Source organism: Chionomys nivalis, chromosome X (assembly GCF_950005125.1).
Source record: "Chionomys nivalis chromosome X, mChiNiv1.1, whole genome shotgun sequence".
NCBI classification, from domain to species: domain Eukaryota; kingdom Metazoa; phylum Chordata; class Mammalia; order Rodentia; family Cricetidae; genus Chionomys; species Chionomys nivalis.
This window is the reverse complement of record NC_080112.1, coordinates 128555760-128670069: the sequence shown is the minus strand read 5'-3', so window position 1 is coordinate 128670069 and position 114310 is coordinate 128555760. Positions and strand designations below refer to the sequence as shown.

Genomic DNA, 114310 nt, shown 5'->3' with positions numbered 1-114310 from the left:
GACCGGCAGAGGTTCCAGGTTTCTACCTATTCCCTTTGATGTCCCTGATCAATGCCTGGACGGATAGAGGTCCTGGCTCAGGCCTACTCCCTCTGAGGACCCAGACTCAAGTCTGGCCTTGCCAAGATCTCTGGTTCCTGCCTATTCCCTTGGAGGTCCCAGGTTCACTAATGCCCAGACTGGCAGAGGTCCTGGCTCAGGCCTAGTTCCTGGGAGGTCCTATACTCATGCTCAGGCCCACCAGGGTCCTGGTTTAAGTCTACTCCCTTGAAGGTCCCAGATTCACGTTCGGACCCCCAGAAGTCTCTGGCTCTGGCTTGTAACTTTGCTATCTTAAGCCAGCTTCAGGGCAGTCCTTCTTTATTCTAGGCCACATCCTCACCACCACACTATCCATCTCCCATGTTGTAAGTTGTTAAGGCTAGAATTTTCTGAAGCCTCATTATGTTGAGAACATAATTCCAAAATGCTTGTAAACAGCCACTCCAAATCTAAGCTCTCATCTTCCACTGGAAAAGGAAATCTTATTTATAAATTTGTAAAAAACAAACCTGCCAGGTTCTGAACAATGCCAAAGTCCATGATAACATGCCATTTCATGATCAGATAGAATATAGCGGCATCTACACAGCACAGGGTATTTTGGATGGAGAGAGAACACAACTTTTTTGGCATTTGTGATCATGGTCTGTCTGAACTGAAGAGAAAGGTGGTTGAATACAGTTTTATGTTGGCACTTTTTATTTGTTCTTTTTGTTTGTTTGTTTTGTTTTTTGAGACAGGGTTTCTCTTTGAAACAGCCTTGGCTGTCCTGGAACTTGCTCTGTAGATCAGAGCTGGCCTCAAACTCACAGAGATCCCCCTACCTCTGCCTCCCCACTTCTGGGATTAAAGGTGTGCACCACCAGGCTAGTTTTATTTGTATTTTCTAAACAGGATCTCATTTGTAGCCCAGGCTGGTTTCAAATGTGCTATGTAGCTAAGGATGACCTTGAACTTCTTTCTTCCTCTCTCTCTCTCTCTCTCTCTCTCTCTCTCTCTCTCTCTCTCTCTCTCTCTCTCTGTACTTTTGGAGCCTATGCTGGAATTAGCTCTTGTAGACCAGTCTGGCCTTGAACTCACTGAGGTCTGCCAGCCTCTGCCTCCCTAGTGCTGGGAATAAAGGTGTGCACCACCAATCACCTGGCGACCTTGAATTTCTGATCTTTCTGCCTCTTCTCCTATCCTGGGATTACAAGTGTGCTGATTTTATCCACTGCTGAAGATTGAATTTAGGACTTTATGCATGCTAAGTAGAACTCTAGCAGTTGAGCCACATCCCAGCCTCTGCCAGCAATTTAGATATTATACAGTCTAAGCATGAGAGAGCCTCAGATTTGTCAAAGGACTTAATCCCACGTGAAACCTTTATACTGGGGCTCGGGAGTGGCGGTGCACTTGTTCAGAAGAAGCAAGGCCCTAGGTTCAATCCCTAGAATGGAAAGAAGCAATTAAATAACACTCCACTACCTAATACCAACAAATTGAAAGAAATTTATGAACGCTCAATAAAAGCCAGTTTTTAAAACAGAAATGTATCTTGCTACTCACTATCTTTGCTTCTATTCTGTCTTGGGGCAGAATTAATAGTGTCAGGCTGAAAGCATTTATATGCAATGATGCTAAGTAGTCATTATTCAATTCAGCCTGTAAATTTCCCCCAGACTCTTTAAGTGTTCTAAAATGCAAGATCATTTATTTAAAAAAAAGCCTGTGAAGCATAGTAACAAATTATAACATGATAACATGTTCGCTAGTGTTCCGGAAATTGTAAATGCCTTCACTTCATTTTGAAGAAATTAAATCACCTAAGTACTGTTTTAAAGTCCAACTGGCACAGACTTTAAATAGCAGGCCTGAGTTCTAGGAAGGTCTGTTCATCTTCCCTCAGAGAAAGCGAGCCCTCTCCCAGGAGCGCAAGCCTTGTTTTCAGTGTCCTGGAGTGGTAAGGAGCCAGTGTTCCTCTAGCTGTCATATTCATCGGCTAGATTCCAGAGAGTGATGAGTGGTGGGGAATATTAGTCTCAGGTGTGTGACTTTTGTTTCCGCTGCATTTGTCTAACTCTGTGAAGCTGTGTTACCCTGCCTGTCTACAACACCTGGTGGACCTAATAAACAGCTGAACGGCCACTAGCAAGGCAGGAGCAAGGATAGGTGGGACTGGCAGAGAGTAAGTACAAATAGAAGAACTGAGAACGAGGAGAACAAGGAGCAAGAGAACGAGAGGAGGCCTCCAGGGTCCAGCCACCCAGCCAGCCACTGAGTAAGAAGGAAAGTAAGATATACAGAAGTTAGAAAGATAAAAGCCCATAATTTAGGATTAAGAAAAGCTGGCAAGAAACAAGCCAAACTAAGGCCGGGCAATCATAACTAAGAATACGCCTCCATGTGTGATTTATTTGGGAACTGAGTGGTGGACGCCTCAAAAAAACCCAAAAGAGTTAAAACTTGGACTGCATATGAGTCTAATGGTAGGTGGCTAATCTGTATGAGTGTTTAGTGCTCTTTGCACAAAAGCATTGTACTGTGGTGTTTTTTTTTTTTTTGCCTGTACTGTCTTTTCAGGGATATATGTACAGTGAACAGCTTCGGAGAATATACACAGTGTCTTCCTGGAAGACAGATTTAGCGCTCTTTCTCTCTCTTCACTCCTCTTTTGAACAAGGTCTCATGTAGCCCAGGTTAGCATCAAACATACTGTATAGCCAAGGATGACCTTAAACTTCTGATCTGCTGGGATTACAGGCAGGCAACACCACTCCCAATTTATGAGGTACAGAGGATTGGACCCAGGATTTGGGGCATGCCGAGGCAAGCATTCCAGCAAGCCGCCTAAGCCCGTTTTAAGCAGTTTTTATGAATACAAAGTATCTCAACAGAGATAAGAGCCAAAATTATGTTTTCCAGAATCACACACATAAGTAAACATAGAATCATGAACATATCCTTTTATCTTCCTATGATGTAAGGTGATTAACTGGTTATGATTATAAAAAATTAAATATGCAAGTTTGACTATAAAAGAGCAGAATGAGCCATTTAGCCAAAAAAAACTGTTTAATGTCATTGTTTCCAAGAAGCACCTTAAAAGTTAAACAAACATTTAAAAAATGATTTACTTTATTATTTTATGTGTATGGGCCAAAGTGTACCCATGTGTACTACACAAATGTAGGTTTTCATGGAGGTCAGAAGAGGGCACTGGATCTTCTGGAACTGGAGTTGCAGATGGTTGTGAGCTGCCGTTTGGGTGCTGGGAATTGAGCCTGGATCCTCTGCCAGAAAAGCCTGTGTTCTTAACCACTAGGTCATCTCTCCAGCCTCCACAACTAACCATTTATCTGTACTATTTTTTCCTGTTGCTGTTATTCTAGAAATGTAATTTAGAAGAGTCCATAAGCTCACATAGGAAAAGCAGATTTACTAGGTAGGGGGAGATGAGCCGGCATTTCCACATTTTATGACATACCGTGGAGAATTCAGAAACACAGGAGAAGGCACAGTGGTTCGACATAGAAAACAAGTCTTAGTACATTTGAGACAAGAAAGAAATCTTATGATATTTCTGTTGGAACATTACACATTTTCAGCTTATATTTATAAGTGGAAGAGTCCTATGATATGATACAAGAAGAACCCCCAGAAAAAATGGCATAAAAAGCCACATATAGAGAGGTTATAAAGAAGGGCAGTGGCATTTAGCCCTCGACAGATAAAAAATCATCTGGACACAAGCCTGCCACCAGTAAGACGCCATCCACTGCAATTTCTCCAGTCTTGCCTTTGCCACGTTCTGCTTCAAAAATGACCTAGTAATATAGAGAGAATAGAAGGTTACTTCAAAACAATGATGTCATCGGACTATTGAACAGCTGTTAGCACAGACTAAATTTGTGTCTACTGTATAGAAATTGCCTTTCATATTGACTGCATAGCAATATCTTGGCTATATAAGCAATATGTTTCCCACATGTCAACTCACAGTGAGGGTTCTGTTTAGAGAAGACAAGGGTCACAGCTAACTCTGGAGGATTTCTCAAAGTCCTGTTTCTGGCAGTGGTGTCACCTGCCTTTAATTCCAGCCCTCAGAAGCAGGAGGATCTCTGTGAGTTTGAAGACCGCCTAATCTACACGGTGAGTTCCAGGACAGCCAGGGTTATTACACAGAGCAACCCTGTCTTGAAAAAAATAAAAAGTACTGCTCTGTAATTCGGAGCAGGAAACTTTTGGAATTTACATTTAAGGAAAAAAATCTTTGTTTACTTTTAAGTGTCTGTGTGTGTGCGTGCCTGCCTGTATATGCACACACACGTGAGAATAGCTGTTCATCACGCAGTCAAGGATGACCTTGAACTACCACTCCTCCCGAGTCCACCTCTGAGTACTAGAATTGCTGGCATGCCCCACCAGGCCTGGTTTATGCAGTGCAGGGGACTAAACACAGGGTTTTGTGCATGCTAGGCACTCATTCTACCAACTGAGCTACACCCCAGCCCCTCTCTGTTCTTCTCTTGTGTGATTTTTGACTTTTCTCTCTCAAGAACCAGCTCTTGCCAAGGCCCTCCAAACTCAGTAACCTCTTGATCATTTTATCCTATTTGTTCTTTATCAAGTTCATGAACCAACTTCCTCTTTGAGCAGTTGCCTTTTCCTTTATTAAGCCTACTTCACAGTAAAAGATTAACTCAGCAGGTCTGAGTTACCCAAAACCTGATCATTTGAAAGACAGTTTTGTCCTTGACTGCTTACTGAGAGTCAGCTTCTAAGCACTTGAAACTGCTTGGTTAAAAGTATTTTTGTTTACCTGTAACCTTTAGCCAAGCCAGACGGTTTATGCTCAGAATGTGATTTATGATGGGGGCCTTGGCTTATATGATATCAGTGTAGTCTGGAAATGCTGAAGAGTGAATAGCTAAGGTCAGACATGCCAGCAATCCTGCGGGCAGACTGATCCACATTAGCAACATTGAGAGCTTGGAGAGCTAGCTCAGTGATAAAGTGCTCGCCTTGAAAGCATATGGCCTGAGTTCAGTCCCCAGAACTCATTTGAAAAAGCCCTGTGTAGTGATGTGCACTTGTAATTCCAGTGTTGACAAAACAGACAGGTCAATCCCCCAGGCTTGCTGGTCAGCTACTTTGTCAGATTTGGCAAGTTCAAGGCCTGTCTAAAAGAAACGAGGTGTACAGGGCCCAAGGAACAATACCTGAGTTGGCTGTTATATGGCTTTCACATTAACATACAGACATGTACACACACACACACACACACACCTACACCATTGGATGCCAAGGCCTGGGTGAGCTTCCCTGTTGTGCAGTACTTTGTGAGTTTTGTCATTTGTCATATGTGGATGTTGGGAGAATTAAGATCTACTCAGGGGTCTACTGGGCAAAGAAAACTACAAGCTTCTGCCTGGTCCTTCCTGACCCCTGTGCTTACATCCCATTTACTTCTTGCTGACTTTAATGTATATAAACCACAACTAAGTTTGTAACAGCCTTTATCAGTTCTATTAGACCTCCTAAAAGATCATCCCCCCCAAGAGTGGGAATTCCCCAACAGCCACCCCTTCAGTTCAGTTAAAATAACCTTAAAATAATCATATTCTGGCTGCCATTTATTGAGCTAAGTTCCATAGAATGAACGAGAGACCCTTTTCTTGCTTGCTTATTTGTTTTTAACTTATCCAAGCATGCATAGCCTGGTTGGCATGGAACTTAGACAGGCCAGACACACCAATAGGTCATTTGGGAAGAACTGGACAAGTACCCTCATTAGTCAGGCCTATCTTGGTACTCCTGAGACCTATCGACACCAGCAAATACTTTGTTGAATCACTGAAAAAGGGAAGAAAACGGAACTATGGGATTCCTTCTCCACTTACACTTTTGGTAGTAGTATCAATTCCTTGGTACAACTGGATTTTCCCTGTCTTCCATCTCTCGTCCTCATTTTTTGTCTCTTCCCATGCCAGGGCATTGTTGCTATTTTTCACGAACACTCGAAGTTTTCCTACTTTGTCTCCAGCCAGCCGGTAATCAAAGAGCAAGCAGAAGTTGCTTTGGGGTGTCAAGTTGGGGAGGAGAAGTTTCAGTCGGCCAATATCCTTCTTGTGCCCCGCCAGTGCCGGGACGGCCATATAGTAACCAATAGCTTTAAGAGAGCAAAAGACCGTGAGAAGGGGTCTAACTCTATAACATAAGCAAACCAGAAAAATGAACAACAGTCTCCCATAGGACATGCTGAAGTCCTTTCCATTCGAATCGAACAGTCATGCAAAAGTGAGTCCTATGGACTGGAGAGTTGAAATCTTTTCCTATACAGAGAAGAGTGCTAAGGGTCAGAAAGCTGAGGAATTTTCCACATTCACAAGCAAATAAGAATATAATAGAATGGTCACTTAGCCCCTGAAGGTAATTTGCAGCTAATGAGTTCCAGAACATTTCCACTTTGAGTATTTGAATCTCAGAATGCATTTTCCACGGAATCGAGGATAGGTAGGAATTAGTGACTTGTGTTGTTACTGATACAAAGCACTCTAATAAAAGCAACTTAAGGAAGGATTTATTTTGGCTCACAGTTCAAGGATATGGCCCACGGGGGTGGAGGAGGTCATGGCAGCAGGAGTTTAAGGCAGCCAGTCACATTGCAACCACCGTCAGGAAGTAGAGAATGATGAACACTCCCGGTCAGCTCGCATTCTCATTTTTATCCAGTCCTGAATCCCAGCCCAGGGAATGGTGCTGCCTCCATTCTAAGTGGATTTTTCCATCTCAGTTTAAAGCTAGATAATCCCACATACACATTCCAGAGGCTAATCTATTCTAGATAATCTTTCATAGGTATGTTTGTCTCTTAGGTGATGTTAGATCCTGTCAAGCTGACAATTTTAACCATCACAGGTATGATGGCCAGCTACTTAGGCGGATCCAGAGAGAAATGTCTCATAAAAATATACTTGATCTATATTGTCCTAATGGCTTCTTGAGGCTCAACCACCATGTAGTAGCATGTCATTCTTGAGTTCTGATGTAGGATGACAGGATTATATTTTCTTCTATGTTTGCGGGACTTCTAAGTACCTTGTAACCTGGGGAAGTGGACTTTCTGTCTATCTCTATTCTTTTCATTGTGACTGGTGAATTTAAGCAACTCTCTAAGAATTATTATTTTATCCATATGGGTGTTTTGTCTGCATCTTTATTTGTACATGTACGTGCCTGATGACCTAAGGAGCGAGGAGAGGACATTGAATTACATGGAACTGGAGTTACAGATGGTTGTGAACTGCCATGAGGTTGCTGGGAATTGAACCCAGGTCCTCTGGAAGAACACCATTGCTCTTAATCCCTGAGCCATTTCCCCAGACTCAGCTAAAATAACTCTTATACAGCATGGTCTGAAGAAATAATTCAAAAAAGAATTCCCAAAGTTGTTGGGAGGAAGACACTGGAAATGGTGTGTAGTATTCTGGTATAACTTCTGGAGATGCTTGCAGGACCCTGGCTGATGCTACCTTAGTCTTCACTGGATCTAGACACTGGTGGGTCCTCTTCCCTAGCAAAAGCATAGTTCTGCTAGGTGGGCAAGATGACCCTTGATAACAACTATTTGGAAAAGGAGAATGCTGACATACTTAAAATATTTCTGGCCATATACGAAATCTTTTCTGTAAATCTTCCATCTACCTAAGTGGCCAGACTTGCATTCTCCTGTCTCTCTGTCTCTGTTTAAATTATTTAAAGTGTAACCTGAGGCTGGGACCTGAAAGAGACTAAGGATGACAGCATATGTGGAATGGTAGCCTAAGTTGCACATAAATTAGCAAACTATGCTATCCAAGGCCAGCTTCTCTTTGGGAATTAGCCAGAGCCAGACATGTGCTAAGAGTCTTATTCTTTATTAATCTGCGGGTGTGAGCAGTGATTTCTCACTGAGATGGTATATTATTTCTACAACAGCTGCACCAGAGTCTGTAACCATTGTAACCCTGATGGCTAATATTGATTGTCAGTCCAACAGGCTCTGGAGTCACCTAGGAGACAAGCCTCTGGGCACATCTGTGAGAGATTGTCTAGAGTAGATTAGCCTCTGGAATGTCTACGTGGGATTATCTAAATTTAAATTGAGGTGAGAAAATCCACTCAGAATGACGGCAGCACCATTCCCTGGGCTGGAGTCCAGGACTGGATAAAAAGAAGAAAGTGAAGCCAATCTGAGCATTCATCAAGTTAAACTCCAGGATGCCCAGTGGAGTTTAAATTTCAAGTAAACAGTATGTTTAAGACCTGCTAAGAAGTCTATGTCAAATGAAGGCATCCTGTACTTTATCCAGTCACTCTATCAGCTATACTCTTGCTTCTGTGACCTCTTCAATTCCAGCTAAAGGCTTGCCTTCCAGCTTTCATCCTTCCTCGAAGCCCTCCAATACTATCAGCTCATTCCATTTTTTTTTCTCATCTACATTTATCTCTATAGGGGAAGACAAGACCGTCTTGAGAACTGGTGGACATGTTGGAAGAGAGAAGGTGTGATGTGAGTGCCTCAGATGCTGAGAAGCTGGGGGGTCATTTGCAGATTGGGTGTTTGCAAATAGAAGACTTCTCACTGATGAGAATTCAACGCAAGGCAATGCTGACTAGGTGAGCTGTCAGTCTGGGACTCCCATGCGCTATAGCTCTGGCGGCACCAATGTCTACATTCACATGATGGTAGAAAGGAGGAACTCATGTTAGTTATCAAGACAGTTTCTCCAAAGATGTATTATCTCTTCTTTAAGTTGTCCACTGCCTTGATTCTTTAGTGGCTGGCCCACCAGAACAACTGCTGTGTGGGATATATTCCTTCTACCCCAATTACAGGTTCTAACAGGAATTCTTGGTACAGGATAGCAAAGCTTTCTGGCTGCAGGTATGGGCTTGCAATGAAATATCTTCAGAAGGAATTTGTCCTAAGAAAGGATCTTTTAACCCAAGGCTGAGCCTGTACATCCCCAAAGAAATACAATTATATTGGCGAGGAACGGAACTCGGAGCTGTTTAACAGTTGTGGCAGTTATATGGCCAGCTTTCAGGAGAGCAGGATTCCATATGTGTTCCACATTGTGTCTGCAAGTCAAATACGTCATCCAAGGGGAAGCCAGGGCCTGTCAATAGGTCTGAAGCAGACACTACAAAACACAGGAAGTTCATGGCTCAGTGCTAGTGGTGAGAACAATCCAAGGCCAGGTGGTCACAAAGAATTCCTTAGGCAACCCAAAGGGAAGCTGAGTCTTGGAGTTTAGGTTATTAACTTGACACTCATCGTGGTTTTGATCCTTTGAGAGGTGACTCTACTATAGCTCCAGTGTAGACAGAGGTCCCATTACCTTTAAAGATTTGCTTCCTATCAAAACACAACATAAAAACTACAGAGGACTGTGGCTGGTTAACTGGGGGAAAAGGGAGATCTCAGAGACACCCCCACCTTCCTCTCTTTCCCATCTCCCTCTCCCTCTCTTAGAAGAGGGTAAATATAAAGGAGGGATGCTGGGACACATTTCCTGGGTCATAAGATGGGGTGAAGAGGAAATAGATGCTATACCAGTTACTCATTCATCAGAGGCCACCTCAGAAGGTCAAAGGTTCCCAAAGATGGCAAACAACCATGATCTCAGCAGTGACAGGAATAACCCTACAGTAGCAACAGCCTTCTCTCTACCTCTCCTAGAACATGTAGCAGGCAAATTTAAATACCGTTGTCTCGGCCAGCAGGATTCCAGTCAAAATCATCTTCTCGATCCTGTTTCCAATCACAGACCCCATGATCAAAGCTGCAGTCAACTGAGATGTTTAAGTCTGCTAAAAAAAATAACAAAAGTATATTCAGAACCATTAAGATCATCACAAAAGTAGCTAATTTGGAGCTCTGGAATGTCTGGGATGTCATGGGTTTAGCTGCACAGAATATAGATCGTGGCAATTGACATGCTTGTAGGGGTAGTTTAAACCAGATGCACCATCTTTAGACTTTTACATTTTATGAGTATGAGGGTTTTATCTGCATGTACATCTGTGCACATCGAACATGCCTGGTGCCCATAGAGGTAAGAAGAGGACATTATATGGTTACTTATATGTATATTATGTTACAGATGGTTGTGAGCCAGCATGTGTGAAGGAATAGAAGCTGGACCCTCTATAAGAGCAGCAAGTGCACTTAACCAACTGAACCACTTCTCCAGATCCCCTATTTTGAGTTACATCTGTATAGCCATTCTCAACAAATTCTGTTGTAATCTCAGAAAATAAAACAAAAGGAACCAAAAAGATGGCTCCATGGTTAAGAGCCCAATGGCTCTCATTAGTGAAGCAAAACAAGGAATATAACTGGTTGTTCATAAAATTCAGGCCAGAGTCAAAGCGCAGAAAACAAGTGTCTATGGAGCGCTCAGCCATAAAGCATCGAACTCACAACCCTTTCTACAAGGCTCAGGTATTTTGTAACAGTGAGGGCAAACTGGCCAATACACACATCAAACCAGCATTTCCCTTGACCTACATCAGCTCAGCACCAGATAGTTATGAATAGCCCCTGTGTCCTTAAGGCAGTGACTCTCAACCTTCCTAGTGCTGCGACCCCTAATACAGTTCCTCAAGTTGTGATGACCCCCCCAACCATAAAATTATTTTCATTGCTACTTCATAAGTATAATTTTGGTATGAATTGCAATGTAAATATCTGTTTTCTGATAGTTTTAGGTGATCCCTGTGAAAGGGTCATTTGACTCCCTAAAAGGGTTGTGACCCACAGGTTGAGAACCACTGCCCTAAGGTCTCTGAAATTATTCAAATGATCCAAACTTAAATGGTCCCCCTTGCCCTCCCTGTTGACTTTCCTTTTACATAACCCTTATGAACCTTGGTTGAGTTTTCCACTAGCTCCTGCTCTTGCTCAATGTGTCCCCCTTCTCTTGTGAGTGTACGTAATAAACCGTTGTCTCAATGGCATAGGCCTCATGTTGCCACTCGGTCACCTCCATTAATTAAAATCTAACGGGCATTTCATGATTCCAACATTCCTGTTAGAAATTTATCAGGGACATATTGCATCAAATAGGCTGACCTACTGGCAGTTTCTAAATTGTATTTTTTTTGTTGTTTGCTGTGACGGCAGAATGACTGTGTAGTGCAGACATAACAAAGGAATATGAGCGGAGTCAGCTAGTGCTAGGTACTGGTTTTGAACTTTTATGTAAAGCACAGGTCTGCAAGCCAGCACTTTAGCCTACTGTCTTCTTGTTCCTTTACTCTATAAGGACAAAGGAAGCTATGCGCTCCAGAGACCATATGCCTTACAAAACCTCACGTATTTGCTCTCTGGCCCTTACCACAGAAGAGTGTGCTGACTCACAATGTAAGATAACCAGGACAGAGCACTGTGAAAGAGGGCAAAGACCAAGATGTTTCCGATTTAAAGCTAAGGCAGCCCCCTCTCTCTCCGCGTAGCCCTGACTGGCTGAAACTCACTACATAGAGCATAATGGTTTCCCACTATGTAAGCCCACTTGTCGCTGCCTCCAGAATGCTGGCATTAAAGGTGTGGATGTTCATGTTAGACCAACTGGTATTAAAACTTTTTAAATTACATTTTAACTATACATGCGGAGGTCAGAGGACAGTCTGTGGAAGTCAGCTCTGTTCTTGCCCCGTATGGGTCCTAGGGATCAAAATCAGGTCGTCAGGTTTGGTGGCAGATGCTTTGACCTTCTGAGCCATCTTGATGGCCCATAAGTTTTGCTTTTTCTTGACTCATCGCAATTTGCCCTTTTCCCCCCACAAAGCCATGTCATCTAATTTGATTATTGAAAATATCTGTCATTGGACCCTCAATAAATCTAAAACTCCTAAGTGGCTTATCCAGGCTCCACAGACACTGAATGCTGGAACTGAGCCTGAACCTAGATCAGGCTGAGATCCATGACTGTCCATTTTGCATTAGACAGGTTTGGCTTTGGGATGGGGTAGCATTGATGGGGGATAGGATAGCCTATCAGAGGCAGCATGATGGGGATCTTAATGGGAAAGGGGCTCTCGTTTAGAACCTGGAGAGGAGCTCCATTAAGAGAGATGGCCTAGCCAGGGTAGTGGTGGCACATATCCCAGCACTCAGGAGGCAGAGGGTGGCTGGATCTCAGTGAGTTTCAAGTCAACCGGGTCTGTAGAGTGAGTCCAAGGACAACCAGGACTACACAGACAAACTTGTCTCGAAAAACAAGAACAAACAAGCCAAAAACCAAAAGGACAAGAAAAAGGGAGGCACCCTAAAGTATAAGAGACACAGCAGCCATGGCAGCATGTGGGTGGGATGTCCAGAGGAGCAGAAGCCTTTAGATAAGCCCCCTTGGGTGCCTGGTAGTGGTGGCAGTGGTGGCATACCTTTGTAATCCCAGAACTTGGGAGAGGCAGATCTCTGTGAGTTCAAGGCCAGCCTGCACTGCAAAACGAGTTCCCAGACAGCCAGAGCTACACAGAGAAATCATATCTCTGAAAAATGAGAGGGGAAGGGAGAGGGAGAGAGACACTCTGGAGAAAGGGGCTAGTTTGGCTTTTATGTTTTTCTTAACTGATAGGAAGTTTCACACCATGAAGTCTAATTCAGCATGGCCTATGTGATAAAGAACATGGAAGAGTTAGGTCCTGGGTAAGACTGTACCCACATGCTGTTAGGCCACAACACAGCATGGCATCATAACTCTGACCCAGAGGGAGAGCTGCAGGGATATATGCCTGTGAGATCTGGCCTCTTACAGTGCCTGAGCGGCATCTTAATGTGATCAGCTTCTTAAAGAGGCAGACCCATGATCTAGCTCTAACAAATAGAGTAGGAACTAGTTGGGAAGAGGAATAGAATCAGTGAGGCAATAGGGATGAAAATGATTAAAATACTTTATAAGCATGTATAAAATGTCCTAATGAAACTCATTATGTATAATTAACATATGATAATAAAAACCTTTAAAAATGACCTACTATTTAAACACCTGTGGTTAGGGGTAAAGGGATTTCCTCCTGGCCTGCTATAACCATCTTTTATCATGGAGGAAAGGATGCTGAACTAACCTACAGAGTACTTGGTCCTATAGTCATGACAACAAAATAAACAGAACAATACAGTGATGAGTAGGTTTATAGCAGGAGTAATAGAGTCATTAACAGTCCCTAATAGTGGGAGAGGGTCACTGAACTCTCACCTAGGATTCCAACCACCTACTTCCTCTTGCCCCCCTCCCTTCAGCTGCACATAGTCTTGGGAGACACTAGAACAGATAGGACCTGAAAAAAGGCACGACTCCATGATGCAGCTTTAGTGACGTCATCATCACCTTTGCTGAAATGGGACCCTTCAGTGATACACTATTTCTCATTCACTCATACTTCTTTGAAGTAAGCCTCATAAGCTCGTTGTTTCACCAACTTAGATGGGTGGGAAGGTTGCTTTGGTCTGTTATTAGTGCCACCTCTAGAGAGAATGAATATTTGTTTACTCATGTCTCTCCAGGGAGAGTAACACACACTGGTTCTGCGCCCCGCGGTGTAGCGAGTTTTCTCTTGGTTGCTTATGACTGAAGCAGTAATTTTGGGAAATGAAAGATGATGCAGGAGTGAGCACGGACTCTCTAGCTGCTTTGCTCTCTCTCCCAGGGGCTAAGAAAGTATGCTGTGCTGTGTTCTTGAAGCCCCTGCTCCTCGTAAGGTAAGTTTAGAGAGCTATCTAGTGCCTGTCTCCAGGCTGGCGTGTAGGCCAGCCTCAGCTATATCACGCAGGGTGAAGCCGGACTCCCCAGCTCCCAAACCTCTAAGAGTCGGAAATCCCCTTTGTTCTCCAGCTTTAAGGGAAGGCTCTTTCTTCCTTCAGGGTCCCTGAAGCCATGATGCTATTCTCTCCTGAGTTGAAAGGTCTCTCTCACTTCATGGCTGCATCTAAGAAAGGTCTTCCTGAAGGGTGAGCTCATGTCAGCTCCTTTCCCTGAGTCTGCTACTGTTTTAAATTATAGAATACTTAGAAAGAAGCATTAGTTACTGTGAACAAAAGTTCCGGAAAGGAGCCAAACCAAAGGCTACTTCAGTGACTGCAGATGTGGATTCAAATTTACGTTTGCACTATTTTTAGCCCCTTTAATAGGCATTCATTGCCAGCCTCCATGTCTGACCTGACATCCTTGTGACTATCAGGTGAGTCCTTCTGAGATGTATTAACTTAGCAGACTCCCAGATTCTGTCAACCCCAAAGCTAAAATGTTATCAGAGAGAGTCTGGGGCCTATAACAGAGGTTCCCCCACTTGGCCGGAACCTGTCGACCTGGTGTTCTCATCATTCCATCTGAAAAATGATTTGTGACCTTTTTTGTTGTCTACCGTAGACGTCTAGGAAGCTGTTGCTACACTGAAACACTTGAAATCTCTGTTCCTAGGCCAGGGTAACTTATCATTTATTCTCTTTGAGAGGAGAGCTGTGGCTTTTTTTTTCTTATTTTTTTTTAAATCATTACCTTTGTGTTCCAGTTTGGAATTTAGTTCTTTTCTTTGGACGTAGACCAGATCCAAATCCTCTGCTTCATTTACCTTAGCTGATAAAGAACCTTGATTAGTTAAGAAATAACCCAAACCCCCACATGCACCAAAGAATGAACTTCGAGTCGGAACCTAGAAGGTTTTGTCATGGAGTCTGATGGCAAAAACGTGTTAGATCTCCTCCTCCCTACCATGTCTCACCCAGTTTCCTCCCCTGGAAGAGTGTTTTCTAGAAGTTCCCTCGAGAGAGTGCAACATTCACACTCCAGACTCACCCTTTCTCACCAGGTTTTGGAAACCCATTTTCTTGAAATTTTCCTTAGTAAGGGGGATTGTGCGACTGGTCTACTGTTTCTGACCTAGATGAGCCCGTGTCTACCTAGTCCTTGATTAATTCCACCTGGTTTTTTTGCATGTGCTCACCAGTCACACAGCCACGAATACAAGATAGAACGGAGTACCCAGAAAGTAGGAAATGGGGTCTCAGTGGGGGGATTCGGGGTTAACACACAAACTGTCTTGGAGGAGCTGAGACCTATGGTGGGTTCTGTACAGCAACCTTTGCAGCAAGGACATAGCAAACAGGTGTATCAGCTACCCGTTTCATGTAGAAAAACCAAGATCTGTGTTGTAGTGTTTTGCTGCTTCTGTAATCTTTGTATTTTGGCTTAAAATTCCTTTTGACACAAAGTCTCATTATGTAGCCTTTGCTGGCCTGGAACTGGCTATGCATACCAGCGTAGCCTTAAATGCAGAGAGATATGCCTACCTCTGCCTCCTACATGCTGGGACCAAAGGTGTACATCAGTAGGCCTGGCTATTTTGGCTTTTAAAATCATAAACGTACAGCTGTGATAGTCTCTTTTCATACAGTGAGCCTTTGAAAAGTGCCTTCAATAAATAAAAAAAGTGAGGTGAGAGGGACTCACAAGGCCTCACCACTTCCTGAGGGTCTATTGGCAGTTAACAGTCACTGGGAGAGGGGAGAGGGAGAGACATTTTCTCCAGTGGCTTCACCACTGGTTAGTAAGTTGCTCCTATAACAATCCCTTCATCTTCCCTCTGGTAACTGTTGATGTTCCCCCATAGAAGGAGAAGGTGGGGGTTGGTCATTGGACCCTCACCTGAGTTTCCAGCTGCTCCTTCCTACACCTCCCTAGCATTTGTATATAATTTTGCCCTAACTGCATGTCTTGATAGAGTATACAGGTTGCAGATGGATAATTGATGGAGTACTCCATCTATGCGCAATGGGGCAGTTGTCATCATGTGGAGATAAGACTGAATGGTGGTGTGGCTGCTCTGGGGTCACTCACTCCTGTAAGCAGCCCATCGCTCATGCTTAGTAAGTAAGCTGCTTACTTAACAGACTCATTGGTTACCCAGGATAGACTATAGTCCAATCATCGTTTGTGCTATTGTTCGTATCTTATAAGGAGGGGTTGTTTATATCTCCCCTGAGAAGAAACTCAGATGCATAACAGGTTACAAAAAAAGATATGAGAATAAGAAGGAGACTAGTTGGGAAGAGGTAGGGGATCAGGAGGAGTAAAAATGGGACAAGAGAGCATAATATGATAATTTATGTAAGCTCAGAAAATCCTTTTTTTTGAGACAAGGGTTTTTTTGTTTTTGTTTTTTTTTCATTAATTAATTTATTTAATTATTAAAGATTTCTGCCTCTTCCCCGCCACCACCTCCCAATCCCCCCCCCTCCCCCAATCAAGTCTTCCTTCCTCCTCAGCCCAAAGAGCAAGCAGGTTTCTCTGCCCTGTGGGAGGTCCAAGGACCAACCACCTCCATCCAGGTCTATTAAGGTGAGCATCCAAACTACCTGGGCTCCCACAAAGCCATTACGTGCAATAGGATCAAGAACCCATTGCCATTGTTCTTCAGTTCTGTTTTTGTTTTTGTTTTTGTTTTTTTTTTAATAGCCCTGGCTGTCCTGGAACTCACTCTGTAGACCAGGGTGTCCTCAAACTCACAGAGATCTGCCTCTTCACCACCATGGGCATCTTAAAAACTTTTCAGATGTTGGGTATGGTGGCATACATCTTTAATCCTAGTACTGGGAAACAGAGGCAGGCAGATATCTGAGTGCAAGGCCAGCCTAGTCTACAAAGTGAATTTCAGGCCAGCCAAGACTACATAGAGAGATCCTGTCTCAAAGGAAAAATAAAACCTTTTTAAAAAGAAGTAAAAAGGGAGTGTTTGGGAGATCTGGTGATGAAGGTCTCTGATTTGGCGGGTATACTACATGAAAAGTCTGGTGGCCATACAGCTATGCTTTCTGGGTGTTGCCAGGGAGGGGCTGTGCTAGACCGGAAGCACCCAGTAAGGGAATAGGACAGGCCTTACCCTCCTGTTTTTCAGAACAGTAGCTCCTGTTTAACACCCATGGAAAAATTCTCTAGATCTTACCTAGGCCCTTGTTTCTGAGCACTTGAGGGCCAAAATCTTCTCCTTTTTCTAGTTTAAAAACATTTAATCACATGTTCTTCTTCATATGCTGATCCGAACCCCTAATGTATATATGTCTATATGTGTATATATGTATATAAATATGTATATATGTCAACAGATGTAAGTATGGGTATAGTATAGGATTTAGAAATAAGACCAAGAAAGGGTAATATTAGGTGAAGAGAAGGACAGAATACAGGCGAAAGGACAAGTGATGAGAAAGGACAGAATACAGATGAAATGACACATGAGTCATGAAAGAGAGGATATAAAGCTATTTTGTCCAAGTTTTAACTCTGTTATGTTTTTTCTTTTTTTGTGGCGGCTACGTGCATAAAGATGTAATTGGTAGTGAAACCCCAAGTGATATGCCACAGCTTCAGAATGGCCATGATAAGTGTATAGAGTTTGAATGGCCTCCTCAAAATTGCTGTGTGATGTTTTTATTTGTGATGTAATAAAATGATTGTATTAAGCATTTTTTTTTTTTTATAAAAAGCTTGGATGTTTCAGACTCGGTATACCGAAAGGAAGCTAAACCATCTTTCTTAAGGCAGGGATTGTTTACTCTTGTTTGTTGATTTGTCATGAGGAATTATGTTTGTTTTTGTAGAATGCAAGAATAACAAAAGCAATACTTACAAAACACATCTCCTCGAAGGCTTCGCTCCTCTTCTACCTCGTTCTTTAGGACTTCGTCTCTTTTCTCTTCCTCAAGTCCCTGTCTCTTTTTCTCTTCCTTCCTTTTTTGTTCTCCATCAGAATTCCCTCCTCTGGAAATGCTCTCTTCAGAGCTGAAAGGCAAGTTAACCTTAGGGGTGCGTGTAGTGGTGGGTCTTGGGGTGACATTTTTAAGCTTCACCTTTTTCTTCATATTGTGCTTGTGAGCCAGTAACTTCTTGATTCGATCTTTGATGGTCCCAGGTCCTCTGAGGATTTCCTTCACAGAATTTTCCGGAATAACTAAACCAAAAAGTAAGACAGGAGACTAGGCATTTGATTGAGCTCATGCTTGAACAATCAACCATTTCAGAAGTGTCAAAGTGCTTCCAGCCCCAAATAAGACCTCTATAGCACCCTGTCCAAGTCTCAGGGGACATCACGGAAGAGGGGATAGATGCCATGAAACACTGTCCTCCGGATATGACATGGCTATTGCACTTACAAACTCACAGTAGCTGTGGTAACCTGCACAAGATGGAGCCTATCAATATTCCATTACAGATGGAGGAGGGCCTTATGAGGCCCCATCTTCTCTGAAGAGGTGTTGGCAGTTGAACAGCTAGAAGTTATTGGTTATTGGCGGAGTGTGTGTCATTTCCTTCAATGGTGTAGATATTGGTAAACTGCCCATGCTTCAGTAACTACCTCCATCCCATGCTCACGCAAGCACCTCTAATTAGTTAAACTCAGTCGGCCACCCCCCTTCCCCTAAGAAAAAACAAAGCAACGCCAACAACAGACTGAAACTAGGAGGGAGACTTCAGATAAAGGGGTTCAGCAGGAATGGGATGAGAGGCTATTGGGGGGCAGGGTCAAAAAATGACCAAAATCTACTAGATACATATATGAAGTTGCCAAAGAATAAAGAAAATAAATTCAAAAATTATCAGGCTTGATAGTCATCGTTGCCGGGCCACTTCTAGCTGTACTTCCTGTGTCCCTGGCAACATACCAACTTCGCAAGTGAAAAGCGCTGATAGACAAAAGAAGGGGTTAAGTGTCAGAATTGCCTGTCTTTAAAATTTGGCTACATAATGGGGTCTGACCGGTTCTGGGTGGAGTCTTTCTAAATCTCCAGAAAGATTCCAAGATTCTTACCCACCAGGAGGCTTTCTGATAAAGAACAAAGATACATTCTTGTCCCTTCTCTTAAGAGACTTCAAAAGGGGCCTTCTGGTCAGCTGGAGAGGAAAACACCCCTCGGAAAGACACTCTAGGCCAGAGGTTGTTGTTTTTTTTATAGCTTTGGCTGTCCTGGAACTAGCTCTGAAGGTCTGATTGGCCTTGACTCACAGGGATCCCTCTGCCTCTGTCTCTGTCCAAGGATTAAAGGCATACGCCACCACTGCCCAGCAAATAATGGGTTTTCATTATGGCATTTTCACTCTGTCCTAGAGACTTTTTATTTTTTTTAAAAAAAAGCACACACTGGAGAGATGGCTCAGCCACTAAAGGCTAGGCTCACAACCAAAAAGCACATAATTTACTTTAACATGTTGGCCAACCCAATTGGTCCTTTAGTACATTGTCTACTCTGACCCTGTGAAAGCGTTTTCTTCCTCGACTGCCCTTTTGGCCATTGCCCATTCTTAGCCCTGATGGTGCCTCATGTTATTCTGAGCTAAACCCCAGCTGTCTTCTACACTACACTGTGTGTCTTACCTGAATACATTCAGGGTTGATGATAAAGACCAGGGAGCCAAGAGAAAGTCCAGAGCTAGACTTTGGTAATGGGGAAATACTAGCTAGTATAAAAGAACTCAGAGGCAGAAAGGGGCTGCTTAGGTGGATACTGTAGTTTTGTAGATGGGTGAATTAGTGACTTGCCCATGGGCACTTGGTTAGCTAGCAGCAGAGTGAGGACTTGAGAGCAAAGCACAAGAATACCTTCTATTTTCTACCACATCCATGATGGGCTTATTTCTATGTTAAGGCTAACAGTTCTTTTTCTCTAGACTGTCTCACATTCCTTGAGATCTGTGATTCAAGGATACATGTATGTCCCTGTTCTACGAAGAAATCAAACTGATGTTAAAAATAAGTGATTAGTGTTTTTAGAAAATTTCATTTTTAAAATATCTCTTTGTGTGTGTGTGATGGGCGTGTGTGTGTGTGGGTATGTGTGTTCACATGTATGAATGTGGGCATAAGCATGCCATGATGTGTGTGGAGGTTATAGTAGAACATCAGGTGCCTTTCGTCTCCTTCCACCTGGTTTGAGACACGGTCTCTTGTTGTTTGCCACTGTCTATGTCAGGCTAGCTGGCCTGAGACTTTCTGGTAAGTGTCCTGTTCTCAGTTTCCTAGCTTACCATAGTACAGATATGTGCCTACTATTTCTAACTTTAATGAGAGTTCTGGGGATCTGAACTCAGGTCCTCAGGCTTGTATGCCAAGCATTTTACCCACTGACTTGTCTTTTCAGCTCATGAATGATTAAAGAAACATATTAGGGCCAGCAAGGTGGCTCCGTGGGTAAAAGCTCTTGCCTCACAAGCTTGGCAAGCCGACTTTAATCCCCAGGCCCCACACAAATGCAAATGAAGGGCACTGCTGCCACAAGATTGTTCTCTGACTGCCACACTTGAATCAGGGCATGTTCACCCTGTGCCCCATTTCAGGTGCATGCAAACAATAAACAAAAATTTAAAACTTAAAAGTACTAATCTTTAAACCAGGTCTGGGAATGTAGCTCACTCGCGAGCATACTTGCTTAGCATGTATAAAGTCTTGGCTTTGCTCCCCAGCACTGAATGAACTGGGTGTGTTGGCAGATGTCTGTAATCCAAGCAGGAGGTTCAGAAGTTCAGTATGGTCCCCAGCTACACAAGAGGTTTATGGCCGACTGGGAATAAGAGAGAGTCTGTTCCAAAGATACAAACTGAAACAAACAAAAACACTCAAAGATACCATGAAAAATAATCAAACATATTTTTGAGTATCATATTCTGTGCTTATGGTTAGCACTATATGTGGACATTTGTTTATATTGTAACTATTATTTCATTTAGTATTAAACAATATTAAGGGATAAATGCTGCTATACCTATTTTTGCACATATGGAAACTGAGCCATTGGCAGTCAAATACTTGTTCTCAGTCTACAGGTATGAAGTCAAGGCGCTAGGAGTCAACCTAAAGTAATCTTATTCCGAAAGCTGTGCACATGGATGCTAAAAAATAGAAGTTTGTTTGATACAAGAAATGTTTGTGTTGATTTATAATTTTAATGCACTTGACTACAATACAGAAAACAGGGGCTGCAAACAACGCCATACAATTGTGCCCCCTCATTAAGCTCTCTCTCCTCTCCTCTCCTCTCCTCTCCTCTCCTCTCCTCTCCTCTCCTCTCCTCTCCTCTCCTCTCCTCTCCTCTCCTCTCCTCTCCTCTCCTCTCCTCTCCCCTCTCCTCCCCTCCCCTCTCCTCTCCTCTTCTCTCCTCTCCTCTCCTCTTCTCTCCCTCCCTCTCCTTCCCTCCTGCTCCCTCTCCCTCTTTCAGATAGGACCTCATATAGTCCAGGGTGGTTTCAAACCCACCATGTAGCCAAGGATAACTCGACCTTTTAATTATGCTTCTATTTCCCCAGTGTTGGGATCACAGGCGTGTGCTACTACACCCAGTTTATGGAGTACTGGGGATGGGACTCAGAGCCTTAGGCATGCTAGGCAAGCACTCTACCCCAACTGAGCTACATCCATGGCCCCTCTAGGCAGTTATTTCTAATTCTTCAATTCTTAGCCATGGAAGTTAGGAGATCGTCATGTAGAGGTAAATTGCCCTTTTAAAGAAACACGTATTTTCTTGGGGCTCCTATTTTCCTGCATGGCACTTTTGCAATTATCTTTATGCAATTTCACAGTAGAACATCTGGCCCTCAACAGGGGGTTGAGATGACACTAATAACAATACTAACCACAGCAAACTTTACTGAGCATCTATTATGTGGCCAGCCTGATGAAGCTTTCTCCATACGTCACCTCATTTCAACCCTAAGACAAGCTTCTCAGAAATGTATTAGTCTTAGTTTGAACTACCTTCGGCACATTCCCAAAGAAGGATTTGGGTATAGGTGGTTTATCTGGGATTCCAGAAGGCACAGTAGGAGAAGGAGGACAGTGAGTCAAAGAAGGTGAGAGGAGACACAAGATGGTGTCACAACGGGCAGGTCATCACTGTGGGCAATGAACTCAGTCTGGCTAGGGAAATCTGGGAGCCTGTGCAGCATCACTGCTCAGGATTGCCTCACACTATGAAGGGGGGAAGGGATGGGCATTTCCTTAAAGACTTCAAGCCCTCCACTGCCTGAGGGGGGTTCCCGGAGACATTGATTTCCCATCTCTAGCTGCACCTGCAAGGCTGGGCAGCTTTGTAGACAATAACCTAAGGCTTCAGGGCATGGAGAGTCTGGTGCTCTGTGTCTAGAATCTAGGAATATGCATGGCGTGCTCTATTTTGCCTTCTCGAGTTGAAGAACTCCTAGGTACTGTGAACTGGCCCATTACAGGCACCCACCACAAGAGCTATCATGAGCTCTATTTGGGGTTCAATTCTTTTTTTTCCCCATGAGTATGTGCATGAGGTGTCTGTGAATGTGTGTATGTATGTCTTATGCATGTTGGGTACCCATGGAGGCTAGAGATCAATATCAGGTGTTCGATTGCTGTCCATCTTATATATTGAGGGCTAGTCTCTCAGCTGAACCTAGAGCTCGCTAATTCAGCTTGTATGGTTAGCCAGTTTGCTCTGGGGATGTTCTGTCTCCACTTCCCAAGCACTGGGATCAGAGGCAGACTGCCATGTCGTCCCAATATTATCATGGATGTTGGGGATGTGCATACAGGTCGTTATGATTGAGTGGAAAGTACTTGACCCACTAAGTCATTTCCATACCAGCCTGGAGTCTAATACCTTCTTCCGGGACACAAGGGCCTGGGTATCTCAGATGCCCTCTGGACACAAATCCATGCCTATGCCATTACTACTCTGTGAGATTCCCTGCTCCACTGTCTAGTCAGCTTTATGAGAGACTATAATTTCCACCCATTGGTCCCTGTCTTCTGTAGAGGGGCCACTTTTGGTTTCACGTTTCTTAAAAAATTTCCAGGCACAATTTATGCTTCTCATCATTATTTTTCTTCAAAATAAATGCTGCCCAGTTCTTTTGGCAGTTCTCCATGAAATCTGATATCTAAACCCAGCCACAGCCCAGTTGGATACCATGAACCTTTTATATGTGTGCTGTTGAATATCTTTCATGGCACATAGTGTGTAGTCTTGCACAATCTAGAAGATACTCTAGGTGTCATTGGCAGTCTTGGCTGGGTGGGGCCGCAGGGTGTGAGGCAGGCCAGCATATGATTTACAGATATACTTATGAGACTTATATTAAAGAGCTCAGGAGATACTAGAGACAGGGCATAAAAATGTCTATTGCAGTTGTGGCAACATATGCCTATAATCCCAGGACTCAGGAAGCCGAGGCAGGATGGTAGTCAGTACAAGGCTAGGCTGGACTACATACTGAGTATCAGGCAGCCCAAACTACATTACAAGACCTTATTTCAAAACAAATAAGCAAAAAAGTAAACAAACAAACAAACAAACAAGGCCAGTGAGGTGGCTCAGCTCTTTAGAGACTCTTGATGCACAATCCTGGGTTGATCTCCACCGTCCACAAAAAGGTGGTTGGAGAGAACTGAGTCCCGAAAGTTTCCCCTGACCTCCACATGCATGCTGTGGTATGCATGCTCCCACAAACACCCTGCATGCGCGCGCGTGTGCGCGCATGCGCGCACACAAACACACACACACACAAAAGTAATAATAAAATCAAAACCAGGGGCTGGAGAGATGGCTCAGTGGTTAAGAGCATTGCCTGCTCTTCCAAAGGTCCTGAGTTCAATTCCCAGCAACCACATGGTGGCTCACAACCATCTGTAATGAAGTCTGGTGCCCTCTTCTGGCCTGCAGACATACACACAGACAGAATATTGTATACATAATAAATAAATATTTAAAAAAAAATCAAAACCAATCAAACAAACAAAAACACAACAAAACAAAGCAAAACAAAAACAAGTCTAGTTACAAGACTAGCCACAGTTACAAGAAGGATAAATCTAGTAGTTGCTGGTATTATTATTATTATTATTATTATTATTATTATTACTAATTATTTTATAATTATTACAGCTATTCTTCTTGATCTCATGCAGCCCAGGTCAAACTCACTATGCAGCCAAGGATGACCTTGAAGTCTTTATCCTCCTGCCCCCACCTCTTAAGTGTTGGGAGTACAGGCATGAGTCATGCTGACTGGTTGGCTTTAAACACTGTAGGACTCTATTTACCAGAGGATGGCATGCACTGTGAGCGTAGATAGCTTGTCCTTGCCGGTATTCCCTGGGATTCCTAGTGTTCATTGCCACCATCACCAACCACCACCATTACTACCGCTAACATCATCATCATCATCATCATCATCATCATCATCATCATCATCATCATTTTGGCCCTTGAAGTCTGCCACTTCCAAGTTGAAGTGGTAAGAGGTTAGTATCTAATTGCCTGTGCCTCTTTCCAGGGTGCAAAATATCCTAAGGGCTTGAGTTAATACTCAAGTACCATAAGATGGTGGAGTCTCAGTTGGCGTGGGTCCCCACCGCAAGTAAGAAATCTTCTGAAGCATCTGTTTATACAAAGTACTCATGGGAAATCGCTTTTCCTGTTATTCCAGGTTAACAGCTGTGACATTTTCTAGTTGGACATCTGACTTATACATTTATAGTTTAAACTCACTATCATTAAAGAGTTCATTGGTTGTTCTACACACACACACACACACACACACACACACACACACAGAACATAGGCTTTAGGATGACAAGAAGAAAGGATGTCTACCACATCCTAGTTTGTCTCTTTTGCTTTTCTGAAAAAAATCCTGACGAAAGTATGTTGTGACCAGAAAAGTAAGATGTATTGCCTTTGTGTGTGTGTGTGTGTGTGTGTGTGTGTGTGTGTGTGTTTTCCTCCTAGGATTTATTTGTTTTTGCGACAGGGTCTCCTGTGTCTCAGTCTGGGCTCAAAATCATTATGTATTAGAGGATGACCTTGAATGTTTGAGCATCCTGCCTCCACCTCTTGCAAGTGCTGGGATTACCGTGCCTTGTTTATTCAGTCCTGGGAGCAAGGCTTTGTACTGGTTAGGTACTCTATGAACTGACCTACATCCCAGCCCTGGATCTTTCAGTTCTGTGTCTATAACTTTTGTGAGTCCCAGGAATACAGCCCAACTAGGAAAAGACGCAAGGGTGATTGACACACACAGAGGGTCGGGATCTGTAAAGAATGCTTTTGGGGGGGGGCAGATAGGATAGCGCCATGACCAAATGCCACTTACCAGAGCACTGAAGTCCATTGCCCCTATATCCCTGCTTGCATTTGCACTTGAAGGATCCTGGGGTATTGAGACAATTGGCATGGAGGCTGCACACGTGGGTATTCAGAGCACACTCATTTATATCTGAAAAGGGGAACATTCCAGTGAACAACTTTATGATAAAAGGGCTTGCTGAAAGAGTAGCCTTTTCACTTTAGCAACTTCGAGACCAACCACTCAACACCTCAGCAAACTAAGTGCGACCTGAGAGTGGAGAGGTGTTCAAAACCAGAGGCCCTTTGGCCCAGAGCCCTGGCTTTGCCTGGCGCCTGTCTGGTATGTAGGAAAGGTGCATGCAACTCACCTCCCCCGAGCAACTTCACGGCCTGCTTATTATTAATGCTATTGAAATCTGCTAACATGTTTGGAGTTTCTCCTTAACATCTTCATCTATGTAATCTGGAACTGAATAACACTATTGGGAAACGAATGCTAGATTTTGGATGGGTTTGCTTTTCATCCTTGTAATCGGAAAACTAAGTAATGATATCAGAAAATGAATTCTAATTTTGGATGGCCTTTAAATGCCTCACAAACAAAAAAGACAGGATCAGCCAGGAACCTCTGACATCATCTGAATTCACGGGCATGGGCATTTTGTTTAGAAGCTGCAAGGGGAAAGGGTCAGGCTGGTTTGAGCTTGCCTGTTGGGTTCAGAGGTGGAAAATTGGCCAGATTCCACCCAGGTGGGAACTGCAAGTGCTCTACTCTGCACCCCATGTCCTGCCTATGCTTTTGTAGATGTAAGCATACAAAGCAGTGTATTATTTTGAACTCAGTCATAAAAGGAGCGCTGATGCTCGTCTTAAGCACTTGTAGCACATCCGAGATTTGCTTCCTTGTGCAGCTATGTGGAGTCCCAACTTGTTGTGTGGGGAAAGTCCTTGCAGTGTCAGGGAACTGGGGAATACTGCACCACTGTCATTGGATTGCACGACTGGCTGGGCCAACAGGAGAGGGTGAAGAAAATTTGAAGGAATAACCACCGAGGCCTCCCCAAATGCTTCAAAAACCAGCAATGGGGTGTTGCCCCACCATGAAGGTACAAGACGTGTCCCAAGAAGCCCTAAACACAGGATTTAAATAATCACATTTTCTCCACTGGTTAGCTTTCCATGTCATGTGGAAACCTTTGTCACCCATGTTATGTGAATAGAGAGCTAGATGTAATCCACATTTCTCTTCACTGTAGGACAATATATTAAGGGCAATTGCCGTGGGATATTTGTACATTGTGTGAAGATGCATTGCTGGGATTGGCGTAATAAAAAGCTGAACAGCCAACACTAGGCAGGAAGTATAGGTGGGACTTCCAGCCAGAGAAAGCTCTGGGAAGAAGAAAGGTGGAGTCACCAGCCAGACACAGAGAGGAAACAGGAAGTACAAGATTGAAGGGAGGTAATGCTATGTGGCAGAATATAGATGGAGACAAATGGGTTGATTTAAGTTATAAGAGCTAGCTGAGACAAGCCTAAGCTAAGGGCCAAGTTTTCATAATTAATAAGTTTCCATGTTGTTATTTGGGAGCTGGTGGTCAACAAAAAAGCTCTACAGGCAATGGGTATGCAAGACCCCACAAGCTCTTGAGGCTTGGGATCCCTTCCCTAAGAGATAAAAATGTTTGACTTCATACAGATGAGAATAATAGTTGACTAAGAACAGTGTTAGCAGAGACTGAGTTTGACACTTGAGCTATGGAGAGGCCAAAAGAAGAGGAAAGAACACGTGCCTTTTCATAGAATTTTCCTTTTAAAAAATGGATGTGTGTGTGTGTGTGTGTGTGTGTGTGTGCAGATGTGTGTGTGCCTGATGAGGGCATTGAGTGTCCTCCTCTATAATTATCCACTTTTCTTTTTGAGGCAGAGTCTCTCCCTAAGGCTCCTGTTTTTTCTTAGATAGTCCAGAGCCAGCAGACCCCAGTGATCCTCTTGTCCCTGTTCCCTAGTACTGTGGTTCAGGTGTTTTCTGGGAGAGTTGGCTTATTATGTGGTTGCTGGGACCCAAACTCAGGTCCTTGTGTTTGTAGACCAAATACTTGTAACTACGGACCAAACTCTCCAGGCACCTTCATACATTTGTCTAAAGCCAATGGAAAACATGAGGAACAAACTCCCCAGCTCTTCTTAATCTTACAGCAAATATAAATATTTATTGCTCCCATTCTTGGATGTGTAATTGGAAACAGAAGCAAATATAAACTAATTGAAAACTTACAAAATTATAAAAAAAGATCTCACAGGTAACATCTCAAGATATTTGCCTCCATAATAATTATATTCATTTGTTTAAGTCACTACGGACATAGCTTCATAATTAATTTTACTGGGGTTACCTAAATGCTGCAAACTTAATATCAAGGTTTTCTGTGTTGTCTACCTGGCCAGTATAGTAGATTGAACGGACATAAAAAAATAGCTGTAGAGAAAGCTTATGGGGCTCGGAGGCAAGGGAAAAAAAGTCACTATCTTACCTACGCAATCATACCGGCGACTGACATATTTCAATTCAAAACCAATGTGACATTTGCAGTAGTAGCTCCCAAATGTGTTCACACATCTTCGATTGGAAGGGCAGATGGCTTTCCTGGAAGCGCATTCATCGATATCTAAAGTATAGGAGCAGAAGCTGTCAGTGATTGCAGGAAGAGTACTCCAACACATGCGCAGGTACTCACCTTAACCCCCAGCATGCAGTGCTCAAGCACATGCAACCTCCTGGCCTAGAAAACTGATTATCTGGTGCCTATATCACTTGTTCAGGAAGTATTCTAGGTTTTTACCAGGCACACGTACAGCTCTTTAGTTCACAGGTTCGCATCACTGTGCCTGTCTTTCATTGGAGGTGTTTCCTGGCTATAACGTCATTATCTATATCCCCCCCCCCCCCGCCCGCCACACACGTGTATCCTAGGTTGGTCTTAGACTGGCTATGTAGCCAAGAATGACCTTTAACTCCTCATCCTTCTGCCTTCACCTTACTAGTTCTGGGATCACAACTGTGTGTGCCACCATGCCTTGTGCATTGCCGGGGATGGAACACAGAGCTTTATGCAAGCTATGCCTTAAAATGGCATCCAATCAATTAAGGAGGTAGGCAAAAAAATTGAATTAAGTTTGATCGAGACTTAGACATATCAGGTAAATCTTATACTGAAGGCTACAAAGCTCTGAATTACTGAATCACACTCCCGACTTTTGATCTCTGCTCATTTGTTAGACCCCAGCTCTTCTAGGGCTGAGTGTGTGTCTGGCATGTGGTACCTATGCTTTAACATGTGTTCCAAGTGAATATTTTTCTTCCGTTACTAATTATATTGTATAGCATACAATGTTTGAAAGTGAAGTCAGTCACAATTTGAGCAAACCAAAATGCACAAACATTTTAAGATGTGCATTTTGCCAACGCATTAGATAGCTTGTTCTAAGCTCTGTAAGATTGACTCAAATCACAAAAATGTAGTTGTGTAGGAATTCACTGTTGTCTAAAGTTGTGTGTTGAGTATAACTGTTTAACAATGTACTTTTAACCAACTGTAGCTATGTTTCTTTTCTCCCACGTGAATGATATCACATGGTCCGACAGCTATGCTGAGCAATCTACTAAGACTCAGGCATTACTCTAATTTCCAGATATCAAGTAGGTTAGATCTTCGTTTAAGTGTGAAAGTTGATGCTGGCTTATTGTTTCCATTGCACAGCTGCCCCTACCCCATGAGTGTATTTTGGGGATCAACTTGGGGACACATGCACGCAAGGCAAGTACTTAATCAACTGAGCTATTCTGCATTTAATAAGTACTGAGTTGAGCAAAGTTATTATTCAGTGATCATTTTCCTGAGCATCAGCTCTTCCTTTCAATTAAAATAGCATCCAATCAATTAAGGAGGTAGGCAAAAAAATTGAATTTAGTTTGATCAAGACTTAGTCATATCATATCCACTAAAGGATCCTAAGCTCTGTGACCCTAATTAAGTCTTTGATCACTCTCAAAAGGAAGCCAGAAACCAGAGGTGAGCAGTGGAGGGGGGGTGCACACCTTTAACTCCAGCACTTGGGAGGCAGAGGCAGGCAGATCTCTGTGAGTTCAAGGCCAGCCTTGTCTACATAGTGAGTTCCAGAACAGCCAGGGCAACACAGAGAAACCCTGTCTTGAAAAACAAACAAAAACAAACAAATAGAAACAAAACAAATAGTTTAATATACATGCATGTTTTTAAAAAAAGTGCTTCCCTGGCCTGTATGACTGAACTACTTTATACACAAAATCCATCAAATTATATACATTTGAATAAATAAACATGCAGCATCCTCACTGAAAAATATTTCTATTACATTGAATCATATTTATATTTGCTTATTTAAATCAAAGACGATGAACCTTTTTCAAAATTCTGGTCTCATTTCCTCTCTTTTATTGAGACAGTGTGTTCACCCAACCAAAATGTTACGTGTATTTGGTGCAATATGATTGTTAGGAATATATACAATTAGTATGCATGCATGCTTCTACCTCTGTATAAAACATTTTTTTATAGCCGGGCGGTGGTGGCACACGCCTTTAATCCAAGCACTTTGGGAGGCAGAGGCAGGCAGATCTCTGTGAGTTCGAGGCCAGCTTGGTCTACAAGAGCTAGTTCCAGGACAGGAACCAAAAAAAAGGTACGGAGAAACCCTGTCTCGAAAAAAAAAAAAAAAAGCAACAACAACAACAACAAAAAACATTTTTTATATATTGATACATATTAACAATATTACATTGTACATTTCTACCTCTGATCAAGATACTTACACATTGTTTACATTTGGAGGTCATTGTCCTCATTTATTGCACAGTTGTTTATTATCTTAGTCTTTAAGTTATATAGGTATTAAGAATTGTAGATTAATAGTCATCTATGTTTGTCATACTTATAGTTAGACTAATCAGGTTCTTTAGATACATAGAGATTATATTTTGCATAGATAGATAATCTTCAGCCACCTCAAACAGTTGTAGAAAATGGCATTTAAATAACTTAGAGCACCCATCTATTCCCGAGGGAATGTTGAGCACTGAAGACACTCCACCTGGAGCTTGTTTTCTTTTTGGCAAAATTGGTCTTTGGACAAAGAAATGCCCATGCCTCAACTACTGACAAGATACATAGTATCCGGAAATGGATAAGCAGGACTGTCAAATCATGCCAAGAAAGGAGTAAGACAGTTTTGAAAAGTTTCTTGCCTTTGAAAATAGTCTGTCAGTTATTTTAGGCCTTAGCCAAAGTTGGTTGCTTTAAGGTTGCAAATGAGACTTTGGGTGATTGTCCAGGTAGCCAGTTGTCTCTGTCATTTGTTGCACATTTTGGAAGTTGCTTGATTGCACTTCCTGCTTACTCAAGTAATATTGTTTCCCTGGTCAGATCTTCGATGGGGTTGAAGATTAGATAGTCATAGTTACCTTCCTCACGATTTAGCCAAGCTTAATTCTGATGCAAGATTTAGACTCCTTGAAATAGAATGTTTAGTAAAACTTTTGTTATGTGTTCCTTGCTTAATATTGCTTATTTTGTTTATAATTTTATACTTGGTATCTGTTCCTATTGTATATAGTTGTATTGGGTTTGGATCGATCTTGTTTAGACAAAAGGGGGAGGTAATGGGGGAAGCTTTGTTAACCAATCATCTTTAAGAAGTGGAACCTAGTTAAGGCGTGGCTACCTGGAGCCAGTAAGAAATACCGGGAAGAACCAGGTGCTCTCTCTCTCTCTCTCTCTCTGTCTTGCGGGACACAGTGGAACTCGGACTTCCCATTCTTGTGGTGTGAGTTTCCCCTTATAATAAGTAAAAATATAATTGTTTATCTTTAAGCTGGCCTGGTTATTTCCTGAATCGAGTTACCTTATACAGTATCTGTTGAGCACAAGCCTTGTAATGAATGAAAATGGAGTTCAGTGGAGGGAGAATGGAGGGGAATGAAGAGGAAATGGGAGAGGAAGGAGAGGAATGGAGGCTATGCCTTCTGTTTTACCGAGGCACACTCTTCCATTTGGGCCCAGGCGGAGGCCAGATGATGGACACACACATCGTGGCCCTTCCTCTGTTTCTTCGCAGCTGTACTGGCAGTTTGTCCTGGCACACGTCCTAGAGTCTGCAAAAGTAGACAGAGATTAACGAAGGAAGTCTCTCCAAATTCTGTGATGTAAATTGTAATATGTCTTAGGACAGGATTCATTGTCTGAGTCCCATAAGGAAACCCACAAGGAATCCAGGCAAACGTGTTCTGGTGGCCCCTGGGATGAATCTCACTTGTGGCTTGTTTCATGGAGGAATACATTGCACTTGACCATCTCTAGACAAAACCTATAGCTCTGAGTGCACCCCTATTTCTTAAATTGCAACATCATCTTATATTTCTCAGACTGGCCTTGAACTCACTTCAGCTTTAAAACTTTTTTTAAAAAATAATATTTCATCAATTATTTGGGAATTTCACATCATGGACTCTGATCACACTTACTTCACAGTCCTCCCAGGTCCACCCCCACATCCTTGTAACCTCCCTCCTCAAGAAAAAAGAAGATAAACAAACCAAACCAAAAGAAACCAAGACTCCAATGAAGTTGATTGAGGTAGAGTCTCTGTTGCTTTTCTACTATGTACTCCAGGCTAGCTGGCCTGGAAACCTCCAGGGATCCTTCTGTCTCTGCCTCACACCTTCCTGAAGGGTTGCTGGAATTATAGACCCTTGTGCTTTGTGTTTTGTTTTTTACTAGGGTTCTAGGGATTTGAACTCGGGTCCTCATGCTGGCAGGTCAAATGCTTTTACCTCCTGAGCCATCTCCCAGCTCCCTTTTACCTCCTGAGCCATCTCCCAGCTCCCTCAAAATTTCTTATATTCTCTGACCATTGACCACAACCATGATTTTGGTAAATATACTCCATCCACCCAGCTCCAGAAAACGCTAGTCATCCAGAGGGATCAAAGACGGTGAAATGGGCCAGGAAGAATAAAACCAGCACCCAGGAAAGAGGCCAAGGACATGGTTTAAGCTCTAAATGGAGAAGCAAAGATAATCCTTAGAGGGATGGAGACTGAAGTTGGGAAGCAAACACCTACTCATGGTTATAGTACTCATTTATTTTCCTCTCTTTATAGTTATCTTCTTTGAAATGTAATCAGCAAAATTAACATTACACTCTTTCCATTTGGGGAAAGATATCTCTTTTGGCATTGCCTGAGTTCTCCTGGAAGGTTTCAGATCCATTAGCATCGATCTTTTTAAAACAAGTTCAAAGCGATGGCTGTAAAAGCCTAGATAATGGGTCTTCTTTGGGGAGGCATAAGAGAAAAGTTCTGGCCAAGTTCTAGTTGGTGGTAGTCCCAAAGGTGCTGTACAAGAATTCATTAAGCTATCAGACTGTTTTGTGTGGGTGTCTGTTTATGAGAATAAGGATATTTGAAAAAGACACTGTGAATGTTTGTGTTATCTCTTAGGCTTGTTTACTACGGGAGGATCTGAGTAAATGGTGAGAAGGGGACAGGACAGAGAGGAGCCAGGGGCACTAGGCAAGACTAGATGAGATGACCTTGGCAAGCCTGGGGTGGACTGGAAGCCTACTTGACTGCAACCCTAGGAAGCTGACTGAAGGCAGCAGGTTTATGTTTGCTGGGGGTCACAGGGCAGAAGAAAAGGAGAGGGCAAGAGGGGAGGGAAGGCAGGCAGGGAAGGTGGGTTTGCTTTTCAGCTGCAATGTGAAACTTAAAAAGCCTCTTCTCTCAAGAAATGAATGGATGGAGACTCCCACCCTCCCACAGAACCCGGGTCTCTATCATAGAAAAGCTTTTCTTCTCAGGAATGTGGGTCAGAATGCATTTCCAACGAGACACTCTAATCTCAGGGAGTAGGGGTGTGAGAAAGGTAGCTGGTGGGAAGGATTGATGGCCTGGGATGATGCGGACATTTATCACCTCCCTTTGCTCGCTACACCTAGTTTCATGGTAAAATCAAACTCGTCTCCACACACACAGAGCTATGTAATTGATTCCCCCCACCCCTGTGAGTCTTTATTTTTCATTTATAAAATGAGTATCTAGAAGAAACAAGTCCACAGAGACAGAGGCAGATTTGTAGCTGTAAGGGCAATGGGGGTGGCTGCTAATGGTTAGGGCTTTTTCCCCTTTAGTGTACTCTAAATTTCATCTGTTAATGTAGTGTGTATGTGTGTGTGTGTATGTGTGTGTGTGTATGTGTGTGCACACACACGTGGGCTTACTAGCTTGTGAGTGTATGGTTATATGAGTGCTACAGCACACACATGGAGGTCAGACAGAGGACAAGTTTCAGAAGTCTATTCTTGCCTCCCTCCTTGTTGAGCCCTGGTCTCTCTTGTTACTTCTGCTGTTATATCGCGCATGGCACGAACGTCCTGCCAGTTCTTCTGTTCCCACCTCCCATCTTGAAGTAAGAGTGCTGGGGATTACATAGGGAGTCAGGCTTTTGGTGGATCCCAGGCCTCAAGCTCAGGGGTCATTGGCTTGCATGGCAAGTGCTCTTACCCACTGAGCCACCTTACCCGCTCAATGGTTTGGCTTTCTTTTGGGGTGATAAACTTGTTCCGGGACTGACTGACTTGTGGTTATGGTGGTTGGCAAACATTGTGTAGGTACAGGCCCCTGATTTGTCCACTTTTGAATGGTTAAAATGGTAAATTTTATGCTGTGTACATTTTACCATATTTTTAAAAAGTAAGTACTCAAAGATGTTTTAGCTTACGGTGATGTTTAAGACCATTTTTTTTTTTTGAGGCAGAATCTCATGTATGCCCACGTTGACTTCAAACTTGACTTCTAACTCAGTTTGACTTTGAACTAATTTCTTATTCTCCCGCCTCCACCTGAATGTTGTGATCACAGGCATGCACTAACATGCCCTGTTTGTATGGGGCTCGGGATCAAACCCAAGGATTTTTACATGCCAGGCAGGCCTCTACCAACTGCACCATATCCTCAACCTTAGACATATTGTTTTGAGAAGTGTTTCAATATGGAGTCCTGTCTGGCCTGGAACTCACTGGGTAGATGAGACTGGCCTCAAAGTCACAGAGATCTGCTTGTCCCTCCCTCACAGATGCTGGGATTAAAAGTGTGCACCACTACACCAGGATAACCCTAGATATGTTTTTTAAAGGTGCCCAAGTAAGTCCTTTCCCACACACCGACTACCAAAAGACAAGCTTGTCGCGTTGAGTGGCTGCTGAACTTACGTGCACATGTGGCGTCGGGTAGAAGCATGTGGCCACTGAGGCAAAAGCATTTGTAGCTGCCATGCGTGTTCACGCACCTGTGCTGGCATGGCCGGGGTTTGGCTCCACACTCATTCACATCTGCAGGACCAGTCAGAAAAGGGAGGAAAGTTAACAAGAGTCAGAAAACATCCATGTGTGAGAGACTGGATGCCAATTTTCAGAAGGACACAGGCTCCCTGCTTCTGTCCTTTCAAACTGTCAAATGTCTTTCCACTTGGAAAGATTGGTGGGGATGTGGAGCAAATAGGGCAATCATTCACCATTGGAGGGAATGGAAAGTATTACAGGTACTTTGGAAAACTTCAAGTTAGAAAGAGACCTACCTATGAGCTAGCAGTTGCAGTCCTAGGCATGTTCCTAATAGAAATGCCTGCTGTCCTTTCACACCAAGAAAACACACTAGCATATGTATAGTTCATACTAGTGTATGTATAGTTGGAGTGATTCAAATACACCTCAACAGGATAGATATATGATGAGTATGTCGTACAGCAGTTAAATAGAAGAAAGTACAACTATAGGCAACAAAAGATTTTCACAAGCAGAAATTGAGTAGAATAAGCTGAGTATCACCATTCTACTGTGATAGAGGAAGTAAAGCCAAGATATGCTTTTCTCTATCTATCTATCTATCTATCTATCTATCTATCTATCTATCCATCCATCTATGCATCATCCATCTATCCTACCTGTCTCTGTCTGTCTGTCTGTCTGTCTATCTATCTATCTATCTATCTATCTATCTATCTATCTATCTATCTATCTGTCATCACATGATAGCCCAGGCTGGCCTTGAACTTGAGGCAGCCTTCATGCTTCATCCCCTCCAGTGCTAAGGATCACAGGCACAAGCCACCCACCACCATCCACGGCTATGCTTTTCTTGTTGATGGAAGAAATACTTAGATGTGTCAGAGGCAGGAACTGTTGAGTTTCTGTTTTTTTTTTTTTTTTTTTTTTTTTTAAATCTGGGTTTCAACTAGAAAGGTATTGTGGCAATTTATCACATATATTTTTTATTAAAACATTTTATTTAGTGTGTGTGTGTGTGTGTATGTGATATGTATGTGAGAGTGTGGGCACATGGTTGCCATGGAGGTCAGAGGAAAACTATCAAGTGTCAGTGTTCTCCTTCTGATGTAGGTCCCAGGAATCAAACTCAGGTTATCAGGCTTGTACAGCAAGTGCCTTTTACCCGCTGAACCATCTCACTGGCCCAAGTTATACATTTCTAATACATGTACACTTCTATATGATGCTACTTAAAGAGTTAGAAACATCAAATTTGAATATTTCTGTTTGTACGACTTCCTAAACAGCTCATGACAGGGAGCATTGCTGTGATTTTGGTTGACTCCAGACTTATACCCAGTGTCGTAGCTCATATCATTCTAGAGAAACCCTGACAAGCAGTTGATAGTGAGGTTGCAGCATATTTAATTGCATGTGAAGTTGCACACGGGGTGATTACAGAGCTACATGTACATGATCTCAATTGTAAATGAATAAACAACCAAACAGAAATGTGTAGGGAGCAAAAGCCTGGGGTGAACGCTCTCAATGCTAACCATGGTTGTGGTTAATCAGTTTGTTCAAAGATGTCTTTTTCCTGTGCTTCTTAGTATATTTTGTTAAAAAAATTAAAGACTAACAATAAATGTTAACATTTTTAAAAAAGAATAAATAACATTTCTTTTAAAATAAGAACATGATAAAGGAGGTGGGCTGGGGGTGTAGCTCAGTTAGGAGCGTGCTCACCTAGCATCTACAAAACCCTGAGTTCAATACCTATTGCCACAGAATCCAGGCACGGTGGTGCCTGTAATCTCAGCACTCAGGAGGTGGATATGGGGGTGGGGTGGTGGGGGAAGATCAGGAGTTCAAGGTCATCCTGGGATACTTGAGACCCTGTCTCAAAGAGGAAAAAAAAAGGTACAGGAGAAAAAACTGTTAGAAGACATTGTGATAAAAGGATCTATTTTGTCTTTGGCAATCTGATTGTGGAGGAGGACTCATAGCATAACTCCCCTAAGGAAGAGACAGGAGAACAGCAGCAAATTCCACAGAAGGGAAGACAATTCTGAAAGGCAGCAAGCAGAATGCGCTCTTGAAAAGTGAATCAAAGGCTCTTCCTGCCTTTGGAAAGTTCTGTGGATGCAGGTTTTCTTTTTCTTTTCTGTTTTTAAAACAATCTTTTAAAATTTTACATACCAATTCCAGTTCCCTCTTCTTCCCCTCCTCTCGCTCCCCCACCTTCTCCTCACCTCCCCCCCACCCCTGCCCCATGGATGCAGGTTTTCTATCACCTGAAGAAGCTTCCTTCTCTATTGCTTGTCCCCTCGACCCTACCACCTCCCTTACACACTCCAACCACCGTATTGTTTTTTTTTAAAAAAAACTTTTGTTTATTTTATTTTGCAAAAATGTGTGCATGCAGGTGTGTGTGTGTGCATGTGCCTATATCATCTCACTGGCCCCCAACTCCACCCTCTTTTAATAGGGGAATTGAAATACGTTGACTGGACATGATGGAAAACCCAGTGTATCCCATCATTTGGCTTCAAGCCCTCAGTGACTCACTCATGTCCTAGAAAGAGAATTTTTGGGAAACACATTAGTTGAGGCCTAAGGCCCGTTGCCATGAGTGGTTTTTGATCACACTGCCATGGGGCAGGGGGACTGTCGGGGGAAGAGAGAAAACCCTAAAACTTGAGCCAACTGGACCACTCTCTCAATGTTGATATTTTACTGGAACTTGAGAACTAATATGACAAATAGGTCTTCTAGTGCAAAGGGTTCCAGAAGCGATCTATGGAAACAAAAAAACAAGCACCTGGTAAGAGAGATCTAATATGTCTAATATGAGATTTCACCGATGAACCTGTGATTCTCAGTGTTGCTGTGTGTGCGGCTTTGGGTTCATGAGTATGAATCAGGAGGCCAGCTGCCATCCCCAGGCTTTGAAGACAGGAAGAGAGAGTTCAGCTATTAGGCTAGATTGGCCAGCCAGCTAGCCCCAGATTACAGTTCTTTCTCACCACGCCCAGCTCTTTTTGTATGTGGCATTTGGATCTGAACTCTTAACTGCTGAGCCTTCTCTCTGGCCCTCTGGAAGTTTCTCACGAGAGCAGTTAAATGTGATTTGCTGGGTTGTGCTTGACCTTATCTCAGGGCTTTCTTTCTGTAAGGGTGGCAGAACCTCTCTTGACATCTGAGTCCAAACATTTATTGCCATTTGGACCAAGCTATTTTTGTTGGTACAGGGCATTTCTGGGCACTGTAGAGTGCTGTGGTGGTTTGAATAGGAATGCCCCTCCACCCCATAGGCTCATATATGTGACTGCTTGGCCGTTAGGAAGTGGCACTATTAGGAGGTGTGTCCTTGTTGGAGGAAGTGTGTCACTGGGATTGGGCTTTGGGGTTTCAAATGCTCAAGTCATGCCCAGTGAAACTCTCTCCTCCTGCTGCCTGCAGATGTACATGTAGGACTCTCAGCTACCTCTCCAGCACCGTGCCTGCTTGCATGCTACCATGCTTCCCACCGTGATGATAATGGACTAAACCTCTGAAACAGTAAGCTAGCCCTAATGAAATGTTTTCCTTTATAAGACTGTGTGGTCTTGGTGTTTCTTCATAGCAATAGAAACCTTAACTAAGACAGATGTGTAGCCAGTAGATGCCAGCCAACAGAACCTCTTCTAAATGGCTTTCAACAATGCTGTCCCTTGGGTATGGTTCCTGAGTTTGGCAACTAAAAATATAGGACTATCAGTTAAGTTTGAATTTTAGGTAAGTAACGAGTATGCCTTAGCATGCATACATCCCATACAATTTTACTGCATAAACATACTATACAGTTATTGCTTATGTGAAGGGTAAATGAGAGTGGACCTTATACATTATCTAAAAGCTCTCTCTAGAAGACAGAACTTTTGTTCTAGACTTTTCTTGTTTGTTTGAGACAGGGTCTCAGATAGCCCAGTCTGTTCTTGAGCACATAACGGAGACTGGCCTCAAACTCCTGAGCTTCCTGCCTCTACCTCCCACATGCTGGGATTGTCGTCAGGTGCCCATACCTGGCCAATGTTCTAGATAGTAAATAAATCCTTAATTAGCATCAGATAAATAGATTAAGACAAATATCATAAATTAACTTTTGAAATATATCTGTTGCTGGGCTGTAGGTGTAGCTTTGTTGGTAAAGTGCTTGCCTAGTGTGTACAAAATCTTGAATTCCATCGCCAGCATCGTATACAATGGGCATGGTAGCCCATATATATACTCTAAACACCTGGGAGGCAGTAGCAGTACAATCATGAGTTCAAGGTCCATCTTGGGCTATATAGCAAGCAAATCTGTTTCAAAGCAAAACAGATCAATGTGGTGTCACACATCTTTAATCCCAGCACCCAGGAGGCAGAAGCAGGCAGATCTCTGTGAGTTCAAGGTCATCCTGCTTTACAAAGTGACATTTAGGACGGCTAGAGGTACATAGTAAGACACTTTCTCAAAAACAAAATCAAACCCTCTCAGAAATGTATATGCTGGGATAAAAATATGCACACAATTCCCCAGTTCCATTTTTAGATCCGTATCTCACAAAAGCAATCACTCCAGACTGAATGGCCGCAAGTGGATAGGAGTGAAACGTTTGATGCATTGTTTGGAGACAATGTAAATGGTGATGGTAAGAAAGCATTTGCTTCCTAAATGCCAAATATCTTCACCCTAAGAAATGGGATAATGACGTTAAGAAGTTTGACCACTGTGCATACTGGCAGGTAAGGATGCCCAGGAGAAATACTGATGCATGGAGGGTCCTGGAAAAAGCCTCTGAAGATGGAGAGCAAACTGTTAACTTTGGTTCTAATAAGGGTTTGGGGTAGAGCCTCTCTCTGCCCCACCCCCCTCAAATGGGTCTCATAGATGCCAGTCTAGTCTAGAAATTGATGTGTAGCTGAAGATGACCTTGAACTTTTCTGAGCATCCTGACTCCACCTCTCAAGTGCTAGGGTTACAGATGTGCATCACCATGCCTGGTTTTTATGCAGTCCTGGGGATTAAAGCCAGGTCCTTGTACATGCTGGGCAGATACTCTACCAACTAAGTTACATCACTGGCCCATCCTTTTTTATTTTGATAGTTTTATGCATTGTTTTTAATAAAGAATGTATATTACTTAGATAATCTTAAAAATAATAATTTTAAACAAGGCCCTTTGATGTAGGATCTCGTCTTTTATTACCATTGATTAATAAAGAAGCTGCTTTGGCCAGTGGTTTAGCAAAGTAAAGCCAGACAGGAAATCCAAACAGAGATATATAGAGAGAGTAGGCAGAGTCAGACTGCCGAAGTAGAGGAGAAAGACACCAGCCAACCACCGAGGAAACAAGACATGGAGAAAATGAGGTATACCACAGCCCCATGGTGATATACAGATTAATTATAAATGGGTTAATTTAAGACATAAGAGTGAGCTAGGGCCGGGCGGTGGTGGCGCACGCCTTTAATCCCAGCACTTGGGAGGCAGAGGCAGGCGGATCTCTTTGAGTTCGAGACCAGCCTGGTCTACAAGAGCTAGTTCCAGGACAGGCTCCAAAACCACAAAGAAACCCTGTCTCGAAAAACCAAAAAAAAAAAAAAAAAAAAGAGTGAGCTAGGAATACTTGAGCCATTGGCCAAGCAATGTTGTAATTAATATAGTTTTTGTGTGATTAATTGGGTATAGGTGACTGGGAAATGAAAGGGCAGACTCTGATTATAGCCTTTTATTGCATATTTTGGAAAAAAATCGTAAGTTTCACACTTAATTAAGGAGAGATTATCTGAAAACTCTCATCCTTAAACCATGTTATGTTCAAGATTTGACTACCACCCTGTAAAAAATTCTATGCCATCTTTCCTCCCTGAACCCATTGTAATGGAATTTGTCCCAGGATCCTGGTGTCATACTGACCTTGACTGCAGGTCTTCCCGGTGTACCCTGGAAAGCATCTACATTTATTCAGTCCCACACACTCACCGAATTTGCATCTGGGCTCACACACAGCTGTAAAAGGAAAAGAGATCCTGAAAATAGTTGACGCAGTGATAATGTGCACAGGCAGGTTGCCTCCTACATGGTAGAGAACTCTTTGGGAATGGACTGAGAACCTGTCTCCTCTCTACTCTGCTTTGACCTTTCTGACACTGGGCAGGGATTTCGTTTTGAACAAAACAAGCCCTCACACTCACTATGCATCATATGTAAAGATATTGTACTCATTTACTTAGTATGGCCATGTCTCCAGTGCTATAAAGCCCCTACCCCCAGACCACACAGCCAACCATTTCTGAATGTCAACCCAAAATAATAATAAAGAAAGAAGAGTATTTGAGAGAAAGACACATCAGAGTAACATGGGCAAGTTCCAAGGTCCCTCCATTTCTTGTCATTGTCTCTTCCCATTTCTTAAGTCTTTCTCTATTTTTCTTTCTTTGTGTGTGTATGTGTCTATGTTCACATATGTGTGGATGTGAGTATACATATATGTACTCTAATGTGAAAGCTAGATGACAACCTTTTGTGTCTTCAGTTGGCATCTACTTGTTTCAAAAAATATGTATTTAGAGCCGGGCGGTGGTGGCCGCACGCCTTTAATCCCAGCACTCGGGAGGCAGAGGCAGGCGGATCTCTGTGAGTTCGAGGCCAGCCTGGTCTACAAGAGCTAGTTCCAGGACAGGCACCAAAAAGCTACGGAGAAACCCTGTCTCGAAAAAATCCAAAAAAAAAAAAAATGTATTTATTTGTATTTGGGTGCCAAGGAATGCATGTGCCATGATGTACGCAGGGGAGCGGTCAGAGAACAACTTGCAGAAGTTGGTACTTTTCTTCTACTATGTGGGTCCTGGGGACCAGACTCAGTTTTCAGACCTTGTGGCAAGCACCTTTACCCATTGAGTCATCTTGCTGCCACCCAAAACTTGTTTTTTGAAACTGAGCCTCTCAATGGCCTTCAGGACCACATACTAAGTTAGATTGGCTGTCCAGGGAGTCTCAGGGATCCAGCTGAGTCTGCCTCTACAGTGTCAGGATTGCAAACATGCACAACCACACCTGGATTTATTTATTTATTTATTTATTTATTTATTTATTTATTTATTTATTAACATGGGCTCTGCGGATTGAACTTAGCTGCTCATGTCTTTGTGACAAGCACTTTACTGTCTGAGCTACAGGCCCCAGCACTGCTTAGTTTTCTTTGGGATGATCAAGATAGTTTTAGAGAGTCGGGCGATGGTGGCACATGCCAGGACAGGCTCCAAAGCCACAGAGAAACCCTGTCTCGAAAAACCAAAAAAAAAAAAAAAAAGATAGTTTTAGTGTCGTTTGTTATCATTAAATCTGAATAGCTCACTCTGCTGGGCACTCAGAGCATAGTGAGGATGGCAGTTATAGAAGCCTAACCCAGGCAGGATTTGTTTTCCTGTTGTGAACTTTTGCATTCCGATACACGGCATAAAGCAGGCATTCGGTAAGTCTTTCTTCAGTGAACAAAATGGTAGGCTAAAACGAGAGAGCCAGAATGTTGTAGCTGAGTTGGGGGTAAGGAAAAAAATGATCAAAGATGATGGCAAGTTTGAATCAGGCTCATGGGAAGGAGATGAGCAGAATGAGCGTGAGAACTCCTGTCTATTGCTGTGTTCTCAGTGTCTTTGGGTAATCACTTAAAATTCATTTTTCTCCTGAAGCATTTTATATCATTTGTGACTCTGCTACATATGGGAAAATAGATGCGTCACATGCAAATATATGCCCCCACAAATGTATCCTATATATAAAAATATGCAACTATACTGCAGTCCTAGGGGTCGAACCTGGAATCTTGTGGATGTTAGTTAAATGCTCTACCACTGAGCTACAGTCCTAGCCCTTGTTTTGTTTTTGTTTTGAGACAGGTCCCCCTTTGTAGCCTTGAACTCACGATCCTTCTCCTTCTCCTTCTTTAGTCCTGGGATTAGAGATGTGTGCCCAGAAGACATGTATTTTTTTCAATAGTGAATAAAGCAATAGACATAGAAATTATAGCAGGGAAACATTTTGGTCTTGAACAAGTCATAACTAAGAAGGTAAGGAGAGGAAAAAAGCTCTCCCAGCAAAAGTTTTCCACTTCTAGAGACTAAGGAGATGGAATTTAATTTTCAGTGTCTCCTTTGTTATAAACATGGATTTGGCGATGCAGCTTTAGGTTCAGGTGTTAGAAAAAATAAATCTTCAATTGTTTTTTAAGGTCCAAAGACATGTGATTGCTCCCTGGAAGCTCATTTCCAATGTGATCCAGACAGGAAAGCCCAGAATGAATGCCAGATAGCACACAGGAGAAATGGTGAGCAATAGCTTTAAGGTCGGAGCTTCAGAAAGATGTTTTCAATTTACAGTCGCTTTGGATCTGTGACCAGAACAGCCAGTCCACCAAAGGGAAATGCAGTTTGTGTCTAAACAGCCAGAGGCTGAGGCACACTTTGCACAAAGTCAAACTGTCCTACTCAGTTCTCCTTCCCCCACTCCTCCATCTGCAGTTTTTCATCTGGAATTTGTCCTTGGCCAGCACTTCATTCCAGGTCACTAGAGTGACATATATTTTCAGGTTCATGATGCAGACTTGATCAGACTCCACCTCTGACAGAAGATTTAGACAGGGGCAGAGGCCAAAGGCTGGGGGTGTGTGGGCTCCAGTGTGCATGGGTGCAGGTAATTGAGAGAAACAAAGAGTCAACAGTAAATGGAAGAGAAGGTGTGTGTGGACTGGGAACTCCCAGCCAGGGTCTAGTAGTGCTTGTTGGGGCAGGTTGTTGTTATTGTTGTGTGTGTGTTGCTGCATAGGCTGAAGTCTGACTTAGGGATAAGGAACCTAGGAAGAAGGGAATAACTATCCTTGTTATTTCATGCTTCTAGGAACATATGACCTTACCAACAAGAAGGGAAATGCTGGGGTGGGGATGGAGCTCTGTTAGTAGAGCGCTTGCCTAGAACACAGAAAACCATGAATTTGATCCCTTGCACTCCACAAACTGAGTATGGTGGTGTGTGGCTGTAATCCTAGCACTCAAGCAGAAGGATCAGGAGTTCAAGATCATCTTCAACTATGGAAAGAGTTTGAGGCCAGCCTGGGTTACAGGAAACTCTGGAAACCATCTTCAGCTTGCAACATCTGCATACTGAACATTTTTCTTCAGCTCTCCCACCGGGTCTTAGCCTTTTGCTTCACATTCCTCCATGCTTGTGATATATAAAATTGTGATTGGCTGGGTATACTGTGGCCAGACTACTCTGATCCAATTGAAGAACATCCCTTGCACAAAGCCAGGTTTCACTCTCCTTTACTCACCAGGTGTATGCTGGGTTTGACCGAGTTTTATGGCAGTAAGTGTTGAGGTTCGTGAGAGTGTAAAGAATTACAAGTCACATGTCTCAGGTGACTTTTACCTCTTTCCACATGACTGCCCTCAAAGAAGAATGTTTTATGCCGTTTCTGGGTAAAGAACAAATCTATGTTTAATACTTCTATCACCTGGTGCTTTGAAGGACAGAAGTGTGACACAAACTATTGCATTTTTTTTTCTGTGTGACAAGCAGTAAGTACATGCTTTAGTGCCTCGACTTTGCACCTTCTGGGGGATATTACCCTCTCCACATTCCAGGGGAGGAACCAGAGCCTTAATTAACTTCACTACCTTCTCCAAGTTCACCCACATCAGTCTAGTGTATATCTTTGATCATAACACATTAAATCAGGGTGAGGACTGAAGCGTGCTAAGCAAGCATTCTAGCAGCTGAGCTACATCTGTCTGCCCTTTTAATTGACACAGGGCCCAATGCTTTAACTTCCTCTAACTGGATGGACAATGATGGTTTTCATTCTTCCCTTAGCATCTCAGCACTCTGGCCATTCCATTATGAGGAAGCCCTGATGGCTGAAAGTTTTGAATAACAGGGAATGTGTGGAAACAGTACCCATGTCTTCTGTTGTTTCATAGATTTCAGATATTATCAAGTTCTGTCCTCCTCTAAAGTCAATCTATATATTTCAAAATCTTGAAATTTTTTAAACATGTATTTAAATATTTTAAACATGTATACAATGTATTTTGATCATAGCAAGCTTCCATTACACCTCCTCTTGTCTTCTTCCCACTGAACCCCCTCCCCAAGAGGTCTTCCTTCTACTTCCATGTCTTTTGCCTTTTTAGATCCTGTGGTGATTTGAACAAGGGTGGCCCCCACAGGTTCACATATTTGAATGTTTGCTCCTTAGGGAGTGGCACTACTCGAGAAGGACTAGGAGGTGTGGCCTTGCTGGGGTAGGTATGGCCTTGTGGGAGCAGGTGTGTCACTAGGGGTGAACTGTGAGGTTTCAAAAGTCCAAGCCTGGCCCAGTGTCTCTCTTCTTGCTGCTTTTGGATCCAGATGTAGAACTCTTAGCTCCTTCAACACCATGACTGCTTGCATGCCCTCATGTTCCACCATGATAAGGAACTAAACCTCTGAAACTGTAAGCCATCCCCAGTTCAATGCTTTCTTTTATAAGCATTGTCTTGGCCATGGTGTCATTTGCAGAAATAGAACAGTGATTAAGACTGACCTACTGAGTTAATAAGGGTGTTTTCATAGACATGGGTAGTTATGGGAATATTAACTGGGGCACCGGAAGCTTACCAGTGCTCACTCTACTGAAAAATAATGACTTCTACCACCCCAGCAGCCATTAATCTAGCTATTTGGGACCAGTTAGAATGAAGGGGATTGGATCAGAGACAGGCCTATGAGGTGATAATGTGATTACTTCTAAAATAGCTAGCATTTTAATGCACTTATGGAACATTCAGACAAGTTATTACCCCATTTAACAGACAATAAACTCATGATCAGGCATTTGAGATCAGAATTCTACCCTAAGGTAATGAAGTCTATCCCAGATAATGTAACCAACTGCCTTGGAGAAATGCAGGTTTGATGGTTCTCTATCACAAATATGGGTCACTATGGAAGTTCACATAAAAATCAACACAAGGCAGAAATCTGTGTTCATCTCAGCTCTCAGAAATCCTCTGGAAATTATCATAGGTCTCTCACATAAGCTTCTAACAGAATCTGAGAAATCATGCCTTAGTCTGTAATCTGCACAAAATAATACAAAAAAACCCCACATTTGCAACCATGCCTGTGCCTGCATTTCTTGCCTTTAGAAACTGCACTTAAGGAATTTAAAAATGGGAGTGGCATATCTATAAGGTATAAAGGTTTTACATTGTAGCCAGAGACTACTTGGCTATTAGACTAAGACTAATAATTAAAATGTGTATTTCACAAGAATTCAATTGGAAAAACTGTAATTTGAAGGAGTTAATTGGTCTGTTATTGACCATCTCAGTTTCTACAGATTAAATCAAACCAAAGCCAAACCAAACCCCAGTTATACTTACTCAGAGAGTAGCAGAAATAATGATGGACAGGAGTCTCCTAAAATAACTCCCATCTAGCATGATAATGTCAACCATTCTAGATGGGACCTTGATAATCCTTTGGTATTTGTGTCACAGATTGAAAACTGACCCAATCACAGGGTGGTCTGAATTTTCACAAAAATTACCTTCACATACTCCCTTGCTGTTTCTTTTCCAGCCATAGCAGCAGGCCATCTTAGTTCCATAGCGACAGACCCCAGGCTGGCGTGCCAGTGCTGGCAACCCATAATCCCTTGGACTGTGGATAAAGAACCACATGTTAGTATCGATAGAACAGAGATAGCCACAGAGACTCTTCCTTGCAGCAGGAGCAGCAGGAAAGATGTTAATTATCTTTGTGATTTCCATAGACCTGAGGGAAGTGCTAGATTCTGCAGGGGACAAAGAATCTGTGTTTGGGAGTTGGCAGCCTGTCTTCCATCCCTTGCCAACTTCTCTCTAGTTTTTGGCCATTTCCTTTTGGCCTAGGGTTAAAGAAATTGGTTACAGAATCTATAAAGGTAGAGTGCATGAAAGTGACCAAAAATGGACATTTTTGAAACTGGTAGAATGCCACTTCTCCAATCTGCTTTGACTAGGCACAGTGGCTTCGCAGTTCTGATTTGTGTCAGTGACTCATTGGCTAAGTGGCTTTGGCTCAGACAACAGCTCTGCACTTTTACTTCATGGGCCACCTGGGAGTCATTGAACGGTCTGGAATCGTCATACACTACGGACTGTGGGAGACCATTCTGCTAAGTCATCTCAGGTTACAGGGGAGGTAACTCCAACAGCATACAGTGGAGGCATGTCCTAAGCAGAGCTAGGTGCTGCAGATTTAAACTTACTGTGCTTCATAACGGCCTCTTGGAAGCACAGTTTGCTAAACTCTTAACTATTGAGCAAGAACCAGCAAATATTTTCTCAAAGGGACTCAAGGAAAATATTTCAGGCTTTGCAGGCTGTAGGTTTCTGTCTATGTCCAAAAGCAGCCATAGGCAATAGCAAACAGATGGGTGTGATTGTTCCAACATTATTTCTGGGTTTAGGAAGCTGGCTAAGTCAGCCAAGTGTCTCCTGTAGTCAAGACTGGCCTTGAACTTGCTGCACTGGCCTTGAACAAGGTAACCAATGTTGACCTTGAACTTCTGACCTTCCTGCTTCCTCCTTCCTACTACTGAGGTTACCTGTGTGCAACACCATTTCTGGTTTTGGTTTCTGTGTTGCTGAGGATTAAACTCTGGGCTTCCTGAGGGTCGAGGGAATTATATCCACATCCCTAAACATAGTATCCTTCTATCCCATCATCAGGCATTTGGAAATGTTAAAGCTGGTTTTAGCTCATATGTTGTACAAAAACGGGGTCACCTTGGTTTGTGGGTTGTAGCTTGCTGACCCCTGATCTGAAAAGTGAGTTCCTGCCTCCCAGGAAGAGCCCTATGTGACACTCCCAGGTAAGAAGTTCCTTGCCTGTTTACCTGCTTGATGTCTTGGGCTTGGGCAGGACCAATACCAGGCTAGAAGAAAAGTCATACAATTTATGGAGGGCTACATTTGCTATCCCTCATGCATATAAAATACAAGTGTCAAGTCATTTCTTGAGCTCTTTAACAGAGAAGCAATGCACAAACCAGGTACAGGATTAAATACATGCTAGTTTGGAGTATCTTAGTCCAAGCCAGGCAGTTAAACGAGCTTGCCCGTTTCTCTCATGATCTGCTTTTCCTACAATCTTTCTTTATCAGAGATAAAAAGGTAGAGTTTGGGACATCTCATTTGCCAAGAGCACAAAATGCGAGAGAAAATAAAGTTTTGCAAGACAACTTTTCTTCCATTTAAAAAGTTTTTCTTTTATGTGCTTTGGTGTTTTGCCTGCATGTATTTTTGTGTGAGGGAGCTGACTGTCCTGGAACTGGAGTTGTAGACAGTTGTGAGCTTCCGTGCGGGTGCTGGGAATTGAACCTAGGTCCTCTGGAAGAGCAGCCAATGCTCTTCAATGCAGAATCATCTTTCCAGCTCCCCACCTTTTTATTTTTAATAGGAACTCATAATTCAGCTACTTAGAGCAAGGTTTCTCTGCACCTCTATAAGACTGATACTGTAGGCTGGATGATTTTGTGTGTGTGTGTGTGTGTGTGTGTGTGTGAGGTGGCTATTTTGGGCATTCTAAGATATTTAGTAGCATCCACAGTTGTTGTCTATAGTTGTCAATAAAACATATCCCCAAAGTTGTGACAATCAAAAAAAAGAAAAACATCTCCAGTTTAAATGAGTGTGGTGGTGTACACCTTAATACTAGCAATACTTTAACACCCATAATAGTCTGTAATGAGAGACAGGAGAATAAGAGACCAGAAAGAGATACACAGCAAGTTCCAAACTGTCTAGAGTCATAGAGCAAGATGCTGTCTTAAAAACAAACGTGACTTTTGCAAAAAAAAAAAACCAAAAAATCCCCATAAGGCAAAAGTGTCTTCTATTAAGTACCATTACTTTAAAGTGAAGCATTTGTTGAGCTTTTTCTGTGCTTCAAGCTCTTACTTGGCCACATGGATGGAGCAGAGGACAAGAAAGAGCCAGCCTTTCATTTTTAGTTCACAATCTATGGCAAACAGATGCACTAGAGTATAGACCAGCCTGGTAGCTACCATGCAAATGCTTTGAGAAAGGGCTGTTGCCAGTGCTCAGTACTGCACACATGTCTAGTTAAGTGGAGTGAACACTAGGCTAGTGCTCCATTGCTGCATCCCCAGACCTGAGAAAGAGCTTTGACTGAGAAGTATTGCAACTATGTGTCATAACCAAGTCCATATCTTCTTAAAGATTCTATGAGGGGTAGGTACCTTGCTCTTGACCCACAACTTAACTAACAATGGTCAAGGAAGACACTGTAGAACACTGAACACAAACAGTTACTGAACATAAAAAGCTGTTACTCCATACATGACGTTATGAAAAAGTTTTGATTTTAGCATTTAAAAAATTGAGATATGACTCATAAAAACAAAATTGACATGTTAATGTACATGTTTCTAGTCAGTGAGTTTTGGTATTCTCATTATATTGTGCACATACTAACTGGTAACTAATTCCAAGACATTTTCCTCACCCCAAAAGGAACAGTTATTTTTTTTTCCTTTTTAAATTGATTTTATTGAGCTATATATTTTACTCCGCTTCCCTCTTCCTCCCCTTCCCCTTCTGCCCTCTCCTATGATCCCCATACTCCCAATTTACTCAGGAGATCTTGTCTTTTCCTACTTCCCATGTATATTAGATCTATGTGTGCCTCTCTTAGGGTCCACACTGTTGTCTAGGTTCTCTGGGATTGTGATTTGTAGGCTGGTTTATCTTTGTTTTATGTATAAAAGCCACTTATGAGTGAGTACATATGATGTTTGTCTTTCTGGGTCTTGGTTACCTCACTCAATATGCTGTTTTCTAGATCCATCCATTTGCCCACAAATTTCAAGATGTCATTATTTTTTTCACTATGTAGTACTCCATTGCGTAAATGGACCACATTTTCTTTATCCATTCTTCAGGTGAGGGAAATTTAGGTTGTTTCCAGGTTCTGGCTATGACAAATAATGCTGCTATGAACATAGTTGAGCACATGCCCTTGTGGTATGATTAAGCATCCTTTTGATATATACTCAAAAGTGGTGTTGCTGGATCTTGAGGAAGGTTGTTTACTAATTTTCTGAGAAATGGCCATACTGACATCCAAAGGGGTTGCACCAGCTTGAACTCCCAATTGTAATTCTGATAGGTCTACCTTTATATGTTACTTGGCCTTTTTCCTTTGCAGCTCTTAATATTCTTTCTTTATTCTGTATATTTAGTGTTTTGATTATTATGTGGCGAGAGGACTTTTTTTTTTTATTTTTTGGTTTTTCGAGACAGGGTTTCTCTGTGGTTTTGGAGCCTGTCCTGGAACTAGCTATTGTAGACCAGGCTGGTCTCGAACTCACAGAGATCCACCTGCCTCTGCCTCCCAAGTGCTGGGATTAAAGGCGTGCGCCACCACCGCCCGGCGAGAGGCCAAGTAACATATAAAGGTAGTCTATTGGGTGTTCTGTAAGCTTCTTGTATCTTCACAGGCATATCTTTCTTTAGGTAGGGAAAGTTTTCTTCTATGATTTTGTTAAATAAATTTTTTGTGCCTTTGAGTTGAACTTCTTCTCCTTCTTCTATACCTATTATTCTAAGATTTGACCTTTTCATGGTGTCCCATATTTCCTGGATATTTCGGGTTAAGCTTTTGTTAGATTTAATGTTTTCTTTAACTGATGAGTCTATTTCCTCTATTGTATCTTCAGCACTTGAGATTCTTTCTTCCATCTCTTGTATTCTGCTGTTCATGCTTGTGTCTGTGGTTCCTTATGATTTTTTCATGATTGCTGTTTCATTAATTCCTTCGGCTTGTGGGTTTTTTTTTATTGTTTATATTTCAGTTTTCAAGTTCTGAATAGTTTCTTGTTTTTGTTTGATTTCTTTTTCTTGGTTTTCTTTAAGTCGATTTCTGATATCTTTCAATTTTCTGTTTGTCTTTTCCTCAATTTTTAAAGGGAATTTCTCATTTCATCTTTAAGAATTTCAAACATTCTTTTGAAGTTATTTTTTAGATCATTTTCTTCTGATTCATCCATATTTGGTTGTTCAGATCTTGATGTTGTAGGGTTTTTAGGTTTTACTGGTGTTGTGTTGGTCTTTGTGGTGCAGCATGTGATCTTACCTTTTCTACTCATCTTTTCCTCTAATAGGTGTGGTTGTGGCTGTCTGAGAATCTGTTGAATAATCTTTTTTTAAAAATATTTATTTATTATAAATACAATATTCTGTCTGCATGTATGCCATGTATACCTGAAAGCCAGAAGAGGGCACCAGACCTCATTACAGATGGTTGTGAGCCACCATGTGGTTGCTGGGAATTGAACTCAGGACCTTTGGAAGAGCAGGCAATGCTCTTAACCTTTGAGCCATCTCTCCAGCCCTGTTGAATAATCTTCTAGGTGCCAGTGAATCCAAAGCTCAGATGGTTGTTCCTCATGGTACAGTCAGTGTCACAGTTCTAGTTAAAGTTGGTTACTAGGTGTTCCTGGAGATAGCTCTGCGCTCCTGTGCTTTGGTCTGCTCCCTTGGAGTTTGCTGTCTCAGGCCTACTTTGGCCTTGGTTGCCAGCTTTGCCTTGTTCTGTAAATCTTGGTCTGGATCCCCTCCTTGAGAAGTCCCTGGCTTGTAGTTGGACCTGTTCTGGTGGAGATCGCTGACTCTGGATCTGGTCGTTGGCTCAATCCTGATACGCCAGTGTCCCTGGACTGGGTTGGCTCCTGGCTTCTGCTCCAAGTGGAGCTCGTTTGCTCTCTGTCCTAGGTAGCTGGTTCTGTCCCATTCTGGTTCTGGTGGAGATTGCTGACTCTGAGTCAGGTCGCTGGCTCCTTACTGATCTGCCAGTGTCCCGCTTCCTGACCGGATTTGCTCCTGGCCTCTGCCTCTGGTGGGGTTTATTTCCTCAGGCCCTTTCTGCCCTAGGTAGCTCCTTCAGAGCCACTCCTGTGGAATTTGTTCCCCAAGGTGGAGTTCCTTGCCTCAGGGCAAATGTGGCTTAGGTTACTGGCTTTGACGCATATTTGTAAATCCCGGTCTGGATTCCCTCCTGAGGAAGTCCCTGGGTTGGAGTTGGACTTGGAAAGGCTCCAGTTTACTGCCTTGGAGATCCCAGGCTCGGGTGTTCCCAGACCCGCAGAGGACCTGCTCATTCCCTCAGAGGTCCCAGAGTCAAGCTTGGGCCCACAGAGGTTCCAAGTTCCTGCCTATTCCCTTTGATGTCCCAGACCAATGCCTGGACCCACAGATGTCCTGGCTCAGGCCTATTTCCTCTGAGGACCCAGAGTCATGCCTGTCCTACTAGCTCTTATAACTTTATTTAACTTGTTTCTTTTCATCTGTGTTCTACCCTAGGGCTTTTTACCTTTCTTTCATCCTGTATGTCTTATTTTCTTGCTTCTTCCATGTTTGCCTTGCTGGTGACTGACTGACTCGGTCCAGGTGTCTCCCTTTTGCTCCTTCATTCTCTCTTCTCTCCCCGCTCATCACCTAAATTCTTCCTCCTACTTACTCTGCCTGCCCATCAGCTCCATCTATCCCTCTGCTGCCTAATTGTTGGCCATTCAGCTTTTTCTTTTTCTTTTTTTTAGTTTTTCGAGACAGGGTTTCTCTGTGGTTTTGGAGCCTGTCCTGGAACTAGCTCTTGTAGACCAGGCTGGTCTCGAACTCACAGAGATCCGCCTGCCTCTGCCTCCCAAGTGCTGGGATTAAAGGCGTGCGCCACCTCCGCCCGGCTCATATTATCATTTTGATGATTAAGTGCCACTCAAAGAATGCTCCAAAGTGCTAATGCTAACACTGGGGCCATCAAAATCTTGTGAAAAAAATCAGGAAGATATATCTTCCATCACAAGTGCAGCTTTGTAGGAAGATCAGAACCTTAGACCCAGGCACAGTGACCCAGGGCTGGAATCTCTGGAAGCCTAAGCAGGACAAGCATGAGTTTGAAATGAACCTGGGCTATATAGTGAGTTCCAGAATAGCCTTGACTAGGCAGCGAGACATTGTCTCAAAACCAGAAAGAAAAAAAAAAAAAACAAAAAAACAATAGAGCTTGAGAGATGGCTCAGTGTTTAAGAGCACTTGCTGCTCTTGCTGAGGACCCAGATTCAGTTCCCAGCATCCACATGGTGGATCATACTAACTCTAATTCCAGCCCCAGATGATCTGATGCCCTCTTCTGACCACTGGAGGGACCAGGTACTTAGGTGCCATACATATATACATTAGACATAAGATTCATACAAAAAAAATAAAAATAAAATCTTTTAAAAAGTCCAGTCTTACTTTCACTTATTTAAAAATGCAGATGAGGGACTGGGGACACGGCTCAGTAGATAAAATGTTTGAGGTTCAGAGATTTGGATCCCGAGAGCTTAAGAAGAAAGACAGGCAGGTATGATGGCTGCTTGGAATCCTAGCACTTAAGATCGAGAGAGGGCATTCCCAGGGCAAGCTTGCTAGCCAGATTATCCAAACTTGGCAAGTCCTGGATTCATCAAGAAATCCTGCCTCAATAATTGCACCCACACTCATGCCCAGCCATGTGCCCCCACACATGCTACCATGCATACACACACACCACATACATACAAATGCAAAATGCAAATGACAGTTTCTTAAGGATTAACTCGTGATTGAGAATTGCATAATAGATCCTGATACTCAAACAGTAACACAAATCAAAGCATAATAATTTGGCCAGTGGTTGTTCCATGAGTAATAGCAATATGTCCTCTGCACATGTCCTGATACCCTGAACGGGAAAAACCACCTGAGGACATAAAATATACCAGAGGAAAATGAGCCAATAAACTAGCAACATGCCTTGTAATTAGGGTGAGCTCTGTGCATTCACCAAGTTTGGAGAATACACTTCAAAGGGCCAGCCACAACTGACATTTTACTGGTTTAATCATCAGATTCTACATCTGGCATGAAAATGGGAAAAAAATCACTTAAAGAGTGAAAAGTGTTCATAGGTAGAATTGCTAATAATTAACTTGCTGATTTATAGATTGTCATAGGAAATTGATTTATTGCACCAAGAATCCAGTTCTGTGTTTTGTGTTGCAAGTTTTGAAAATGTACATGTGCATCTATTTAAAATTACAGAAAGAAAGAAAATTGTTCAACTATTTATATTTAAGTGGAAACAATATGGTTTGGGGGAAGGATGGAATCCAGGACAAGCAGGCATGACATGCATGATGATAGCGCAGTATATGGCTTGGAAACATGAAATTCAGAGTGCTCAGAAAAACAGCTTGATTTACTTCTCCCTTGTGTCGAATGGCATTTCAAGGTAATATTAGCAAATAACCTGAATTATTTTCCCAGCATCCTCTCCTCCTTGCTCACTCTAACTTATCCATCACTAATTCAATAATTCTCCTACTTGAATACTGAATACCTAGTGTATTGCAGGTAATGAAATCACCCCCCCACACACATGTGTGTGCTTATCTGTGCAGGTACCTGTTGAAGTCAGAGTTTGGCATTGAGATGTCTTCCTCACTTGCTCTTCTTCCTTATTTTTTTGAGAGTGGGTCTCTCACTGAACCTAGTCTTCCCCTTTTTGGCTAAGCTGCCTAGCTAGTGAGTCTCAGGGATCTATCTGTCTTCCCTACCCTGCACTGGAGTTATAGGTGTGCGCCATTCTGCTCGACTTTTTGTATGTGGTTGTCAGGAATCTGAACTCAGGCCAACATGGGATCTGAGCTCAGGCCCTCATGCTTGTACAGGAAGCATTTTACCCAGCCTGGACGGGCATGCCACTTCCCTCATCCTCTGTCCCTTCATCCCTCTCCTTTTCTCTCTCTTTACCTTTCTATTTCTCTCTCTTCCTAAACAATGTTTATCAGATATAAGACCCAGAGGACCCAGAGAATCCAGCCTTGAGGCAGGGGAACGTCAACATTGGTGATCAAGTCTTAGTGGAGAGCAGGCTCGAAGCACAGAGAGTTTGAGCTAGATGCTGACTTTCCCAGAATTCCTTTAATGCATTATACACATTGCTGTCTACATTGATCACATTAATCAGAACATCACTGTCTCCGCAGCTGGAGTCAATTTAGAAACGTTCCAAGGATTGTGTAAGTAGTGTAGTATTTCTGCACAGGATTCCTTATTTTCTGCAAAAATAGAAGGTGCCAGGATCTTTAGTATGCTTGCTGCTAATCAGTTTCCAGAAAACATCACAAAACTCTCCAAGTCAAATTGAGAAGTTACATTTCTTTTGCTGTTGTCTACATATATTTCAATGTTGTTCTATAAATCAAAGTTTTTCTAAATACAGATAACTAGGGCAAACAATGGGGTGTTTATTTTTTAAGATTTATTTTATTTTTAATGATGTATATGTGTGTGTGTCTGTGTGTATATGTACTTGTGAATACAATACCTGCAGAGGCTGGAAGAGGGTGTTGGATCCCCTGCAGCTGGAGTTACAGACCGTTTTGTAATGTGGTGTTAGGATCCAAACTGGGGTCCTCTTTAAGAGTAGTACATGTTCTTAACTGCTGGGCCATCTCTTCAACCCATGAGAGTATTTTTTGTTACTGATTTAAAAAAAAACAAAAACAACTTTCACCTAGTATGACAAGGTCATTCACTGTATATAATTGGTTAAATTAACTTTTGAGTTGTCATCCATCTCTGTGTTTGAATTCACATGTGACACATGTGTGCACAAGTCTCTGTGTGTGCATGTGGTGGCTAGAGGACAATCTTAGGTGTCATTCTTAAGGAGCTGTCTACCTTATTTGTTTGAGACAGGGCACCCCACTGGCATGTAGTTTTCCAGTTACTAGCTGGCTGGCTGGTGAGGTCTAGGAGACCACATGCCTCTGCCTTCCCTGCACTGGGATTACTAGCATGTACCAGTAAACCCAGCTTTTAAACTGTGGGTTCTGGAGATGAAGCACAGGTCTTCATGCCTTCAGCAAGGCAAGTATTCTAACCACTCAGTCCTCTCCCTAGCCCTGAGTTCTCACCCATCCTTAAGAGACAGTAAAAGTTCAGGTTCCCCCACACCATACCACTCTCTAGATACATACAGGCTTAAGATCAAGAGCTCACCAAGCTGGTCCTGGGGATCAAACTCAGGTTGTCAGGCTTGGCACCAAGTACCCTTACCCACTGAGCCATCTCATTGGCCCTGACGTCACACTTTGACGTCAAGTACACAAAGTTGGGATCAAAAGCACTAGGAATAGAACAGTCACCTAGGGAGAGTTTAGATCAGGAAATCCAGAACTTTGCATCTCACCGAATGGAGCCTGGTAAAGAAGGCAGAAGAGGAAACAGCATAGGGGAAAACAAATCAGAATGTGTGGGGAGGGAGTTATCAATTGTATCCGCGGAGTCTTTGATATTCCTTCTTGCAAAAGGTGAGGCTTGCTCACCATGCTGTGATGGCTGGGTTCTAATGAACAATGAACTGTGGGAGTGATGGAGGGTAACTTCCCTGATGAGGACACCAAAGGCACTGTGACTTCTACCTTGTTTCTTTGCTTGCATCAGAAACTTCAGGATGGGGGTGGGGCAGGTCAGCTTACGCACTAAGGACAGTCATGCCACTACTGGAGGAGTGCCCACATGGAAAGGATATGAGGCTTCCAGTCAACCACCATGAAAGTGTGCCATCTTGGAAGCAGATCCTCTAGACAATGTCAAGCTTGCAGATGACAGCAGCGTTGGCCAAAGCTTGACTCCAAACTTGTGACAAGCTTGCCTTTCCGCTGTGAACCTAAAATTGCTCTCAATAAAAATAAAGGCCGTAAAATACAGCCCCAATCCCCAGGGCAGCTAAGCTGCTTGGATTTCTCCATCTACAAAAACTGTCTGAGACAAAAATATTATTTTAGTAAGCTTTGAAGCACTCTGTAGTCCAGTAACAGAGAGCAAGGAGATATGGTCAGCCACCAAGTAAGAGAAATACTGAAGAGCGAGCTGATGATGTTTGCAAAGGTGTTCATTGCTTTTGGTATATTCGCATTCTAATCATGCACTCATCAAATCTGAGATGCCAAGGACTATGAGTACATGGCTGGTGTACCCATTAGGAAAGGGAAAAGATGCTTCAGATTAAAATATGGCTCATCATCATAATGACAATCCTGAGCAGTTTTGTCATGATTTGGGGCATGGAAGTCATGACTGGGTTCTACTGAAAAATGGCAGAGCCTGCAATGGCCTGCTTTACTCTCTATTACTCTTGGCATGAAGTCCAAGCTCATTAGCTTGACATCCTAGCTTTCTTGAAGCCTGGCTCCAGCCTCCCTTCTTTGGTTCTTGGCAGATACTGTGGGTTCATGATGACCAGTCTACCCTTTGTACCTGGTATGTGTCTTTCTTCCACATTCTTCTTTTATAGGCACATATCCATCCATTTATTACCTTATTCCTATGCAAAATGACCATCGATTAAACTCTGACTGACTTGCTTTCTCCTACATTTTAAAGCTGATAGATGCACATTCATCGGTAAGGATAGTTCAGAAGCCATGTTCTTTCTTTCCTTCCTTCCTTCCTTCCTTCCTTCCTTCCTTCCTTCCTTCCTTCCTTCCTTCCTTCCTTCCTTCCTTCCTTCTTTCTTTCTTTCTTTCTTTCTTTCTTTCTTTCTTTCTTTCTTTCTTTCTTTCTTTCTTTCTGTCTCACAGGATCTCAGGTATCCCAGGCTGGCCTTGAACTTGTTATGCAGTTGAGGATGAGCTTGAACTGCCTTCACCTCCTGAGTGCTAGGATTCCAGGTTTTCAATACCACACCCAGTTCATGTGATGCTGAGGCTCCAACCCAGGATTTTGGGTACGCTAGGCAAGCACTCACTGAGCTATATCCCCAAACCCTAAAAAAAAAAAATTCCAGACAGAGCTTCTCTGTGAAACAATCCTTGCTTTCTTTAGCCTATAATTTGTGATCCCAGAGAAGCTAAATAAGAAGGTGAACCCAAAGAAAAACATATAGTCATCCGCCTAGATATGAACCTTCATCTGGCGATGGATGGAGATAGAGACAGAGACCCACATTGGAGCACCGGACTGAGTTCCCAAGGTCCAAATGAGGAGCAGAAGGAGGGAGAACATGAGCAAGGAAGTCAGGACCGCGAGGGGTGCACCCACCCACTGAGACAGTGGAGCTGATCTATTGGGAGCTCACCAAGGCCAGCTGGACTGGGACTGAATAAGCATGGGATAAAACTGGACTCTCTGAACATGGCGGACAATGAGGGCTGATGAGAAACCAAGGACAGTGGCACTAGGTTTCGATCCTACTGCATGAACTGGCTTTGTGGGAGCCTAGCCTGTTTGGATGCTCACCTTCCAGGACCTGGATGGAAGGGGGAGGACCTTGAACTTCCCACAGGGCAGGGAATCTAGACTGCTCTTCAGACTCAAGAGGGAGGGGGAATGGAGTGGGGGGAGGGAGAGAGAAGTGGGGAGAGGGGGAGGGAAATGGGAGGCATGGAGGAGACGGAAATCTTTTCAACAAAAACATAAATAAAAAAACAAACCAATCCTTGCTTTCCTGGAACTCATTCTGTAGGCCAGGCTGGCCTTGAACTCACAGAGATCCACCTGCCTCTGCCTTGTGAGTGCTGGGTAAAGGCATGAGCTACTACTGCCTGAATGAAACTTATTTATTTATTTATTTATTTATTTTGGTTTTTCGAGACAGGGTTTCTCTGTGGTTTTGGAGCCTATTCTGGAACTAGCTCTTGTAGACCAGGCTGGTCTCGAACTCACAGAGATCCGCCTGCCTCTGCCTCCCAAGTGCTGGGATTAAAGGCGTGCGCCACCACCACCCGGCTTGAAATTTATTTTTTAATTACATCTTTTATTTTGGGGATGGATTAGAATATAATTATATCATTTCTCATTTCCCTTTCCTTGCTCTCAGTCCCATATACCACTACTTGCTCTCTTTAAAGTTCATGGCCTCTTATTTCATTAATTGTTGTTACATGTATATAAATATATTCCTAAGTATAATTTTGTATTTTCTGTATACACAGTATAAGTAAGTGGTATAATATATACATATCTGTTCCTCTGAAACTGTTCACTTATTGTTTATGCACAAGTAACATTATTTGCCTTTTTCATCCCCTTTCCTTGTTTTTTTTTTTTATTTAAAGATTTCTTTGGTCTCTTCAGCTGACAAAGAAACAAAGAAAGACATTTTTTTCTGGCCCTACGAAGTGCTCCAGTGGGGGCGGTAGATAGATATGTATCTCTGGCATTCGGGAGAATGTTTGAGCATGCCAGTGTTCCGTTAATGTTGTTGAACTGGACCAAATTAATTTTAACTCCTTCTGGAATTTGTCTTCATCATTACAATCTGGAGATTTGAAACAGTTGTTCTCTGTGTGTGGTATATATGGGTACACACGTATATGTGTGTGTACACTTGTGTGGCTAGCTTCTTCAGTCACTATGTAAATTAGGATGCTTTTTAAAAGACAGAGTCTCTCACTAAACCTGGAAGTCACCGATTCTGCTAGGCTGGCTGACCAGCAAGTCACTTCAGCTTCTCCAGTGTGGGGACTGCAAACATGCAGCCCTGTACCCCAGCTTTTATGAGGATGCTGGGCAGGGAACTCAGGTCCCCATGTTTGCGCAACAAGCACCTCACTGTACTGCCCATCCCCCAGTCAAGTCCCCAGCCCTAAAACATTTTAGGTTGTTGAAACCAATACACTTGAACCTCTCTGGGAAATCATCTAACTGAACTAATCAGTACTATTGATCCCTTTGGACAAACTCCTGTAACAGGGTAGAAAGGAAGATTGAGCTATTTGTGAGAGACACCAGGAACTTGAAACCTGATACTTCTTTACTGTGACATTCTGAGTAATTCAATCACAGACCCTTTCATAATTCGGTTTCCTGTAAAACCCATACCACCTTAGGGCACCTGTCTGCTTTGCTTCCGCTGTCTCCCTGAGGGTTTGCGTTCTAGAAGTTAACAGGAGAAGACCATCCTAAGGGGTCTCCTGACTCATCAGCCCAGTGACAAACAGGTACATCACAGTAGACAGAGAGCTTCATGTACTCTTTCTCCCCCCCCACCCCCCGAATTTAAAATTCATTATGATTGCAGGTTTGTCTGTATGTGGATAATGTGGGGGGGGGGCTCCTGTACCACGGTGTGGATGGAGTGGGGGGGTCACAGGTTAACTCTGTGGAGTTGTTTCTTCCCTTCCACATTTATGTGGGCTCCGGGATTGAACTCAGGCCCATAGACTTGCAAGCGCTTTTTACCTACTGATCCATCTCGCTAGTCCCCTGCTTCATTTCTTGACGTTCAAGAACCTTTGCTGTTGGCAGGCGTCAGTTTTTCATATGGACATAAAAGGCAGAAAGCACAAGAACCTTCCACCCCAAATCCCTTATTCACGTCACCGGAGCCTAACCTTTGCTCATTTGCCTTTGGACACACAGGTCTGATGTTCACGTCCAACTGACCCTGCACAGGATTAAGTCTTAATGGTCACTTGCTTTTGTCACTGTCCCTTCCCCTCCTGCTGTATCCTTTCCTGTTCTGTTGTCCTTTCCCTCCCTCTTCCCTACCAGAGCACCCCAGGGGTCCAGCCATGTCTGTCTGTACCGAGATTGCCCCCGAGAGAAGATGATAGGAATATTGGGAGGATGGAAAATGTCCCTGGATCATGATGAAGGAGACTTTACAAGTGTGGACAAAGTGTTTTGAGATTTTCTTGGATGATCCACACACGGGCTTTCTATAATCACAGAGTGATTTCATAATGGGGAGGAAGACAAGGAAGAAAGAAGGCAAGGTGATAAAGGAAGGAGAGATGGCAATTATTTCCACAAGCTAAAATGCTCAAAGAACAAGGGCAGATTCTCCTTTGGAGCTTCCAGAAAGGACTAACATTAGCAACACCCCAACTTTAGTCCCACAAGACACATTTTAGTCTTCTGACTTCCAGAACTGTAAAGCAATGCATCTGGCTTTTTTTTTGAAACAATGAAGTTTGTGGGTTAGTAGTATTGGAGACCTTTCCCTACTAGGGTTTCGAAAAGTAACCACAGGAGATGTAGCCTGTGGTTAGCAAGAAGCAGTTCCCCTTGGCACGAACCCCGACGTCCCTTCCTCTCTTACACATTACTTTTACTTGAGTTAAATAGGGGAATGTTGTGTAGCAGATATATATTCCAAGTAGAAATTTGCTTCAAATTTATGTCCAAGAGCAGCACTGTTAATAATATATTTATCCTATGTGCCCAAAGGAGTGGAGTGTTGGAACTAGAGTTCTAAGCAAATCTTTCTGACCAGCATGCCTACTGGAAATACAATAACCACATGTGGCCTGTCTGATTTTCTGGTAGCTTTTAAAATGAGAAATAAATAGTAAAATTAATTTCATTAGCCTACTTTATCCAGTGCGCTTTATCTACAATATTACCATCTCAACATGTAACCAATAAAAAAAAAAGATCAGTGAGCTAGTTTCTATTCTTTTTCCCTCTATACTAAATCCTGAGATCCTGAAGAATATTTTTCATTTACAGCACTTCTTACCTTGTACTGGCTACATTCCTGGCACACGGTCACCATCATGTTTGCTGTTGCATACACAGTAGGTTCAGGGCATCTTAAACAGTCCTGATACCCAAAGGGCATAAAAAAGTGCAAGCCAAGCCAAATTCTGATGCATATAAGAAGGTTAATATATAACTAATGAATTATTCATTAGCTCAGTGGTCACTGTTACCTCTACACTAAGCATCACTTAAAGAGGCATATAGTTTTCCAGGCCATACAAGTGTTTCAGTGAAAAAGAATCTGTACTTTCTTATCTCATTGCTTTTTAAGACAGGTTCTCAAAGGCTTTATGTAGCTGAGAATGATCAAGATGGCTTGATTATCCTGCTGCATCTATCCCCTCTCCCACTCCCAGGGCTGGGATTACAGTCACGCACCGCCACACCTGGTTTATTCCATGCTCAACCTCGAACCCAAGACTTCATGCATGCTAAGCAGACACTCTACCAAGTGGCCTACCTACATCCTCAGCTCCCTTTTTTTGTGTGTGTTTTTAATTAGAAATCTGTATGTGCCAGCTATAGGTTTTGCTTTTCCTGTAAATTTCAATGAAGCATTAGGGAACAACTAGCATGTAGGGACACCTTTTTATCCCCCAATGTGTGCCTTGCCTTCTCTGTAAATGCCCCCCCCCAAGATGGAGTCTGGAGCTAATTAAAGCTGGCCCTGGGGCAGCTCCCAAAGTGCCTACCACTTGACATTTCCGAGCATGTGGAGCAGATCAGCAGCACAGGGGGCAGCGAACCTGACACTGTGAAACAAGCCCACTTCACGTCTTGAAAAGCACTGCACGGCAGACTCTTCACACAGATTCTTCAGGCTAATATCCATACATATTTTTTGGTTTCTGGAGGGGGGATCCTTTCAGCTTTTAATTTAATTTGGAGGCACATTGAAAGCGGACCTTCTAGAGAGGCTTTGCCTGCTGCTAAAGAACTGTTAATCTCATCTCCACGAAGCACTTGGTCTTGCTTGAGCAGGCTCTCTAACAAAACATAACCCTTCAGCCTTCAAGGGACCTGTGATTGGGTATATTGCATCTGCTTGCATTTTTATCACGGGAAGGAAATTGAAACTTGCAACCATACAGTATAAGAACCTGGTTTGAGGGTTGTTCTGTTTGAACTTCAAAATCCCCTGATACCGTGGCAGACCCTGATGAAAGACTTTTCCCTGTAACTTAAACAAAGTCAGGCTCACCTTTAAGGAGCTGAAGCCAAACCAAGGTCCGCCCCCTTCCTCCTCTTCTTAGAATCAGCACTGAAAAACCTTACACAGCTGGGAAGGAGCTTGCTTCCCAGGGGACTTTGGGAAATACCTGGAATTTTTTTTTTTCCAGAAGTTGTCCCAAGTTGGCTGCGGGTAGGTGGTGGTGGTATCCATGTTGTTTCTGGCATCTTATAGGGGCCAATATATTTCACAGAGATGCTGCGAAACCTCCCACAGAACACAGGCGAACCTGCCGCTCCAATAAATGATTATCTTAACTCGTTAAATCTGCCGCAAAGAAGCCCTGTGTGGACATGCAAGGAAGAAGCAAGGCACGGGCGGGGGCGGGTTTCCAGGGAGTCTCCCTGAAAAGGCTGCCCCACTGCACTTTAGAGGATGATGGGCCACATTGACTGGAATTGTTCCTGCTCTGTCACTCCCTGGCTTTGTCTATCTGGGCGAGTTATTCGACCTCATTTCACCTCTTTAAGACAGCGATGGTAATGATAATAGCTCGAATGCACAGGGGCTAGGGCTTCTGGTGGGTTAAAGAGCTGAAAGTGCTTGGTCTGTAAGACACACTATGCCTGTGGATGTTTACTATGTGGCTCTGTAGCTTTGTCAGGGAAATGTTTCAGGGCTCGGAAAAGCTTCCGAATAGAAGGAAGTGGCAAAACCAAAGAGTGGGTTCAGCTGTCATTTTACCAACGCGAACTTTCCAGTTCATCACCCCGAATCCAAAGGCAGCTAGAACCGGAGCCCAGAAACGAGCTGCTTTAGTGCTCAACAGTAAATGTGTAAGTGCGCGTTCTGCATCCTCTTTTTTTTTTTTTTTTTTTAGAAATTTCTTCCCTAGCGATACTAGCGATTGGCAATTAGTGAGCATCCTTCAGGGACGGTGGAAAACGCTAAATTCGCACCGGCGCTAAGTACTCATGCATCTGCACAGCACGGAGGTGGCTGCACAGCAGCAAAGCTCGAGAACAACCACGGTCCAGTCGCCCAGCTTCCCTCCCTCTGTATCTGCCGGGCAAACTCAGCCAGGTGGGTGCGGGATCCATAGACCACCCGAGGCGAAGCCCCGCCCAAGGGGCGCAGGGAAGAAAGTCAGTGGGCACTCGGGTCTGGCATCCTGGTGAAATCCATCCCAATCAGGCACCTCAACCTCAGCACCTGGGTGCCCCTTATATTTGTGGGTCACTGAGAGAGGGCTCCAAAGGGAGCATTCAAGCCAAGGGAAACGTGGTCAATGCAGACACTCACCTGGTCCCTACTCCACCTGCCACCCAGGGGAGCAGCAGCAGGAGCGCCAGACCCCAGGGCGGCTGCATATTGTCGGGGAGATCTTGTTCCTTGTCTGTGCCCCTCAGGACCTGGGACACACAGAGGCCACAGCCTCTTCTCTGCTCTGCTGATCAGGACCTCGGTTTTGCACACAGCTGGCAGGCTCCGTGGCAGCGGGCGCGAGGAGACAGCTGGACGGGAGAGCTGGGAAACGTTTGGAGCTGCGAATGGCTGGGGGCGCCCTGGCGAGAAGCTCCGTTGGGTGAAGCGCCCCGGTGCACCAGCGAGGGCGGGGCGGGGCGGCCAGCACATCTGGCTGGGACCCGCCTCCAGGACGACCCGTGAGGCCTCTACACTCTACTCTCATCCTTAACTGCCCCCACCCTCCAGCTTTAGTTCACTGCTACTGCTCAGGGGCACCTCTGATTGTCCTGTGTTTCAGGCTTGGGACAGTATGCACTGCTTAGCTCCAGGGATTGAGATTTGAGAAGTCAAAGCAGGACCACAATACAAGTTCATAAGCACACTGCAATCTCATTTCAGTGGAGGTTTTATGGTTGGCTAGGTTTTTTTCTACACAAGGCAAATCATAGGGTGTTAGAGGTCAAAGATCACCAAGTCTTGTTCAAACTTCATTATTTAACCAGTGTCTTCTTATCATTCACAAATGTGACTCCAAATGATGTAATAACCAGTGGTAACTTGACACAAACTTGTTGTCTGGGAAGAATGACCCTTAAATGGGAAAATGCCTCCACCAAATAAACAAAGCTTTAGGGATATTTTCTTGATTAATGGGGTGGTGTGGGAAGGTCCAGCTCACTGTGGGCAGTGCCACCCCTACATAGGTGGTCTTGGAAGGTATGAGAAAAAGTCCTGAATGGCATTCAACAGTGTATCTGAATCACCTCTAATCCCAGGCTTCTGACTTTGAGTTCTTGCCTTGCTTTTCCTTCATGATGGTTCAGAATGAGGAAGCGAACAAACCCTGTTTCCTCCCTAAGTTGCTTTTGGTCATGGTGTTTAATTACAATAGAAAGCAAGCTAAGCAGAAAGGCACAAACTTTGTGAGTTCAGAGAATGCTTTCAGGTACTGATGAGTTATTTATTTTGACTCATAGCAGAAGGAATATTGGTTTCTTCTTGTCCCCACATTCACACCCTTTGACATGTATGCACAGCTCATGACCCCACGCCTTGACACTGGACTTGCTTTGGTGACTTGCTTTGGCTGATGATGTTTGGGCAGAAGCACAGTGTAGCAATACTAACCCCATGCCTAAAGACCCCAGTGCCTCTGTTTGGGATATGAGAAGACATGCCAGTTAGCTTGACGGCCTAAACCGGATGAGGAACAGGTCGAACACAGCTACCTACCTGGCCCATTAGCAGACCTCCAGCTCAAGGAGGAGAAGCTGATGGAGCCATGAAGCCTCTGACCCAAGGTCAGCAGCACAGACAAGTTACAAAGACTTGTTGGAATGGAGTCTCTTCTTGTTTTTAAAACAATTTTTTTGATGGGACTGGAGAGATTGCTCAGTGGCTAAGTACAGTTGCTGCTCTTCCAGAGAACGAGCAGAGACCAAAGAAAGAATTCCACCTTCCACCTAAGTCTAACTGAGTAAACCTTTGTGTTTGTTGAGTTTACTTAGGGAAACATGGGGGAGACTCAAAGCCATCACAGAAACAAAGCCTGGATCCCCGAAGCTCTCTGTTCAACCTGCAGGAGGCTCCCCTGAAGAAAGCCTCCTCTTCCCACAATTGTTTGCCAGTTTTCTTGTATTTGGAGACAGACTCTCACTATGCAATCCTGGCTGACCTTCCTGACCAGGCTGGCCCCGAACTCACAGAGATATTACCTGCCTCTGTTTAAGTGCTAAAATTCAAGGTGAGCACCACCACAGCAGGCTTTGTGTACTGGTTTTTAATAGCCTTGGGGAGACTTATCAATCTTATAACATTCAAAGCTTCCAAAGCCTGTGAATTTGGTTTGACCAGCCTTCTTCTGTGCATGGGCAAATGGTTCAACTGAGAGATAATAGCTACATGTCAGATTCAGAACTCTATACCTAAAATATTTTAAAGGAAATGGGACATGTATTTGATCTTGGTGTGGGTTTTCCCACAGGCAGACACTGGGACAAGGATTTAAATGGAAATAGTTTGTTCTGGTGGCACTCAATAAAACAATAAATATGTAGGGTTATTTTGTTCGTTTGTTTTTGCTCTTGGGGGGCCAACACCACCCAGCTCCCAAATAAATACATGGAGACTTATTCTTACTTCTGAATGCCCAGCCTTAGCTTGGCTTGTTTCTAGACAGCTTGTCTTTAATTATTCCATCTACCCTTTGCTTCTGAACTTTTATCTTTCTCTATTTCTGTATACCTTTCTTTACTTCTTACTCCATGGCTTACTGTGTAACTGGGTGGAAGGCCCTCAGCATCCCCCTCTCCTCCTTTTCCCGTTCCCTCTTCTCTTTTTTTCTATTCATTCTCTCTGCCTGCCAGCTTCACCCGTCCTTTCCCCTGCTTTGCCATTGGCCATTCAGCTCTTTATTAGACGGATCAGGTGTTTTAGGCAGCATAACATAGTTTTACAGAGTTAAACATTGCAACATAAAAGAATACAACACATCTTTGCATCATTAAACAAATATCCCGCAGCACAAATGAATGTGGTACATCTTAAATTAGTATTCCACCACTACAATACAAGGTGTGTATCATGTCACTGAACCTTCATGCTCCTGGAATCCTCGGAGAACACTAGCCTCCAAGGATCTTACCCTAATGTGAGGAGACTGGAGTAGTTAGACTCCATCCCTATTCAGCCATGGCCTGCCAGTATCTATCAAGTGGCTATCTTAGACATTCCGTTTTCTGTGCAGAGAGCAGAGTGGCAGGGAGTGACTCAGTCAAAGGACTCTAGATACTGGCTATTGGGTGTCTGACTGGAAAGCAGGGGCTAAGGGGGACATGAGCAAGATGCCATGTTACCTGTTACCTAGCCTGGAAATTCAGTTGAACTGAAAATTATGAGTATTCCTGCCACTTTCCCCTAAAGGCTCAGATACTAATTCTTCATCCAACTACCCATTCCTGCAGAGAAACAACTCTTCCAAAACTCCAAACTAGTCACCTCGTATAAGGGGCTCATCCTTTATTCTTAGACTTTCCATTATAAAGCTCAAAGGAACATCTTGCATTGATATTTATCTGTCAATTTCTAGTTTCTGGCAATTCAGTTTTCTTTGTCCCTTCATGCCTTCCATCCTTGTTCCTTTCATTAGTTTTCAGAGCAAAGCTGCCGTCCATAAACTTAAGTGTGGTGTACATTTGAGCAGGTAGCTTCCGGCGAAGTCAAACACTTCTAGTCAATCCATCTTAAATCCTGGGGAAGCTTGGACAAAGGAACTATTGGCCATATGAGGAACAGGGAAGGGACTTGGAAATGAGGTCATGGCAGGTGAGATGTCAGATACAAATTGCCACCTGGAGGCAAGCATTTTGAATAACCGCGCTGGCACTACTGACTTTGAAGAGAAAGTTGGCAGCTGATCTTTAGGAGGCTGTACTCCATTCTACAAAGGGAAAATGATCTTTGATCAGAATACCATAAAATCACCTGTGCCTTGTATAGGAATTTATCTTTTAACTAGTTCTCATTTAGCTCTCTGTGAGGAACAAGTTTGATGGAATATTTTTCCTGAACACACACACATGGGGGGGGGAGAAGAAGGAGGGAGGGAGAGAGACATATATATATATATATATATATATATATATATATATATATATATATATATATAGAGAGAGAGAGAGAGAGAGAGAGAGAGACAGAAACAGAAACACTAGGCCAATGTTTTCAACTTCAATGTCAGTTCCATTGATCTGGGGATCTCCCTGAAAGACAGAAGTAGTAGCATTTCATTTGTATTTTAATAATTAAAGCTTGCCTGAAGATCAAAAAAGTAAAACAGCCACACTGGCCAGCCTTACAGACCAGGCCGCAATGACACACACCTTTAATCCCAGTAGCCACACTAGCTTGCCATGGAAACCAGGTGGTAGTGGTGCACGCCTTAGTCCCAGAACTAGAGAGGATTATAAAACAGGAGGAGGCAGCTCTCAGTCTCAGTCTCATTCTGAGATTCCTGGAGGCAGGATCACAATTGTTGGACTGAAGTCAAGGTAAGAGCCAGTGTCTGGCTGCTTTGCTTTTCTGGTCTTCAGGTTGAACCCCAATATTGGTCACTGAGTTTTTATTAATCATGCTTCATCAGATACTGTTGTTAGGTGGGGCTAAGGTCCAAAAGCCTTTATAAAAAGCTTCTAAAAGACACTCATGTTGTTTGCTGGAGGGTCCCATTTAGGGTAGTGGCAGTCTACAGATCATCTAGATTGGTAGAAAGTTCAGCTGTATAATAGCATTGCATGGAAAGCTTTGCCACCACAGATGTCTGGGCCACACCTCCAGAGATTCGAAAGCCTGGACTATGGCTTGGGTAGAAACACGCAGAAAATACCTAGGTGATTCTCATGAACAGCCAATGTTGAGTGCCATTAGTATGAACAGCACCAACTTTTTTATTGCCGAAATAAAATTAATGCTTTTGTGTTTCCAGCACACAGTCTTTCCCCTCATAATCCATGATGCTTTCTTTCTTTTAACCCCCTCATGTGTGTGTGTGTGTGTGTACATTTGTGTGTGTGTGTAGGCATGTGTGTGCTATAGCATGAATGTAGAACTTAGAGAACAATCTGGAGTGTCTTTCTTGTTTACTACTCTGTATTCCATGCTAGCTGGCTCAGGAGTATGCAGAGGGCCTCTTGTCTCCACCACTCACCTTACTATAGGAGCTCAGATTATACATGTGCATTACTATACCTAGATTTATGTGAATTCTGGGGACTTGGACCCAGGTCACTTGTGCAGCAAGTGCTTTACTCACAGAGCCATCTTACCAGCCCTGGCACAGGTGTGTGGTTCCCTAGAACTTGCTTATGTAGACCAGGCTGGCCTTGAACTTGCAGAGATCTCTTACCTCTCTCTGTTGTAGTGATGAGGCGAGCAAGCCTGCTTTTGGTCCTGCCTGGCTCCTGCACGGCTAGCTTTACACACAAAATAGCAACACACAAATTGTATTCATTTAAACACTGCCTGGCCCATTATCTCCCGTCCCTTATTGGCTAACTATCACATGTTGATTAACCCATTTCTATTAATGTGTATAGCACCACAAGGTGGTGGTTTGCCGGGAAGATTCTAACCTGCATCCATCTCGGAGAGGAGAGCTATGGCGTCTGCCTCACTTCCTTCTTCCCCCTAGCATTCTGTTCTGTCTTCCCGCCTACCTATATTCTGACCTATCAGGCCAAGCAGTTTTCTTTATTAATTAACCAATGAAAGTAACAGATAGATAGAAGACCCACCTACATCACTCTGCCTTTCAAGTATTGGAATCACAGAAATATTCCACCATACCTGGATTATTAATGATGTTTTCTTGATCACCCTTCACATTGAAGACACCTTCTAATCCTTAATCTTCCATGTTCATTGAAGCCCACCAATATGTTTGCCAAATTTGCCATGTTTTCTGAGTTAGTTTCTTGTAACCTCTTCTTATTGGGTGAGTGGAGTCAATGAAGAAGAGTAGGACAATGGGAGTCTGCTGCCCTCTCTGTCTTGCAGCATATATTGAATTAGTTTCCTTCATCCTGTGTCTTCGGCAGAAAACAGCTACCAGTCACTTCATATTTCTTCCCTTTCTTTCTTCTCCCTTTCTTTCACCTCTCTCTGATCTTTCCTACTTTGCTTACTCAAGTGTCTTTTTGGATTCCTATTAAGTGCTAGATTGTGGGCTAGTTAGTCAGAACCATGTAGTGGAAAAGTCCATTGGATACTTCCTGCTTCTCCATTTCCCAGGTGAAGTGAGCTGAACCAGTTGGCCTGTGGTTTATAGAATGTTTGGTCTTCTTTGATAATGATTATTACCTCTCCTAGAAGAACAAAATATAAATCAAGACTGAAAACGAAAAGGAAATGACACTTGAATCAATTCTTCCTATCAAATTTTGATAGCTCTTAGAACGTTCTACTTGGTATATGAAGAAGAGGTGGCTGATAATTGTGCAGTGAGAGATAGTTTATAGAGAGCAGTGATTTAATGTTGACAACACATACACAAGGCAGATGATATCACTCAATTTTACAGATGAGAAATGTGAATTTTATGTCATCTCAATATCTTACTTAAGATGACCTAGCAATGTAATGGTGGTGTGGGAAGTCCTTCTGTCTATGTGTTGCTTTTATTGGTTAATAAATAAAGAAACTGCTTTAAGCCTATAGCAGAGCAGGGCAGAACAGAACTAGGTGGGGAAAACTAAACTGAATACTGGGAAAAAGAAGGCAGAGTCAGAGAGAAGCCATGAAGCTCCTCCAATGACAGACAAGCCGGAAACCTTGTCGGTAAACCACAGCCACATGGTGATACACAGATTAATGGAGATGGGTTAAATTAATATGTAAGAGTTAGCCAATAAGAGGCTAGCACTAATGGGCCAAGCAGTGATTTAATTAATACAGTTTCTGTGTGGTTATTTTTGGAGTCTGGGCAGCCAGGAAATGAGCAAGCAGCCTCCTACAACAATGTAACATTATAAAGATGTGAGTTTTGGAACTCAGCTGTTAAGAGTTTTGGAATTCAGCTCTTCAGAGTGCCTGAGTTTGGGTTCAAGCACCCATATGATAGCTTGCAACTATCAGTAACTCCAATTCCAGGGTATACAGTGCCCTCTTGTGGCATTTGTGGGCACCAGGCATTTATGTGGTGCATATATGTACATGCTGACAAAATACTCATACACATCAAATGCATCTAAAATACAGAGAAAGGTTTGAGCTTTGAACTCAGACCTCACTGGAGATTAATTTTGAAACCTAATTTCATTCTTTTGGGAGACAAAGTCTCAATGTGTCGTGGTCAAGTCCTACCTTGAATTCCTTTTGAAGCCCATGCTGACCTCAAACTCACAGCAATTCTCCTGCCTCAGTAGTGTTAGAGACATGTGCCACCATATCTGGCTTCTATCTTTAAATCGGGAGTGTGTAATCTGGTAATGCTGGAGTCATGTCAATTCCCTGTCAGAAACATATTTGATCCCATGTGCTGGAAACAAAAGAAAATAGTGAGATAATATTTTATGTGCAGGGAAGTATGTTTTAGTGAGAGACATGACAGTTTTCAGGGGCCCATGAATTTTTCAGCTTATCCAACTCATGGTCCTTAGGCTACAAGCAGATGATGATAACTAGGAATGGAGCCCAACACAAAGTTGTATAGTTACTAAAAACATTATGAAAATTATTTTGCAGTTTTGTGTGCATGTGCCTATGATGCATGCGCATGTACACATTTGTGTGTTTGTGTATGCACGCACATGCTAGATTTCAACACTGGGCGTCTTTCTCATATACTCTCCATTTTACTTAATTATTTACATAGATATTTTTGATAAAACTTCTCCTCACTGAATCTAGAGCTTACAGACTCAGCTTGACTAGCTGTTTAGCAAGTCCCAGGGATCCCCCTGCCTCTACCTCTCCGGTGCTGGGATTTTTGTATGCTACTGTGCATAGCTTTCTATGTGAGTGTGGGGAATTTGCTCTTATGCTTGCATGAAAAGCACTTCACTGACTGAGCCATATTCCCAGCCCTGCATTTTTTTTTAAGTTCTGTAACTCAATTACCTGGTTCTTGAGTGTGAACTTCATAGCATTGAAATATCAACCTTTTCTTTTGTCACTAATAAATAGAAAAATTTTCTTGTTCGTGAATGAAATCTTACTGCCTGGCTGTTAGCTCTCTTGGTTTTGGATATGTAGCTGTCCAACTGAAAACCCTCCACAAGCAATGGCTTGGCTTTTGTCTTGGATGAAGTAGGGTGGTGGATTATAGGCCTAGTCCATTCTGTGTACTTCATGCCTCACTGTGCATAAATACCCCTTGCTGCTTTCCTGCCCACAGTCGAATGTTGGAACTTGACCTTCTGTTGCAAGGCTTGTCTGTCTGCATTTTCCTGTGGAAATCCTCTATGATGGTTTGTGACAGCCGGAGCCAGGCAACCTAGTTCTGACAAGTCACTCCAACTTGATTTGGAAAGATTTGCTTGAGAAATGTTCTGTATATTCTGCAGACTGTGAATACATTTGTGACCCTTTAGAATCACTTGCAATATCAAAATTTACCCAAATGAAATACTTTTAAAAAGTGCATTCCTATTTTCAAAGACTTCTCATACATAACATATAGGCACACTCTTTCCTTTAGTCCACATTAATTGTCCCCTCACTAATCCTGTGCTGGACACTGTTTGGGTGGGATCGAAAGATGAATAACATATAATCCTTTGCCCTGGGTGGCAGAAATGCAAACACATTATTAGAATTCATGGCACAAGTGTTAACAGAAGTACTTCAGGGTGCCTTGGAAACGAGGAAGGAAGAGGCTCAATCCTTTGTGTTTCATACATTTAAGTGTTTGCCCCTGTTTTATCCTTTACTTTCATAAACTATTGTCTAGCATGACTTCATTTAGAAAGGAGGAAAATAGGAAATCCTGAAAATTGCCTTCACTCAAGTGACTTGTTGCAAGCATGTCCTGACACAGCACTTGTGCTGCTTGACTACACCAGACATTCAGGGGAACCGGGATTTAGTTGAGGCTTCTGCCAACTTCCTTAATTTGGACAAACCAGTTCACTTCTTTCAGCCTCCCCCGGCACCTCTCTACCCTCTCTACCTCTCTCTCTTCTTTTCTTCTTCTTCTTCTTCTTCTTCTTCTTCTTCTTCTTCTTCTTCTTCTTCTTCTTCTTCTTCTTCTTCTTCTTCTTCTTCTTCTTCTTCTTCTTCTTCTTCTCCTTCTCCTCCTCCTCCTCCTCCTCCTCCTCCTCCTCCTCCTCCTCCTCCTCCTCTCTCTCTCTCTCTCTCTCTCTTTCTCCCCCTCTTTCCCCCTCCCTCTTTCCCTCCCTCAGTGTGTGTATATATGATATACATATCTGCTAAGGATTCTGGGCCAATAAATAGCTCCTTCCAATGTTCTTTGACTTTTTGGTCTAAAAAGTGGGGAAAAACTATTATGATCCCCCCAACTGTATTTGCAATTACAAAATCAGGTTAGTTTCAGCAAAGAAGGGATGTTTGTTTATTCAATGAATGAATGAATGAGTGAACCTCCATGTTAATTAGCTCCTTTAATTCCACTGAAGTAGTGTCTTCGATAGTGTGTTGTAGGCAGGCATAGTGGAACATACTTGGAACCCCAGCACTCAGGAGACAGAGGTGAGATGATTGCCACAAGTTTGAAGCCAGCCTGGTCTACACAGCAAGTTCCAATCAGCCAGAGTTACACAGTGAGACCTTCTACTCCCCGAACCCTGCCTCAGCAAAAGAAATAGTGGTTGGTAGGTGCACACTTCTGACTGCACTGTAGTGATGAGGCCAAAGTGGATACACTGGCCGTATTGTTCATCTCTAGGGATGTGGAATTGATGCACTTAAGAACTATGGTCATTCAGGTGCGGTACAGAGTTGTGATGGGAGAAGTCCAAGGCACATTTAACCTCAAGTCATGACAGGGAACTGGTAAGGAATCATCAAGAGCAAGGCCAATGTGTTAGGAAGAAGGAAATACTTGGAGACTGGGTGACTACAAATATATACATCTATAGCTACACATCCACATGTCTATGGATGAATCTAGCTGTTGATGCATCTATATATACAGAGAGATGGGTATCTGTGACTATAGATCTAGCCATATAACTATCCTATCTTTTTATATCAATGCCAGTATTTCTATACTATTATATCTATACATGTGCAACCATATCTTCACATCACTTCTTTATCTCTGCCACAAGATCCATAGTTACCTATAGGTCTAAAACTCTACCTCTCTCAATGTATCTACAGCACTATATACTATATATTATATGCTATATGTGTAATGACCTGCAGCCCTGCAATTATAACATCACCACTCCATCTACACTTTTATGTGCATATTGCTATGGCTGTCATAACACCATCTATGCCTCAACATACAAGTTTATGTTAATCAGCAAAGCAAAAAGTGCTGTAGTTTTGAAAGGCTGAGTTTCACACTAGGGACTATGAAGCCTCTTATAGTAAACAACATTATTGCCTTACAATGCCTCTCTAGCATTTCCCCGTGATGATCCAAGAGCTTACCTTGGACACTTGAAACTGTGTCCAGGGGATATCTATTTAGTCTCTGAAGGCAGCCCTAACCCTATGATGAACAGAGGTTTGGTGATCAAACATCCCAGCAATGTTCCTTCCTGTGGGGAAACCTCAGAAGCATATTCAGCCCTGGTTGCCTGACTTCCTCAGTGGGACTGATTTCCAGGCTCCACCTGAAAGAATGTGAGAGCTCGCCTAGCCTTCCTCTTGTTCCTCTATTTCCTGAGATCACCTTCCAGAGACTGCCTTGTCTCTGGGGGACCACTTCCCCAACAAGACACTTATGTATACTAGGAAAGTCATTTCCATCCAAACACTGAGTTGCATCTTGTAGGAGAATCTGGAAAGAGAATCCCTCTTTAAATCCATTTAACATAAATCTTACTGTTTGGGTGAGCTCTGAAGTTTCTCATAGTCAAGTTGAACACAATAGGGTACTTGCTCTTTTTCAGATGTTTCATTAGCTATTTCATAGAGACATGTTCATTTATCTATCATACACTGAGTACCAAGGGAATGGAATCCATGCCTGTCCCCCTCATTGCCCGGGTATACTTTTTATTTTACTAAACTTGTAGACATGGTGTGTTGGTTGTATGGTGTCAGAATGGAAAAAAATAACTATGTCTTTTACATTCTGTTCTTACTTCAGCAAAGTGTATCATAAATTCACCACATGATAGATTTATGATGTATGTAAATTCCAATATTTCCTTCCTTCATCAAATGTGTTCGATAAGAATTAATGTAACAGAACTTCTGTTAGAAACACAATGTGATAATAATTATGCCCCTTTTTTCAAACAGGAAAAGAATATTTAATAGCGTTTTGCTCATGTTGAAGTCTTTGGCTTATGCAAATTAAATATCCTGCATGTATAGTTAGGTTCTGTTAATATCATGAAGACAATTTAGATGGCTACTTAAGCTTGGAGATCCATATGACACCATAGATCTGGGCTTCATGGTGCATGCCTAGCCATTCAGGAGTCAAAGGCAAGAGATTTGAAAAAGTTCAAGTCATGTCTGGGCTACAGAGTGAGTTCAATGAGGCCAGTCTGAACAACATAATTTCATTTTATCAAAATGAAAAAGCAAAAAGAGGTCTTTATGTAGCTTGGTGGTAGAGAACTTACCAGCTTCAGTACTGTAACTAACAGCAACACAGGCCTAATGGGAATATATGACTTTGTTTAAAATTTAAAGTTTTATTTTGTTTGCTCTTTGATTTAATATATTTTTAATTGATGTCATTCTTTTTTTGTTTCTTTTTTGTTTGTTTGTTTCTCTGTGTAACAGCTTTGACTGTCATGGAACTAGCTCTTGTAGACCAAGCTGGCCTCAAACTCATAGAGATCCATCTGCCTCTGCCTCCTGAGTGCTGAGATTAAAGGCCTGAGCCACCACCGCCTGGCACTTATTGTCATTCTTATGGTGGCCACTTGATGAAACAAGGGACAACAGAAAGCAGACATTAAACAAGTAAGCTAATATGTATTTAATATAGCTTTCATACAGTTAAAGCTTTATTATTATTATTATTATTATTATTATTATTATTATTTTAACTGTGTGTATGTGTACATTTGATTATCTTTGTGTATCTGTGTGCGGGAATGTGTAGGTGCCCAGAGAAGCCATAGGTGTCAGATACTCCTCTTGCAGCTGGAGTTACAGGCACTTGTGAACTACCTGATAGGGGTACTAAGAATCAAACTCAGGTCCTCAGGAAGAGTATTACATGCTCTTAATCACTTAGCCATCTCTCTGACCACCCATAGTTCTTATATTTAGATATAAACCATTAGACACCCCTGGTATTTTATATATATATATATATATATATATATATATATATATATATATATATGTATATATATGTATGTATGTATTTTTTTTAAAAAAATCAACTAGATAAAAGTCTTCACTGTACAATAAAAAAAAGAAAGTAAGTCAGAGATAGTGTTATAGTTTAACTTTACCTTTACAAAAGCAGTATGGAGATTTTAGTGAAGTTGCTGTTCCATGTCTGACTTTATAAATCATTTATTTAAACCACATCTGTTTTCTAAAACATCCTTAAAAGAAAAATTTTACAAAGTATTTTTCAATAACCAAGTATTCATCTGGTCTCTTTTGACTACATAGGGAGAGATATTAATTACCACATGTGTGTCTTGCAAATGTGACTTGGGAGCTCATGCAAAATGGCTGTCCAAAGTCTAATGTTACCAACTCTGGGATAAGGAGGGATCTTTAAACATTAGGAAACAAGGGAAAACAACGCAAGTGTGAACCCTCAGCATGAGATATCTTATTCCTGCAGGGAGGAAAAATATTTCTTCTTTTGAGTCAGGGTCTCATTATATAGCCCCAGCTGGTGTGGAACTTGATACACAAACCAGGATGGCTTATGGCTCCCAGAAATTCACCTGCCTCTGCCTCTGGGATTAAAGGTGTGGGTCACCACATCTGGAAGGAAAGATGTTTTTATAACAGTGGTGGTGAGTCATTGAGTGTTATTTCTAGTGAAACTAAGGAGCTAAGAAGAGTCTCCTATTCCCCATTCATTATTCTTCTTGACTTGAATCAGACACATGACCCCAACCTGCTAGGGAGGGGCAAGAAGATTTAAGCAACACAATCGAGGTGAAGTCCAGATAATCACCCTAAATTTCCCACAATCTATTTTTCTTGGATGAGGATCTTGGGCACACATTTATAAGAACAAGTAGGGGTGACCTTCTAATATTTGGAAGTCAAATGATTTATCTAAAATTGCTCTGAATTCATGGTAAAGGTGAACCATTTATTGGTACCTTTCTGCACGAGTCTACGAAGGTCAATGAAAATATTTTTAGTGTATAAAATATCCAGAAAGATTTTATTCAAACTTGAGTGTAAGCAGAGATCAATTCTCAATACCACCTTTAAAGGAGGCGAGTCAAATTCTGCCATTCATGATATTAGAAAATGATTCCCTTTTTATCCAACTCAAAGCCAGTCAAGGTCAAGTGACACCTGTGTTCCGTTCTTAATCACAGAGGTTCCAGAGTTGAGAAATGATGCATTACAAGCTTTGGAAAACAAGACATAGAGGAAGTAGATACCACTTTATCTGGTGTTTTTTTTTTTTTTTTTTTTTATCTCTGATTTGACTTTGTTTTTGACGAAGAACTTTCCTAGCTAGACGAGACCCTGTGAATACGAGATAAGGTAGGTAAGGAGTCAGACAGGAGGGAACCAAGGAAAACTTCAGCTATAAACTGCTAGCCGTGTTTTCCTGGTTAAGCAAGAATTTAGGCCTTAGGTAACCATGGAAACTGCAGCTGTTATCTATGGCTTAGTCTCCTATGAGTCAGGATACTCTTTGCAAACATCCTTGACGCTTCAGTTAGTTAGGTTCTTTCCACTATGCCAGAAAAGCAGGTTCCTGGGCACTTTCCCAACTGCCACAGGGGCAACCAACAAAGGGTCTGCATCCTCTAAAGACCCTGACTTTACTACAGTATCATTTGTATTGTGACTTGGATCGTGGGAAGAAGCACCCTGAAAGAGAGATCTGGTCCATTGTAATTAAGAAGGGGAAAAAGGTCATTTTACCCCCATGAATATGCAATCAAGCTCATAAATATGCATTAAAACTTCCTAAAAATACACAATACAGAACTAAATTTTCTGCTCCTCCCATTTGAGGACAGCCCACTCCATTCTTTCTTTGAAGTGTATGCATGTTTCCTGCTTCAACTGTCTCTCAGCTCAATCCTTTCTTATGGGAAGAGGAGAACTGAGAGCCATCTGCTTCCTATAGCAGATAACAGCTTGGGATTCACTAAAGGTGTAGCTGAGATTAAAGCCTGGCCTTTTATCAGTTGTATGGTGAGTTAAGTTTCTGTTTCGCACATTCTTCAACCAGGACATGGGAAAATCCTAGGGTCATTTGCAACTCTCTGACAAGCCCTTAATTTGGCACCTGGTACAAGGTAAGGCCCTGCCATGTCAGATATCAGCGGGGATGGAACCTATTTTTATGTGAGTGGGAGAATCAAAATGGTAAGCAGAACTTTGGAACCCCCCAGTCCAGTGCTCTTTCTACAAGACTATACTATGGCTCCCCACCAAAGCTAATATTGGTTTTAGGATGAGAGGTGGTCTTAAGTAGAAGTTAATCCCTCAGGTAACTGTTGCTTATAATAAAAATATGCAGTTTGAAGAGCCTAATATTCTGCATAGTAGCACATATAAAACCAGTGTTTATTGAAAGAATTCTATTAATACTTTCTTACATAAAAACGCTTATGAAAGTGGCATGTTTTGTTTAGCCTCCTGTTTTCCATAATTCCTCTGAGATTTCATTCCACAGCTATGTAAGATCTGAAACATAGCAATGCCAGTGAGAAAAGTCAGTCCAACAAATGTTGAACAGCATGGGTTTGCATAGGGAAAGATTCATACTTTAATAAAAAGCAAAACATTGTTTAAATCCTACCCATCTTGATTTTTCTTTTGCTCCTAGCCTTTGACTATCTTTAATGACTTCATGACTTTGCAAGTTATAGTTGACCAGTAGCAATGAACATCCTGTTCTGTGGACATTCAAATGGCCTCTGTCTCCCGAGGCCAGTTAGAGTTCCAACTAGCACATTCATTTTGGTGTTCGTCGTCAACATATGTGTCTGTTCAGTTTCTCCTCTGAGCTTGCTGAAACATCTCCAGTTCATAGTGATCTTCCCTCCTTTGTCTCCTGGAGCCTGGGATTACAGCCAGGCCACTCTCACCACCACAATTTAGTGCCACCTATTTCTGGAAGAGTTTTAAAATTTAACCAAAAGCAAACATATCTCCTTCACCTATTTTCATTCAGATAGAAATAATGGATTCTTGCATTCAAATGAAAACAATAGGGCCACCCATGTTGACAGGGGAAGGCTATTCATAAAATGGAAATGACAGGGTAGGTTGATTTTTCATCAAAGAAGCTGGATAGGACTAGAATGATCTGGTCAGAAATTGTCCTGACTGCCCTTTGATGTCCATGTGACCCAAATCAAGATGACTCTGTAGGTAATTGAGACCCAAGTTATTTCTCTTTGGAGGTGGGTGGGGAAGGCTAGGGTTTCATTATATGAAATGAAAATCTCGAGGTTTGAGTCTATATGATGAAAATTTCCTCCAAGTTTACCTATGGCTTGGGGTTTAGTCCCCAAATCCCCTCTTCTTTTTTTCCCCCCTCAGTCTGAGGCAAACTGGAATGGTTGGTTGCTCCAGGTTTGAGTTACCAAAAAAGCTAATGACATTGAATATAATCATTCTAAGACCATATGATAAATGTTTTTCTGGGTCTGGGTTACCTCGCTCAATATGATGTTTTCTAGCTCTATCCATTTGCCTGCAATTTTCAGGATGTCATTATTCTTTTCTGCTGTGTAGTAAGTACTCCATTGTATAAATGTACCACATTTTCCTTATCTATTCTTTGGTCAAGGGACATTTAGGTTGTTTCTAGGTTCTAGCTATGACAAACAACGTTGCTGTGAACATAGTTGAGCACATGTCCTTGTGGTATAATTGAGCATCCTTTGGGTATATACCCAAAAAGTGCTGGGTCTTGAAGAAGGTTGTTTCCTAATTTTCTGAGAAATTGCCATACTGACATCCAAAGGGGCTGTACCAGCTTGCATTCCCACTAGCAATTCAGAAGTGTTCCCTTTACCCCAATCCTCTCCAGCATAAGTTGTCATCAGTGTTTTTGATCTTGGCCTTTCTTACAGGTGTAAGAGGGAATCTCAGAGTTGTTTTGCATTTCTCTGATGGCTAAGGATGTTGAGCATTTTCTTAAGTGTCTTTTAGATTCCTCTGTTGAGAGTTCTCTGTTTAGGTCTGTACAACATTTTCTGAAATTGGATTATTTGTTCTTTTGATGAGCAATTTCTTGAGTTCCTTGTATAATTTGGAGATCAGACCTCTGTCTGATGTGGGTTTGGTAAAGATCTTTTCCCATTTTATAGGCTGTTGTTTTGTCTTGTTGGCCATGTCCTTTGCTTTACAGAAGCTTTTCGATTTCAGGAAATCCCATTTATTAATTGTTTATCTCACTGTCTTTGCTACAGGGGCTATATTTAGGAAGTGGTCTCCTGTGTCAATGTGTTCATGCACACTTCCCACTTTCTCTTCTATGAGGTTCAGTGTGGCTGGCTTTATGTTGAGGTCTTTGATCCATTTGAACTTGAGTTTTATGTATGGTGATAGATATAGGTCTATTTTCATTCTTCTACATGTTAGTTATGCCAGTACCATTTGTTAAATATGCTTTCTTTTTTCTATTTTATATTTTTTGCTTCTTTGTCAAGAAGGTTTGTAGGTGTGTGGACTAAATTCCGCGTCTTCTATTCAGTTCCATTGGTCCTCCTGTCTGTTTTTATGCCAATATCAGGCTGTTTTCAGTACTGTAGCTCTGTAATAGAGTTTGAAGTCAGGGATTGTGATGCCTCCAGAAGTTCTTTTATTGTACTGGATTGTTTTGGCTATCCTGAGTTTTTTACTTTTCCATATGAAGTTGAGTACCGTCCTTTCCAGGTCTGTGAAGAGTTTTGCTGGGATTTTGATGGACATTGCATTGAATCTGTAGATTGCTTAGGTGGTTTTTAAACATAAAGCAAAGAAAACCAGTCTAAAATTCACAATCCCAGAGAACCTAGACAACAATGAGGACCCTAAGAGAGACATACATGGATCTAACCTACATGGGAAGTAGTAAAAGACAAGTTCTCCTGAGTAAATTGGAGCATGGGGACCATGGGAGAGGTTTGAAGGGGAGGGGAGAGAAAGAGAGGGGAGCAGAGAAAAATGTTTGCTCAATAAAATCAATCAATAAAAAAACTCTAAAAAAACCCAATCATTCTAAGTCTTCAAGGATATTTATATAATTTGTAAAAAGGGCACAGGCTTCAGAATTTGACTTGGAGTCCAATTCTTACATGCTACGATAATCCAGGTGGTTATGAAAATTGCTGCATGGGCTCCAGATATGTTCCTATCTTATACAATGGTTCAGAGTTGGGTGGGTAGCTCTCCCTTCTGAAGACCTTGCAGTAGCTGTCTGAAACTAGTTATCTGATTTTTTTTTTTTTTTGCATTTGGGCTATGGCACAGCAAATAGAATACGCGATATTAGGAACATTTAACTGGGGTGCTTTGAAAGAAGACTGCCATGTTCCTGAAAATTCAGTAGTATGCAAAGTAGGAGCAGTAGTATACATTTAATTGATATTTTTGAAAATTTAAAACATTTGCAAAGGTACTGAAGCTTCAGGAGCCTGTTACCCAGCTCAACTATTACAGTCATTCTATTGTTAGTCTCTGGATTATCATTGTTAGTAAATGCTGCAGAGTTTTAAAGCAAATCTAAAACTCATACTTTTATCACTAAATACTCCAGTGTATATCTTCTAGTAGATAAAACCTTTTAAAGTAGTAAATTCAAGTATTAGAGCCAACAGAATTAATAAGCATTCTTAATATCAGCTACCAAACTGTATTTAATCCTGCCCAGTTGTCTCAAAAAATTTTTTGTGGTTGGCTCTCAACAAGATCCACATATTTCTTTTGGTTGCTGTGTGTCTTGGGTTTCTTTTAATCTACACAAGCATTTCCTGTACACACTGTGTTTCAGCACTGCCGAATGCTGGCTGTGGGCATGCTCACAGTCAGGCAGCTGCTAAGAAGTGCAAGATTTATACATGCAATTACACAGTTGTGTTTTGATGCCTCCTAGAGACAGAAGGCATCTAGACAGTGGCATCCGTAGAAGCTGAGACTACTGCAGAGCCATTCCTGGGGATTTTATAGTGGAAGAGAAAGACTGATAACAGTGGAGCCTGCATCTCAATCTGGGTATTACTGAATGTGGAACAAGTAGAATCACATGTTCCCTGTTAGGAGGCAGTAGGACATAGAGTAGTCCCTTGACATCTACATAGAATTGGTTCTAAGATCCCCCATGAATACCAAAATCTTCAGATGCTCAAGTTTCTTATCTAAAATGGTATTTATTAGTATTAAACCTATATACTGCCTCTTTAAGCTATCTCTACCTTATGTGTAATACCAAATATAGTGTAATTGCTATATAAATAAGTATTATTTTAGGGAACAGTATTAATAACAGGAATAAGAAATTCAGGATATACACATCTTTTTGAGTATTTTTCACCCACACTTCATTAAATTAATGGATGGAAACTGTGGTGACTTGAATAAGAATGACCACCATAGGCTGATATGTTTGAATGTTTAGTCATCACAGAGTGGCACTACTTGAGAAGGATTGGGAGATGTGAACGTATTGGAGGAAGTGTGTCACTAGGAGTGGGTTTTGAAGTTTCAAAGCCCAAGCCAGGCCCAGTGTCACTCTCTTTTCATGCTGCAGATCCAAATGTAGAACTGTCAGCTATTTCTCCAGTACCATGTCTGCCTACATGCCACCATGCTCCCTGCCAAGATGATAATGGACTAAGCCTCTGAACTGTAAGTCGGTCCCAATTAAGTGATTTCTTTTATAAGAACTGCCATGGTCATAGTGTCTTCTTTACAGCAATAGAAAACTAAGATAGGAACCTTACAGGTATATGAAGGGTTAATTTTATATTGCAGCACTTATGAAGTTTTCTTGCTTCCACTGAAAGGGGTTAAACACATGTGGCTAGGAAGATGGCCTACAGAGAGTGTTTGTCGTGCAAGCATGAGGACTTGAATTTGATTCCCTAGAAGCTACATAAAAATCCTGGCCTTGGATGAACACATACGCACGACTGCAGTGCTGGGGGGGGGGTTGGGTGGTGGAAACAGAGACAGGAGGATTGCTGGTGCTTGTTGGCTATTGGGTTAGCTCCAGAGTCAGTAAGAGACTGAACAGGACACTCGACTACCTCCTCTGATCTACATTCACGTACACAGATGTATGGATTACCATACTCGTATATACAGCACACACACTCTCTCATACACATAAATACACAACAAAATAGTAGGACATAAAAGAAAAATCTATGGTGGTGTTGCATGTGTTCCACCCAGTTGACAGTTAAGATTAATCATAGAGCTATAGAGATAGCTCAGCAGTTAAGAACACTGGCTGCTGTTCCAGAAGTCCCCAGTTCAATTCCCAGGACCTATGTGGTGGCTCACCACCACCCATAGCTTATTTCCAGAGGATCCTGTACCAGGCATACACACAGTTCATATACATACATGCAGACAAACTTTGTATTAATCAGGTTTCTGTAGAGGAACAGTTTATAGAACAGAGGTTCTCAACCTGTGGGTTGTAACCTGTTTGGGAGTCGAATGACCCTTTTACAGGGGTCACCTAAGACCACCAGAAAACACAGTTCTGAAGTAGCAATGAGTGTAATTTTATGGTTAGGGGTCACCATAACATGAGGCGCTGTATTAAAGGGTTACAAAATTAGGAAGGTTAAGAATCACTGTTATAGAATGTGTGTGTGTGTGTGTGTGTGTATGATTTATTAGAATGGTTTACAGGCTGTGGCCCAGCTGGTTCAACAATGGCTGTCTACCCACAGAATGTCCAAAAATCCAATAGTTGTTCAGTCCATGAGGCTGGATGTCTTAGTTGTTCTTCAGTCTATGCTGCAATCCTGAAGAAGTAGGTTCTAATGCCAGTGAAGGAATGGATTTGCCTTTTGAGAGTGAGGGCAAATAGGCAGAGGGCAAGCTTCCTTCTCCCATGTTCTTTATATAGGCTGCCAGAAGAACGCATGTCCCAGACTAAAGGTAGACCTTCCCCCCCGAAAGATCTGGATGAAAAGTGGCTCTTCCCACTTCAAATGATTTAATTAAGAAAAAAAAATCCCCCCCAAAAAAGAAAAAAAAATCCCTTACATGTATGGATTTTTTTAGTTAGTTCCAGACTTCGTCAAGTTGACTAACAAGAATAGCCATCATAGGCCGGGCGGTGGTGGCGCACGCCTTTAATCCCAGCACTTGGGAGGCAGAGGCAGGCGGATCTCTGTGAGTTCGAGACCAGCCTGGTCTACAGAGCTAGTTCCAGGACAGGCTCCAAAACCACAGAGAAACCCTGTCTCGAAAAACCAAAAAAAAAAAAAAAAAAAAAAAAAAAAAGAATAGCCATCATAAATACATAATGTTCATATATGTACTTTTTAAATCGTAAAAAAGTTATTCTTAACTTCCAGATGGAACAAACGTAGAATCCACATAGGAGTTGTTCAAAGGACCACATTTTGGTGATCCCTGCTCCAGAGAAGAGCAGTCTCCCCACCCAGTTAGGAAATTCCTTCACTGTGTAGGACACAGGGCAGGCCCTGGTGCCTAACCTAAGAGTTATGTTCATCCTCAATCATGATGCTTTGTCCCTTTCTTAGAGGAAAAATTGCTACAGATAGACTCGCCCCTTGAAGCTTAGATTGAAAGACTAAACTGGCTGAGGGTTGGAAGAATTTTAAATCAAAATAGTTAAATTGAAAACTTAAGGAAGATAGTTCTAAAAATAAGTAATGAAGCTATCCCAATTGTCCATGTTTTCTTTGAACCTAACTGGAAATAAAAATTACACTAGAAATTGAACCTTAATTGAATGGCCAGAGTATTTCTGGAAAGATGATTTGGGGAATATTAAAAACCATTTAATATTTATCTGTGGAAAGTTCTAGAAGACAGGTGAAATGAAAATTTAATTTATGTATTTTTTTTACTTGAATATTAAACATTCTGGGTGCTAGAACTCGAGGATCATATGTAATGCTATGTTGTAACACTGAGTCATTTTAATATTTGTTTTCTTTTTCTTATGTAGCAAAGAGCGAATTCTTTAAAAATTCTAGCCATGAATTTTACATATAGAGCAGGGAAGTTATTTTTACTAGAAATAAAATGCCAAAATGCAGCTGCAGGTTTTAAAATATCAATTTGCTTTCCTTGGTTCTTATTTTTCCTCTTCCTCCCCCTTTCCTTCTCTTTCCTCTTCACAGAATTTTGCTACATAGCTTGATCTCAATGTAGCCTATGTTGGCCTTGAACTCCTGATCATCCTGCCTTAACCTCTGGCGTGCTGGGAAGTACAGGCAAGTACAAACACAGCCCGACAGCCTCCACTATTACAAATGCTGATGTTCAAAATCAATTGTTTAAGTAGCTGGAAGGAGTTCACTGGAGCCACTGGGATTTAGGTTTCCTGAAAGACTATATGCCTACAATGAAATATAGTGGCAAGGTTGTATTTTTAGACTTCAGGGAGTTTAAGAGGTCTTTTAGGGAGTTTGGCATAGCTGAGACGGGGTTGCTGTTTTAAATAAAGCATTGCCTTTGATAGCAGCCTATACTTCATATGCTGTAAAGGTATTATTTTGAGTTTAGTCCTGTGAAGTTAAGGAATGGAGTCCAAAAGAAAACAAGGGTCCTGGGAAGACCTCAGGGGCTTGCTCTGCTTTCCTGGAACTGGGGATCATCACCCTGTGTGTGCCTGGAGGCATGGGACTGGATTTTGGAGCAGGAAACAGGACAGACACATATGGGGCTCAGAAGGAGCTTCTTGCATGCACAAGGTACCAGGTTCAACAGCAACAAGAAAGCAAACAAACTACAGAAGTTTCTAACACAGACGCTTATGTGACAAGACTCCCGGCTATAATTTAAAAGTAGAATGTTTAAGGCTTACTGCTTTGGCCAAACATATTGTCTGGAATTGCCATAATACTGCTGAAAATATGCAGCACAATGATAACCTTTGGCAGTTTGTGACCTAATTGTAAATCTCTTTGAAGAAACAGCCTTTGCTTCAAAGAGGAAGAAGCCCCTCTGGCTCCTGATACAACACAAAGGCCCCTGGCAGATGCGGCAGGCTGGCAGATCTTGTGGCTCAGCTAGCTTTTAAGGGGTTTCCAGGCTATGTCTTAGGAATGTGCCTCCACTCCTCCATCCAGGCCTTTAGCAAATCCTGAGGAACAGGGGCAGTACTGGCCAGGAGCCAAGCGGTCTCCAGCCTTAACTGGAGAGTGGGTGAAAATGAAGTTGGGAAAAGAGATTCCGTGCAAATCTGCCTAAAGTTTCATATTTCATTGAGGAAGAAAATGTAAACTCCTTGCCATGATCTCTAGGGTGATCCCATCCTGATGTCACTTCCTGCCACCTGCCCTCCCCTGCTGTGATCCACACACTCTATTCCCCCTTTTTGTTCTGCAATCAGAATGCTTTCTGAGTCTCTCTCTCTCTCTCTGTGTATGTATGTGTGCACACATGCCCTGTGTCTGCAAGCACAAGTGCCTGGCTGCATGTGCCCATGTGCGTTCACAGGTCAGAGGTGTCCTGATCTAGTTTTTTTTTTTTTTTCGAGACAGGGTTTTAGTGTGTAGTCCTGGCTCTCCTGGAACTCAATCTGTAGGTCAGACTGACCTCGAACTTTTCTTTGGAGCCAGAAATGAGGTCTACCTTAGTCATGAGACACTCAAATTCGTGCCATTTTTGCTCGTTAATACATAAGGAAAAAAAACATATGTTTTATTGAGTGACATTTTCCCTCTTTCATGCTTTATTTTACATGGAGTGCCAGGAAGTCTTCTCCTTCATCAGGAAATAGACCATCTATCATTTTCTGGACTAAGTGTGATGGGAATGCTAGCTTCATCTTGGAAGTATTATAAGTATAAATCACTGGCTTTAGAATGATGTGGGGGAACTGCATGCCTCTGGCCTAGAGCCGAAGGCTTCATATTGCTGCATTTATACATTAGTAATTTAGTTCTTCATTTCGTAAGTGTTCATAATTATAACCAGGGTGAGCTCCTGGATGCAATTCAGTGCTATTTTACCTCGTCGTTTCTAATACTTTCCATCTGTTACCCTAGAAATATTCTACATCTCTCTTTCTGTCCTTAAAAACTCATCAGTTCTGAAAGGCATTTGAGAGTATTTGACTTTTTGAATGGAAAAACATTATAGTATTACAGATCGTTATTTTTCTCCTCTGAGGTATTTCGTTGCCTAACATACATGTGGCCTCTTTAAACAGACCATCTTTAACTGAGATCTGTCAATCATTGGCGATAAAAGCTTTTCATTTAAAAAATTTTCCTAGGACCTAAGTGGAGGCAGAAAGTATGAACTAGATTTTATTAGAGTTTACATTACTGGAAAAAAGAAAGGCACTGGAAAGAAAGGGTGGATAGTGGGTCAAGGCGATGGTGGAGAGGATCAAGACTTTTACTGTACAGATATTTTTGTCAGTACTGGGCCTCATGCACACCAGGCAAGCGTGTTTCATGTTTGCAATCGCAGTGCTGGAGAAGTGGAGACAGGAGCAGTTCTGGGGCTTGCTGGCCGGTCAGTCTAGCCTAATTTGTGAGTTCCAGGACAATAAAAGACTCTGTTTCAAAGGAAACAGAAAACATTCTGAAGATGACATCTAAGACCGTTCTATGACCTTCACGTGGACATGCACACATAGGCATGCAAACCTGCACACAGAGGAACATACACACACAGATGCACATATACACATAAAATAAATAAACAAACCATTAGAAGAAGGTCAGTGGTGAGACAGACAGTAGATATGCTTCCATGGGAGACATATGGCTAATCAGTGAGTCAGGGACTCCTGGGCCAAGGGGAAGCCTTTTAGGAATCCTTTCCAATGTGCCTGTTGCTATAATTCCCCTAAATCCTGCAAATACACCTCTCTCTGACAACTCCAGTCCATTTCAGAAAGACAAGTTCCATATTGCTCCCTAGTTACGTAGTTGTAAGGGAGTCAAAAGACACGCTTAAGCTCACAGGGACTGGACAGCCATCAGCATTTCCCAGACTGTACCAAAGAGTGAAAGATGGAATTTTCTGGAATTTCTTAAACCTGATATAATAATTAGGGAGTTTGCAACCTAAGTCCTTAAGAAATATTTGTATTAGTTCTTTGAGCATTTGCTACAGTGTACTTTTGATCATATTCACCCTTTCCCCCCATCTTCTCAGTATGCAGCCTTGACTGAATGGTCCTTGCTGTATAGCTCAGAGTAGCCTCAAATTCACAGTAATCCTGCCTTAGCCTCTGGAATTTTAGAATTACATGTAGGCGGAGCCTGCTCGTTTGTTCCCAGCCTGCATGCCAGTACAGGTAAGCCACAAACGTTGTGGTAAAATATAAAATAATGGAAATGGGAAAATTTAAGATATAAGAGCTAGCTAATAATATGCTTATGCTTCAGCTAATGGACGAACAGTATTACAATTAGTAAAGTTTTTGTGTGATTATTTTGGGTTTGGGTAGCCAGGAAACACACAAGCAGCTTCTGCCTACAGATATGTGCAGAATCTAATTCATGAAAATACAATTGTCCTACTTAGGGTTACTATTGCTGTGTTGAAACACCATGGCCCAAAAAGCAAGTTGGAGAGGAAAGAAAGGGTTTATTCAGCTTACACTTTCACATCACTGTTTATCATCAAAGGATGTTAGGACAGAAACCCAAACAGAGCAGGAACCTGGAGGTAGGAGCTCTTGCAGAGACCATGGAGGGGTGCTGCTTACTGGCTTGCTCCTCGTAGCTTGCTCAGCCTGCTTTCTTACAGTACCCAGCTGGTAGCTTCTCCCACAATGGGTTGGGCACTCCCATATCAATCACTAATTAAGAAAACTCCCTACAGGTTTGCCTACAGCCCAATATTATGGTAGCATATATATATATGAAAAATGAAGTTCCCTCCTCTCTAATGACTCTAGCTTGTGTCAAGTTGACATAAGACTAGCCAGCATAACAATCATCACAGGCCAGGTGTTCCATAAACAGACATAACTAGGGGGAAAAGACTAAGATTTGTTCATAAACAGGACAGTCAGAACATCTGGATGAAAGAAATTTACTGTCCCCATAAGGCTGGCATGAGATATAAAACAACATGGGACAAAACTCACACCCAGGCCAACAAACAGAAGCAAGATCTAAAGAGGGCTGGGGTTTAGGCTTGTTCTGCCCCATGGCACAAAAGTTGCAAGAATTGTATTAAGGGGAATGCCTGTGAGAGAAAATACAGACAGAGCTAGTCAAGGCTGGAGCCATCAGACCTCAGTGGACGTGTGGCCTGTGTGAAGGAGAGAAGGGAGAAACGTTGCTTGAAGCATCCCAGAAAGCTGTGCAAACCAAGAAGGGGTGGCAGAATGGCACGGGTATCTTGGTGTTCAGGCCATCATTAGAAGAAAGTATTTTTCTTAGCAATGGTTCTCTTAAATCACCCACCAGAATCAGTCAGCGGACATGGGACTTGGGTGTATACGCTCTTGTTGGGACCATTTGGAGTCTTGGCCTCTAGCTGCTCTTCCCTGCTAGAGATCTTTACTTTCCTTCTGATTTGTGTTCCTGAAAGCGGTGTCAAAGTTGTTTACCAGCTCTATTTCACGAGCACGTGTTGCCTTGAGGATCACCTGACTTTTGGGTATATAAGCCTCCGTGGTGCTGTTCAATAAAGGGCTTCTTACCAGTGACTAGAGGTCCGTGTGTCCGTGTGTCTTTGTGTGTCCGTGTGTCTTTGTGTGTTTCAACCTCCAGCCCCTTGCCCAAAGCTCATGAACTGTATGGTAGTGCACAGAGTGCAGACAGGCATTGTGCGCTGCACGCTCTGATGGATTCCAGAGATAGCTCCTGGGACCCTGGGTTAGATTTTCTGCAGCTAGAGGTCTGTAAGGTACATCCAGGTGATGGACATAGGCCAGGACAGATATTTCTCTTACGTCTTTCTGTTTAGGAAATACCCATTTATTTGAGGAGAAATTCAAAATTGATGTAAAAATCAGTCCGTCTCAAGTCTGGGGAGATGACTTAGTTGGTCAAACTGTTGCTGCTCAAGTGTAAGGACTGGATTTAGGATCCCAAGCACCTACGTGAAAAGAGGTGCATGCCTGTAACCCCAGCACTGGGGAGCTGGAAAGAGGATGGGTCTCAGAGCCTGCTGCCAGTCAGTTTCTGGCGGCATTGGTGAACTTCGGGTTCAGTGAGAGGACCTGTCTCAAAAAAAAAAAAAGTTTTGTGTTGTTCAGAAAATGATCTAGGATAGCTGAAGCCTTGGTGGGGAGAAAGATGGGGGGAGGGAAGGAGAAAGACAGAGAGACAGAGAGACTGAGACAGAGGTAGAGAGGGAGGAAAACTCCATCAAATTAGATATTCACAATATCCAGCAGAAAGCAACCAAAGGGGCAGCTGGAATTCCCAGCTGAAAGAGTCCGGGCAACAGAGATAATACCATCAGATGGGGCACTCACCACAACAGAGATAACACCATCAGATGGGGCACTCACCACAGCTAGCAGAGTCAGCTGGAGAATTTGAAGCAGTCTTCTGAAGTTCCTGATTGAGCTTTTTGCTCCATAGCTGAACTTCAAGCTTTTATTCCCCGCTGCAGGCACTTTTATACTAGGGGATAAACACTAGGAACACCTGTTGGACACAGTTCGCCTTTCGGCTGTTCTCAAGGACACAATGTTTTACTCTGGGGCTGTTCTGCTCTCTTCCTGAGGCCATCAAGAGGTTCAGAACAGGTTCATTTTCTCCACTGATTAAGAAAAGAAGAAGCAGGAAAAGTTTGAAAGTTATGCAAAACCGAGGTTTGCTCCAAGGGGACAGTTTTATTAGATTTGAAAAGAAAACCCCAGGGCAGGCAAGCTGGGAATCATAGCAGCTGCTTAGAGGAGGAAAACAGAGAGGGAAGAGCAAAAGCTACGCTGTTTGTTTTAGGCTTACAGGGAGATTAGTCAGAGTGGAGAGGCAGCTAGCTACTCGGCTTTACAGAGAGTGAGAAAGCCGAGCATATCAGAAAAAAAAGCAGACTTATGCTTTGGCCAGCACTGGCAAAAAAAAAAAAAGATAAGAAGAATAAAGAAATAGTTGCAGATTCAACAGAACGTGATGGATCATAGGGACTGTGATAGGGGCTGGGAATTCTGCGAGGAAAGGTTCCTTATCTCATTATAGCGGTAATTATTCCACCTATCTCTTCATCATGGCTTAAGATGAGCCTTCATTGGAGAGCACTTCCTTAGCCAGGTATTTTAGTGGACTCACTCTGTTAGCTTGTTTACAGTTGGGTAGCTCGGGATGCTAGATTCCACCCAGGACAGAGATTTCATCGTCTCAACCAAAAGGAACTAGTTTTCCCTTAATGGCTCTTCACTGTTTCTGTATCATTCTCTCCCGATATCACAGAATTAGGGGGCCCAGCCAGCCCTAGACCTTAAATAGCACTCTGAGGCAAATATGTTTGTGTCTGAAAGGGGAGGAGAGTTGCTCTCTCACTTCTTGAGCAAACTTCTTTGAGCTCAAACAAGCCTCATGCTTGTACCACCATTTTACCCACTGAGCCATCTCCCCCAGGTTCCATAACTCCCCCTCCTCTGTGTGTGTGTTTCTTTTAATTTTCTGAAGATAGGGCTTCTCTGTGTAACAGTTCTCACTATCCTGGAATTCTCTTTGTAGACCAAACTGGCCTCGAACTCAGAGATCCACCTGTCTCTGCCTCCCGAATGCTGGGGTTAAGATTGTGGCCCACCACTGCCCGGCTAGTCCTCTTTTTCTTAATAAACTGTCTCTGGTTCTACCACTGCATACGTCCCTGATCCAATTTCTTGTTCTGAGATACAACAACCTAGCACCCTCTTTCATCTTCACCTATGAAGATGTGTAAACATGTGTAAATATGGCTCAAATATGGCAAAAGACTAGGTCACAAACACAAAAACAAAACCCAAACAACAACAACAACCAACCAAAACAAACAGGGATGCCGTGGCAAGCTCATTATGGGGTGGTGAGGGTGGTTTCCTGGCCAAGACTGAGAGTATGCATGAGCAAAAGAGCAGACCCAGTGACGAGTGAACCCCCCCCCCAACTCAGCTCAGTCTCTCAGGAGCCTATTCAAGGCCTGAGAACTGGGGCAGACCTGCCCTGCTCCCACAAAATCCGGCCTAGTTCTTCTGAATGGGACTGTTGTATTTGCAAACGTTTGGCCTGGAGTCTGTCTACTATTTCACGGTTTGTTCTCCTTTGTATGAGAAGTGGAGATTAGGAAACCCAAGTGTAGTCAGGAGAATGGACGGCGGTATCCACCTGTGATGTGAAATGAGCCCCTGGGGTGAGATGGAAATGTTTCTTGCATGTGCACTGTCACGCTTGTCCCTACACAGCTCTCCTGCTGTCTGTAACAGGGACGCTCAGAAGCCACTTCTCAACCATCGCCAGCATCTTACTGTCTCTCAGCAGTTCCACTGAAGTCTCAACAGGCATAGTTTTTCCGCACCCAGAGCTGTGGTAGAAGAATTTAGAATTGCAACCAGAGATAAGAGTCAGGAATTTGTGGCTCTCTGCTTTGTCATTTCAAATAGATTCAGGGCTGTTCAGTACTGAATCCCTTTGTGTGTAGATAGAGAAAACACAAGAAGTACAAACAGATATGCAGTAGAAAGTCCCCTTCCTTCCTTCCTTCCTTCCTTCCTTCCTTCCTTCCTTCCTTCCTTCCTTCCTTCCTTCCTTCCTCCCTCCCTCCCTCCCTCCCTCCCTCCTTCCCTCCCTCCCTCCCTTCCTTCGAGCACCAGTATGGACCCTCTACTCCAGCTTGTGACAGAACCGGCTCTATACAAAAAGCCCCCCATCTTTCCTCATGACTTTGACAAGACTAAGAAAGCACCAAACATACTCCTTAAATCTTCATTGCTTGCCTCAAAACAGAACGGTCAACTTTTTTGTACCTATTGTTCAAATCAGGCCCAAATACTTTCTCCTCTTAGGCCCTGATATAAGTTGTAGAACTGAGCTTGACCCAGCTGAAATGACCCGGTCTTGTGTCTCCAAACAATGAGATACAGAGACAAGTGGATCCTAACAGGAAAAGAGACCATGTATTGAAGGATTGAGCTTGGAAATAAATAAGCCTGAACTGTAGCCAGGTTCAGGCTCTGAAAGAGGTTGAGCCAGGGGCTCTGAGACCTTTTCTGAGTCATTTATGTGCTATGCGTTCTTTTTGTGATGCTTTGTTTTGATGAAGGTAGCTTACAGTGGGTAGGGTTTCCAGGGTTCTGTGGGTTTCTTTCATATGTTAATCTTGATGTCCCCCTCTCTCTGCCCTACCCTCCTACCACAAGCAGACCCTCAACCACTGAGACCTGCTAACAGGCTTTGCCAGCAGATGACTCAGTGAACATCCCTGGTTGGTCAGTCTCTTTATCTGCAACATCGGACAAGAGTTCTATTCATATCATTACTAATATCATATTATTGTTACATATGAATTTTGTTCAAACCAGTTCAGTAAGCGCCAAGACTATATGGCAGAATTTCTAGGTGTCAGATCTACAACAACAATGTATCAGATGTCTACCAAGGCATTTTGAGTGGAGCTTAGATGTATAGACACACAGCCTCCATCCACAGGGTTTCTCAGCTGGGTAGGGCTTAAGGAACCAGATGGGATCTGGATTCTTACCAAGTCCATATTTTAGCTGTGTCCCAAGACACATGGGGCGGTAGAGGAGGGAGGCTGCACATTATGAATGTCCTTTTCTTTGTTGCCCCGACTTTGATCAGCAGCCATATCTGTCATGTTGAAGTGAACTGTCATAGCACGAGGCTGTCTAGCTGGAAATACAGAGTGGCGCGCCAGCTGTGCTCACTGGGGAGTAGAATTGGAATTCATTCTTTCTGAAAAACTCTTTTGAGGGGAATGTTTAGGGAAGCTTGCCCAAACAGTACACGGACGATCCGGTGCTCTGGGGCTACAGCCTCTGCTTCAGAATCTAGTGAGCGAGTTAAGAATAGGTTAGACAAGGCCCTAGGCAAGACATTGCAGATTTAGTCCACAGTGATATCAAGGTGACCTTGGAGAAAGTTGCCCACGTGGTTTTCGTGCCTGCATCTTACTACAATCTCACCAAAGTATCCATTCTTCCTGAGGTTCCCACCCCACTGGTGTTGCGGGTCCACTACAAGCTTGCTGTTAAGATTTATTTTTATTGATGTGTTTGTGTGAGTGTACATGGGTACCTGAAGAGACCGAAAGAGGGCATTGGTCCTCTGGAGTTGGAGTAAAAGGAGATTATGAACCACCTAATATGCAACATGCTGGAAACTGAATTTGGTTCTTCTGGACGAGCAACAAGTGCTCGTACTGTTGAGCCATCCAGTCTTTTATTTATTTATTTTATTTATTTTCTTTTTTTAAAATTTATTTATTTATTTATTTATTAAAGATTTCTGCCTACTCCTTGCCACCGCCTACCATTTCCCTCCCCCTCCTCCAATCAAGTCCCCCTCCCTCATCAGCCCTAAGAGCAATCAGGGTTCCCTGCCCTGTGGGAAGTCCAAGGACCACCCACCTCCATCCAGGTCTAGTAAGGTGAACATCCAAACTGCCTAGGCTCCCACAAAGCCAGTACGTGCAGTAGGATCAAAACCCAGTGCCATTGTTCTTGAGTTCTCAGTAGTCCTCATTGTCCACTATGTTCAGCGAGTCCGGTTTTATCCCATGCTTTTTTTAGACCCAGTCCAGCTGGCTTTGGTGAGTTCCCGATAGAATATCCCCATTGTCTCAGTGTGTGGGTGCACCCCTCGCGGTCCTGAGTTCCTTGCTCGTGCTCTCTCTCCTTCTGCTCCTGATTTGGACCTTGGGATTTCAGTCTGTTGCTCCAATGTGGGTCTCTGTCTGTGTCTCCTTTCATTGCCTGATGAAGGTTAATATCCAGGAGGATAACTATATGATTTTCTTTGGGTTCACCTTCTTATTTAGCTTCTCTAGGATCACGAATTATAGGCTCAATGTCCTTTATTTATGGCTAGAAACCCATTATGAGTGAGTACATCCCATGTTCCTCTTTTTGGGTCTGGCTTACCTCACTCAGGGTAGTGTTTTCTATTTCCGTCCATTTGCATGCAAAATTCAAGAAGTCATTGTTTTTTACCACTGAGTAATACTCTAAAATGTATATATTCCACACTTTCTTCATCCATTCCTCCATTGAAGGGCATCTAGGTTGTTTCCAGGTTCTGGCTATTACAAACAATGCTGCTATGAACATAGTTGAGCATATGCTTTTGTTGTATGATAGGGCATCTCTTGGGTATATTCCCAAGAGTGGTATTGCTGGGTCCTGGGATCTGAAATTTCCTGAGAAACCGCCACACTGCTTTCCATAGTGGTTGCGCAAGTTTGCATTCCCACCAGCAATGGATGAGTGTGCCCCTTACTCCACAACCTCTCCAGCAAAGGCTATCATTGGTGTTTTTGATTTTAGCCATTGTTTTTTTTTTTTTTTTTGGTTTTTCGAGACAGGGTTTCTCTGTGGTTTTGGAGCCTGTCCTGGAACTAGTTCTTGTAGACCAGGCTGGTCTCGAACTCACAGAGATTCTCCTGCCTCTGCCTCCCAAGTGCTGGGATTAAAGGCGTGCGCCACCACCGACGGCATGATTTTAGCCATTCTAAGAGGTGTAAGATGGTATCTTAAAGTTGTCTTGATTTGCATTTCCCCGATCGCTAAGGAAGTTGAGCATGACCTGAAGTGTCTTTTGACCATTTGAACTTCTTCTGTTGAGAATTCTCTGTTCAGTTCAGTGCCCCATTTTTTAATTGGGTCAATTAGCATTTTCACGTCTAGTTTCTTGAGTTCTTTATATATTTTGAAGATCAGACCTTTGTCTGTTTTGGGGTTGGTGAAGATCTTCTCCCAGTCAGTGGGTTGCCTTTTTGTCTTAGTGACAGTGTCCTTTGCTTTACAGAAGCTTCTCAGTCTCAGGAAGTCCCATTTATTCAATGATGCCCTTAATGTCTGTGCTGCTAGGGTTGTACGTAGGAAGTGATCTCCTGTGCCCATGTGTTGTAGAGTACTTCCCACTTTCTCTTCTATCAGGTTCAGTGTGTTCGGACTGATATTGAGGTCTTTAATTCATTTGGACTTGAGTTTTGTGCATGGTGATAGATATGGATCTATTTTCATTCTTCTACAGATTGACATCCAGTTATGCCAGCACCATTTGTTGAAGATGTTCTCTTTTTACCATTGTATACTTTTAGCTCCTTTATCGAGAATCAGGTGTTCATAGGTTTGTGGGCTAAAGTCCGGGTCTTCTATTCAATTCCATTGGTCGACTTCTCTGTTATTATGCCAATACCAAGCTGTTTTCAATACTGTAGCTCTGTCATTTTCTTCATATTTTATTATTTAGTTCTCTCCCCAACCCTGTGTGTGTGTGCCTTTGTCTCTGTGTGTGTGTGTGCCTTTGTCTCTGTGTGTGTGTCTGTCTGGGTGGGTATGCACACGTGACTTCTGTTGTCTGTTAAGAGCAGAGGCACTAGCCTCTAGAGCTGGAGTCGCAGCCAGTTGTAAACTGCCTGATGTAGGTGTTGGAAACCAAACTCAGGCCATCTGCAAAAGCAGTGAGTACTCTCAACTGCTAAGCTAACTTTTCAACTTCAGGTTTCTGTTAATATCTTGGGGGACGATAGTCCAATCTTGGGGGGATAGGCGGCAGTAGAGAAGTTGCGTGCTTCTTTCATTCGAAACATCTCTCCAGTTGGTTGACAAAGGATCCCACATATCCCTTCCTCCATCAAGAACCACACCACTGCAATTTACACTCAGATTAAACAATCCGTCAAAAAATCTGTTTAACTGCACAAAGCAAATCTATTTTCAAGCCAATTGTGTCTTGAAAGTCTCAGAACTGCTCATCTCCATTGGTCTCACTAGAAGGCCAAACAGTAAACTCCTCTGTTATTCCAGTCGTCAGTGAGACCCTTGTTGGCCACTTTTGCACTGTCCTCTTTGCTAGGATAGGGAGAGGACAGGACTTCTTAAAAACTGCCATTTCTCATGGACACTGACTTGTCTAGGTACCCAAGTTTCTCTCTTTGGGTTGGCTGCTTGAAAGTCTAATCAAATTTGTGGCCAGAGCACGTATCCTGAGCAGTCCACTTGTGGTTGCTTCTAGTTTTCTTTGCCCAGTTTTGTCCCTTATTCTATTTTTCTTTCTTTTTGAGAAAGAAAGGCTTTGTTTTGGCTCACAGTTTGAAGAGGTATGGTCTACTATGGCAGAGAAGGCTCTAGCTGTGGCAGCAGGAGCGTGAGGGGCTGGTCACACTCTATCCACAGTCAGGATGGAGAGAGGGGGGTCGTGGAGGGGGGGACTTATGATTAATGTAATCTTCTATGTGGAAATATTCTTTCAACCAATATATTTTTAAAAAAATCCTTTGAGCCAGGTGGTGGTGGCACATACCTTTAATCCCAGCACTTGGGAGGCACTGTGAGTTTGAGGCCAGCCTAGTCTACAGAGTGAGTTTCAGAACAGCCAGGACTGTTACACAGGGAAACCATGTCTTGAAAAAAACAGAACAGAACAAAACAAAATAAAGCAAAGGACCTTTGCAATGATTGATCCATTTTCATATACTATATAACAAAGTAATTGATAGCTTTATTTGTAATGACTGTATTTATACAAACTGATGTTTAAAAATATAAATTTTATTTGTCTTAAATTAATTAGTAAAAGATAGTCTGCTATAAACAAACAAAATGACAGATATTGTTTGTGGAAGTACTGATGAAATATTGGTGATTTTAAAAGAATATAGGGGTTTGAGAGATGGCTCAGAGGTTAAGACCTGGTTTTGATTCCCAGCACCCACATGATGTCTCACAGTTGTTTGTAACTGCAGTCTAAGAGGATCCACTGCCTTCTTCTAGCCTCCATGGGCGTCAGGACCACGTGTGGTGCACAGACATACATGCAGAGAAAATACCAACAACACACATTAGATACATAAACTGATTAAATTAAAAAAATAATATGACTGATAGTTGGTAAGTTCTATCATGTGTTTACTTGAGTCAATGGCATTAATTCATAGTTTGTATTTAGGGTCTTTGAATGAGGATTACTGGGGAAACGGAAGCGTATTTTAAAAAATTATATAATAGTCCATAGACCCCAATTTGTACTGTGTATGGACTTCTGGGTATGGGGCTATCCACTGGTGCTTCTTAAATTTAAAATGACTCAAGTTTGTCCATTCAGCTGTATCCAAACTGATGACCTCTTTTGAGATTTGGAGCCTTTGAGGATGGACTTACCTTCATTTCTGCCATCCTCTTGATATTAATGGGGATCCTGTAAACAAACAAAGACATTCAGTTTTGCATACACATGCCTGGACACACACACACACACACACTCTCTCTCTCTCTCTCTCTCTCTCTCTCTCTCTCTCTCACACACACACACACACACACACACACACACAGAAACTGTATTTTAAGAAATGTTCTTCTATGTTCCTACTTTATCCTGACTGTACCATGACTATGGTGAGGGTGCTGTATGTATTTTATTTGAAAAGTTTTATATTAAAATCTCAAAAATAAAAGAAAAAACAGAGAAGAGCCATTCTAGGAATATCTATCTGCCTTTAATTTGGCCTTAATAATAATTTTTTTCGGCAGTGTGGTGAGATCCTTTATGGCATGCTATAAAATGAGGCCCCAATTTCTTCAGCCCATAAAATATCTAGAAGTATTCAAAGCTGCTTTCAAAATGTCAAAAACCGCAGCATCTGAGGCCCAGAGGAGAGCCCTGAGTCTCCCATATGGGAATGTTGTTAAAAATCCATGTCAGAAGTGCATGCTTTTCCTTAACTCTAGAAATCCTGCTTTCATTTGTGTGAAATGTGTCCTGGTGGCGACAGGCCATGTGAAGCTGGTTAGGGGCTGCGAGCCCCGGGGAACTGGAGGCTAAGGCAGAAAAGGCATTCTGCTGGAAAAAATAGAATTTAAACATGGTGAATTCGAAAAGCTTAGTTAGTGAGAGACCCTTTCCATTCTATGCACAGCCCAGACCCTCCTAGAGGTGTCTGGGAAGAAAACAACGAGAAAGAAGCCTCCACGGGTGTATTGAGTAAAGAAGAACGAACACAGAATGTCACTTGCTCTCAGACCAGTGGTGTCCAGAAGAATTTTCTGCAAGGATGGATATGTTCTCTCTCTGTGCTGTCCAGTATGGGAGCCACTAGCCACATGTAACTATGGAACACTTGATATGAGGCTATTGTTATGAAGAATTGAATATGCCATTTTATTTCGTTGCTATGTGAGTGTAGTGGTTGCTGCCTTGAGCTTTCATGAGGTTTGTTTCAAAAAAAGTAGGCCTTTTGGGGGTGTATTCCTAGATATTTCCCACATGGCTAAGGCTATGGTCCCTGGGGATTTGTAAACTGAGTGTGCCCATGCTCTGTCTGTCTATCTCGCCACTCTTGCTGTCTGTCTTTCCTCAGCAGGGCAGTGTGCTTTTTCCCTCCCACTCTCCTTGCAAAAGAGAAGCAGTCAATCAGGCTGGGCTGCCTGCCAGAGCTCCCCCTATCTTCTCCTCTCCGCTTGGAGAAGAGAACTCATCCTCAGGAGGGGATTGTTGAACCTGAGCTCACCAGCTGCAGTGGTGATGTTGGTGGTATAGGGGAGATGGCAAGCAGGCTGTATTAACAAGGCTGAATTAGGTTCTCCTAACCACCGGGTGAGTGACAGCTGAAGCATCTCAGTCAGCAGCAAGCCAAGGTCCAGGCTAGGATGTGAGCTTGATGGCAGCTCTTCTTCATTTAGATACGGCCAGGGATGCCAGACTGTTGAAGATCAAGTACAGGAACAGGAAGAACTTCAGCTTGCGTTTGCTCAGTAATTCATTGTGGCACCTAGCAAGTGGCTTCTTGGGTGCTCTTGAGCTCAGTTAGGAACTTGGCCCAGAGTACAAGCTGTGGGAAACCACTGTGGCCACATTGTGCAGCCCGGTTTGGGTCCCCTTGTGGGCTGCACACCACAGAATCAGATGTTAGCAGCTGAAATTTCAACCTAACATGTTTGGAAAAGTGCATGTTTATTATCTATGTAGTAAAACAAATTCATAAAAGGCTGGGGATGTAGCTCGGTGTTTGGAAAAATCCAAAACAAATGAATATTATTCTCAATGCATAATACCTGTGAAAGTTAAATCAAGACCAGGTAAACAATTTAAACAGACCTACAAGACCTACTGAAATAGAATCAGTCATTAAAATTCTCCGACCCTCCCCTCAAAATAGCCTAGGGTCACATGGTTTTAGCTCAGAAGTCTACCAGACCTGCAAAGAAAAGTTGATTCCAATATTCTTCAAGTCATTTCACAAAAGAGAAACAGAAGAAACATTCCCAATTCATTTTATGAGGCCACAGTTATCCTGACACCCAAACCACATAAAGACTCAAAGAATTACAGACCAATTTCTTTTATGAACATAAGAAGAAAAATACTCAATAAAATACTTGCAAACAGAATCCCCAAACACATCCAAAAGAGCATCCACCATGGTCAAGTAGGCTTTATCCCAGAGATGCAGGAATGGTTCAACATATAAAAATCAGTAAATGTAATCCACCATATAAACAAACTGAAAAAACCCCACATGATCATCTCATTAGATGCTGAAAAAGCATTAGATAAATCCAACACCCCTTCATGATAAAAGTCCTGGAGAGATTATGGATACAAAGCACATATCTAAACTAATTAGCAAGCCTATAGTCAACATCAAATTAAATGGAGAGAAACTCAAAGCAATTCCACTAAAATTAGGAACAAGAGAAGGTTGTCCACTCTCTCCATAGCTATTCAGTATAGTTATTGAAGTTCTAGCTAGAGCAATAAGGCAACTAAAGGAGACCAAGGGTACATAAATTCAAAAGGAAGAAGTCAAACAAAGTACTGTTATTTGCAGATGACATGATAGTATACATAAGTGACCCTAAACATTCCACCAGAGAACTCCTACAGCTGATAAACACTTTCAGCAAGATGGCTAGATTAACTCAGAAAAATCAGTAGCGCTTCTTATATATAGATGACATATGTATTGAGAAAAAAAATCAGGGAAACAACACGCTTCACAATAGCCTTAAATACTATAAAATATCTTGGGGATAATTCTAACCAAGCAAGTGAAAGACCTGTATGACAAGAACTTTAAGTCTTTGAAGAAAGAAACTGTAAAAGATACCAAAAGATGGAAAGATCTCCCATGCTCATGGGGACTAACAGTAAAAATGGCCTACCAAAAGCAATCTGCAGATTCACTGTAATTCCTATCAAAATTCCAACACAACTCTTTACAGACCTTGAAAGGCCAATTCTCAACGTCATATGGAAAAACAAATGAAAAACCCAGGAGAGACAAATCACCACAAAACAGCCAAAGCACTGCTGGATATTTTACCATTCCCGATTCCAAACTGTCCTACAGAGCCATTCGTATAAAAACTGCATGGTGTCAGCATGAAACAGACATGTTGATCAATGGAATCAAACTGAAGATCCAGACATAAATCCATACACATATGGACATCTTATTTTTGAAAAAGAAGCTAGAAAGAGACACTGGAAAAAGACAGTGTCTTCTACAAATGGTGCTGGTCAAACTGTGGCTTCGTGTAGAAGAATGCCAAAAGATCCATACTTATCGCCCTGCGCAAAACTCAACTACAAGAGGATCAAAGACCTCAACATAAAACCAGACACACTGAACCTGATAGATGAGAAAGTGGGGAATATCCTTGGACACATTGTCACAGGAAATGACTTCCTGAGCAGAATATGGAAAGCAAGGCACGTAGACCAACAATGGGACCTCATGAAATTGAAAGGTTTCTATAAGGCAAAGGACATGTCAACCAGACAAAGTGGCAGCTACAGACTAGGGAATTTTTTTTTTTACTAACTCCACGTCCTATAGAGGACTAATAGCCAAAAATATATGAGGAACGCTAGAAAATAGATATCAAAAAATCAAATAATTTAATTTCAAAATGGTGTGTAGTTCTAAGCAGAGAATTCTCAACAGAAGAAACTCAAATGGTTAAGAAACACTTAGAGAAATGTCCAACATTCTTAGCCATCAGGGAATTTCAAATCAAAACTCTCTGAGATGGCCATGTTGCACCTGTCAGAATGGCTAAAATCAGTAACACAAGTGTCAGCTCATGCTGGTGAGGATGTGGAATAAGGGTTAACACTCTTCCGCTGCTGTTGGAGTGCAAATTTGTACAGTCACTAAAGAAATCAGTATGGTGGTTGCTCAGAATATTGGGATCGATCTACTTCAAAATCCAGCTATACCACTCTTGGGTATATATCCAAAGGACACTCCATCTTACCACAAGGACACTTGCTCAGTCATGTTTAGTGTGCCTTTTCCATTTTAGCTACAAACTGAGAACACCCTAGCTGTTTCTCAGCTGAAGAATGGATAAAGAAAATGTGATACATTTATATAATGGAGTAAGACCCAGATGTTAAAAAATGGCATCATTTGAAGGTGGGGAAAATGACATCAAGAAATTTGCAGGCAAATGGATGTAACTAGAAAATGTCATTGCCAATGTGGCAACCCAGATCCAGAAAGATAAATATGGTATATATTCACTATTAAGTGAATATTAGTAATTAAGTAAATGATAACCAAGTTACAATCCATAGAACCAGAGAGGTTAGGTAAAGAGAAGAGGTTTAGGGGGGAAGTATGGATTTTCTTGTGGGGGGGCGAAAAGAGATTATATGGGCAGACTGGGGGCAGGTTGGTATAGGAGCTAGAGGATCAAGATGGGGGAGGTGGGATGGAAAGAGAGAGTATAGGGAGAGACAGCTGGAATTGGTTGGCAGTGGAGGGGTAGTGTGAAAACCTAGTGCAGTGGAAACTTCCTGGAATCTCTGAAGGTGATCCTTAAAAGGACTAGTAATGGAGGTTATGGAATCTCAACTGGCGATCTTTTGTCGCCAGGCGAGCCTTCCAGAGGTGGAACTGGGTTACATTCAATTGAGTTATTGGCCAATGGGGTCTCATGGAAATTCCCAAATAACCCAGGCTACTGCTAAGACAAAGGGTTGCTCTCCATCACCTGACAGTGGGGCACCGTTGTCAAGGACCACACCCCCATAACTCATTCAACATGGAGAAATTGAGCTGGTACCTCCATTGAGTCTAACCCCTAAGTTTTAGTCTGTTTGGTGCAGGAAGGTACTCCGCAGATTACCGAAATAGAAACATGGACACCAACCCAGTCACTGAAACTTTGACCTATAATCTGTCATGCCCAAAAATATACTAGGGCAACGATGGCACAGAACTTGTATAAGTAGCCAGCGTATGTCTGATTTGACTTAAGGCCCACTCCATGAGAAAAAAACCTATACCCAACACTGTTTGGGTAAACAAGAACCAGAGACTAGGTAGCCTGGAGATCTAGAGTAAAACCAAGCACTACTGACCTTGAAACCTGGGTGTGGCCTTAACCTAGTTCAGTTGAGGGATTGTACAAAGAAAGGAAAAATTAGGAGGGAGTGGAAAGGGAAAGGAGGCCTGTGAAGAGACACCATGACCATGGCAACTCTTATAAAGGATTTTATAACTCTTATAAAATATTTAATTGGGATGACTCACTTACAGCTACCAAGGTTCAAGTCCATTGTCATCGTGACAGGGAGCATGGTGCCATGTGGGTAGATGTCAAGCTGGAGCTGGCAGTCCTTACATCTTGACTCAGAGACAACAGCAAGTCAACTGACAGACACACTGAGGGAAGGCTGGGCAAAAGAAACCTCAGACTCCACCCTCACAGTGATGTACTTCCTCCAACAAAGCTCGCCACACCTCCTGATAGTGTTACTTCTTATGGGAGCCATTTTCTTTCAAACCACCACAAACCCCTCAATCTGAAGTCTGGGTGAAATCTATTGCATGTGGGAATCAGGAATTCCAGCAGTTACCATCTGCTGAGAAGATTGCCTACATGGTGAACATATTCCTTTTATATAGTAATCTTTCAAATAAGAATGGCAAAGAAAGAAGCAATGAACCTGCTTAAAGTAGAAGCACATATGACCTTTGAGTGTGTCCTTACCCCTTTCCAAGCTATAAACCTGCAGTTTTCTTGGAATTTCATAAACAAGACCATACATTTTATTTATAATAAAAGCATCTTAACTTACCCTAACTTTACCTTAAGTTCCCATGCATTCCTTGTGACCAAGGGTTTGAATTTCTCAGGTATAATTCTATCCAATACACATCAGGAACTACCTAATCATTTCATTGATCCTTTAATGTTCCTTAGCAAGTGTGTGTATACACACACACACAGAGGGGGTGAGGGAGGGAGGGAGGGAAGGAGAGAGAGAGAGAGAGAGAGAGAGAGAGAGAGAGAGAGAGAGAGAATATATTTGTAGACAGGAGTCAGTCTCAGATATATTTTCTCAGGTGCCATCCCTTTTCTTTTGGGAGAAAGAGTCTCTCACTGATCTGAGTCTTGTGGATTAGGCTGGACTTGCTGGCCAGCGAGGTTGGAGAAAGCATCTGCTTCTTTACCACTCTCCAGTACTGAGATTATGAACATGATCCTTGTCAATGAGATAACTGTCCACCCTCTCCATGAGGATGGATCATGAGTTAAACCCTGTTGAAGATAAAATAGCAAGTTTCCCCGGAAAGAAAGCATGTTGCTTGTTGAAAAATTGTAAGAGGCCTGATACACAGTTTCTTTAATTCTTCTAGTTCCTTTTGGAGGCTTGTCCATTTTATGCAACCGAGGTAGCAAAGAATTTGGAAAGATATGGAAGAAATTTTGATGTCAAAATCTCAGTACATCACTCCTCAACTGTTGTTAAAAATTACGTGTCAAGCCAGGCAGTGGTGGTGCATACCTTTAACCCCAGTACTCGGGAGGCAGAGGCAGGTGGATCTCTCTGAGTTTGAGGTCAGCCTGGTTTACAGAGTTAGTTCTAGGACATCTAGGGCTGTTACACAGAGAAACCCTCTCTCAAAAAACAAACAAATAAAAAAACACAACAAAAAACAAAAAGGAAACCAAACCAAAAAGCAAAACAACAACAACAAAACCATGTCACTGTCACTTAGAGATTAAATATGATCAAGGGGAGCATTTTGTTCATGTGCACTTGTGATTTGTCAAGGGGCTTTACTGACAAATTGTCTACTATCTTTGTGCATAATTTTGCAACAAATAGAAACAAGAGTTAGAAACTTACACCGACTTAGTCCAGTAGCACAGAATATATGTCAGAAACCCATATCTGCATAAAAGTGTTGATAAGACAGCACTCTGAAATCTTGGCAGTCTATAATTTAACCCAATGGAGACTCCAGGAATACTGAGAACTTTCCTTACGGACCCAGAATGCTTATTTAGGGATAGCTGCAAGAATTTTTTTTTCTTTCGTTGAGTTATCCTAGGATTCCAAACACTTGATTTCCATCTCAGGAAAGCAATCTCCAGCATTTGCTAAAATCTTCATCTTTGTGTGCCCTTGATAATCAAAGACTTCTTCCAGTGGGATCAAGTCAACTTTTGAAATTGGGAATCGTCTGCATGAGCATCTCACTTACACACCCACAAACTGACCTGTCAATTTTCCTAAGGGAGGATTGGTTGGTGTGGTGGTTTGAATAAAGGGGGTCCACATAAGCTCAGATATTTGAATGACTGGCTATCAGGGTGTGGCACTACTTGAAAAGAATTAGGAGGTATGACCTTGTTGGAGTAGGTGTGGCCCACTAGGGGTGGGCTTTGGGGTTTCATAAGCTCAAGCCAGGCCCGCCCAGTATCTCTCTCTTCCTGCTGCCTATGAATCTGGATGTAGAACTCTTAGTCACTTCTCCAGCACCATGTCTGCCTGAATGCTGCCATGTTCCCAATCATGATGACCATGAACTAAACGTCTGATAATGTAAGCCAGCCCCAATTAAGTGCTTTCCTTGATAAGAGGTGCTGTGGTCATAGTGTCTCTTCACAGCAATAGAACATTGACTAAGAACAGTTGGTATCAGTTCTTTTTGTTCCCATGACCCATAGGATGACATAGAAATAGGCCCAGGTAGATTCTATACCCATGGGCCAAGCTATACTCTGCCATACTGTGTCAAATCTGAGGTACCCGAGCTTAACATTTGCCACAACTTCAAGCAAATCTGCCTGTTATGGTTAGCAATGACTAGCAACTTGACAGGGTCTAGAATCACCTAGGAGACAAACCTTTGGCTGTGTGAGGGAGTTTCTTTTCTTTTCATTGTTTATGTGGTGTAGAGTGGGGTGTGTGTGTGTGTGTGTGTAGCATGTGTTGGTGAGCATACGCATCCATGTGCATGCCAAGGCCAGACGAAGATGTTGGGTATACTCCTTTCTTTCTATATGCTTTATTCTCTTGGGGACCTGAGGCTTGCTGGTTTTTTTTCATTAGGTGCGAGCCAGAGAGTTCTAAGTATTCATCTGCGTTTGCCCCTAGTGATGGGGTCACATATGTACAGGGCTGTTCCCTGTGTTCTTTTTTATTTATTTTTATTGCTTTATAAATAATACCATTCAAGATTTCCACTTCCTCCCCTCCTCTGAGGGAGTTTCTTGATTGGTACAATTCTCCTGGACTGGGATATGGTAACTACAAAGAAGAAAGGGAACTGAGTACCAACATTATTTTTTTTCTCTCTCTCTCCTTCTCCCTCTCCCTCTGTTTCCTGATCATGGGTGCAAAGCTGCCTCCAGCTCCCACCCCCATGCCTTCCACACCACAATGGACTGTGCTCTCAAACTGTGAAATGAAATGAACCTTTCCTTCTTTTGCCATAGAAACCAGAAAAGTAATAAATACACACCTCAACCTCTGCCCCAAGGGAGAGATTTTATTAGGAACTTGCCCTCAGAGAAAGAAGACATCTCTAATTTCCAAGGTGAAAAACAAACACATCTGGAAAGGCAATATGAGCCGAAGATTGACAAGTCTGTGTCTTTAAGGTTACAGCCATATAAGAGACCTATGAAGAACTGTCTCCACAAACCATTTGTGCCATATATCTGCTCAGATGACCCCTCCCTAAAATGCTACTCACTTGCTACTCCTTCTGTTTTATTTTTCTGCCTAGCACCTATATCATATCCCAATATCACACTACAGAGTTATTTTTTCAGAACTGGATGTGTTTTTCTAACAAATCCATTATAAACAAGCCCCTAAAAGATCAAGTTGATACTTCCATTGGCAATAAGGGTAATTGCAGTTACCTGTTCAGAAGAACAAAGGGTTTCTGGTTGTTAAACTTCTGTCTCTCAGCTCTAAACACACTCTTCTACATTCCTGCCTTGCCAATTGCTTCCTATTAACTTTTGCCATAAAAGAGACACTATAGGGTTGTGGAAAAGATAGGATGTGTTTCTTCCTGTTAATTGAGATTTCTGTTAGGGGATTGCTTTTCTCTCCTACACATTGTCAGAACATTTTCATCCATCCTCTTAACCATAACATAGGTATCAGGTGATTTTTCTCCCTCAGAGCCCTTGGTGGTAGCCCCATGGAGACTTCCTTCAGTCTCTTAGACTCAGATAATTCAATCACAGGACTTGTGTTTTCACTGTGTATTTCATTGAATCAGTGACAGCGTGGCTATTGAAGATTACGTGGTGGAGTGTAAGCACAGAAGCCTAGGGTCCACTCAGTGTAGTTCCAATGCATAAGTCTTACATTACAAAAGGCCATGCATATTTCTCTGCATATCACAAAGAAGTGATCTGTGCCAGATGCTACTCCACTTTATTTGAAGTTTTTCTTGAGAACAGACATTTCTCATTAAAAAAAATGTATAAAAGTGGCAGAAAAGGGAAAACTCTTTACATAACTGTCAGGAAAGGAGACCTTTAGCACAGCCTTAAGGTCACAACCCCTAATCTTTGGGCTACAAGAAGACTTCCTCAACCATGTTTTCTGGCTTTCCCCCAGGCAAGGTGACCTAATCACAGCTGGTCTCCTCCGGGGTCCAGGGTGGTGAAGCTAAAGTTCATATTTCACCTGAAAACAGGCAGCACACATCCTTTTCTTACAAAATATAATGCAAGGGACAATGAGGCATATTGTGTCTCTTGAGAAAGGAACATAAAACCACCTATAAACTTAAAATCCATTAAACTTGAGTCCATGTAGACCTCTGGATCCAGATGTCACTGGGAGAGGGAAAAAGGACAAATGTCAGGGTTGAACTGAACATGACCAGGAAATAGCAGAATTGAAACACTGGGAAACCTGGTAAATCCAATAGCTTGAATTTGAACAGATCCACTATAAGAAAAGAAAGGGGCAGACAGAAACCTATGGCTTTAAAGACAATGAAAAGACTTGCCACGTGCTTACAAGTGAACATGAATCCAATGTCTAGAAAAGTCAACATAATGCTTGATTTGGGGACCATGACTGAGACAGAAGCTGCTGGAATGACTGGCAAAGTTCTGCTTCTGGACTGACCCTGGGGGCTACTGGAGTGTGTATCTTCTGCATATTCACTGAGATGCCTTGGTTGGCTGTGGTTTCTTTCACAGTAAAGATTAAAAGAGCAAAGAGCATCTATTGCCAATCGGGTACAATCAGTTGTCCTTGCTGTTGCTCAACAAAGCTGACCTGGTACTTAGTGGCTTGGGGTTCTTTCGCTGAATGTAAATATTTTACAGTCCTGCAAACTGGCAGACAAAGTTCTTCTGTGACCAGAATGGGTAAAGGCAGAGACAAAACTTCTCTGTAGACACGTGTGATAAAAGTTCAACATAATCAGGTAACAAAACGATCAAACAAGCCTCTCTTACAGCTTCTGAGAGTGACTGGTTCTTCTACTAATAATTGCTTTAATCTGAATAATGGCATTTAACCCTGTAAACACTACTAAAGATGTAATAGAATTACCCTCATTTCTCAACAGTGTCTCTTCTAAAGCAAATCCCCACTCTCTCTAATTCTTCCTCCAAATCACCTAGCACAAAGCCTGCATTCTAAAGCAATTCCTTTCCCTCCTTTTTGTGTGAGTGTGGGACCGTGTGTATGTTTGTGTGGGTGCATATGTGTGTGAGGTGTGCATGGGGAAGCTGGAGGTCAACCTTGGGTATTTTTTTCTTAAGAGCCAGCCACCAGAGGATCATATGGGATCTCTCATTGGCTAGGAGCTTGCGGATTAAGTTAGAGTGCTAGGCCATCAGGACCCAGGGATTCTCCTGGTTCCACCTCCTCAGTGCTGGAATAATAGGTACATGCTTCTCTGCCCAGCTGTTTTTTTTTTTAAAAAGATTTATTTATTTTTATTTTTTTTTAATTGAAAAAAAAATTTTTCCGCCTCCTCCCCGCCTCCCATTTCCCTCCCCCTCCTCCCGCCCCTCTCCCCCTCCCCCCACTCCTCTTCTCCTCCCTCTCTAGTCCCAGGAGCAGTCAGGGTTCCCTGCCCTGTGGAAAGTCCAAGGTCCTCCCCATCCAGATCTAGGAAGTTGAACATCCAAACTGTCTAGGCTCCCACAAAGCCAGAACCTGAAGTAGGATCAACACCCCATGCCATTGTCCTTGGCCTCTTGTCAGCTCTCATTGTCCGCCATGTTCAGAGAGTCCGGTTTTATCCCATGCTTTTTCAGTCACAGTCCAGCTGGCCTTGGTGAGCTCCCAATAGATCGGTCCGACTGTCTCAGTGGGTGGGTGCACCCCTCGTGGTCCTGACTTCATTGTACATGTTCTCCCTCCTTCTGCTCCTCATTAGGACCTTGGGAGCTCAGTCCGGTGCTCCAGTGTGGGTCTCTGTCTCTATCTCCATCCATCGCTAGATGAAAGTTCTATGGTGATATGCAAGATATTCATCAGTATGGCTATAGGATAGGTTCATTTCAGGTTCCCTATCCTCAGGTGCCCAAGGAACTAACTGGGGACATTGCCCTGGGCATCTGGTAGCCACCCCAAGTTCAAGTCTCTTGCCAAAATGGTGCTGGCACAACTGGATGTCAACCTGTAGAAGAATGAAAATAGACCCATATCTATCACCATGCACAAAACTCAAGTCCAAATGGATCAAAGACCTCAATATCAATCTGAACACACTCAACCTGATAGAAGAGAAAATGGGAAGTACCCTACAAGATATGGGCACAGGAGATCGCTTCCTATGTATAACCCCAGCAGCACAGACATTAAGGGCAACGTTGAATAAATGGGACCTCCTGAAACTGAGAAGCTTCTGTAAAGCAAAGGACACTGTCACAAAGACAAAAAGGCACCCTACTGACTGGGAGAAGATCTTCACCAACCCCGCAACAGACAAACGTTTGATCTCCAAAATATTTATTTTTATTTTATGAGTGTTCTACCTGCATGTGTACCATACGTGTGTGTTGCCTATGGAGGCCAGAAGAGGGCATTAGGTCTCCTGGAATTGGAATTTCAGGGGTTTGTGAGCTGCCATGTGGATGTTGGGAATCAAATCTAGGTCCTCTCCAAGAGCAGCCAGTGTTCTTGACCACTGAGCCATCTCCCCAGCCCCTCCCCACCCCTCGTGGCCAGCTTTTAATGTGAGCTTTGGAAATTGAACTCAAATCCTCGTGTTTACAAGACACTTTACCAACTGAGCAATTTCCCGTGACCATATTCCTTTCTAGAAACCTTTGGATGAGACATTCAAGTGTTTCTCATGTTGTAGTTTCCCATGTGGCAAAGAATGCTCAAACCAACCTACATGACTATGGGTGCGTTCCTGGTGGTCCTGAGCTGGGGAATCTTTAACAGAGTTTTAAAAACACAATGGAATGAACTTGAGAGAATGAAAAAAATCAGGGACTAATAGCCCCCTCTGTCTGGGAAAGAATGTCCCAAGCATGGAGAAACTTCTCCAAGTCATTGTGCGTGTTTTCTGTGACTAAGGGTATTCAGTGCTTTGTGTTGAAGCATTTCTATTTTGCAACTCTTTAGGGAACTGGAGAACTACCACTGCTGTTGAGTGTAGGATGAACAGCATGCCGAAAACATCTGCGTGCAAGCTTCAGAAACCGCTGGCGTAGCTGCTGGCTTCCTCCATTGGGAGGGAGCAGACTACTTCACACTAATCAGTAAGTCACTCCAAACCCACCAAATGATTGCCAGATTTAGGGTTCTGGGCTCATGGGAGTCCCAACGCAGCCCTCTCCTGAAATGGCCACATTCATTTCAGCTCAGAAACCCTTTGTGCACATGTAATAACCACAGCCCCTCGTGTCCGTGAAGCTTTTAAAGCCATGTGGGAGCTGACATACACTACGCAGTATCTCCCCTTCATAACAACCCGGAGAAAATGGAAATCACCTTTCTGGGCCTCCTTCACAGGCAGAGAAAACAGAACTGGGAAATAACAATGTCACCAAGGGGACAGGCTAGGCCCACGAACCTTTTGAAATTGCTCTGAAATGGCAAGCCTTGATTAATTACTTCGGGGCTGACCTCGTTGTTCAAAAGAGTCTCACTTCATTTCGGCACTTTGGCTGATGAAGTAAGTAATAGACTCATGGTTAAGGAAATGGGGAAGGTGCTATCTCTAAGGATAAGACTGGCTTTTTCCTAATTATGTTTTTTGGTTCTTTGGCCAACTAAAGAACGTGTGATCTCCAAGAGGATAATGCAACTTTCTGTTTTGAAGTATTGTAAATGTAGTTCAAGAGAATGCAGGAATCCCAGGGAAACATGTTGAACACATTATCACTCTCTTGTTCTTCAGGGATTTGTGAACACGAACCCACATAGTAAATTGTTTGAAAATAGTATGATGGTACAACATATGCTTCTAGACTTTTCTGTTCATTCAAAGGGTGTGGTGTGATCAGGTCATAGTGGTACATGTTTTGTGGAACATCCCATAACTTCCTTGAACCTCAATATCCTCATCTGTGCAATGGAAGGCAGTACTAGAGAGGGTCAGAGTGACTTCCAGCTCTGCTCTGCAACCTTGGAGCTCGGCAAAACTCCACAGCGCCCTCTTGTGCATCTGTGATTGAAGTACAGCCAGCTCAATTGCTCTGCTTTCCTACCAAGACATTGCTGGGCTGATGCCGTTTTATGACAAATGGCTTACAGCACCCACGTTCCTACCCTAGTTTGTGCGTGCGTGTGTGTGTGTGTGTGTGTGTGTGTGTTCAGGTGCATGTGTGTGAATATGTGTGTGGAGGTTGAAGGTCAACCTTGTCTTTGTTTCTCAGGTATTGCCCCTTTCTTCTTTTTCTTCTTCTTTTTTAAACTCAAGATTTCTCACTGGCCTGGGACTTACCAAGTCGGCGAAACTTACTGGCCCGCAAGCCCACGTGGTCTGTCTTTCAGTAGCTACATAGGGCTTGGATGACATTCGAGCCCCAGTATGCCAGCTTTTTACATGCCTGTGGGGAACTGAACTCAGGTCCTCATGCATGCATGGCAAATGCTTTGCCAACTAGGCTATCCCCCGGCCTCCAGCATTACTATTCTCACAAAGAATTCAGATACAGTATAGCCTACCTTTGCCTAATTCCCTTCCCCCAACTGGTAGAGTGATTGACTAGTACTACAAAATGAATAAAATCAAAGGAAGCATAATGAAATTTATGTCAACATGTCAACAGCCATTCATATAATTTATCCATAAGAAAAAAAATTAGACTCCATGATCAAATACGTTCAGAAATTTTGAGAATAAAGTTGGAATCATGGTGAACTTTGCCTTTATGTCTAGTGTAAAATGTGTCCCCTATTATTTATGATAGTCTAAATTAGTGGTTCTCAACCTTCGTAGCACTGTGACTCTTTAAAACAATTCCTCATGTTGTGGTGACCCCCAACTATAAAATTGCTTAGTTGTTACTTCATAACTGTAATTTTGCTACTGGTGTGGATCATAATGTACATATGTCATGCAACGTAAATATCTGATCTGCAGGATATCTGATATGTGACCCTCAAAGGGGTTGCGCCCCACAGGTTGACAATGTCTTGTCTAAACAATCCCACCCTTCGTAGCTGGAATTTTGGGGTGGGTTACAAATGTTCAGATTCTACAGGCTGGCACTCTGTCTCCTCCTTGTCCCTTAGGCACTCCTGATCCTCTCCACCTCCAGGCTTCTATTCTGCCAAGCACGCTGTATCTGGTCCACTTCATCAGTAGGATGTCTTCAAAGGCTGGGCCGCAACTCAGTTTCTTGAGTGCGTGCCAGGATCTGCCTAAGCTGAGCATGCTAGCACAGCCTGTAATTTCAGCACCTGAGGGGGTGGAGGCAGGAGGACCAGAATTCAAAGTCATCCTTTGCTACATAGTGAGTTTGAGGCCAGCTTGGGCTATATGAGACCATTTTCAAAAAGAAAAAAAATGTATTTTTTCTTTATTCTTCATCCACTCCAAGAAACCAAATATGAATCTTAGTAACAGAATGAAGTGTGAAGGAATGGAATTTATGAGTCTACTTTGGTTCTCCTTCCCCCTGAGATAGCATTTTGTGCATCCCTGGCTGTCCTTGAACTCATTAGGCCTTCAACTCCTGATCCCCTACCTCCGCCTCACAATTGCTGGGTTTACGGATGCATACCACCACACTTGGTAGATGGGTTCATCACTTCGAATCTCACTCTGGTCTTTAAAGGTGGGGCCTTTGAGGGGTTTGGATTGCCACTAGATAGAGGCCCATGGTTGAATCCTGGGAGCTTTAAGAAGGAGAGACCAATGGAGCCATGTGCGCGCGCGCGCGTGCACACACACACACACACACACACACACACACAGAGCCACATCCCACACCTCTTATCATGCATCATTCTGGGAGTCTGTTTGCAAGAAGGCCGTCATCAGACGTGAACCATTGAACCTTCCACTCTATCACTTAAATAAATCTTCCTTCTTTAAAATTCACCCTGGCTCTGCCTAGGATCCTAGCCAAAGGCAAAATGAGTTGACAGAGAGGAGCAGCAGGGGAAGAGGAGGCTTCATAGGAGAAGCAAAGTTTAAACAAAGGTGGCACGAAACCAAAGGGTTGGATCAGAGGTTGGAACCAATGAGCCATGATGTCATAGTAACACAGCTTTTGAGGAGCACATCTTGTCCTTGATCATTCTTATCTATAGAGAAAAAGAACACAGGAAAGAAGCACCGCGTTCTCCCAGCGTTCCAAACCCTGTGACTAGGAAAGTCAGTATATATTTGCTCTTACTATCCTCAATGATGTGTGCTGCCTTCCATTCTCTGCTGATTATGGGCTTCTGACTATGGAATCCTAAAAAAATGGACCCATTCGTGTGTTAGGACTAGGTGGGTTCAAAGCAGTTTAAGCTCCTGGGACTCCACTAATTGCTAGCCCTACTTGATGGAAAGGCAAGTTTTTTTCCCATTCCTTGGGGACTCTGGGAGTTGGTCTTTGATCTCATCATTCACTCCCTAACATGGTCTTACTTTTACTAGAGTTTTTAAGGCAAAAACCATGCCTCACAGTCCCAATAGGCTAGTCTTAG

General features: G+C 42.6%; 1 protein-coding gene across 2 annotated transcripts; it reads right to left on the bottom strand.

Moving 5' to 3' along the window:
- Positions 1-3179: 3179 nt before the first annotated feature.
- Egfl6 (EGF like domain multiple 6) lies at positions 3180-63924 on the bottom strand. 2 transcript variants are annotated; one of them, XM_057760068.1, is made up of 12 exons: positions 63642-63924; positions 46135-46247; positions 40461-40553; positions 34463-34582; positions 31227-31346; positions 27691-27825; positions 25182-25304; positions 17698-18018; positions 14571-14648; positions 9775-9879; positions 5925-6193; positions 3180-3848 (listed from the first exon to the last, which is right to left on the bottom strand). In XM_057760068.1, exons 1-12 carry the CDS (start codon positions 63707-63709, stop codon positions 3738-3740), a joined length of 1656 nt encoding a protein of 551 aa, XP_057616051.1. In that variant the 5' UTR covers positions 63710-63924; the 3' UTR covers positions 3180-3737. The 2 variants fall into 2 exon arrangements, with proteins under 2 accessions (XP_057616051.1, XP_057616052.1); XM_057760069.1 differs by having other exon boundaries at positions 9775-9876.
- Positions 63925-114310: the final 50386 nt, after the last annotated feature.

Bases quoted from the DNA above. Each gene is read 5' to 3' on its own strand.
- Egfl6 (XM_057760068.1), bottom strand. From the start codon at position 63,709: ATGCAGCCGCCCTGGGGTCTGGCGCTCCTGCTGCTGCTCCCCTGGGTG. The intron at 40,554-46,134 runs GTAATTTTTGTG...TTCCTTTTACAG, and splicing joins CAGCAAGGGAGTATGTGAAG to CTGTGTGTGAGCCCAGATGC. The intron at 25,305-27,690 runs GTAAGATAGTGA...TCCCCTTTTCAG, and splicing joins TCGCCGGTATGATTGCGTAG to ATATAAATGAGTGTGCTCTG.